We start from the raw sequence: 144,179 nt of genomic DNA on the forward strand, positions 1-144,179 counted from the left end.
TCGGCGGTACTCGACATTCATTTGTTGGCCGAGGTAATCCCCGCAACAGCCGATAGGTAGCGTTCAGTGTAAACAAGAAAAGTGGCGATGGTCGAAAGTCACACACATGTGCAGTGCAGCTTCAAGGGGGTAGAACCTTTTCATCGTGACGTAGCAAATAAGAGGTGAGTATTCATTTCACACAAAACAATTAATGATGTTTGTTGGATGTGATTGACATGCAAATACAAGAAAGATCTGCATAATATGTAGTATTTGTGCAATTTTGTTTTAGGAAAGCATGAGTTCTTCACGCCGTCTTTGCGTGAACCATCCAGATGAGTTCTGCTACATTTGTGGTGAATACGTTCTTCAAAAGAACAGGAAAAATATCACTCCTTTTGTGAAGGAAGCGTATCTGGCATATTTCGGAATTAAACTTGGAGATCAAGACAAGGCGTGGGCACCCCATAAAGTTTGTAAATGCTGTGTGGAGTGCTTACGGCAGTGGACAAAACGAAAAAGGAAAAGCTTAAACTTCGGAGTGCCTATGGTATGGCGAGAGCAGAAGAACCATACAGATGATTGCTATTTTTGCATTGTTAATGTGAAAGGTTTTAATAGGTTCAAAAAACGAAAGTGGGAATATCCCGATTTGGAGTCAGCAAGAAGACCGGTGGTGCACAGCAACGATGTTCCTGTACCAACCTTCACAACATTACCCACGCTAACATCATCAGATGACGAGGTGCACGGCGAGGAATGTACAAGTAGTGGTTCGGAATACGAAGGACGTGAGACACAACCCCAGCAGTTCGACCAGAAGGAGCTCAGTGACTTGATACGAGAACTCAATCTTTCAAAGCAAGCATCAGAACTCTTAGCATCCAGGCTTAAGGAAAAGAACTGTCTTCATCCAAGTGTTAAAATAACAGCTTACCGGACGAGAGAAGAAAACCTTCTTCCATACTTCAACCAAGAAGAGGTTATAGTGTATTGCAGCAATATACCTGGACTTTTACTTGAATTGGGGCTGCCGGAATATAGACCAGAGGACTGGCGTCTCTTCATAGACAGTTCCACTAGAAGTTTAAAATGTGTTCTCCTACTCAATGGCAATCGTTACGCATCTATTCCAATTGCCCACTCAACAAAACTTTGTGAAGCATATGCTAACATCAAGATGGTTCTGCAGAAAATTCAGTATAAGCAGCACCAGTGGTTGATTTGTGTTGATTTGAAAATGGTGAACTTCTTGCTTGGACAACAAAGTGGATACACAAAGCACCCATGTTTTATCTGCATGTGGAATAGTAGGGCAAAGCACGAACATTGGAAGCAGAAAACATGGCCTCCAAGGGAACATATGGCTGTTGGTGAAGCAAACATCATTAATGAACCTCTGGTTAGTAGGGACAAGATTGTTCTTCCACCATTACATATTAAGTTAGGACTAATGAAGCAATTCACCAAAGCTTTAGACAGAAATGGTAATTGCTTCACACACATCTGCAATACGTTCCCTGGACTCAGTAGTGAAAAACTTAAGGCAGGAATATTTGATGGTCCTCAAATTCGCAGGCTCATCAACGATACCAATTTTTCAAGTGTCATGACTGTCACTGAAGCATCGGCCTGGAACAGTTTTGTCGCTGTTGTAAAATGTTTTTTGGGCAATCACAAAGCTCCCAATTACGAGGAACTGGTCAAATACATGCTCACTAACTTTCAAAACTTAGGAGCTAACATGAGCATAAAATTGCACTTCCTTCACAGCCACTTGGATCGATTTCCTCGTAATCTAGGTGATTTCAGTGAGGAACAAGGAGAGCGGTTCCATCAAGATATGAAAGGAATAGAGGAAAGATATAAAGGAAGATGGGACAGGCATCTGATGGCAGATTATTGCTGGAATCTGCAACGTGACTGTTCTGAAGAGACCTATAAAAGGAAAGCGTGCAGGAAGCGGTTCGTCATGGACGGAAAATGATATACTTATAGAGAAACATTTCAATTATGTTTTATACGTGGACAAATGCCTATCAGGTTTTCATAGAAGCTATTTATAAAGATTATTTTCTTTTTTCATTGTAGTTTGTAGCGCTCGAGTTCAGTATTAGCAATTTTTTCTAATTTTTTGAATAAATCATGCATTATCTCAAAAACTAGAGCCAAACTGCATAAATGGTTGCTATATTCGTCCTCAGCACCACTAACCCATCCTAAAGCTACTCAAATATCCTTGGCAAGAAAATGAGTGTTGACCAGTGTTATTGATCGGCTGAGACAAGATGTCCGTCCGACGATCCGCCGGCCGCGGGCATCTGGTTGTCGCTCGAGTCTGATACCATTCTTTCCATCTCCATCTCGGATGCCCAGTCACCACGCTGGAGGTATGGTACGTTAGGCGACGCATGACGTTCATCCGATATCTTAGTCGCAAAATCACGAGGGGGCTCGTCGGTGAGCTGAGCTTCGTAACCTTGCTTTGTCCTTGGGCGGACGTTGCCAGTAGCGAACCAGGAACGGTTGGTGTGAGGTCCACAGCCCTGGCCGCAGATGGATTTTCTTCATCCTCCTGCACATGTCACCAATCATTTCCTGCAGACAGCCTCCTCTTCTTTCGTCGCTTGGGCGACTTGTGCTTGCGGGAATGCGTATCCACTTCCTGTGGATCACGACAAACAGTAGGCACCTCCCCCATCTCCGTGTCCGAGCTCGAATCGATTTGCTGATGCACTCCTTCCTCACACGGCTGGAGTACAGACGTGGTCGCTGCTGGCGAGCACGGCGACGGTTCCGAAATGGTTCAAATGGCTCTGAGCACTATGGGACTTAACAACGGAGGTCATCAGTCACCAAGAACTTAGAACTACTTAAACCTAACTAACCTAAGGACATCACACACATGCATGCCCGAGGCAGGATTCGAACCTGAGACCGTAGCAGTCGCGCGGTTCCGGACTGAAGCGACTAGTGTTCCAATGGAGGCTGCGTCGTCGTGGGCGCGGAAACCGGGCCCGCGGGGGTCGGAAACTGGAACGGAACAACATCTGCGTCCGAAATGTTCCTCGCTGCCTCATCGTATGTAATAGGCAGCGTTGTCGGTTGCGATGTAGGTGTCGTGTCTGCACGTGGCATCTAGACGAGGCGTTGCTGAAGGCATTCAGAGAGTACATGCCCTTCCTGCCCGCACCCTAAACAAGTCCGCGGTTGACCGTCATTAATGACGATCGCTCGAGAGCCACCAGAGGTCACGTATGAAGGGATGTTTTTATGCACTTCGATTAGCACCTGACGCACTCCATTCTTCCACGTGACTTAGTACTTCCCCGTAAGGCCGCAGCGAGTTCACGACAAGCGTGGCAGGACGTTGAAACGGCAGCTCGAAGATTCGTATGTTTCGAACGCCGAGTCCTGCATGGTCGACAGTCACTACACCCAAGTGCCGGCCGGGGTGGCCGAGCGATTCTAGGCGCTACAGTTTGGAACCGTGTGACCGCTACGGTCACAGGTTCGAATCCTGCCTCGCGCATGGATGTGTGTGATGTCCTTAGGTTAGTTAGGTTTAAGTAGTTCTAAGTTCTAGGGGACTGATGACCTCAGATGTAAAGTCCCATGGTGCTCAGAGCCATTTGAACCATTTTTGAACTACACCCAAGTTGCCGTCCGAGTGGTGGAAACGAAATCCATCGGTGGAACGCTGAAGAAGTCGTTCGCACGCTGCTTCATCGACAAGTTTCAAGTAAACTGTGCTGGAGACGATCGAAAGATGTATACCGATAAGTTCCTGTGGATCGACGTGGACTACTTCACGCAGGCAATTCTCTACTTTGTATGCCTTAGGTCGTGCTTACTGAGCCTCGAACGTTACTTTGACCGTTGGCCTTTGTAGTCTGGTCCCTTCAACCCACAACAAACCAATCGTCGTTAGTTTAATCGTAGCCTTTCTGTAAGAAAGCGCCATCGTCGTTCGAGGTGGTCTGTTTACTCTGCAGTACCACTACCAGCGAGAGTAAACAACTGCCCGCTTGCGTTGCTCCGCACAGAGCCCCGCGCACATCCGCTTCAGAACACGACTGAGAGCCGATGTGACTAGACCATGGGTCTATGCCTATGCCGTGCAATTGTCCTTTCAATTCGAAATTGGGGACCCCCTGGAAATTTGCCTGGTATAGGTAGAAAAAAACTATGACTCGGTGATTGTCCCCATCTGAAACAGCCAGCTCTACACCTGGGAACGAAAAGAGCAAGAAGAAAATAATATTGCTTTCAATAGCTGTACTCGTGCATTCCAGGTGTAGAAGTCATTGAGTATAGTCTGTACACGCATACACAAAATTCATTTTTGCATAGACTACGCTTTCCTTTTATTTGGGTCCCAAAAATAAATTAAAGGTAGTTCCCATTTCCGAGTTCTGACAACGATAAACAGGAGGGTAGCCTTGGTTGAAACCTAAACGCCAGAATTGGAAATCATCTCGTCTGCCCCTCCTAATACATGCAGTTGGGACTGCCTGTGTCCCACTATTTGGATGAAAGATTGTGCACTCTACAAATTGGTCATTACTGTAAGAATCTGCTACAGCTACAGAAAGAAAGGATGTCTAAAAGAAAAAGAAAATTGTAATAAAAATAAAGAGAGCAATACTTTCACAATGAACTTGATTTGCATTAAAACGAATTTTCTTATTATTTATTACTTTCTTGTTATCTAACAACAGACATTGTGTGCAGAGTATCTCGATGTTTTTAGTAGTTAGTAGTATCGCCAGTGACGAAAACGGGAAGCTCTACAGTGCACTGTGTCGCGTATTGGATTCACTGCATCGCTTTTATCCCTGGTTTGTGGCGTTCGGAGCTGTAGATAGGCCGTTGTGTGTACATTGATCGACGCGCGGGCACGACGCTTCGGCGACTCACACCCCTTCTCCAGCCTCCACCACCGCCAGTCTCCGCTCCCTCCCACCCCGCCGCCCCACACACACTTACGTACACACACACACACACACACACACACACACACACACACAGGAACAACTGTGCGATGTCATCGCACGCAACGTGGAGCACTACAAATGTACACTCCGAGGCAGCGCCGTGGGTCGCGCGCCGGTGCTGTCTGCGGCAGCCTCGCCTCACGAAGGGCGCATCTGGATTACGAGCAGTCCTTGGCTGGAGCCGTCTTTCAATAGTTGCACTCAATCATTGTCACTCGTGGGCTTCATTTAGAAATAATAAACGGCATTAGAAAGATTTACATCTTTCGGACACGTCCAGGTTCGTTAAATCGTCAACAGTTTTAAACATAGTCTATACCAATATTCCGTATTTGTAACCAGGACACTAGTGGCATGTGAATATAAAATCACGTAATTTTACCTGTTTGCCTATACATTACAGCAGGAAGAATACGTGATGATTTGAAAATGTGCGGGGTACGTAATTCAGTAACCACATCTGACAACTCGTGCAAGAAATTTAACTCTAACTCGACTGGTCTTTGAATGGAATTCCACGCTGCTTCAGCTCTATGTCACAGTTAATGACTCGTAGTGGCTGGCCAGTGGTGGCGTGGCAGTCTCGCTGTGGCCCATGCCAATACGTATTCAGTGGATGAGAAATCTGGAAAACGTGCTGGCTAAGGGAGCAGTCGAACAACTCTTTCTAGGGGGGGTCAGAACAGCATAGGCAGCGTGCGGTCCTATGTTATCTTGATGAAACACATAGCTGTGACCTTGTAGACTGGGCATATGCACAGGCCTCAGCAGATCGTAAGTACAGTGCCTGCTGTCGTAATGATCTTCTATGTTAGTCGGAGGTGGTGTGTTTATGTATACCCCACACCATCACGCCAGGTGCTCGGCTTTCATGACGATGACAAATAACAGTCTGAGAACGTTTGTTTTCGTCAGAGCCGTAACAAAGGCACACATGCGTCGTGACACTGTACGCAGAACCGGGATCGTGTTAAATGTCGACGCTGTGGCATTCCTGTGTCCAGAGTCGTTGCGCCTCTCTCTCCTGCCACGTCAAGGGCAGCCGCAATAATGCTCGTCAGTCGGCGGTGCAACACACTTGACTCATCACAAAGGAGCCCACTTCCTCGCTCAAGCTACGTGACGTGCATCTGCGATCCTCGAAGGCTCAGTCAAAATTACCCTACTGGCCATTAAAATTGCTACACCAAGAAGATATGCAGATGATAAACGGGTATTCATTGGACAAATATATTATACTAGAACCGACATGTGATTACATTTTCACGCAGTTTGGGTGCACAGATCCTGAAAAATCAGTACCCAGAACAACCACCTCTGGCCGTAATAACGGCCTTGACACGCCTGGGCATTGAGTCAAACAGAGATTGGATGGGGTGTACAGGTACAGCTGCCCATGCAGCTTCGACACGATGCCACAGTTCATCAAAAGTAGTGACTGGCATATTGTGGCGAGCCAGTTGCTCGCCCACCATTGGCAAGACGTTCTCAATTGGTGAGAGATCTGGAGAACGTGCTGGCCAGGGCAGCAGTCGAACATTTTCTGTATCCAGAAAGGCCCGCACAGGACTTGCTACATGCAGTCGTGTATTATCCTGCTGAAATGTAAGGTTTCGCAGGAATCGAATGAAGGGTACAGCCACGGGTCGTGACACATCTGAAATGTAACGTCCACTGTTCAAAGTGCCGTCAGTGCGAACAAAGGTGACCGAGACTTGTAACCAAGGGCACCCCATACCATCACGCCGGGTGATACGCCAGTATGGCGATGACGAATACACGCTTCCAATGTGCGTTCACCGCGATGTCACCAAACACGGATGCGACCATCATGATGCTGTAAACATAACCTGAATTCATCCGACAAAATGACGTTTTGCCATTCATGCACCCAGGTTCGTCGTTGAGTACACCACCGCAGGCACTCCTTTTTGTGATGCAGCGTGAAGGGTAACCGCAGCCATGGTCTCCGAGCTGACTCAGATTTCGAGACGTGGTTGCACGATCCTTTGCAGCCATGCGGATAAGATGCCTGTCATCTCTCGAGGCCGTTGGAATCCAGCACAGCGTTCCGTATTACCCTCCTCAACCCACTGATTCCATATTCTGCTAACAGTCGTTGGATCTCGACCAGCGAGAGCAGCAATGTCGCGATACGATAAACCGCAATCGCGATAGGCTACAATCCGACCTTTATCAAAGTCGGAAACGTAATGGTACGCATTTCTCCTCCTTACACGAGGCATCACAACAAAGTTTCACTAGGCAACGCCGGTCAACTGCTGTTTGTGTATGAGAAATGGGTTGGAAACTTTCCTCACATCAGCACGTTGCAGGTGTCGCCACCGGCAACAACCTTGTGTGAATGCTCTGAAAAGCTAATCTTTTGCATTTCACAGCATCTTCTTCCTGTCGGTTACATTTCGCGTCTGTATCACGTCATGTTCGTGGTGTACCAATTATAATGGACTTTTTATGTGGACTGATAACATAAGAAATGAGGATTTTCTCCCCTGAATCGAAGAGGAAATGAATGTTTGGAAAACAATCACATTATGAAGGTACACAACGATAGGACATCTGATGAAGGTACACAATGATAGGACATATTTTAAGACATTAGGAAATGAGTTCCATTGTTGCAGCAGAGATTGGAATTTATCCAACAAATAATCGAAGCTATTGGGAGTAGATAATCACCGGGAGCTCTGGTCAGAAAATCGCTGACATCATCATCAGGATTCGTGATCCCAGATTCACTGATGCCAGTCTCCGGTGCTGAGGCAATGACATCATTCCCGGAATTTCCTCCCACTGCCTCCATCCCCTGTGGCCAATAGCACTATGTATGTGCTTCGACGTTATTGTGCTGTCTGACAATTGCGTCGAGACCGCTTCAGCACTAATTGCGTGTAAGCTTGGCTCCCTCATCCTTTGAATAACGTAATTTCTATAATTCGATTGTGGGTGAACTGTCATTTGCTCTCTATACCTTGTACAGTATGAAGTGCCACCAACAGCTTTAGCAGCGATCAGCTGGTAAAAAGAAGAATATCCGTAATTATTTATCTACCTCTAGTTGTTATTATATATGTGAGTTCTTCGCTGTACTTACGGCTTTGTTATTATTGTTACAGACGATGACACACAAAGGTTACTACCTGAACCACTGCAGCGGCAACAGCAGCAGTTACGTCCATAGGATTTCTTCCTAAAATTTCAAACCTAGTGTCATTCACCTAGTCAACGTCACAGCCGCAGCTGCAACTATAACAGCGCACCCACCTGCAGCTAAGGCCCACAAGATTACTGCTTTCCGCTGACATAACATGACAGTGAGCGAATTTAAATGCGTTAGAGTCTATCACCGGACTGTGAATTTGACATGATAACAGAAGTGGAAATCGCGCAATGTGTTGGGTCTATTCTTCAGAACTGCTGGTACAAGTGGAGCTGTACTTATGGTATGATGGAATATATAGAGAGGAAGATGACAGACGAGTAATAACAAGTCTCACAAAAATGGTTCAAATGGCTCTGAGCACTATGGGACTTAACTGCTGAGGTCATCAGTCCCCTAGAACTTAGAACTAGTTAAACCTAACTAACCTAAGGACATCACACACATCCATGCCCGAGGCAGGATTCGAACCTGCGACCGTAGCGGTCGCTCGGTTCCAGACTGTAGCGCCTAGAACCGCTCGGACACGCCGGCCGGCCACGTCTCACATTCCAACTGATATTTTCATGCCTCGTCGTAAGGTGTCTAAATTAGTAATGAACGGTGAGGTAACGCTAGAATTAACTTCATGGAATATGAATGTATATCTAAGACATTCAAGTTTTGATAAACTTAATGACCTGTCTGGCACATAGTAATTGCCACAGATAGATTGTACCATTGGCACCTATGTGCATTTGCACAGCAACAGCGTAAACACGGACCAAGTGGGGCAGTACATCGATGCCTGTATTCCCCTTTACCAAAGTGTGTAACTGCCGAACTTATTATGTTGCTGAGGCTGTGTTCACATAAGCTATCACAATGTATGTGTTTGCGCCTGTTGGACTAAATGCAATGCGAGCTGAGTCTGAGGCTAACAGAAGACAACTTGTGGCACTCTACATGCTGACCCGAAAGTAAAAGGAAATCACTCCCATCAAAACAACGTTATGTTTCTGGTGTTATTAGAGCTGACACAAAATTTTGTTTCAAGTATTCTTGTTTTTGAGCTCATGTTGTCACGAAACATCATACATGATAATAAATTAGACAATTTAAATTGCTAGATTGCGGAAAATGTGCAATGTTGTAGACTAATTTAAGGGATTTAGCCTTATACAATTCGTCACCTTCCCATGGAGGGGTTGTTGTTATTATTATTATTATTGCTGTTGAAATTCATATTTAATTTTTACTTACTTAATTAAATTGTAATGTTGTAAGACCACTAATACTGTATGAGTGATTCTATGGAATAAATGTAGATTAATCGAAAAATAAATTATTGCGTCATAAATTTTTTCTATCAGTTGCTAGTTATGTCAAGCTTCGTGGCAGTAAAGTTAACCTGAAAAATAAAGCTACTTCTTATTCCACAATAATTCCTTTTCTTATCTATAGTCTTACATAGACCATCTCCGTTAAATATTTACTAATACATTGTTCACAGATCATTACTTCTAGATAAATGTGCAGTTCAGTTTCTACGTTACACTCGTGGTCGTGCGGTAGCGTTCTTGCTTCCCACGCCCGGGGTCGCGGGTTCGATTTCCGGCGGGGTCAGTGATTTTCTCTGCCTCGTGATGACTGGGGTTGTGTGATGTCCTTAGGTTAGTTAGGTTTAAGTAGTTCTAAGTTCTAGGGGACTGATGACCATAGATGTTAAGTCCCATAGTGCTCAGAGCCATTTGAACCATTTTTTTTCTACGTTACATCTCTTCTCCGTGCTTTATCCAACAATGTCTACAACACATTTTGTTTGTGTGAGACACGTTAGAGTAATAGCTACTTGCTCATAGCTCACATTTCAAAGCGCTCTGTTATCCTGTGCAACCTGGGCTTTTCATATGCACACACGTGTGGAATGAAGACATCTCATGATCACTATACTACGAAATTTGTTTTAAGAGGTGGTACTGGACGTGATTCAGAACACGAAGCTGCATGCACCCTCACCTCTCGTACATTCCAGCATTTTTTTCTCTCTTGCGGTAAGTTATTTGCAAGATATTATGATTCATCGTTTCATATTGCACACTGTCACTTACTGGCGCTTCGTGGTGATCAGAGAGGGAATACAAGAGTGGAAAGTGTTCTCAGGAGTAGTCGTTGCAGCATTCGTATACTCCAGACAGCGCCACCGGCCATCCCATGGAGTCTCGTTGCGCGCGCGCGGGGGGTCGCGCGCGCGTGTGTGTGTGTGTGTGTGTGTGTGTGTGTGTGTGTGTGTGGGTGGGTGGGTGTGGGTGGGTGGGTTTTTTCTCCGTGGCGCGGTCCGAGCAGAGGCGACCATCCCAGAGCTGGGTAATCAGAGTAATGGCGAGCCGCCCGGCCGGCTGCGAAACCTTGACGCGACTTGGGGGTCGGGTCCGGCAGGACACCTGCGTGCAACGCATGCGGCAACCGCAGCGCCACGCAGCGGACCGCGACGCAACTGACCGTCCACTCCTCTGCGGCCACACTTCGTGCGATTGAGCGCGCCGTGTCTATTTGCAGAGTTACACAAAAAAGGCGAATCGCTGACTAGTTGCGCTATGCGGCCAACAGCCTTCACACTCTGCCGTTGGAGGAAGAGCCTCCCACTCTGCAGCAGAGTTGCACTTTGGACCTATTCTTGTTATTACACCATTTAAATCTATAAAAAATCTTTCCTTAAATTATAAGGTTAAGTCGACAAGTATCTGTGCAATACTCTTCTAATTTATTAAAGTCTTCTTCTTCTTTTGCTTGTGCTGTTTTTCCCGCGGATACGCAGGGTCGGCATGGTTAATCGGATGTGGCAATGTTAGTTGAAGGGGTGGCCGGATGCCCTTCCTGCCGCCACCCCGTACTCCCCCCCCCCCCCCCCCCCCCGGGAAGGAATTAGTTGAGTCCAACTGGTTGCGACTATTGCAATCCATAGAATAGTGCGAAAGTGTTCAGATGTCTGCGAGTTGTGGAACTGAGACGGGACGTGGGGACCAGCGCGGTATTCACCTAGAGGTACGTGGTAAACCACCTAAAAACCACATCCAGGCTGGCCGGCACACTGACCCTTGTCGTTAATCCGCCGGCGCGCCTACCCGAGTCCAGGAAGTAGCGCGTTAGCGCGCTCGACTAATCTGGCGGGTCTTCTAATTTATTAAAGTAACAGTCCAAAATTTACTATGATATCGTTTTTAGCGTTCCGAGTCCCAGTAGGTAAAAACCGAATTATTATAGGATCACTTTGTTGTGCATCTGTCGGTCTGTCTCTTCCTTTTTCAAGGGAATAGTAAATGTGCAAAAATGTAAGCTTCTAAATTCATGCAACCAAAAGAATGGCAATAAGTGCACGTATTTTGATGCTAGCAAATTAACTCATCAAAAACTGTCGGGTACTTATCACTGACCTAGAATCATGAAAATTGGCAAGAACCAAGGTAAGTAAGGGGGAAAAATCTGAAAATTATTAATTTGTAAGAGTATCACATTAAAATATATTTTTTTCTATTTGTTATCTGCTTGTCCATCTGTCCGTCTGTTAAGACCCCTTGTGCTCAGAAACGTGTAAAGGTATGAAGTTGATATTTATGTTCAATAGTAGAATCTAGGGTCCCTCGGCGGTGCAGAAAAATTTAAGCTGCAATCCAAAGGTACGGTCAAATATGTCCCATATTTTGATACAAACTCAGCCACCAAAGCCTATAGACTGAATATGTATATAGCCTACATAACAAATTTTGTAAAGAAGCCTCAGAGCGCGAATCCTACTCGCTCTTAACTGGTTTTTCTTTCTTTTTTTCTGTTTTTCCAGCTCAATACAGTTTCAGTATGGTTTTCAATGTTCTTGGTCCGTCGTTACACAAGCTTTCCAATACCCTCAGAAAAGAGATTGGCAGATGTGTCGCGCCGCTCTCTTCATCACTTCATCTGAGGGAACTCGACGACGTCTTAAAACATACTTAAGTGGACCAAAAAAATATAAATCCTGCAGAGTGGCATTAGCACAATGCGTAGGATGTCCGACAACTCGAGATACATATTGTTAGGAGTTTTAGCGGTGTCAATGATATTTCATAGACAGGAGTACTTTCTTCCATGAATTCGACACATATTTTTCTGCAGGGATCTACAGTGTATTATGGTAACAAGAAGGGCTAACTCAGCTGCAAATATGTGGACGATCTGATATGAATTCCGCCGCGCGGGATTAGCCGAGCGGTCTAGGGCACTGCAGTCATGGGCTGTACAGCAGGCCCCGGCGGAGGTTCGAATCCTCCCTCGGGCATGGGTGTGTGTGTTTGTCCTTAGGCTAATTTAGGTTAAGTAGTGTGCAAGCTTAGGGACTGATGACCTTAGCAGTTAAGTCCCATAAGATTTCACACATTTGATATGAATTCCATCAGTTCTGAGTCAGTGTTAAATTTTAAAATCTTTCTCTGTTTCTCTCTACCACTGGAGCTAATGTTTCAACTACATATGTTACCAGTGGTGTGATGATGATGAAACTGGGACAGTATTTCTTTATCTGCTGGAATAAAGGACCGGTTGAGAATGGAGAACTGCATTACTTATATTGCTTTGCTAACTCAATTCCAGTGCCTGTGTCAACTATGGGTGTCTGATCAGTAACCTAGATGACACTGTCGGGCTTTACATATGGCTAGAATTGCTTTGGATTCTATGACATGTCCGCTCTGCTATGGTACTTACTGAAACCTTGACGCATTGCCCGTTTGGGACATCTGAACGCATTTAATTCAGCATCTCTCTATCTACGTCTTTGCTTTGCCTTACAGTTGTTACATAGTTGTCCCATTTTCTTTGGAAGTTATCTACAGAGACAGTATACAATTGACGGTCCCTCCCATCATTAACTGGTCTACTAGATGTATCTACATCCAGACTGGAACCACAGTTTCTCTTTGTGACCTTAACAGGGACAAAATGTTTGTAGTTTCTCCTTGAGGTGTGACAGCTCTGACTCTTTGTCTAGTTTCACTGAACACATAAATCACTATATTTGTTTCAGTTGCTGTTTCTGCTTAGTTAATAACTGTTACTACAAGTCACTCGTACCACTGATACCCGTTTCAATGTGTGCACCTTCTGAGGCCCCCAATATTCCATATAGAATTTTGTACAATTTTTTTATGATTACACCATTAACATAGCACAGTAGTGCAGTGACACTACTTTGGATAGCTGTACCTTTGATATTATTCTAGAGCGTATACTGCTAAATTAGTCACTACATTTTTAATACTAGAACTGCTCTGTGTTGCCTACATGACTCTCTAATTATGCAGAACATAATCCACTCGATTCTCAGAAAACGAACATTTTGTGCATTGATAACTTCAAAATGATTTATAATCAATCTATGAGATTTTTTCATAATTAATATGCATTTATTATGGAATAATGAATGTAACAAAAATTAAAATGAGTTAGTAATTAATGAGAATAAGAGAAAAAATAGCTTCGTGATGCAGCTATTACTAACCAGCAGCCATACTCCCATAATTTATTGCAAAATAGAAAGTGTAGTTTTTATCAATCCTTTGTTCACACTTGCACATAACCCATTGGGTTTTATTTATCGTCAGCACATGGAAAGAAGAATCTACTAGACATCCAGCGATTCACAGATGGTCCCGTGTCCTTCATCATATCACATGTGTGGTTAGTGTGGTCTTCTTTTTGTTAAGGTTCTGCATGTAGCACTTGAGGACATGATCTGCCACCGTACCTGTTAAAGCAGATCAGAGACGATGGAACTGCAGCTTCATGGCTTTCCTTGCCACTGGTTGAGAGGTGACGTGAGCCCCCTCTCATATTTCTATCTTACTCTGAGTAATTCGATTTTCCTCTCTAATTGCATGCGGTGAAAAGTTGCTATTCCTTCACACTCGGACTTCCCACTCAGCGTCTCTCGTCACCCGGATGGTCCGGTGACAGGCGGGTTCTGCCGATCTTAAGAGGGCTAAGCCGACGGATGTGAGGGAGTTGAGTGGATGTTTTCCAGACGCCGTCATTGTCATAAGAGCTGGGACGACACGCCCACAGGGGCCTGATGGAGCGGCTGGGCTAGAGATTCCATTACTTCGCAGAAACTTAGTGAAAACACTTTCTGGCGGGCTACCAGCGAGGCGTGGGAATGACTTATGTTCCCAGGCAGTCTTGGTGGGAAAATTCCCGCCTTTTCTGCAAAATCATAACTGTGATTGGCTTGCTCAGGGGATAGCTTCGTAACGTAGAAAAATCGGCGCAGAAATTGGCGCCAAGTATCTCCATTGGTGGAATAGGAGTGCGTCGGCAATAGAGTGGAATTTTCCTCCAGTTTTCGAGTTTGCTGATTGGAACGTTTAACCACGACTACTAACGTAGGGGCGGGAATGTTCTGTGTTCAGTTTGTATGGGTGCTCTTGAGAGAGTCGGATCTCGCCTTTTGGTTGGAGTAGGTTACAAGACTGAGCTCTCACTTCGTCTTCCGTTGGCTGTCTAATATACTTTCATTTAATTGTAACTGTTTGCCGGAGTTGCTGAAGTTTCGACTTAAACGTAACATTTCAAGTACAGTTGGCAATTGAGCGTTCTGCGTACAAGCACCCTATGTGGTCTGTCTTGAGCAGTTTTAGCTAAAGAGGACTGTATCGGAGTTACTGTGTGACTTCACTTGTTAAAAATCAATCACTGTACCGTCAGTGATTGTGTGGCGGGCCTTCTTCGTCTCCATCAGAGGCGCATTTGTATTGCTAGGAAGTGTTTAGTCTGGAATAACCAGACCAGGATAATTTGTTTCGGGCTACACTTGCGACATTATCATCACCATGACGGGACGTCGAAGCAACCAGCAATCGCCTCCGGTATGCCAGATCGTGTCCTTGCAATTAAGAAGACAGATTAGGGAATTTTGCTAGGTGACAATCAGCGCTCAGTAGAGCGCGCATGTTCTTTTCTAACTTTGTTCTGTCTTGGGTGTTCATCGTCTGAGTTCTCACTACTGTAGCAGCAATTAGTGTTGGGTTGGCTGGGTGTCTCTCTTAAGATTTGAGTTGCAAAGCCGGCCGGAGTCGCCGAGCGGTTCTAGGCGCTACAGTGTGGAACCGCGCGACCGCTACGGTCGCAGGTTCGAATCCTGCCTCGGGCGTGGATGTGTGTGATGTCCTTAGGTTAGTTAGGTTTAAGTAGTTCTAAGTTCTAGGGGACTGATGACGCTAGAAGTTAAGTCCCATTGTGCTCAGAGCCATTTGAACCACTTTTTGTGTTGCAAGGAATTGGCTCCACATACCACTTGGTCATTAATGTCTCAATCTAGTTTATGAACAACCTCACCTTCACAGCATTTATTTGAGTATCCAGTTTGATGTATTGTAAATGTTTCATGTGTTTTGTTTATTATTTTGAGTTTAGTCATAATAAATCGAATTGTTATTTTGGACAGAACTTTCATTTTGTTAATTGGTAGAGCAACCCTTTCATTTCTCACTACGTTAATGAAACTTTCCTTTATCTAATTAATTTCTATCAAATTAAATTATTGCAGGTGCCAAACTCTTTTCTACTCCACTTGTAGGGTCGATGACAGTCAGTTCGCGTTTCTTCTTAATCCATGTGCAACAGCAAAAGTCGGAGTTAGAAAAGGGGGGGGGGGGCTTAGAGCATCATTTCCATATGATGATTCTAGAAGAATATAGTGTTAAATACAGTGATATCCCCGGCACCTCGCTCGGTTGTGCTTATGCACTGTTCTTTCCGTGATGGCAATTTTGTGTTCCTCTTTTTTTTTGTCAATCCATCCTCGAAGATAATAATTAAAAGATGGTACATTTTTTTAGCTTTTTGTAGACGATGAGGTCTTTAGAGACGGAGCACATGGTAGAACCACAGAAATAAATCGATCGTCCACTTTCACAGGAACCAGAACTCAACTTAAGCACTTTAGGGAATTCACTGGAAACCTAAATCCTATACCTTTCACAAATCACTTACCTCACCAAAAATCTTCGTTACTCGAACTACTGCAATACAGCGAGCGCCACTACTGCCAGCTAAATAAAAGATTCAAACTACGGAAGGCACTAACTACTGATAGGCATAGTTAGCAAATGAAAGATTTTAATAGAGAACAAACAATGTATTTACCTTAATAGTCATAATATATATAGCAGTTCATGACATCCAGTATTACAAATTTCAAAACTCCGCCATCTCTCTCCTCACATCCACCACTGCTGGCGGCTGACCTCCAACTGCGCAACGCTACGCGCTGTTAACATCCAGCTGCCCAACACTACAATGGCAGACAACAATGCAAACTAGCCACAGGCTGCACACAGCACAGCCAGTGATTTTCATACAGAGCACTACGTAACGTTGCCAATAAGAAAACATAAACAGCCTACTTACAACTGGAAACCTAAATATGGGTGGGTGAATGGGGATTTGAAGTGCTGTCCTCCTGAATTGGATACCAGTGTGCTAACTACTGCCTTAGGGACCTGGCTCAGTACTTCATCTATGTGTTTTTGTGATCCGCCACTGCAAGGCGGCTTCCTACCTTTCTGTCATTGTAGTGTATTGCATGGAACTAGGGACCTGGAAACGATGGAGAGGCTCCGTCCCCGTCGTAGCCCTCAGTGGTTCACAACCTCACAACAGGCTACAGCAGTCCACTCACGCCCCCACCCCCACCCCAGCCCCCGCAACCCCATACAGGGAGCGCACGGCTAACCGGGTGGGCTCAGTCACTCGTAGTAACTGCAGGTCTTCTTTCCTCCTGCCATATTTCTAATTCCTTCGAAGAAAATGTCTTTTTTTATTTCGTTTAGTTTACGACATAGCCTTTCTTCTTTCAGTGTGACGGGATGTGATTCTAGCAGAAATTACTGTTGTCATCTGCACATAACTGAGAAATTTTTTGAATAACCTAAACCCTGACTTGTGCTCCTTCGTTACGATTTAATTTCCCTATGGTCAATATAATATATAAATTATTATTATACACCAGCGAACCTAAGTTTGGAACTGAGTTGCATGTTTTACTTTTAGGATTTGGAATATTCTGATGTTTCTGATGAATGTTTACCATACTTGTAGACAGTACATAACTAATTTCTGCTATTAACAAATAGTGATACCTCCTTCCGGGGTGTCTTTCACCGACTCACACCAGCCCAGAAGAAAGCCGGACAGACCCCATGCGGCGAGCGGTGGAGAAGTGGACAGTGGAGCCTTTCTGCAACCACACAGGGGGCAGCCGAGCGGACTCCCTCGCCTCGCTTAAGAGTGGACAAGTTGCGAAGAGCCTGGCGGACAATGAGAAGGGTGTAGAAAACTGATGACCCCCTGAAGACATTAGGATGGGACATCAAAAATGTACGCGCAAAAGCATGTGAGTTCTTCTGGACTGGCAGCAGTCGTTTTGCGTGCCTTCGAAAGCAGGAATGTGCCGACAATTCCAGCACTCCACTGTCAATGGGAGGTGCGTACACAAAGCGCGAAGAATTCGCACAGGCAAGCATGTGAAAGAAGTCTGCCTTTTTAAAAAGGCGTTTTCTGGGCAGTAAGGACATTGTACTTGAGGACAATATTATGGAAATGGAAGAGGCTGTAGATGAATATGAATTGGGAGATACGATACTGCACGAAGAGTTTAACAGATCACTGAAAGACCTGAGTCGAAACAAGGCCCCGGGAGTAGACAACATTCCATTGGAACTACTGACGGCATTGGGGGAGCCAGTCCTGACAAAACTCTACCATCTGGTGAGCAAGATGTATGAGACAGGCGAAATACCCTCAGACTTCAAGAAGAATATAATAATTCCAATTCCAAAGAAATCAGGTGTTGACAGATGAGAAAATTACCGAACAATCAGTTTCATAAGTCACGGATGCAAAATACTAACGCGAATTCTTTACAGACGAATGGAAAAACTGGTAGAAGCTGACCTCGGGGAAGATCAGTTTGGATTCCGTAGAAATGTTGGAACACGTGAGGCAATACTGACCCTACGACTTATCTCAGAAGCTAGATTAAGGAAAGGCAAACCTACGTTTCTAGCATTTGTAGACTTAGAGCAACCTTTGACAATGTTGGCTGGAATACTCTCTTTCAAATTCTGAAGGTGGCAGGGGTAAAATACAGGGAGCGAAAGGCTGTTTACAATTTGTACAGAAATCAGATGGCAGATATAAGAGTCGAGGGGCATGAAAGGGAAGCAGCGGTTGGGAAGGGAGTGAGATGGGGTTGTAGCCTCTCCCCGATGTTATTCAATCTGTATATTGAACAAGCAGTAAAGGAAAGAAAAGAAAAATTCGGAGTAGGTATTAAAGTCCATGGAGAACAAATAAAAGCTTTGAGGTTCGCCGATGATATAGTAGTTCTGTCAGAGACAGCAAATGACTTGGAAGAGCAGTTGAACAGAATGGACAGTGTGTTTAAAGGAGGATATAAGATGAACATCAACAAAATCAAAACGAGGATAATGAGATGTAATCGAATTAAGTCGGGTGATGCTGAGGGAATTAGATTAGGAAATGAGACACTTAAAGTAGTAAAGGAGTTCTGCTATTTGGGGAGCAAAATAACTGATGATGGTCGAAGTAGAGAAGATGTAAAATGTAGACTGGCAGTGGGAAGGAAAGCACTTCTGAAGAAGATAAATTTGTTAACATCGAGTATAGATTCAAGTGTCAGGAATTCGTTTCAGAAAGTATTTGTATGGAGTGTAGCCATGTATGGAAGTGAAACATGGACGATAAATAGTTTAGACAAGGAGAAAGTAGAAGCTTTCGAAATGTGGTGCTATAGAAGAATGCTGAAGTTTAGATGGGTAGATCACATAACTAATGAGGAGGTATTGAACAGGATTGGGGAGAAGAGGAGTTTTTGGGACAACTTGACAAGAAAAAGGGACCGGTTGGTAGGACATGTTCTGAGGCATCAAGGGATCACAAATTTAGCATTGCAGGGCACTGTGGAGGGTAAAAATCGTAGAGGGAGACCAAGAGATGAATACTCTAGGCAGATTCAGAAGGATATAGGTTGCAGTAAGTACTGGGAGATGAAGAAGCTTGCACAGGATAAAGTAGCATGGAGAGCTGCATCAAACCAGTCTCAGGACTGAAGACCACAGCAACAACAACAATAACGACATTTATTATAAATCATGGTCGCCAGCCGACTCAGAGAAGCATCCCAAACGAGAGTCTGTCCAGGCCTCACTCAGAGACAGTTGTTACAGAGAAGTGTTTTATGACTACTCTCACAACAACTTCGGAACCAGAAAAACATTATAAGTATTTGAAATCATAAGAAAGTCACACACCAGCTCATGCAATATAAGGAATTTCCACCCTGCATGAAACAGCGATGAGTCATTGGGCGGCAGTATAATTTTGGTCCGCCAATGACAGCGCTGAGAGCAGAAAAATTTCGAAATGTCGTTGGGCTAAGAGGAGGATGAGGAGTGACAAGACAGTCGAAGAGACAGCGCGGAAGCCAAAAGACGTGGGGTCTCTTCCAACCATCGGCGACATCCTCCTTCCGACGCCGTGATGTCGCTGCTCTGGCCACGCAACCCACAACGGGCAGACAACGCGGAGGTCGCACCTGGGCCTCGCCGCAAAGCCGCGGGTGGCGAGGGGTGCAGCCGACTCGCGCCGCACAGCTCCGAGCCGACGCGCCGCCTGCCGCCTGCCGCCGACACCACTGCAAGGCGGCCACGTGGGGCGATCTCATTGGTAAATTTAATGTTATGTGACGTCACAAACAAACTTTCCGAGTTCACAACAATTTTATTAATTTTACACCTGCTGAACTTTTATCTATCTCAGGTGTTACGCATTGTGATATATTACTTTACGGAAATGACTGAATTTGTTATTCATAAAAGTTAAAATAGATATATGTACGGAATAGCAGGGTTCCAGCGAAGAAATATAAAATAAATAAAATAAAAAATATTATTTAAATATTAATTATTCTATCTGTATGATGGTGATTGTGATTGTAATTGTAATAAATATTTGCTTATCTGGAACGTGGACGTTTAATTATTCGGTATCAGACGCTTGACAATGGCTTTCTCGTAAAGGCAATGTTACTCGTAGTTGACCATGAAATAAAACTGAAATAATCGGACTTCGTAAATAAATCGTTTCCAAAGACTGCTGCGGTAGGTGCGGACTCATAATCTAAATCTCAATATTTCAATAATTTGCCAGCCATGCCAATACGTCGTACAGAGGTGATTGTCTACTAAACATAAAAAAGTTACACAGTTAGTTAAATCAGATATATTCAATGAATAAGCCTACAGTTCATAATCCTACTTACTTTTATAAATATAAATTCTTTACAGAATCGAGTGCCTAGTCTGGTTGCAACTCGCAGTATTCTTCTATAACATGAAATATGGCGGTGTGCCAGACAATAGAATAAAATACGTGCTTCTCGCACCACTTCTACCAGAGCTCTCCCCTTTCTTAATCAAACATAAGAGTAACGTAATTGTGCTTTTGTTTTATCAGCGACACAGCGCTGCAGTTGTGTGCCATAGGCTTTATTTATTTGTCACTGATTATTTATTTAATTAATATTTCGCGTTTCCGAGGAAACCCACGCTCGGCATGCAAATGTGCCTTTATATTGCCCCCTGAATTGCGAGGCGAAAGGACACACCTGCAGGCGAGCAATTCACCTAAAGGCACAAGAAAATCTAAGTTATCTACAACTATTTACATGACTTACATTATACACATTATATACAAAATTTGAATGACGCGGGTGCGCCGTAAAAGTTCTTATGTTGGCAGATAGAGTGCGCGCATGCGCAGAAGCGTCTGTGTGACTCCGGCACTGCCGTTATATCGTACAGTTAGATCACGCGGCACAGTATTGCAAATCATATTGTTCGTGTGCGCGTGTTTCTCAGTCGTTGCACAAAGAAAATATTCAACCAAGATTACATATGAAGACTACATTCTATGACAGGTAACTTAGTTTTAAATTTACAATATTTGTTATAACACAATACAACTTAGATTGTTGAATGTTCTTAGTTACATAGTATTGTTTTGAAATACTTCAAAGAAAAATGTCCGTATGTTTCAGGTGCATTGACCTATACACATCGTGTCGTTATTACAGTTCATATTCATCTGCTGCACAATAATTTTTTTTTATAGGTTAGTATCGTCGTGGTAAAGTTTTTTTTTTTTTTTATCACAGTAACATCGTTGTATAACAACGTGATTAATACATAAGCGTGTCCATTTCCCATTTCCATTATAGTCGTTGTGATGCAGTTCGTTGTGACTAAAGGCATTGCTCATTACAGATCAGACGTGACCCGTCGAGTAATTGGTCCACGTGCAGTTCGTTTTTTTTTTTACATTCCGTGGAAGCTTGGTTGCAGAACCTCGGACGGCACATAGCTGGCGTCGATCCTTGGACAGTCCAGGTAAGAGTGTCTGTCACATTTCGAGAACATTTCATTCCCTGAAGTTCCAACCAAAATTCTTCCACCCGTCGTGTTGTTTTCTGGACAGGCACTTTGTGTCCATTTAATCCAGTTAACATCTTGAAGTTAGGTACTGTAGTAATGTCACTAGACGATGCACGAATTATGCACTTCACATTTTCAGTTTTTTTTTTTTTTAATATAGCTCACCTAAATGTTCGTAGTTATTAATCAAAGAAATCATTCATCGCGTTTACATAGATACGCTGCATAATGAATGGCATTAACCGTTTTTTTTTTTTTACATAGGTTTCTGCGTAGTTGCAGAGTTAGTAATGTTCGTTAATGTCCGTGAACAGAGGTTCACTATGCAATGTCTTTTTGGCACTCGTTTTGTTCAAATTTTTTTACATAGTAACAGTTACATGATACATCAGTTAAAAAAATAAGTAATTATACATACACACGTCACATATTTTCTTAGCATAAACATAATACAGTTGCACATAAACATGTTTGCATCATCATTACATAGCTATAGGTTATTACATTGTGTCACGTGATGTCATCTGAAATTAAGATAGGTTAGACACAACATTCATTACATCAGTAGGCAAGACCAGGCGTTTTCACTACTCAATAAATATTCAAAATAGTAAGAGAGAAAAAATGTTCGATTCCTCGCGTTTTGTGCGTGTGTGTAGAGTGTCTGTGTGGCCTTGACTACTGATAGATGCTTTTCGTGTTGAGAGATGTGCGTCTAATCTATTTCTCAAAGTAAAAGATCGCTTCACAGATGACGTCTGTCGGTTCGTCAGGTGTCATACCAAGTCAGTGGTACCTACAATAACAAATGTTCCGTGAAAAATTAATATATCATTCACTGCTACGTAATCATAAATTTTATTTTGATATTCCATCTTCCAGGTGGTGGCGCACGCTGAAAGAAGAGTTCTTCTGCCTTCAACTGCGACTCTGGAACCGCTGAAATGAAAATTTCTACACCACTTATTATCTGTGTTGTAACAACAGAGTTTTTCGAGTTGCTTAGCAATATTTTGATGGGTATGACTTTGACATTATTCAGCATGAAATGCTCTAAGATCTCGGTGTGCGTATTTTTATAAAATTCTTTGAAGTGTGCCAACGTGTTCCTTCCAAGACTGTGTAGCTATCAGTATATCATCTACATAGTGTGTGACTGTCTCAACTAAATCGTCGCCAAGCACGGTATCCAGGGCTGTAATGAATACCTCAGAGCTGACATTCAGTCCGAAAGGTAGAACACAAAACTGATAGGTTCGCCCCCCGAACATAAATGCAGTATATTTCCGTGAATCAGGAGTGATACCCACCTGCCAAAACGAATTAGCGAGATCTATTGTGGAAAAATATTTTGCATCTAGAAATTTCTGTAATTGCTCTTCTAAATTTTCGGGTTTTGTATGAACCGGTAAAATTATTTCATTAATTGCTCGTGCGTCTAACACTAACCTAATGCTTCCATTTGATTTTTTGACAACAAGTAGAGGACTACAATAAGGTGAGGTGGATGGTTCAATGACCTTCCAGTCTAACATTTGTTTTAATTCTTGCCACACAGCAGGTCGTTGAGATAACGGTACGTTATATGTCTTATGGTAGAAGATTTTGTGAGGCTTAACTTCAATCTTGTACACATACGTGTTGATAACACCTAATCGTTTGGTAAAAACTTGTAAATATTTGGATAACACTTCCTGTAGTTTTATACGTTCATGTACACTGAGAGCTGTAGCTTCACTTATCTTATGATCAAGCAATGTTTTCCAGTCCAATAGCTCTGTGTCAGATGAGTGTGTTTGCATATCTTGAATGTCATTGTCAAGTACTAACTGAACCTTGTACCCTGTACAGTGTTTGTCATGCTTTAGAGTTCTCCTGTCCAAATCAATAATAATTACACTGCCTTTATCATTTAAAATACATTTACCTTTGGAGAAGTCTATAATAGAGTCCTTCTCGCTCATAATATCTATTCCTAATATGCAATTTGTCACAAGGTTTTGTACAACCAGGAATGGCCATTGTACGGTTCCATTACCTATTTTAATGTTTACAAAAACTTGCTACGTAACCCTACATGACTTATTACCTAGTGCAGTAGTTATTTTACAGTTTTGGGCAGGAAACTCAGGCACAGGTTCCAATTCACACATCTTTTTATAGAAATTAAAAGACAAAACGCTCACAGCTGCACCTGTATCTAGGATAATAGTAGTTGGAATCCCACCTACTACACCAGTAGTAGATGCTAAAACAATTTCATTTGTTTTTGAACGACATTGTGTACTGTCTTGTAAAAGTTCATCTGATATATTCTCATTGTGGTTGTATCTTATAAATAAAACAGGTAATTTTTGTTTAGAATTATTCGGCATATCATTATTCTGTTGTTCAAGTGTGGTGTCAAATAACTGATTAACATTGCAGTCGCCCCGCAAGAATTCTTCAGCCACGACCTGGGGCATAGAAGTGACTGTTTCTAGTTTGTCGGATTAGCATTTGTACTAGGTACTGACACAGATTGAGGTTGTGCATCAGGTGTCATTTCTATTATATTCACATTCGGATATTGCCTATTATGATCTCCAAACTTTTGCGGTTGTTGTTGCTGTTGCGCATTATAACTTACCTGTCGGTCGTAAGGTATGCTCCAATTTTGTCCTGGTGGATGCTGTGGTAAAGCAGAGTTTGAATGGAAGTACTGATCGTTACGAGTCCAACCTTGATGCTGTCTTGGCTCGTAGTTATTATTATTTCTATTTCTGTTTGTGTTTTTGTTGTTGCCTTTGTATCCGTTGTTACCGTTGTAGTTATTACCGCGGTGCCTTTTGTATGGATTGCCGCATGAAGTGTTATTACTGTTGTAACTATTGTTTGTATTGGAATTCGCGTGTTGATTTTGATTTTCGTATTGAAACGGCATGTGAGTTTGCTGTTTTTGCTGTACCGCGTATCCAACTGTGGGCGCGCCAGAATTGAGTTGGCAAGCCTGCATGTTTTGCATACCACTAGTGTAAACATTGTGGCTGCTGTTTTGCCGCGCGAAGCGCTGATCTTCAAGTAACATGTCAACCGAATCTAAGGCTGTTAAAAAATAATCTGAATCGTCATCCGGGATATGTAGGAGTTTTTCTTTAATGTTGAAAGGCAATTTGGCCTTCAACGCACGGAGTATATCACGCGTTGCGACTGGTTCATCTAAAAAGTGTCCCATGTTCAAGTATTTTTCAAAATATCTGCGTAAGTTGCCATTTTCACTGTTAAAAGTTTCAGGTTCTAAAATTTGTCTTCTGAGTCGCTCCTGGACGGATTGCGACCAGAATTTGTTCAGAAAAGCACGCTCAAACTCACTGTACGTGGTACATACGTCAGCTTGACTGTATGCCCAGACAGCTGCATCGCCTTGGATGTAACCGACAATATATGAAATCTTTTTCCGGTCACTCCAAGTGCGTGGAAATGCGTTACTAAAAGATTTAAGAAAAGTCACCGGATGAATGGTTCGTTTTTCTGGGATAAAAATCAGAAATTGCCTGAGTTTCATTAAGCTTTCTTCTTCCTTCGCATTGTGATATGGATTTATTCCACTGTAATTACTGGTATGTTCAGCTGGCGAGTAATTACGATAATGTTGCTGTGGTTTACCATGATAATAGCTTGTGTTTGTGTTTGCACATCGTGGTATGTGTTGTAGTCGTGGTGTGTTTTGTTCTTGTGTGTTTGTCTTGTGCGGTATGTGTGTGTCATACTCGAATGTATATTGGTTCCTGAACTGTGCATTTTGACTGATATTTTCGTTACATTCAGACAGTGGTCGATCGGTGAATTGTCTCATGGGTGCAGTGACGGATTGTACTGCGTCACTGATCAGCTGTTTGTTATTAGTAATGTATTGCGCTACGGAGTCGTGCACAATTGTTGGTAAATTTTCACGTAAGCATCTATCAAAATGTTTGTCTTTGTTCACTACCCAATCATGAAATTCTTTATTAATATTTTGAAAATGAGCTGTGGCATCAGATTGTAAGATGTCAGTCAGGTGTTGTTCAACATTGTCAAATTTATTCTGTACGTCAGTAATTCGTTTTTCAAGGTTGTCATGTACTGAAGGATATGTTTGAATTTGTTCAGTAAGAACTTCACATGTGACATTAAGGTTTTTTACTTGTGTCTGTAAAAGTGCTACGTCAGTTGTAGTCTTTTCTTGTCTCGTATTAAGCTGGGAAAATTTAGTACTGAGTTCAGTCATCTGTTTGGTCAGTGTGGCCTCTATAAGTTCCACACGTTTACATAAAGTGTCATTACCTGTCTTGAGTGCTATGAGGTCAGATTTAATTGCGTCATTTTGTGTCTGTAAGGTTGCCATGTTTTCGGCGTTTTGTTTCATTAGCATTTGTAACATGTCGGCAATGTTTACTGTTTGCAAGGTCTGTGCCCCCGTCGCGTCATTAGACGTGACGTCATGCATCAACATGGGCTCTGACTGAGACTTTGAAATTTTTGTAGTGGACGGCCTATTGCCAAAATTTCCGTCAACACTTGCGTCAATGTTTGATAAATCGTCACTACCGGTTGCTGTCGTAAAGTCATTTTCTAACATTTGTCTCTCGTCCGAGTCGGATTGCGTCTGAATAGTACGTCTTTGCTGTTCCATTTTTGCGTATTGATTTTCATGCCACACGTGATATATGTTTCAAGAAAATATTTGACACTGATTTTAAAATAAAATGCAGTTGAGCATGAATCGCTCGTAGCAACAATGGCTGTCTGTTAATTTAAAAATATAAACTGAATTTGAGATTATTGGTAATGGCTGCTGTCCATGTTACTACGTATCGTACAGAAGTCGGCCATATTGTACACTCGTGTATTGGTATTGTTGCATACGTTATTGTTTAAGGAAAAGTACTGAGAATGAAATTTATCACTGAAAACTGTTATGCACGAAAGAAACACTACAGAATCTACTGAAAAGCTAATACACTGAATTATACGTCTGGTCAAGCCTGCTAATGCAAAGATGCTGCGTCTTACCTTATTTTGCTGGAAGTTTCATTGCGTCTTCCCGCAAAATTTTAGAATTGGAAAATATCTTCAGATTTTTTTTTGTTATCTCTCATACATTCACGTCCAGGTCCAGAAAGTTGATTTTTCACATGAAACAAAGAGAACAATGTAACAAATGACAAAATAACAAGTCCGACACGCAGTCGCCAATATAAAATAAATAAAATAAAAAATATTATTTAAATATTAATTATTCTATCTGTATGATGGTGATTGTGATTGTAATTGTAATAAATATTTGCTTATCTGGAACGTGGACGTTTAATTATTCGGTATCAGACGCTTGACAATGGCTTTCTCGTAAAGGCAATGTTACTCGTAGTTGACCATGAAATAAAACTGAAATAATCGGACTTCGTAAATAAATCGTTTCCAAAGACTGCTGCGGTAGGTGCGGACTCATAATCTAAATCTCAATATTTCAATAATTTGCCAGCCATGCCAATACGTCGTACAGAGGTGATTGTCTACTAAACATAAAAAAGTTACACAGTTAGTTAAATCAGATATATTCAATGAATAAGCCTACAGTTCATAATCCTACTTACTTTTATAAATATAAATTCTTTACAGAATCGAGTGCCTAGTCTGGTTGCAACTCGCAGTATTCTTCTATAACATGAAATATGGCGGTGTGCCAGACAATAGAATAAAATACGTGCTTCTCGCACCACTTCTACCAGAGCTCTCCCCTTTCTTAATCAAACATAAGAGTAACGTAATTGTGCTTTTGTTTTATCAGCGACACAGCGCTGCAGTTGTGTGCCATAGGCTTTATTTATTTGTCACTGATTATTTATTTAATTAATATTTCGCGTTTCCGAGGAAACCCACGCTCGGCATGCAAATGTGCCTTTATAGAAACCAGACACGATATGCAGCACCTACAGTACACGTTGTCGAAGGCAAGTCTACAGCCCAAAAAAGCCGTTACGTAGCAATGCTGCATCAGAATATATTGGAATCTCCACTGGAGATGGAACGCGAACTATTTCTACAGTTTCTTTCGTTTTATGTATCGAAGCAATCAGCTACTGATAGCTGGACGACGTGCCAATTGATAAGAGTCATCAAACTGCGAATACATATTTCCCATCACGAAATTACGATAAAAATTTAAATTGGGCAGTTTGTGCCACTATACAGAAGCTTTATAAGCACCACAAAAAAGTTTGTGTTTCTTCTAGACTTTCAGTAATTAGAAAACAAGAATGGGTAGTTCACAGGGAAACATACTGTATCTGCTCTGCTCTGACAAGAGTAATAATATTAAGAGGAAAATATAAAGGGCGATCAAAAGGTTACCGTTTGAGGGCGTTGCTCCTGTGTATTGTAGCGGCACCACCGTTTGGGATAGGGAAAGTTAGTTTTGTACGATATTCTGAGCATAAGTTACAGCCAGGTGCAGGCCCGGTTGCAGTACGTTACGCTGAACAGTGGTTGCAAAGTGGAATGGAGACCACAGGGCCGTCGAAGCATTGGAAAGAGTAAACGCAGCGGCTCGCATGTCGCAAGCTATATACGGAAGGGACCTACTGGCGCAACCAGGGTGTGGGGCATACGTGACTCAGAGCGATGCGTCAGCGAAACAGAGACACGCAGCCGAGTATAAATAGGTGTTGTTTTCTAACGAGATTCATACAAGTGTGGCAGCTCTTCTGGGTGGTGGCGAATGTCACACCGCCGGGCTACACACAGGAACAGATGGGGCGACAGTGTCCCCCCAGTCCACGACGGGTCGTTGGTTTGACCCTCTGAGGCCGACGCGGGGTCCGCAGCCAGCCAGGGCGGACTACTCTTCAGCTCGCTACCGCGGACAGTCCTCGGCTCTCGACATGCGCCGCAGACTTTCGTGTGAAGGGGCCGCAGATTCCGACGCAGGATTGCGGGCGGTCGTTGCCGCCGCGTTCCCAGCTACGCCACCCAAGGAAGAAGCAGCAGCGGGGTTGGCCTATGGCTCCGGGTGGAGCAGCGTGGAGTCAACGGGGACGGTGGCCGCTGAGTCAGCTGCTAGTGCAGCCATCCTGACGTAATCGGAACTCTACAACAGACAAACAAGGCCAGCTCAACTCAGCGTTGCGTTGCATAGGTCGCTGGAGCAGTGGCCTCAGTATTTGCGGGGCCTGTGATGCAGACCGAGGTCAACGAAGCACTGTAGTGGAAACGAATAAATCATTTGAAAAGCTCGGCCAAGTTTTAATACGGCACCTCCTGGCACCCTTCCACTGCATTTGGTGTCAACACGCCGCATTTGGCGTCCAATACCGTAACAGTATGTACAATGTAGTGGAACTCTGATGTCGGCGTATAAGCATCGAAATGTATGGAAGGGACTAGTGTGGTATACGTGTCTTTCCGGCGTGCATGCGGTAAATGCGGAATCGTGAGCTCTGGCGAAGTTATTGCCAAACGCGTCCAAAACAGGACATACTTGCTGTTATTCTTTCTTGGCTGCCGAAGGACAAACAAAGTTAGACACGCATCGGAGAATGAAGACTGTGTATGGAACAGAATGTCTGCCGAAAACCACATTTGCGGAAAACTGCTTCAGGGGGTGATCCTGCTTCATGGCAACGCACGTCCCCATAGCGCAGATGTCGTAACGCCGAAGTTACGCCAGTCAAGTGGGAGACACACGAGGAAACGCTCTATGGCCTGATGTCTTCACACAAGATTATCACGGCGTCGGTCCCTTAAAAAGATCTTAAAGGGACATAGATTCCTGTCGGCCGAGAGTGTGTAGCAAGCAGTTAGCGATTTACTCACGCAGGACACGATGTTTTACGAAACGGGTGTCTTGTACCAGGTGCGTCAGTGGGACGACTTCGTTAGCGTTTACGACGATTTCGCCCGATTCGTGTACTGATTCTGAGCTGCACGGCCTTCGAACGGTATCTTTCTAACCGCCCCTTATACCAGTATCAATCCTCTACGGGTTCATAAAGCCACTGATACCGTGCTCAGTTTATTAAACAATATATGATCATACATTCACCGAAAGTATTAAGATAATCATTACAATAAGTGCAATATCAGCTAGATAGATAAAACAATAAAAACGCTTGGGGAAATGGTTCAAATGGCTCTGGGCACTATGGGACAGTTGAGGTCATCAGTCCCCTAGAACTTAGAACTACTTAAACCTAACTAACCTAAGGACATCACACATATCCATGCCCGAGGCAGGATTCGAACCTGCGACCGAAATGGTCGCGCGGTTCCAGACTGTAGTGCCTAGAACCGCTCGGCCACTCCGGCCGGCAAGTGGGAAGAGAAATGTCACTAAATATCTTACGATTCTGAACAGGGTGAAACGTCCCCTTTCAAAAATTATACATGGCTGAGCTTAAACTAACACACAATATTTTTAGCGCAACGCAATCCGACTTTCAAAAATCCCTGCAAAAGAATGGCCCTGACTAACATTAATCTATACCTTTCACAAATCACTTACCTCACCAAAAATCTCAGTTACTCGAACTACTGCAATACAGCGAGCGCCACTACTGCCAGCTAAATAAAAGATTCAAACTACGGAAGGCACTAACTACTGATAGGGATAGTTAGCAAATGAAAGATTTTAATAGAGAACCAACAATGTATTTACCTTAATAGTCATCAAAAGTCATAATATATACAGCAGTTCATGACATCCATTTTCACAAACTTCAAAACTCCGCCATTTCTCTCCCCACATCCACCACTGCTGGCGGCTCACCTCCAACTGCGCAACGCTACGCGCTGTTCACATCCAGCTGCCGCTGCCCAACGCTACAGTGGCAGACAACAATGCAAACTAGCCACAGACTGCACACAGCACAGCCAGTCATTTTCATACAGAGAGCGCTACGTGGCGGCGGCGTTACCAATATAAGAACCTAAACAGCCCACATACATAGCCCCCATGCTCCCCACAAAAAATTTTACAAATTGTTTTGGGCACTGGGCAATACATATTTGTTAAAATTTTTCATAATCGTAATTACAATAACAAAGAAATCAAATGCACACACTTATTGATACAATGTTGGTCAAAAGCTAAAATTTTCTCACAGTCCATAAAGACAGTCCTCATCGTTCATCACAGTAAAACTGCCGTTTCTTTTCTCAAAGTCTGAGCAGTGAAAAAAAATGCACACGGAAGTAGTGGATTTCCATGCAGTCTTGAAGAAGTAGTGTTGTCCTTCCAACAGAAAGACAATGCTGACTCTTGATATGCTGACAGGTAATGGGCTACAACCGAGCAAACCCAGAGCAGAGTCATTCGACGTTTTGATGAATATTGGTAGGTAGGTCATCACAGAGCAGACCACTGTAGTCCTGGTAGAGATTGTGGTATTGGTGGGCCACCAGAGGTGCAGACCCACTGTAGTCCTGGTAGAGATTGTGGTATTGGTGGGCCACCAGAGGTGTAGACCCACTGTAGTCCTATGAAACGTCCCCTTTGAAAAATTATACATGACTGAGCTTAAACTAACACACAATATTTTTAGCGCAACGCAATCTGACTTTCAAAAATCCCTGCAAAAGAATGGCCCTGACTAACATTAATCTATACCTTTCACAAATCACTTACCTCACCAAAAATCTCCGTTACTCGAACTACTGCAATACAGCGAGCGCCACTACTGCCAGCTAAATAAAAGATTCAAACTACGGAAGGCACTAACTACTGATAGGCATAGTTAGCAAATGAAAGATTTTAATAGAGAACAAACAATGTATTTACCTTAATAGTCATCAAAAGTCATAATATATACAGCAGTTCATGACATCCATTTTCACAAACTTCAAAACTCCGCCATTTCTCTCCTCACATCCACCACTGCTGGCGGCTCACCTCCAACTGCGCAACGCTACGCGCTGTTCACATCCAGCTGCCGCTGCCCAACGCTACAATGGCAGACAACAATGCAAACTAGCCACAGACTGCACACAGCACAGCCAGTCATTTTCATACAGAGAGCGCTACGTGGCGGCGGCGTTACCAATATAAGAACCTAAACAGCCCACTTACAAGGGCTGCGCTTCAGCGACAAGAGCTTCAGAGGACTGGCAATAAGAACCAGTCAGGAGGTACTGTACGTGGCATCACATTATGAATATCCACTGTGGGAGTTTGTCTAGAACATGTGCGTGTCGTCCACTTAACCACCATTAAAAATACGTGATTTAATAGTAGTTGCTCTCTACTGTAGAACTGTCTCTTAAAATTTTTAAAAAATATTACGCATTTTAAGAAGTTTTAGGACAAAGCTCTACAGTAGCGAGCTACTACTTTTAAGACATGTATGTTTTAATGGTGATTAAATAGGTGACACGCACATATACTAGAAAGAGACAACGACGCCCGAATTGGGCAGAGATAATGGATGCCATGTACAATGCTTTCTGAAGAAGACAGTTTTAAAACTGTCAAAAACATACTCGAGGTTTAATACATCTGTATTTTGCAGATGGTTGGCTGTTGTTTCCAATCCATTTCATATTTTAACGTAATAGTCGCCTTTTGAACGCTGGGAACCAAGCCAAGATTAAGGAAGTAACACAAATATACTCTTCCTAAGAGATGTCTGCACGAAATACTCAACATAGTGATTCTGAGAAGACGTTTTAGGGAGAATAAAAAGGTAAAAACCGTCGAGCCAGTTAACACATTTAAATGTTTTAACTGTAAAAATAAAGTATAAGATGAGATGGACAAGCGTCTATCAATACTTAGCTGTAACTAGTGAAATAAAGGACGTGTGTCTACGAACGCTGGCTCGGACCGCACTTGTTGCTAGCAAGCCAATACGCGATCAGACTGGCACAGTATTTTGATTTCGAAATAGGTACCGTGTTCATACAAAGGACAGATTTGTGTGTGATATTAGCAGGAGAGAGCAGTGCGACGCCAAAACATTGGCGGCTGTTGGGATGTCTGCAGGCGACGCAGGGAGCGTCACGGATCGTAATGGAAGTGCCGTGTCGCTGGTCCGTTATTCATGAGACGGGTCTGCCCACGCCGGTGCCGACGCCGACGCCGATGCGGGCGCCGCGACGCCGCGTACTGAGCAGGGCGGCCGTCCGGACACAGCCGGCTATTCCCAGCATAAACAAAGGATCCAGCTCTTCGGTCTCAGCAAGAGCCTCAGATACCGAGGGATTCTCTCTGGATCTCACTTACCTCCTTCCCGCCGCTGATTTTATTGCACCTGTTGAGCTAATACGACCAAAAAATAACTTGGCACGTTTAAGCTAAAGATAACACTGCGTCGGAACAGGGCTGGTTCCAGCTCGCTCAGGCGCCTAGCACTAATTAACTGAGTAGTCCGTGTTATATAATATGTATTCCTACGCTTTTTAACGTGCTTTTAGGCTTCCGTGCCTTAATCCGCAAAAACGAAACCCTGTTAGGATCGCTCTATTCTCCGTATGTCTCTCTGTCTGTCTGACTGTTAAGAACTCTTTTTCTCATAAAAAAGGTAGACGTAACACATTCAGTCTTATGTCACATATTAAGAGCTCTGGTTCTTTGGCAGTGTAAAAATTGTAAACTTTTAAATCAATACAATCAAAGGATATGGCCATTTATACCACATATTTTGATATTCCAAAACACCCATCAGAACCTATAAGGTGCTTCCTGTTGTCCTAGACTCATGAAATTTGCCAAGAAACAAGGTTTGTCAGTACAAATAGAGCAAAAAATCAAAAAATTGTTAATTTGTAATTACCTAAAACTAAAATATATTTTTGTCATTTTTTATCAGTCTGTCTGTCTGTCCGTCTGTTAAGACTCTTTTTCTCTGGAACAGTTTGGCGTATCGAGTTCAAATTTGTCACATACTGAGGTCTATGGTCACTTGGTTACGTAAAAATTGTAAGCTTCTGAGTCAATTCAATCAAAATATTTCGCCATTTAGATCACATATTTTGATAACTATCTCATACAACTCTCTCATCAAAACCTATGTGGTACTTCCCGTTAACTTAGAACCATGAAATTCGGCAAGAAGCAAGGTTTCACAGAGCAAGTAAAGTAAAAAAAATGTGAAACTTGTTAGATCGCAATTCTATCACATAATAAATGTCTTTTGTCATTCAGCAATCGTCAGAACCACAATAGACAAATATTACTGTATGCAAACATAAAATGTAAGTTGTAATCATGGTTTAGTAAGTAAAATATTTTCTTTTTATTAATCTTATCTCTGTTCATGCACTGAAGAGCCAAAGCAACTGGCACACCTGGCTAATATCGTGTAGTGGCCCCACGAGCACACAGAAGCGCCGCGACATGACGTGGCATGGAATCGACTAATGTCTGAAGTAGTGCTGGAGGGAACTGACGCCAGCCACTGTGGTCGAGCGGTTCTCGGTGCTTCAGTCCGGAACCGCGCGACTTCTACGGTCGCCGGTTCGAATCCTGCCTCGGGCATGGATGTGTGTGATGTCCTTAGGTTAGTTAGGTTTAAGTAGTTCTAAGTTCTAGGGGACTGATGACCTCAGGCTTTAAGTCCCATAGTGCTCAGGGCTATTTGAACCATCCTGAGGGAACTGACATCATGCGTCATGCAGGGCTGTCCATAAATCCGTAAGAGTAAAGAGGGTGGTTATCTCTTCTGAACAGCACGTTGCAAGGCACCCCACATACGCTCAAACATGTTCATGTCTGGGTAGTTTGGTGGCCAGCGAAAGTGTTTAAACTCAGACGAGTCTTCCTGGAGCCTCTCTGTAACAATTCTGGAATGTACAATGGATATGAATGCTTACGTACATGTCACCTATCAGAGTCGTATCTAGACGTTTCAATGGTCCCATATCAGTCCAAATGCACACACCCAACACCATTACAGAGCCTCCACCAGCTTGAACAGTCCCCTGCTGACATGCAGGGTCCATGAATTCAGGAGGTTGTCTCCATAACCGCACATGTCCATTCGCTCCATACTTGTCCGACCAGGCAACGTGTTTCCAGTCATCAGCAGTTCAATGCCGGTGTTGATGTTCCCAGGCGAGGCGTAAAGCTTTGTGTCGTGCTGTCATCAAAGGGACACGAGTAGGCATTCGCCTCCGAAAGCCCATATCGATGATGTTTTCTTGAATAGTTCGCAACCTGACACCTGTTGATAGCCAACCACTGAAATCTGCAACAATTTGCGGAAGGGTTGCGCTTCTGTCACCTTGAACAATTCTCTTCAGTCGTCGTTGTTCCCGTTCTTGCAGGTCCTTCTTTCGGCCGCAGCGATGTCAGAAATCTGATGTTTTACCGGATTCTTGATATTAACGGTACACTTGTGAAATGGTCGTACTGGAGAATTCCCACTTCATCACTACCTCGGAGATGTTGTGTCCGATCACTCGTGCGCGGACTATAACATCACGTTCAATCTCTCTTAAATCTTGATAACCTGCCACTGCAGCAGCAGTAACCGATCTAACAAGTGTGTCAGGCACTTACACAGGCTTTGCCGACCGCTGCGCCGTATTCCTCCTGTTTACATATCTCTGCATTTGAATACGCATACGTACACCGGTTTCTATGGAGCTTCAGTGTATATAAATTGAAGTTCCCTGCTCCCTTCTTTTCGTACGTCTGGGGTAGTCTTTTGAAATGCTGTAGAGATTTCGAAACGGTGTTGGAATTCCGAGGGTCAATATCTTGCCAATATCGGTATCGACAACAATAAAAATTGTGAGATCCTCGATTCACCCCGATGGATGAACTGTATACACACGTAATTAAGTTTGTGCGGAACCACTAGTGTACGAGTCCTACTCGCGCTTGGCCAGTTATTTTATTTCGATGTAGTATGTAAAGGTGGCCACATAAAAATGTATTTGAATTAATTTTAGCATCACAAATGCTATCGCTTTGGCATTCGAATTATCTCAACGCTCTTGCCTGTTGAACAACATGTCAGAAACAACCGTCCTCATCAGAGCAATATCCCTTCTGTCCCACTCGATCGTTCAGCCACTTTCTCAGAGTCCTTCTCGGTAGCAGGAACCCGACTCTGCAATAACCTCCTGCTTTATATTGGAGGACTGACCAACATCTCGAGCTTCAGAAGACAGTTCATCAGATATCTACTACAGCAACAATAATGGTTGCCGTTGTCCCTGCACGCATTCGTCGCCCTTGTACATCCTTCTTTCCAACCTGATCTCTCATTTCTCTTAGCGGGTGAAGCCTCCTTAAATTTCCTTTCCCCAGATCTCGATATACTATATAATATCTGATTTCTACACCTATAAACTGTTTTTGTATCTTCCACTGTCATTATTTTTATTGTTGTCTTTTGTTATTATTGTCATTATCATCATTATTATTATTATTAGTGGCAGCAGCAGCAATAGTAGAAGCACTGCCAGTTTTAACTTTATTTACCCAAACTGTCAGTATAAAAACTCAGATCATTTTAATAGTACCTCTCATTTTAAGATTGTTATTTATTTGGTAACTGCGTGTGTGAAATCCTGGACCTATGTAAGAGAGGGCCTGATGGCCCTAATCATATCACGTCAATAAATAAATAATTTCACTAATGGCACTAATACTACCCATCACATTTAACTTTTAACACTACTCCGGCGTAACGACAAGCGCCGACACGAAGATGAAGGACGCAAGAGCAGAGCGGGTTGTGAGACGACGTTAGCCAATAGCTCGCTGACTAGGGCCACACCACGACAGGAGTGGCATCTAGCCGAAGAGAATGTAAGGGCCGTTGCTGCCAGCCTCGGCCGGAAAGTTGAAGACGGACACTAGTAGATACGGCCTAGAAGAGAGCACTAGAAGAACTGATACTTGTGATCTGTATCCATTACTTGCATGGACATTCTACACTCCTGGAAATTGAAATAAGAATACCGTGAATTCATTGTCCCAGGAAGGGGAAACTTTTTTGACACATTCCTGGGGTCAGATACATCACATGATCACACTGACAGAACCACAGGCACATAGACACAGGCAACAGAGCATGCACAATGTCGGCACTAGTACAGTGTATATCCACCTTTCGCAGCAATGCAGGCTGCTATTCTCCCATGGAGACGATCGTAGAGATGCTGGATGTAGTCCTGTGGAACGGCTTGCCATGCCATTTCCACCTGGCGCCTCAGCTGGACCAGCGTTCGTGCTGGACGTGCAGACCGCGTGAGACGACGCTTCATCCAGTCCCAAACATGCTCAATGGGGGACAGATCCGGAGATCTTGCTGGCCAGGGTAGTTGACTTACACCTTCTAGAGCACGTTGGGTGGCACGGGATACATGCGGACGTGCATTGTCCTGTTGGAACAGCAAGTTCCCTTGCCGGTCTAGGAATGGTAGAACGATGGGTTCGATGACGGTTTGGATGTACCGTGCACTATTCAGTGTCCCCTCGACGATCACCAGTGGTGTACGGCCAGTGTAGGAGATCGCTCCCCACACCATGATGCCGGGTGTTGGCCCTGTGTGCCTCGGTCGTATGCAGTCCTGATTGTGGCGCTCACCTGCACGGCGCCAAACACGCATACGACCATCATTGGCACCAAGGCAGAAGCGACTCTCATCGCTGAAGACGACACGTCTCCATTCGTCCCTCCATTCACGCCTGTCGCGACACCACTGGAGGCGGGCTGCACGATGTTGGGGCGTGAGCGGAAGACGGCCTAACGGTGTGCGGGACCGTAGCCCAGCTTCATGGAGACGGTTGCGAATGGTCCTCGCCGATACCCCAGGAGCAACAGTGTCCCTAATTTGCTGGGAAGTGGCGGTGCGGTCCCCTACGGCACTGCGTAGGATCCTACGGTCTTGGCGTGCATCCGTGCGTCGCTGCGGTCCGGTCCCAGGTCGACGGGCACGTGCACCTTCCGCCGACCACTGGCGACAACATCGATGTACTGTGGAGACCTCACGCCCCACGTGTTGAGCAATTCGGCGGTACGTCCACCCGGCCTCCCGCATGCCCACTATACGCCCTCGCTCAAAGTCCGTCAACTGCACATACGGTTCACGTCCACGCTGTCGCGGCATGCTACCAGTGTTAAAGACTGCGATGGAGCTCCGTATGCCACGGCAAACTGGCTGACACTGACGGCGGCGGTGCACAAATGCTGCGCAGCTAGCGCCATTCGACGGCCAACACCGCAGATCCTGGCGTGTCCGCTGTGCCGTGCGTGTGATCATTGCTTGTACAGCCCTCTCGCAGTGTCCGGAGCAAGTATGGTGGGTCTGACACACCGGTGTCTCCATTTCCAGGAGTGTATATAGCGAAATACATTGACTATTTGCATGTCGCCAATAGCTTGCGACACGACATCGTAAACCAAAGTTAAGTATTGTCAATCTACTTTCTTGTAATAAAAACCATTAATATGATTTGCTTGAATTGGTGTGTAGCTATCCGGGAAAGCAGCATCCCTTAGGAACCCTATAAGATACCAGTGGGCAGGACACCATAAACACGTCAATACACGTGCATTCTCAGAAATTTGCTCTTCAAATTAAGGGTGCTGTTTGATGCTGGTAGACTTCTTTTGGCCAGAAATGGACAACCATGTTAGCAGAAGAAAGACGAAACGTCTGTCAGCGAGGACAGTAGAATTAACACTCCAAATGTCGGACATGGTCTTTCCGTCATACATCCCTGGTGCCGGACAGAGTAGGCCGCGTACGGCACAAACACTGCGTAAAAGCTGCATACTTGTACGAACCTAACAAGCAGGTCATAATGTCTCTCAAATCAGTGAAGGTCGAAAGGGACTCAGTCGCATTGTCGGGAGTATACTGCGTAACGGGTACATGTATATAAGCCTATGTATGAATGACGATCCAAGAATTTCAGGATCATCGGTGATAAATGGTACTTTAAGTTGGGTCAAATGGAGAAACTGGCACTGGCGGAGCACGTAAGGTGTGCGGCCGATTGAGTAACGAAGTTCGCCGACATGCAAGTTCTCACTGTCGAAATGATCTACCTTTTGTTCAGCGAAGTCATCGAAATACACAAGCACGACAGTTGACGCAACAAGAGAGAGGAGAATCTCCAGATAAACGGAACCTGGATTCCCACGCAGTAGTGACGACCGTTGTAGGTAACAACGGGAGAACTATGGTGCTGGCCAAGGAAAGGCCGTCAGACGTTGGCTGCCGGCTAGACTCCGTATCGCCACCAACAATAAAAGTCGTCCTGGCAAATATCCAGGGGAAAAAAAGCCGCTATACCACCTTCGGCCGAAGATCCCAACTCGAACGCCAAGACATAACGCATCAGCGTCCTCTAGGGAGAATGATAGATCCCAATAAATGCGATAAACTGCAGTATCAACACACATCTAGGAACATGAATGATCAGGTTGCAGTTCGTAATACAAGTTTCCCAGTCGACCGATTATTGAAAAGGATGTTTGGATTAACAGAAAAAACTGCACAAGCTAACTTACCTCAATAAACAGCTCCCAGGAAGATGTCGGATGTAAACTGATAGGAGAGGACATCATTTCGGCTACCGGCTCCTGTTGTGGAGGAGTTTCAAGTTCAACAGTGAAATACATAGCCTGGAAATGAGAGTATGAAGCCGATACAGTCGTTCCTGTTGATTATTATGATCCGTTACAACTGGTGGAACTTATCGCCGGACCATTTCAGGATCCATTAAGACGAGTTAATGTCACAACACGCACGCTTCTTGGTGAACTCTGCCAGAGGACTCAGTGTCAACCATACGGTTATCTTGTCTACATTTAGGAATGACTTTCCTATTGTAATGTAAATTTCACCTCGAAGTCTGTCAGTTCACAGGAAACGATTTTAATTAGTATCAGCAATGTTTGGACCCTCCGCTTAAAATTTTAACGTCCCTTCGTGGCGGTGCACCCACGTACGCCGCCACGATGATCCCAGATTTCGCATTCGTCGCGGCCCTCAATAGAGAGAAACGAAAGCGCCTGCTTCGCTCGCTGTCAGCGCCGCCACCGGCCCTGTGCGTTCAACAGCCCGCCGCCACGCAGTGGTCTAGATCACAAAAAAGCCGTCCAAAAATAGAAAAAGCTTTAGATTTAAAAGTAAATTGGTATACAAGGGTTATCGAGGTCTCTCATTACGAATTTCATATTATAATTCCAAAATCCAATATAGCAAATCAAATAGGGCCCACTACTTCATTCAAAATTGTTTGGAATTTCATTTAAATCAGTATGTGATGGATTTTGACGTCGCTGATTACGAATTTCACATTATAATCTCAAAATTAAAAATGGCAACGCCCCGAAGAGCCATCGCACCCCGTTTCAGAAACTACCTTGCATTTTTTAAAGTTTCTTGCGATAATTTTTTCATAGTGTTATTTTCAAGATGTAATTTTTTTTCTGGCGTACAATTTTCGAGTGGTTGTACACTGGCTTCCGCAAGAGTCTCAGTTTTGTGTGTGTCTGATGGGTTATACCTACCTTTAGTTTCTACTATTCTTTCGTTAACGGGTTAAATAACAACATTGTGTCCTTTCATTGAATTTCTGAAAAAGTGTGTACTGATATTTAGATAAAAATTTTTTAAAGGACGTCAAACAACGCCTCATCGGTAGATATTTTAATAACTGGGAAAGCTGCTGTACATTTATCAGCTCGCGATGGTGACCTTGTCGTGATTTATTTAACGATACTGGCAGCAGTAGAAGCACCTCAAGAACGAAGGCTCATTTGAGTAACCAACGATAATTCCAGTTTGCTTACTGTGTTACGTAAATCGGTGTATTTCCTTATTTTGCTTTGACCACTTGCTTTCATGAACTCTGTACTTCGTCGACCATGCTTCTTTAACTCCGTGGATTTTGATTTGGATGTACTAGTCGTCCAAACAATCTGTAGAGTACATAGTGGAATTACTGTGCGGAATTACGATCTTATTTTAGGTTTTTGTACTAACTGGAATTGAATTTCCGTATTTCTGTATTTAACTTCAACATTCACATTAATAATCCTGGAAGAAGAATGCCGCTCTTTCGTCTTTTAAAGAAACCGTTCAATTGTTCTTTGAGAATGTTTCCATCTCCATTTATGTGTGGACAACAATAAATTTAAATATTGCTCTATTCTCGTCAAGCATTTGATAACAGTTTTTCATATTTGTCGCTAAATGTTGTTCCACACATTTAAGCTGCATTTCTACATTCCAGTCGGAATTTTTGTGCTCATTCTCGAACGGTTCTCCAAGACTGCAGATTATTTTATCAATATGCGAATATAAAATTCAGACATAATGTGATGTAATATTAGAAACTGCTCTCTACCTTCGAAAATAGGAATTATTAAAACTGTTTCCCGGAAATCCCCCTGGAGTACAGCCGTCTAGAGGCCAACTCCCACTAGTTTCCATATTACCAACAAAATTTCATTTTTGCAACGTACCCTCCAATCAAATTATTAGTTACACAAAAGATAAAAATTTAATGATTCATTAAAGTAAGACATCCGTTATTAGTATAAAAATTATTAAAAGAAGGCAACAGTGCTCGCAGCGGTCAATGCTAGTCTATCAAAACAGCTGCCCAGCGTGGCTCAGCGTCGTTTATTTCTAACTTCAAAAGTGCAGAAGCAGCGACGGGCAGTATTTCCTTTCATATTTTATTACAAAACTTCACGAGCTATATGAGCCCCGTTTCGGAACTCCCTGAATAACGCTGAATACATAACTTTATTGCTAATTTTCAGTACACATTTTTATGACGGAAACCGTTCTGTAGATACATAATTGAATTGATTTACAACATACAGGAACATAAATAAATGAAGACATATTATACGCTAATATTCTTCATACCTTCCTTAATACCCTCCACATGCAGAACTGAAACACGCCACTCGAGTAAAAAGTTACACGCACTTTCAGTAACGAAGATATTGCGGAGCTGCTACACGTTGCTAACGCTATGCCGAGAACAGTAAATTTGTACTAAAGTAGCGTCTCAGGTATGAGATACATCCCACTTTCCTTTCGGAGTAGCATAAACCAAAGCATCCTCTAAAAGATTCTATAGTAGTCAACTTATTCGGTGATTATCACCTTTTTCGGTTTTTTCCTCCTTTTCCGAGGCAGACCACTGCGCGCCGTCGCGGCCCTTCTCTGTCTTGCCTCAGCCGTGCTCAAACAATGTTCCACTTTCCGACTAAGCCTGCTCCTGGTTTTGCTTGACGGAGGTGGCATGTTGTCACACGCGACCTTAACTGCAATTGTTCTACTAACGTTTCCACGTGTGAGCCGTGGTATACAATTGCTGTTTTGAAGAGCGCGCCGCAGCGCGTAGTGTGAAGCAGTCGCCCTCCGTTCCTGGCGGTGGCGCCGCTGTGGCAATCGCAGCTTTGGTGTCTCCCTCTGGTGGGAAAGGGGAAAGGTTGCCTGTTCACGTGCATTTAAGGGGCGCTATAAGCTCGCCAGTCGGTCAGTCTGGGTCAGTCTCTCGTCCCCATCTTGCTAGTCTGTCGTTCGGATCAACCTTTCAAACCGGCGAAATGAGAGTCTTTCCACTCCGCCAGTAAGAGAACTCAGTGAGTGGTCGCCCGGTCGGGGCATAGTTCCTGCATCTGAGTCTGCGCGTTAGGCCGCCAGTCTACTCGAGTTTGCTCAGGCAATGGGCATTGGCGGTTGGATCGATCGGTTGGTCGGTCGCGCACTGAGACACAAGATGACTTGTCCGTCTTGAGCGTCGGCGCATGTGAGGTCGCCACGTGAGTCCAGTGGGCCGCGGCGTATAGCGAGGGGTAGTGACTTCGCGGTCGACACGAGAGCAACAGGAGTCAACCCACGACATCAGTCTGGCCGGTGCGAGCTGCGACGCCGTGAGACGGGAGATCGGCGCGCCTTTCTTTGTCCGTTGAAACGGCTGGCAGCGGACGGTTCAGTAGAGCGATTTGGGGGTGCTGCGCCAGGTCTTCTCGAGAAATCGCAGTTTATTAGAAGTTAAGTGATTGGTGATATGTTGTTTGATTTACTCTTGTTAAATTCTACTTGTTTTCTTGGTGAGGTCACCAGCCGTTTTGCTTTGGGGTCGTCCCACCATTCTTCTCCGTTTGCCCACCCGTTGGAAGGTGGTTGTTTATAAATTGGGTGGTCCGTTTTTCCCTTGTGGAGTAGGGGCGGGTTAGAGCAACCTGTGGTTCTGGTTGTTCGGGTAATCTCCCTATCAATCTACCGTACGTCAGTAGCTGCCTCTGTCATGTTTGTCGGGTTTGGTGTGTTAACGAATTTATTGTTTGGAGGGTAACGGCCTAATACCTGAAATATGTTTTGATCTTTGGAAACTTTGATATTATTGCCTATGATCTTGAGAGGCGGTATATGTGTACTGTAGAGCATCTTAACTATTGTTTCGCCAACCTTGTAGAATTTTATATAAGATTGCATTTCATGGGCTTTTATTTAATTGATCATTTTAGTAGATAAAGTTGCCAACCTTTCACCGTAAGACTTTTCTTAGAAGTTAAAAATCAAGTTGCACCTTCGGTGGCAAGGTTAATTTTTTAATTGTTAGTGTTTTGTACCATTTGCATCCCTCCTACGGGGAGTGCGTGGTTTGTATGCTTGTGTAAATTGTTAAAACTCTAAAGTTATCTGGTGTGTTGCAGATTTGCACTAGTGTAGTCTTTCAGAGGCTGTTGTGAGCGGTCGTAACTACGGCCTTATCAAAAGAGAGCGGCAAGGTCCTCTGCCCGAAAGCACATAGAGTCAAAACTTGTTTCTTTCTGCCCCTGAATAAATTGTAACTTTGATATTTAGAGGGTGCTTTCTGATTATAATTTAAATCTGTTTCTATGAAAAAAGCTTTTAGGCACTATTAAAGTGAATAAAAATCCCATTTCTTGAAAGGAATTTGGTTATGATTTCGTCAGTTATTCCCTGGCAACTACATCCATGCTTACATAGTGTGATTAAATGTGTTAATTTTCTTGATGAATCGCTAGTAAATAAAATAAATTCTTAAGAATATTCTTTGAAAATAAATCACGGTTCAACGTTCCTGTGTAAATCTGGTGGTCTGTCATCGCAGTTGTACTTTCTTGTGTATTTGGTTGTTGTAATAAAGAGCTACAGATACCACTAGTTTTTCTTTAAAAAATTCTCAGATCTTTTTTTAATGTGGCATAGTTACATTATTCACGAATGATACCTACAAAAATTTAATTATCGACTCAAAATGTAGTTACGTAATGAATATTTCGTTTGCAGGAGCATGTCTGCGGTCCTGGTAGACACGGTGACGCCAGTGGCACAGTATCGCAGCACGCCGCGAGAGGAACCAAAATAAAATGGCCATTAATATGGTGGAGTATCGCGATGTAACAACAACGATGGAGCAAGGTATTTGTCTGAAATGTAGCCTTGAGTGGAGGTGAGTTGTGGACGATAAACAGTACTAACAAGAAGAGAATAAAAGCTTCAGGACTTGGTCCAACAGGAGATTGAATATTAGGTGGGTACACCGTGTAATGATGTTGAGGTACTGAGCAGTACTGTGGAGAAAAGAAATTTGTGGCACAACTTGAATAAAAGAAGTGATCGGTTAATAGGACACATTCTGAGCCCTCAAGGAGTTGTTTGTTTGTTATCGGAAGGACGTGAGGGAGTGGGTCAAAATTATAGAGGGAGACCAAGACACGAATACAATAAGCAAGTTGCAGTACAGTGGGTGCTGTGTCTCTCTGTCTCTCTCTCTTAACGCTCTCTTCGGTATCAACAGTACAAGTAATATACACGCTGGGCGATATTAGCACCCTCAACAACATTAAACGAATGACAAACTGCCTATTGGCTTCTGTCTCGGGTTCTTCGGCCGACATTAGATGAACGTCGGCCGAAGAACCCGAGACAGAAGCCAATAGGCAGTTTGTCAACAAGTAGCCACGAAAGCCTTAACAATTTTGTATTAAACGAATGCTTACAAAATTCCCTCTCTCTCTCTCTCTCTCTCTCTCTCTCTCTCTCCGTCTTTCTCTCTGTTCGTGCAAGAAATGCCTAGAACGTCCTTGTGCCAGACGTAACTTTCTTATCGTTACATCAAGTGTTTACATACAAAGTGTATGAACACCTTTTGTGCGAAAATATTGTAATTGTTTCTGAAGAAGGTAAGTGTTAAGGAAACTGAAATCAACAGATATTATTGATGAAACTGAGGAAGAATGTAAAATGACTGAGTGATCCTTTACTTGCAAACTGATTTCCTCTGCCCAGATCAGCAAGCGTCTTACTGCTTACCTGAAAAAGATATGGCCTGTTTGTGGTGAAGGCACACGTGTAGTAGAAAACTAGTACTGATCATGTGACAATACTGAGCTGATGTATGTGGCAGTCCCTGTTATTGATTTCTATTTATATCCCCGAGCCACGTATGCTGAAACGCGTGTGCATAATCATTCGCTGTTGTTAGTGTGTATCTCTCATTCGTCATTCAGCAGCCGGTGATAATTCTGCCCATTTCCATCAGCCCACGATAACTTGCGCCGTGCCCAGGAATCATAATGATCCATCGATATTCGCGGCAGCGGTTTCCTAATCACATCTCAACAGGAAAGGTTTCACACCTGTGGCACTAATGTTTGGTAACAAAAGGAGACCTTATTAACATGTTAAGTTCATGATTATCACATGTTAATTAAATACCTTGAATTAAATTAAAAGCCTTTTTCCAAGATGGAAAGTTTCTCAGCCAAAATATTTCTTTTAGAAGGTCCTTAGGGTCTGTGCAGCTTTCAGTCTCTCTTTTCTTTATTCCATAATCGTACAAAGCACTCGTTACAATCATTTACACGAAAGTATGTAAGGAAGAAAGATTAAGATCTAATGCCTAGTAGACGAAGAAGTCGTTACAAACAGGTTAAAAACTGCGGTAGGACATTAAAGGGGAAGGAAGTCGTCTGTGTCCTCAAAGGAACCATCATATATAAATCGCATTATGTGTTTCAAACAACAGAAAGAAATTGTAGGATAGGACGGGAATCTCAACCCCGCATTTCATGAGTGAGAGTCCAGTTTCACAAACTCTGTGCTGCTTTTTTCTTGGTGGGCGAGAACCACCTCCTAACACCGTGCTGCTTTTTTCTCGGTGGGAAAGAGCCCACGCTGGTCACAAGGAGTCAACCACCTCCCGTCCCTTCAGGCACCTATCGCTCACGACAAAAGCCTTCTTCAACCAGAGTTTTAACTTGAAATAAAAATTTTGCTGAGAGAATTTTTTGTTATGAAGTGTAGAAAATAAAAAGCCGTCTTCCCTATAAATTCCCATCAGTGATCGACGACAGCTGTTATCGACGCTGTGTGAGAAGCTTGTCAGAAAATCACAATTGATAATCAGACATCAAAACAACAACATCGAGAATAAGCTGAAATTCTGGAATTAGTGCTCTGACAGTAACGCACATGGAAGGGTGCTATTCCTTTCACTCACAGCTTGCAATGTACACTGGTGCGCTAAACTTAATGACGAAAATAACTTTCGCATGTGTCACTGCTAAGTAACATAGCCTGATGAAACTTGAACCATACACAGAAAGAACTGCTATAGCACAGAAAGTAACTGAAAGAAGCACTCAAATATACGAAGAGAAATGACACTTTTTTTCAAAGACCAATCATAGATAAGTCACGGCGATTCACAAAGGTCTACTGGACATTACAAGCGGCGGGACACGTCTGTTGGTAGGGCTTGTGATCACCACGGACTACAATGCATGATCTACATCTCACTCTCACGCTGCTCACAAGGGTGGTATGGAGTAATTGTGATACGGCGTTCCATTCACCTGCAGAGGTGTTGACAGCTGCCGTATGGTCGTGCATGTTGACGTGCTCTAGTTCGTCTCCCCACTGCATGTGACACTTGATCGATAGGCTTTACGTCGAGAGAAAGGGCAGGTCAGCCCATTCGCTGAATATCCTCTCTCTCCAAACGCTGCTTCAACTGCTCTGTTCGATGCGGTCGATCGTAGTCATCCCAAAAAATTAAGTTTTTTACCGAATACACCCCTGAAAAGACGAATGTGGGTAAGCAGTACAGTGTCACAGTAACATTAACTAGTGACTCTACCGCGTTCAAAAGATTTGGAAGTCATTACATCCACGCAGCATTATGTATCTACTCACCATAACACACTGATCACAGAAATGATCATGTTCGACAATTCTGGACGTATCCTTGTATGGAGAGACGTGGGAACGTGTAATATTCCCAGGAACATAGACGAGATTGACAATTTTTGTCAAATGGGTGTCTCTCGAAATATTTACGAAAGATTCTGATTTCTGATCATAAGACTTTGAAAAATGTTGCAGACGTTTTCTCGGAAGAAGATGATTATACGAGGTGCGACAGTAAAGTAATGAGGCTGATGTGAAAAAAAAATGTTGCTTACCGTTTTAGACAAGTTTAGTGTTGTCTCCTTCAAAGTAGTTCCCTTATGATTGTACACACATTTTCCAGCACTTCTGCCATTGATGGTAACATTTCTGGAAGTCATCTTCTGTAGTATCCTCCAAGACCTGCGTCACAGCTTTTGGACATCTTGTGTTGTTTGAAAATGGTGTCCCTTGACCATCGTTTTGACTCGTGGAAATAGAAAAAAGTCGCACGGAGCGATATGTGGTGAATAAGGTGGCTGTCGTAGTACTGAAATTTGTTTTGGGGTTAAAAATTGCTGTACTGACAGAGCAATATGGGATAGCGCATTATCGTGATTCAGATTCCAGTGATCAGCAGTGTTGGAACGGACACGAAGAACTCTTTTCCGAAGTTTTTCTAAAATATCTTTGTAATAATATTGGTTAACTGTTTAGTACAGGAGGCATCCACTCTTTATGAATAATTCCCTTGAAATCAAAGAAGCAAACGAGCATGCATTTCACTTTTGACTTTGACATGCGAGGCTTTTTGGTCTGGGTGATCCCTTTGAGCACCATTGCGAACTTTGGCGTTTTGTCTCTGGATCGTACTGAAAAAACCAACTTTCATCACCAGTTATACCATGGCTCAACAATTCTGGATTGACTTCCGTTTGCTCTAATAGACCAGCTGCCACACTTTTCCATGTTTCTCACTGTTGTGGTGTGAGATTTTTGGGGACCACTTTCGCACAGATCTTTCTCATACCAAGATCTTCAGTTATTACTAGGCGAACCGTTTCTCTATTGATGTTCAGTTCTACTGCAAACATTTTCACGGATAATGTTCGATCAGATCGTACGAGTTCACGCACCCTGGCCAAGTTGATATCCGTCCGCGAGGTTGACGGTCGTCCACTGCGGTCTTCATCTTAAGCATTCGTTCTGCCTTCACTTAACATTTTATGCCAACGAAAACCTTGAGCTCTTGACATAACCTCCTCTCCAAGAGTCTTCTGAAGCTTACCGTAAGTTGTCGTCACGTTTTCACCCAATTTAACGCAAAAAGAAATGGCATACCATTGCGCAATATTATGCGGTTCCATTTCTGTGACAAGAGACACAAACACGTGTTAACTTATTACAGCACAACTCACGACTGAGCAGTTATATCGATGTGCCGCTTGGACTCGCAGCAGCTTATACACCAGGGTCAAAGGCATTGTGCCTACACAAGCCTACAGCGTTGCCACATCTTGCAAAGAAAATCAGTCTCATTACTTTATTGTCGCACCTCGTAGGCCCCCACATGTAGTAATGAAAATGGAGCCCTGAAGTAAAGAATAAAAATCTGATAAGGGAGTTAGCGCAAGTTGTCATCGCAATTGCAACAAAGTTTCCGTTTGCACATAAAAGTTTTACATGTACATTGCAAATGTGTGCACAAGATTTACCATCGACAGTTAAATTGCACTTAACACTCATGCGCATGTTCAGTCACTGAATTCAAAAAAAATGGATTGCTGGTAGCTCTTAACAAAAGATTACGAGAACGAATAAGGCCACAGCGTATTCATGAATGTCTGCATGAAGCAGTGCTCCGAGTCTCACTGCGTTTATACTTTGAAATTCGTTTGGGCGGTTTTTGAAACCTCTCCTGTCTGATGTCATATCCAGCTACAGTGGAAGAGTACCAAAGTCTGAGAAGACTGGAAAACAGAACTGGTTGGGTAGAATACACATCAGCAACGAAACAGAATCCCTTGATGATCATGTGAACTGACAATCATTAAGGATACTGTCATCTTGAATCCGCTTCAGCACCGCTTTGAACTGTCAGAAGAATAATACATCAAGGGGCTGAATGTAAGGTGTGCACCAGGAGGGACGGTCTTGAGTGTATACACCACGTTTTGCAATCAGATAGCATCGACATGAGTCTTGTCACGATATGTCCCGAGTGAATCAACCAGATGAAGAGACTCCTTCGCTGCACATTGGAAGCAGACATCTTGAAAGAACTGCGTCAGGATTTTTTTCATGATTAGGCCGGACTTCGAGACAACTTGAATCAGACTTTGTGGCTCCAGCATGTGTTGCACTACTCGCACTCCAAACTGACTGACGTCTAGGTTCCTGATAAATTACTATCATCTTTGGAAACAAGTGTCCACTTGACGACGGTAATCGGTTGGATGGTGTAAGAATGAATCGTTACATTATCACTCCGCATAGAACTTCTTACCGACTTCTCTCTCTCTCTCTCTCTCTCTCTCTCTCTCTCTCTCTCTCTCACACACACACACACACACACACACACACACACACACACACACTCATGAAATGCAGAGTTCGCGGAAGTTCTTCCCGTATACCACTTTGATCCGTATTATAAATCTGTATACGTTTCAAGATGTTCATTAAGAACATTACGTGCACGCGAAACTCGTCAAATCTTTCATTCACGTCACCATCTATATTCCAAGCTTTAGTGGTTACACATTTTGTTATTACCTGTGAGCCTAGATGATGTCTCCGCTTAAACCTTGCAACCCATCCATCGATATCCAGTGAATCGAATCAGTCCTATTGCTCAGGCTTTGACCGAACCCCAAGCACGAATATCCCTGTCGTGAACATTATCGCCTAAAACAGTTCTCACCAACCTGAATTTTTCATCTACATAATCGTCAAGCACGTGAAGTTTTGAGCGCTGATCTTCCTCTACTTTCTTTACCACGTGTCGCAAATATTGTAGCTGATGTGTGCCTTGCACCATACGATGTCGTTTCTGTATTGTACTCAAGCCTAATTCTTTAGTTTTCCCATAATCCCTTGCGTTTTCAAAAGATGTATCACCCCACTTATTCTTCTTCAGTGGACTTGGAAGATAAACAGACGACTAGCTTCCAGCACTTCGTAACAACTCTTCGTCACTGTCAGGATCTGGATCGTCCACAAATTATTCACTTTCAGAAAATCTTCTTCCGCGTATTCATATTTTTCAATACAGTCTGCTGCATTTTTGTGATTTATATTCTTACCATCGATTGCCATTGTTTCATCTGTCACACTGATTATGAGTGCAGCTGCTTTTCTCTCCTTGATTTTTGTGGATCTTCTCTTGTGTTCGTAACGGCTAACAATCATGTTTACTACATTTGCAGAATTCATTATCACAAGATTACGTTGATAGTGACAGTAACGTGACGCGCTTTGAAATCGGTAACACTACAAACGGACGGATTAACTACCGAGGTTGCGACAAGACAGACAGGGGTCGCTATTACACTGGTTGTTTTGCTCTTATGAGTAATGTCTGTCTGGTTCCCCTAGATGTCGCATTGGACACTTTGTCAGGTTACCTTCGGAACAGCGCAACCTGTGTCGACCATGGCAAACACTGTAAATAACTACATTGCACACTGTAAATAACTACATTTACAATGACTACAGTTACTAATTGATGTCATGTTAGGTATGGTCTACTGTGAGCGGAGTATCTCATCTTCGTAACTTACAGTGTAATTGACGATGTTACTTAGTTTATACATTTTTGTAATTAGCACCTCTAATATATTCATAAAAGCCACATCTCAACTGCAATTGCTATCGCAACATGCGCTGAGTCCCGTGGAAGAATATGGTGAATGACAACATCTGTGAACGTAATACACGGAAAACGATTTAAATACAATTGAAAGACGGAAACTTAGTACATATGTCTACTTTTTAACTCTCAGCGTCATTTAACATCTTCGAAAGGTACAGAAAGAGATCATGTGTTACAGCACGATTGTTGGACGTTAGAAATAAAAAACTTCATTCCATTGACATTGTAGGTCATTATTGTGCCTACATTTACCATGATCAATGCATGTCATTATGACAAATGGTACATGTAAATGATCGTATTGCGTGACATAGAAACATCAGACGCAGTGTTCGTGGTCGTAGAAGTAACACTGAGGCGCTGGTTAACATGTGCTTGGCATCAAAACAAAGCACCAAAAACATCTGAAATCCTAAAAGCTCTAAAGCCATGATCTCAAAAGGAAATGAAAATCTTTTTCATTAATATTCGTTGACTGTTGATAAAAATAACGAATCACACGTAGCAAGAAGTGAGTCATAAACAAAAAATTTTGCACCGCTGTAGCTGGGAATTTCATGCATCACACTGTTTATGAAGAAACTTTGATCCCACCTAAGAATTTCCTCGGTGTTTACATTTTTCATACTCTTGTATTTACATGGGAGTACAAAACAAACGAAAGAAATATGTACAGAGTGATTCACTATTCTACAACTGTAGTTTTATTGTCTCTATGTAAGCTCCCAGACAAAAAGATTGGTCATTCCCAGGAGATATCACGGTATTGTCGTACACCATCGCCTCTGACCTTGATAATAGCATCAGTCCCGCAAGGTATAAAGTGCACAAGTTTCTTAACTTCTTCGATACCCAACTGAAGATGTTCATTGATGTTTAGGACCTGTAGAGCTAACCAGCTGCAGGGATGTTCATAGCTGCGATCCACCGGCTGTCCTAAATAGTCAGTCATTTTCTGTAGGATTGAGCAGGGGTGACGTAGTGGACCAGCCGAGGTGCAATAGGCAACCTGAGTGTTGATTAAACAAGTAATGTTTGCGTGTACCTCTGTGAGCAAAGCTGCTGTCATTTTGGAAGACAAGAGTGTGCACAGACCACTAAGCATGAAGATGTAGAGGAAAGAGCTACCCTTGGTGATCGAGTCTGTTCAAATAATCTCCTCCACGCTCACGGTAACCTGAAGGAGCGGTTCCAAGTTATGGTAGGAAAATCACGACGAAACATCAGAGGACCACCTCTAGCCTGAACTACACCATCTACCTTGAATCATCTGAAAAGTGGCATAATCATGACTCATAGGACGCTCACTAGACTCCTACAGTCAGCTGTAGTCAGTCTAGTTCGAGTGTTGTTTGGCCCACTGAAGACGTGTAACTTTATATGCCGCTGTGATCAATGGCCTTTGCAATGTCTCCTAATGTCCATTGAAAACACTTCCCCTAGCAATTTTCAATCGGGAACGGGTTAAGATGACCCTGTATTCACTAACAGGAGCAATTCATGTGGTGTTTGAAACCTATTGGTACTGACAAAGCTTGATAATCGCCTCCGATTCGTGACGGCTATGACGTTTTCACGTCCACTGATGTAGACATCTCGGACAGTCCACGTTGATAAACAATAAATAATGCATTTCATTCCTGGTGGGCTCACGTCCAAACATAATAGCTCCTTTCTGCCATTCCGTCACTTTTTCATGTCAGTTCATGTTACGCTACTGATTGTACCTTACTGGTACACTCCAGAGGCGGGTCGTTCGCAGACGAATAGTTCCAAAAGAGTAGTTTACTGAAGTGAACAAAAAGACCGAGTAACGACTTCCGCGGAACAATCGTTCACCGTTCACCGTTCATTGGCTCACAGTCGGTCACTCTCGGTCTCGTTCCCAGTAACGGTCGTTTTCAGTTCACTGCAGTTGTGGTTTGTCTCGTTTCCGGGAATGGTCTATCACAGTTCACTTGGGCCAGACTTGTTCTTCCATTCCTTTTCCCTGCCATGGTCTCGCTCGGTCGCTTTAGTTCTTTTTTGTATAGTCACTTTTTCCAATTCAACATTTTTATAATTATATAACATATAAAATGTAGTTTTAAGTACTACATACATATTTTTCAGTCAACAGAAAGAAAAACCTTCTTATGTCTTCGTCGTTTTGAGCAGCTGTAGAACACATATTAATCACAAGACAAGTCTTTTTTTAGTAACTAAACGAGCAGTCATTGCTTCCTTTATATGTATGCTTTTTCGTCTGACTGATTTTTAAAATAATTTTTAATAATTCCTTTTAATTTTAGTGTAAGAAAGTTTGCTCATAGCGTGAAAATTTCACATTTGTTCCAGAAATAAAAAATGACACATAAAGAGGCTGTTAAAGTCTGATTTTTCTTTGTGATATTCCGTAGTTTGGTCTCTTTGCACAAAAAATAAGTCGTGCAATTTTCGGCTCAGTGGGAGGTAGGGAGGCCGTGGCTCTCCATTAAAAAATCGTAGGAAGGCGTAAAATTGTATTTAGTTCTTATCTCAAAAATGTTGTTCAGAAGTAATTTTTGAACCAATTTTTTCCAACTTAACTATTAATACCGTATTTCTGCTTCAACTTTAATAATACAAACCGTAGATCTACTATTTAGTAACCGTGTGAGGTAAATCTGATGAGAATATCAGATATTATTTTAAACATACGAGTACTTATTCATCGACAAAGTCTCTTTTCTTGCCCTCAAACTTTGATTCAGAAGATTAAGGAGACAGAAAAGGAGACATGAACCATAGACGATTTTTCAGTTTTTGAAAATCCACACTTGAGGTATCACAGTAAATGATCTTATATATCTATGTAAGGCATTCAAAGAATCCTGAAATCCAAGTATGGTGCTTTGGCTTATGAAGTGACACAAGATTATGTTTCCATATACATACTGGCAAGGAAAATACTAACAGAAGAAACTATAGTTTCATTTTGTTGTAATTCAACTTCATCATGGAACATAAACTATTAAAATACATATATATGTTTCGCCATTCATCTTGCATGATGGATGCCCTTGGAGAATGGAAAGATGATGCATAAAACTGTTCTTCGACGAAACAGTTTGCAGTTAATTAAAAAACTATTTATATAATCACCTTATCCATCTTCTACATGCAGATTAACGCAAAACACCTTTTCCCAAAATGTTTTCAATCAACACACAAGCAAATCTGAAAGTGGTCGTATTTTATGTTGTTGTGAAAGAAACTAATGATTTAAGTGGAAGCCAGTCAGCGCAAATTTACAGACAATATTTTCCTACCCAAGTTAAATGACCGAAATATACGTAAAATTATCAGCATTGAACAAGTACTCAATTTTTAGTTTCAAATACTTTATTATGTAAAATTTGTATTCGAGGTATGTTAATAGGTATTTAACGAAGTGTTGAATTACATATTCGTTTCACTCTCGTCTGTTAATGACTGCTTGTGTTCGGTCCGAAGTTCTCTTTCTCAAATACCTGATGACTACATTCGTGCATGAACCTTGGGGTCCCGTTCAGGTGGTGACTGATTGACTGATCAAAAACTGGTCACACTATTCGACCGTAAGGAAATTCAAAGGAATTACGTGTGCTGTATCGTGAATGTTTTGACAGGGTCTTATTGCTTTTCACTTAGAAAGTTTCAACGATTTCCGAGCATATTTATATAGCTGCGCAAATGGCTGTAACAAAGCTTTTAATTTTAGTACACAATTTCATCGCTCATTTTTCGGACGTTGTAATTTTTCCAAATAAATCATCGCTTCACGGGTAGTATGGCACTTCGATTTGTATTTAGTTTACACAACCGAATATTGTAAAAGAAAACAATTAATGTTGGATTGTACAAAGTGTCCTTGTTAGCTATTAACTTTACAGATAATAGCTCCAGAATGTATTGTGTATTAGTGAATATCACTGCCATGTATTACGTATTAGTGAACATCAGTGCCAATGCAATAATGGTAGATGAAGTGTTAAGGAGAGAACTTCGTTACAATTGGAAAGTTTTTGTTTAACTTGTAGTTGGCGTCAGCGTCCAGGAGTTGCAATTTCTGCATAATCTTGTTGCCAATATTAGGTCCTGGGTTTTTCAGCAGAGCATGCTGAAACTTTTTCTCTGATTTTCTTACATCTCCCATTTATTTCAACTTTTTGTTGTTCAATAACCACAAAGTTACAGATGGTCTTTATACCTAGTAAAGTTCGCGAAATTGTTGCAAAACATGATGTGTAGTTGTTCATTGATAACTTGTGAATGGTTCCTTGTCCTGCTCGTAAGCAAGTGACTAAGTGAACCAAGTGACGGTTTTGACACCACCGCTACGAGGTATATCAATTACAATTTGTACCAGATGCTTCTAGAACAATTCATGACTCACATTAATAATTTATAAACTTCAGATTTATAAAATTTAACATAATTTCAAACTAGTAGTTCGATTTTCATATGTAAATTCTTTGAAAGTGTTATGAAAATATAAATACATAGACAAAGGATTGGAAATAAATAGAATAGCGCTAAAATTACGGGTCTTAAGTCACATCATTAAATTCACATAATATCGATTGGTAAATTAGTAAAAATTATCAGCATTTATCTTGAATATTGGCCTTACAAAGTAGGAATAAGTAGTAAAGTTGTGTTTTACGTGCTTTTAATATCATTTATAGGAAGAAAACGAAGCACCACGAAGGAATTATCCAATTGCTGCAGAAATTGGTAGATGTGATGTCCATTTACAAACAAAATAATTATTACAGTTTCAGAAAACCGGAATGATTTAATCAAGAGAAAGCGCTTCACACAGTGAGCAAGTCAATAACAAGTTTGTTTGCCCCTGTCCCTTACTCAGGCAGTGAATCGGCTTGGCATTGCTTGACAGTGTAGTTGAAGGTCCTCCTGAGGGATATCGTGCCACAATATATCCAATTGGAGTGTGAGATCGCCAAAATCCAGATACGGTTTCAGGATCCTGTCCAGAATGATCCAAATTTTCTCAGACGGGGAGATATCCAGCGACCTTGTTGGCCAAGGCAGGGTTTGGCAAGCAGTAAAAACTCTCGTCGTTTGTGGACGTGCATTATTTTGCTGAAATGTAGCCCCAGGATAGCTTTACATAAACGGCAACAAAATGGAGCTCAGAATACCTTTGACATACGGCTGTGCAACTTGGATGCCGCGGATGACAACCAAAGCGCTCCTTCTATGGAAAAAATGACACCCCCAGATCATCACTCGTGACTGACAGACAATATGGCGGGCGACATTCAGGTTGGTATCCTATGGCAGTCTGGGGCGTCTCCAGACACGTCTTCGACCTCTAATCTCATTGACAGAAATGGAATTGTCTTCAGGGGCGGGTCCCATTTCGAACTGAGCCCCGATGACCCACGAAAACGCGTCTGGTGACGCCCTGGAAAGCGCTGGGATACCAGCGTGACTGTCGCCCGCCATATTGTCTGTCAACCAGGAGTGAGAGACTAGAGTGTTATTTATTCTCTTAGCAGGAACCCTTTGGTTGTCACCTGCGGCATCCTTACAGCACAGTCGACGATATTCCACACCCTGCTATGTTACCCTTCATTGGAATGCATCCTGATCTTACATTTCCACAACATAATCCCCGTCCACACATTACAAGGTATTACGCTACTGGCCATTAAAATTGCTACACCACGAAGATGACGTGCTACAGACGCGAAATTTAACCGACAGGAAGAAGATACTGTGATATGCAAATGATTAGCTTTACAGAGCATTCACACAAGGTTGGCGCCGGTGGCGACACCTACAGCAGGAGGGTAATACGGAACGCCGTGCTGGATCCCAACGGCCTCGTATCACTAGCAGTCGAGAAGAAAGGCATCTTATCCGCATCGCTGTAACGGATCGTGCAGCCACGTCTCGATCCCTGAGTCAACAGATGCGGACGTTTGCAAGACAACAACCACCTGCACGAACAGTTCGACGACGTTTGCAGCAGCATGAACTATGAGCTCGGAGACCATGGCTGCGGTTACCCTTGACGCTGCAGACGGGAGCGCCTGCGATGGTTTACCCAACGACGAACCTGGGTGCACGAATGACAAAATGTCATTTGTTAGGATGAATCCATGATCTGTTTACAGCATCTTGATGTTCGCATCCGTGTTTGGCGACATCGCGGTGAACGCACATCGGAAGCGTGTATTCGCCATCGCCATACTGGCGTATCACCCGGCGTGATGGTATGGGGTGCCATTGGTTACAAGTCTCGGTCACCTATTGTTCACATTGACGGCACTTTGAACAGAGGACGTTACATCTCAGACGTGTTACGACCCGTGGCTCTACCCTTCATTCGATCCCTGCGAAACCCTACATTTTAGCAGGATAATGCACGACCGCATGTGGCAGGTCCTGTACGGGCCTTTCTGGATACAGATAATGCTCGACTGCTGCCCTGGCCAGCACATTCTCCACATCTCTCACCAATTGAAAATTTCTGGTCAATGGTGGCCGAGCAACTGGCTCGCCAGTCACTACTCTTGATGAACTGTGGTATTGTGTTGAAGCTGCATGGGCAGCTGTACCTGTACACGCCCTTCCAAGTTCTGTTTGACTGAATGCCCAGGCGTATCAAGGCCGTTATTACGGCCAGAGGTGGTTGTTCTGGGTACTGATTTCTCAGGATCTGTGCACCCAATTGCGTGAAAATGTCACATGTCAGTTCTAGTACAATATATTTGTCCAATGAATAACCGTTAACATCTGCATTCCTTCTTGGTGTAGCAATTTAATGGCCATTAGTGTACAAAGTATGTACAAAAATGTTTTCAGCTAAGAAACAGAACACTTATTGCATGAAAAAGAGTCCATTATATTAGAACAAATATTATTCCACATTTTAAGCACAAATATAATTTTCAACTTTGTAGTTATCAGATGTGTTCTTTCGTCCACCTTTTCCAGATACGTTCCAGGCAAATTGTGGTTAAAAGTTAGTACAGTTAGTACAGAACTTCTTTCACGTAAACTGTGTCTCCGTTTCTTAATATTAAACATATTAATGGTCTATGTAACAAGATATCCATTACACTGTGTTGAGAATGAGGCAAATGATTTATTTGATAAGCAGCATATGTCCCAAATTCTTTTCCCCACAAAGAAATGTCCTTTGTCTTCATCTGGTTATCCCAGACATGGATTCTTGCATAGCCTGTGTTCCGATAAGTTTAGAACCAAATATGTTCCACATTTTTGTTTTTTAGGAGAATTGTTTTGCATAAAACATATATAAACGTTCCTAATGACTGTTGGAATGTGGGTGCCTTTATCAGCAAGAGTTGCCAATTGTGTGACTATATATGGAATTTCCTAAGTAGTCATTTAAAAATACGAGTTGCTTAATATTTTCACTTAGCATCATGAATTTTCACGAATAATAGAGTCCAGTTCAGAAAAATAATCAAAACTGCACAAGCATCTTGAATACATAGTAGAATAAATAAAGATGAATACACAAATGTGTAATTAAATGACAAAAAATACGACCATAGACAATGAAATACTCGTCACAGTAATAGGAAAGTTATACGCTGAGCGTATGGTGTAAAGACAGTTATAAAATTAATGAACTTCAGTATACTTCTCATTTTCAGAAGGCATGGAAGTCGTTAAAAGAGTACTGTATAACTTACATACTCAAAGACAATGTTAAAAGAATTTGCTGACTACACTTTTTTGAGTTACCAGTCTTCTGACTGGTTCTATGCGGCCGCCACGAATTCCTCTCCTGTGCCAGCCTCCTCACTTCAGACTAGCACCTGCAACCTTAGACCTCAGTTATTTGCTGTATGTATTCCAACTCTGTTTTCCTCTACATTTTTTTACTCTCTACAGCTCCCTCTAGTATCATAGAAATCATTCCATGATGTCTTAACAGCTGTCCTGCCATCTCTTCGCCTGCTCTTCTCTGTGATTTACCATATATTCCTAACCTCGCCGATTCTCCGGAAAACCTCCTCATTCCTTACCTTATCAGTTCACCTCATTTTCAACATTTTTCTGTAGCACCACTTTGCAAATACTTCGATTCTCTTCTTTCTCGGTTTTCCCACAGTCTGTATTTAACTACCGTACGGTACTATACTCCCAATCTACATACTCAGAAACTTCTTCCTCAATTTAAGGCCTATGTTTGATACTAGCAGACACCTCTTGGCCAGGAATGCATTTTGTTTGCCGTGCTAGTCTGCTTTTTAAGTCCTCCCTGTTCCATCCGTCGAGGGTTATTTTGCTGCCTAGGTAGCACAATTCCTTAACTTCGTCTACCTCGTTATCATCAATCTTGATGTTAAGTTTCTCGTAGTTCTCATTCCTGCTATTTTTCATTACATTCCTCTTTCTATGATTTACTCTCAATCCATATTCTGTTCTCATTACACTGTTCATTGTGTTCAACAGATGCTCTAATTCTTCTTGAATTTCACAGTGGATAACATTATCAAAAAAAAAAAAAAAAAAAAAAAAATGGTTGAAATGGCTCTGAGCACTATGGGGCTTAACATCTGAGGTCATCAGTCCCTAGAACTTAGAACTACTTAAACCTAACTAACCTGAGGACATCACACACATCAATGTCCGAGGCAGGATTCGAACCTGCGACCGTAGCGGTCGCGCGGTTCCAGACTGAAGCGCCTATAACCGCTCGGCCACACCGGCCGATCCTTATCACTGACATCCTTTCAGCTTGAATTTTAGTTCCGCCCTCGAACCGCTCTTTTGTTTTCGCCATGGCTTCTTTGATTTACAGGCAAAATCATGTGAACACCTGTACTTACTTGGGAATGGTTTATTAATAAGGGGTTGGACCTACAGTTGCTCACTATACAGCTGCGATTCTTCTTGGAATACTAGCATGTAATGATTGTACGGTCTCCAGTGGAATGCTATGCCAGTCTTCGATCAGAACGTCTTCTTAGTCCTGTAGTGACGAGGGAGGCAGAAATCTGCTCAGGCGTCTGCGTTCCAATACCGCCGACAAGGGTTCGATAATGTACCAAGTCCGGGGTGTGTGCTGGCCAGGGACCACGCTGCAGTTCAGTTGCATACTCGTCATACGACGACTGTACTGTCCTGGATGTGTGAATGGGTGCATTATCATACTGAAATATGGCATCATTGTTGGGGAGCAATATTTGAATCATGGGGTGAGCCTGATCATCTAAAATATTCACATAAACGTTGACTGTAACACGGCCTTTGAGAGTAATCATGGGACCAGCAGAATACTATTGTATGACCGCCCCACACCATCATACTTCCACCTCCATGTTTAACTGCTGGAATCAAACAATCTGGATTGTAGGCTTCTTTTGGCGTTCTCCAGACGTAAACCCAGTCCGATGTTGGAAATAACGAAAACATTGACACATCGGATCATATGACTTGTTTCCACTGCTCATCGGTCCTGACACCATGCTTTACGCTTCTTTGCCTTGGTTGTCGTCACTAATGGTTTCGGCCATGAATATCCGCTTCATGGAATTCTCGACGGGCAGTTTCGACAGATACGGGGCCTCGGATATGGCTACTGAGCTCTGCAGTCACTTTAGCCGACGTAGTTTTGTGTGTTTTGGCGCAATTCGTGTTAGCGTACAACGGTCTCTGTTTTATTTTTGTTTTGCGCACACTATTACGTTTACACGCTGGTGTCTTTCAATGTTTTGTATAGGTTGTCATGACTGTTGAAACAGTTGCTCTTGAAATATTCGATAAGTTGGCTGTCTTGGTTTCTGATGCTGCAGCTATCGGATCCCCACAGCCTGCGCTCTATGGAACTCTGTTAGGTCTTTCACTGCACATCGGCCTCGGCCTCTGAATGCAAACACGAAGTTGGCACTACTCGTAAAGAACCTGCACTGATGCCTGATCTGTACTGAACACGCACAGTCCAGCGCGACACGTGCCTTCCCTGCGTTGTTGACCGTCAAACACATCCATCCCATTACTATCACCCTTCACATAATTTTGCCTATCCCCTGCATATATTGAACAGTAAGGGCGAAAGACTAGATCCCTGTCTTACACCGTTTTTACTCCGGAACATCGTCCTTGGTCTCTTAGTCTTATAATTCCCTCTTGGCTCGTGTACACATTGTATATCATCCGCCTTTCCCAACAGCCTACCCCTATTTTCCTTTCAATTTCGAAAATCTTGCGCCATTTGATATTGTCGAACGCGTTTTCCAAGTCAAAAAATCGTATGAATGTGTCTTGATTTTTCTTCTGTCTTGCTTCCACTATCAGCCCCAACGTCATAATTGCCTCTCTGGTGCCTTTCCCCTTCCCTAAAGCCAAACTGATCTTCAGCTACACATCCCCAATTATTTCCATTCTTCTTTATGTTATTATTGTCAGCAGCTTGCATGTGCTGTTAAGCTCTTTGTGCAATAATTGTCGACCTTCTCGCCTTTGGAAATCTTCGGAATTCTTTCGAAAGTAAGACGGTATATCGCCAGGCTCTTGAACGCTGCACACCAATGTGAATAGTCTTGTCCCTTCCCCCAGTGATTTTAGAAATTCTTATGGAATGTTATCATCCCAACTGCTTTATTCGATCTTAAGTCTTTAGAAGTTCTTTTAAATTCTCATTGTTATACTGGATCCTGTATCTCCTCTATATCGACTCCTGTTTCTTCTTCTATCACATCATTAGACAAGTCTTTTTCCCATAGAAGCACTCAGGGTAGTCTTTCCACCTATCTGCTCCCTCCTCCATTTAACAATGGAATTCCCATTGCACTCTTAATGTTTCCACCCTTGTTTTTAATTTCACCGAAGGTTGCTTTGACTCTTCTGTATTCTGGGTCACTCCTTCCGACAATCATTTCACATTTTTCATGCAGCCATTTCGCGTTAGATTTACAGTATTTTCTTTTTATTTCATTCCTAAGTGGGTATTATATCTGCAATACTGAATTTCCTGGAACATTTTTGTGCTTCCTTCTTTCGTCAATCAAGCGTATCTCTTCACACCTTAGTACTTCCGTATCCCACTTCTTTGCTCATTGACTCTTCCTGACTAATATCTTGAACTACAGTCTATTCTTCATCACTATTAAATTGTGATTTTAGTCTATGACTGGTCCAGGATACGCCTTACAATCGAGTATCTGATTTCGGGTTCTCTGCCTGATCATGATCTAATGTAGCTGAAATCTTCTCGTATCTCCCTGCCTTCTCCAAGTATACCTCCTCGTATTGTGATTCTTGAACACAGTATTCGCTAACACCAGATGAAATTTATCGTTGAACTCAATTAACCTTCCTCCCTTCTCATTCTTAGTACCATTATAAACCTATCACTACTATTGTAATTTAGTGTGCTTTTACCTAAATATCAGAAAACTCTTTCCCTAAGTTGCCACATATACTATACCCCAACAGAGCTAACAGTTCTGTTACGGGAAAATTCACGTATAACCCTCCTACTAAAATTTCGTTTAGTTTCCAAGTAAAGTACACTGTGGGAGAATAGTCCTGTTAATAGGAAAAGCTAATCAATACAGTTAACCTTTTTACAGGATTTGACCGTGTGTTGTGTCAAATGGATAAGTAACTCAGACTATTCACTTCTTTTTCTAAGATCGTACCCAGCGGTTAGATAGAAACGCAGTATGAATAATGTCATACTGAAGCTAGGACAACTCAGTTCCAAGTTCATTTAATGGTTTAAAACATGTACTGATGGTCGCCAACCTATCCAGGCAATGAAACAGTGAAGTCTTGGAAAAGCAGAAATATGAATTTTGCCTACTTTCTTGCTACTGTTTAATTTTGTTCTGCGAATAAATATTACGCCACTTAAATAATGTTAGACTACACCCTTATACTTTACGTTTTTAAAAGAGCAAAAGTCCAGTACATAATTTCAATGAAGCAAAAAAAAATTGACCAGTGGGAACCTTCAGAAAAGCACTTTCCATAATCAACAAACTTAAATACTAAATTCCTTAGATACTAAAGCACACACATTTTATACTGAACGTTTCACTGCAAGGAAACCTCTTTCTTACTGGAATTTACTTTCCAAAGCTATTACTCTTTGAACTAATTCTGTATAGTCATTTAACAGATTCTAGTAACTTGGCTTCACTCTGATTAAATTTTACGTATCAAACTTTTACTATAACACTTTGCAGTAGTTAAGAAAACACAAAAACAAATTAAATGGTGCCTCTTTATATCAACTTGGCCCTTCATAAGTCTGTAAAACAGAATACTCCGATTAATCAAACAGATGGAAAGAACCCTATATAGGAGTATGATTAGGGTGAAATAACAGGGTGAACCAGTTTCCTTAAAGTTCAAGAATGATAATTAAAGCACAGTTTAAATTAATCAAATTTAACTGTACAAACGTAAAAATACAAAACAAATCATATCTGTTGGTTGTAGGCTTTGGGTGTGGCGAACAATTATGACGGCTACACTACCCACAGTACGGACTGCCAGTATCTTGCTGTATGAGCTCAATTTCTCTTCTTGGCGTCGTTGAATTTTACATACAGTAGCCCAACAACTCGCAGCTATGCCGTAAGCGGTTTGCAGTTTTCATCAGCGGCATTTTTGTGCAAATTTGCAGGCAAAGCTTCTCGTGCTCCACAAAGCAATCACTGCTACCTACAGACTGTGGGACTTACTCCCGCGCTAGCTATGCGCGCCAGTTCGCCTTCGCCACCTTTCCATTCCCAGGAGCTACTTTCATTTCAAACAAAAGCACACTGGCTTTTACATAACATCTATTCCTTACATTGTTCCAAAGCGTCACCGTTTCTTAAATTGTCAAATTCCCTCAACATGAACAATTTATACACACAAATATTTTTCAGTACAAAATGTCATCAGAAAATGATCTACATCTACATTTATAATCCGCAAGCCACCCAGCGGTGTGTGGCGGAGGGCACTTTATGTGCTACTGCATAACCTCCCTTTACTGTTCCAGTCGCATATGGTTAGCGGGAGGAACGACTGCCGGAAAGCCTCCGTGCGCGCTCGAATCTCTCTAATTTTACATTCGTGATCTCCTCGGGAGGTATAAGTACGGGGAAGCAATACATTCGATACCTCATCTAGAAACGCACCTTCTCGAAACCTGGACAGCAAGCTACACCGCGTTGCAGAGCGCCGCTCTTGCAGAATCTGCCACTTGAGTTTGCTAAACTTCTCCGTAACGCTATCACGCTTACCAAATAACCCTGTGACGAAACGCGCTGCTCTTCTTTGGATCTTCTCTATCTCCTCTGTCAACCCGACATGTTACGGATCCCACACTGATGAGCAATACTCAAGTATAGGTCGAACGAGTGTTTTGTGAGCCACCTCCTTTGTTGATGGACTACATTTTCTAAGGACTCTCCCAATGAATCTCAAACGGGCACCCGCCTTAACAACAATTAATTTTATATGATCATTCCACTTCAAATCGTTCTGTACGCATACACCCAGATATTTTACAGAAGTAACTGCTACCAGTGTTTGTTCTGCTATCATATAATCATACAATAAAGGATCCTTCTTTCTATGTATTCGCAATACATTACATTTTTATATGTTAAGGGTCAGTTTCCACTCCCTGCACCAAGTGCCTATCCGCTGCAGATCTTCCTGCATTTCGCTGCAATTTTCTAATGCTGCAACTTCTCTGTATACTACAGTATCATCCGCGAAAAGCCGCATGGAATTCCCGACACTGTCTACTACGTCATTTATACATATTGTGAAAAGCAATGGTCCCATAACACTCCCCTTTGGCACACCAGAGGTTACTTTAACGTCTGTAGTTGTGTCTCCATTGAAAACAACATGCTGTGTTCTGTTTGCTAAAAACTCTTCAATCCAGCCATACAACTGGTCTGATATTCCGTAGGCTCTTACTCTGTTTATCAGATGACAGTGCGGAACTGTATCGAACGCCTTCCGGAAGTCAAGGAAAATGGCATCTACCTGGGAGCCTGTATCTAATATTTTCTAGGTCTCATGAACATATAAAGCGAGTTGCGGCTCACACGATCGCTGTTTCCGGGATACATGTTGATTCCTACAGAGTAGATTCTGGGTTTCCAGAAATGACATGATACGCGAGCAAAAAACATGTTCTAAAATTATACAACAGATCGATGTCAGAGATACAGGTCTATAGTTTTGCGCATCTGCTCGACGACTCTTCTTGAAGACTGGGACTACCTGTGCTCTTTTCCAATCATTTGGAACCTTCCGTTCCTCTAGAGACTTGCGGTACACGGCTGTTAGAAAGGGGGGGGGGGGGGCTAGTTCTTTCGCGTACTCTGTGTAGAATCGAACTGGTATCCGTTGAGGTCCAGAGGGCTTTCCTCTGTTGAATGATTTCCGTTGCTTTTCTATTCCTTGGACACTTATTTCGGTGTCAGCCATTTTTTCGTTTGTGCGAGGATTTAGAGAAGGAACTGCAGTTCGGTCTTCCTCTGTGAAACAGCTTTGGAAAAAGGTGTCTAGTATTTCAGCTTTACGCGTGTCATCCTCTGTTTCAATGCCATTATCATCCCAGAGTGTCTGGATATGCTGTTTCGATCCACTTATTGATTTAACGTAATACCAGAACTTCTTAGGATTTTTTGTCAAGTCGGAACATAGAATTTTACTTTCGAATTCACTGAACGCTTCACGCATAGCCCTTACGCTAACTTTGACATCGTTTAGCTTCTTTTTGTCTGAGAGGTTTTGGCTGTGAAGCTTTCTTTGCTTTCGCAGTAGTTTCCTAACTTTGTTGTTGAACGTAATAACGTAATAAACAATTTACATCGTATTTTACATACATTAATCACATGCAATGTAAAGAATTTCAAACTCCAGTATGGTACACTTTACTTTACATCTACAGAAAATATAGTAATAATATGCGAAAATTTTAACAAAAAATTTTAAAAAATTGAATAAACCATAAACAAATAATGTTATACCGTGACCACATTGTTCCATAGCCCTACTTCTACCCCATCCGCTATGATCGTATTCCAAGCCCTCATGTCTATTAGATTTTTCGTCCCCATTTACGTACTGAGTTACCAATTCAGAACCCTCATATACTCTTTCTGTCTCTTCATGTTCGGCCTGTAACGTTGGCATGTATTCTTGAACTATTGTTGTCAGTGTTGGCTTATTTCAATTCTGATCAGAACAGTCTCACTACTGAAACTGTAGTGGGTCCAGCTTTAGTGACACTCGGTATTCAACGTCAGTGACAGAGGGAAGCAAAGATCATTAATTGTCACGGATGGTGGTGGGGAAAGCGACACTTTGTGGATGGTGAAATAGTTTCTTTACTTGACTCAGTGTGTGAGGTGTGAGAGCCGGCCGCTGTAGCCGAAAGGTTCTAGGCAGAACTACTTCCCAACTAAGATTTGGCCACGCTTTATAGAAAGGTGTGAGGAGGATTAGGAAAGTTCATGTGCATATTCACATTCACGTACAAGAAATGCATAATACACGACACATATAAATGTGTATTATGAAGCATGACACATTTCTTTCCACCCGTCCACATGGGTTCTGTTGCACCCGCGGCCGGCCACGTCGTGCAATAAAATTGGTGGAGGAGCTGCCTCCGTTTGTATTTCCCGGTGCGAGCGAGCAGCGAAACCTGCTGCTTATGGAGCGGAAACTACTGTACCGTTTCATCACCCCATGCATGGAGGGAAAGAAATGATCCGGAATGTTCTTCTCATGGGAGGACAGTTCTGGTTCATTTCTTTTATCAGTGTTATCTTCTATTTTTACGTTAAAAAATGGAAACAATTGCAAACAATAGTTTTTGCAATAGAAATGGTTAAAAAAATTTGCAACGTCCTGTTCTCTGGCATGAACGAATATTCCCGCTACGAGCGGAGCAAATATGGGACCACTTGGCATAAGGCGATGACATTTAAACGACATAGCAAGTGAATAACATGGGAAATGTCTAAATTAACATCCTAGCCAAAGAAGCGATGACCATTCAAAATCATTCATCTTGTGATGAAAATTTAAGTTAAAATGAACCACAGAAATGTCATTCGTAAAATCAGATGGTGCTGCCATGCACATGTAAAAATCTAAGTGAAAAGTGAACGATCAACAAACAAATACAATAATGTTAAAATAATTAATGAAAGAAATTACGTTAAAATGAACCAAACAAACGTTACTTGCAAAATCAAATGGTGCTGACATACACTTAAAAATCTATGTGAAAAGTGCAAAATCAACAAATCATTGCGATGATACTAAAATAATTAAGCAATGCATGAAATTGAGAGTGGTCATTGGAAAACCATTAATGTAGTAATTATAACGTCGTAATCTGTCACTAAAACTGTGGTTGACTAGTAGAATTTGCCAAGAAAGTTGTGCGTATTTGTCCTTGATTGGAGAAGCTGAAGTGTCTGCTTCCCATTAACTTATATTGGCATTTTCCCGAATCGGGCTTAAATGAAATGTTGACAGGTTAAATCAACTGCTAAAATGCAGAGTTCATAGAGAGCAATGTTAATGACAAAATATATATATATATATATATATATATATATATATATATATATTGTAACTCGTCAAACACTTTAGCTCCTCTCTGGGACCCTTATTTCACTCGTCAACACGTAAATAACCATACATACAAAATAACACACAAGTACACAAACACACAAAGAAATGAACTCGTTGACACCCTATTATTCTTCAGTTTAGTCACCCGTTAGTTTTTTGGAGGACTTACGGTCAAATAAGGCAGAAGGGATAGATAACATTCCATCAGAATTTCTAAAATCATTGGGGGAAGTGGCAACAAAACGACTATTCACGTTGGTGTGTAGAATATATGAGTCTGGCGATATACCATCTGACTTTCGGAAAAGCATCATCCACACAATTCCGAAGACGGCAAGAGCTGACAAGTGCGAGAATTATCGCACAATCAGCTTAACAGCTCATGCATCGAAGCTGCTTACAAGAATAATATACAGAAGAATGGAAAAGAAAATTGAGAATGCGCTAGGTGACGATCAGTTTGGCTTTAGGGAAAGTAAAGGGACGAGAGAGGCAATTCTGACGTAACGGCTAATAATGGAAGCAAGGCTAAAGAAAAATCAAGACACTTTCATAGGATTTATCGATCTGGAAAAAGCGTTCGACAATAAAAAATGGTGCAAGCTGTTCGAGATTCTGAAAAAAGTAGGGGTAAGCTATAGTGAGAGACGAGTCATATACAATATGTACAACAACCAAGAGGGACTAATAAGAGTGGACGATCAAGAACGAAGTGCTCGTATTAAGAAGGGTGTAAGACAAGGCTGTAGCCTTTCGCCCCTACTCTTCAATCTGTACATCGAGGAAGCAATGATGGAAATAGAAGAAAGGTTCAGGAGTGGAATTAAAATACAAGGTGAAAGGATATCAATGATACGATTCGCTGATGACATTGCTATCCTGAGTGAAAGTTAAGAAGAATTAAACGATCTGCTGAACAGAATGAACAGTCCAATGAGTACACAATATGGTTTGAAAGTAAATCGGAGAAAGACGAAGGTAATGAGAAGTAGTAGAAATGAGAACAGCGAGAAACTTAACATCAGGATTGATGGTCACGAAGTCAGTGAAGTTAAGGAATTCTGCTACCTAGGCAGTAAAATAACCAATGACGGACGGAGCAAGGAGGACACCAAAAGCAGACTCGCTATGGCAAAAAAGGCATTTCTGGCCAAGAGAAGTCTACTAATATCAAATACCAGCCTTAATTTGAGGAAGAAATTTCTGAGGATGTACGTCTGGAGTACAGCATTGTATGGTAGTGAAACATGGACTGTGGGAAAACCGGAACAGAAGAGAATCGAAGCATTTGAGATGTGGTGCTATAGACGAATGTTGAAAATTAGGTGGACTGATAAGGTAAGGAATGAGGAGGTTCTACGCAGAATCGGAGAGGAAAGGAATATGTGGAAAAGACTGATAAGGAGAAGGGACAGGATGATAGGACATCTGCTAAGGCATGAGGGAATGACTTCCATGGTACTAGAGGGAGCTGTAGAGGGCAAAAACTGTAGAGGAAGACAGAGATTGGAATACGTCAAGCAAATAATTGAGGACGAAGGTTGCAAGTGCTACTCTGAGATGAATAGGTTAGCACAGGAAAGGAATTCGTGGCGGGCCGCATCAAACCAGTCAGTAGACTGATGACCAAAAAAAAAAAAAAGTTTCAATGGGTATTTCTGTGGGTGCTGTGGTGGACGTCTCTTCTAAAGGCGACTTGGAAGATAGGCTACTAGGGAACTACGACACTGAAATGGGGAGCTGGCGGCGGCGTTGAGTGTAACGTCCGTTGTCTCACCCTGGTTGTTTTCTCTATGCAGCAGCCCGCAACGTTGATTCTCGCCCGGTTCCATGGTAGTTCGACGTTGGAGATTTGCAGGACATCGCTGTTTGTCGGCCCTGTCTCGTTATCGAAAGCCAGTGTGGCAGTTGTCGTCTGCATATTGTGGAGGGATGCGTCTGACGACACACGCCTCCTTCTTCGCCGCATCGTCTCGTGATTGCTGTCAGCCGGTGCGTGTGGTATTGGCGACACGCCCCCTTCTGCTGGTATGCGTCAGTGGTGAGACGTGCGCCCTTCTGCGTCGCATCATCTCGTGATCTACAGAACTGTAGAACAAAATTTTATTTCAACAAATAGCATGGAATCACCATAGTCATGCTCGAACATAATATACAGCATACCGTCACATGTGTGAGCAAACAAAATTGCAGAACAGAGTATCAGTAGCTCCCTAACATGTCAAAATCTCTACTTCATCATCACAGTATATATTACCTGTCCACAGAACCAATAAACAACAGAATGTTAAATGTCTTCACAATATCATAAATACCATAAAACACTTCTTCATAGTTTAAACTTAGTATCCCCATATAGAAAAATGTTCAGAATATAATTCATATACCTCATCATGCCAACATAAAATATAGATTGAAAGTAGGAAACACATTACAACTGAGCTTTCAAACATCTCAATGTTTTCATATTCTTTTGATCTGATAACCATTTTCAGATGTTGAATCTCACCCTCACAATGAAACCAAGAAAGTTACAGAGTTCATATAGCCTGAAAAAATTGTAATTTTTCCATTTTCCTTCAACATTTTTCATTTGTTAAGACATTAGATGTTATCGTAATAGCTGACTACAATAATAAAACCGTAAAATATTTTCTGTCTGGCTTCCCATTATTTAAGAATCCAACTTTCTTTCCCATATTCTACATAAGTTTTCCAAAACACTGAAATTTCTTCACCACTTCTCATATCTTCAATTATTTAAACACAGCAGCTAGTAACTTAAAACACCTTTCTTTATGCAGTTTTGATAACAAGTACACAGGGTGATTCAAAAAGAATACCACAACTTTAGGAATTTAAAACTCTGCAACGACAAAAGGCAGAGCTAAGCACTATCTGTCAGCGAATTAAGGGAGCTATAAAGTTTCATTTAGTTGTACATTTGGTCGCTTGAGGCGCTGTTGACTAGGCGTCAGTGTCAGTTGATGCTAAGATGGCGACCGCTCAACAGAAAGCTTTTTGTGTTATTGATTGCGGCAGAAGTGAATCGACGACAGTTGTTCAGCGTGCATTTCGAACGAAGTATGGTGTTAAACCTCCTGATAGGTGGTGTATTAAACGTTGGTATAAACAGTTTAAAGAGAATGGGTGTTTGTGCAAAGGGAAAAGTTCTGGACGGCCGAGAACGAGTGATGAAAATGTAGCACGCATCCAGCAAGCATTTGTTCGCAGCCCAGGAAAATCGACTCGCAGAGCTAGCAGAGAGCTGCAAATTCCACAATCAACTGTATGGAGAGTCCTACGAAAAAGGTTAGTTATAAAACCTGAACGTCAACTACCCGAGGCGATGGATCGGCCGCCAGGCAGCCCATGACAGAGCACTTCATCACTGGCCCTGATCTTACCCCCTGCGATTTTTTCTTATGGGGGTATGTTAAGGATATGGTGTTTCGGCCACCTCTCCCAGCCACCATTGATGATTTGAAACGAGAAACAACAGCAGCTATCCAAACTGTTACGCCTGATATGCTACTGAGAGTGTGGAACGAGTTGGAGTATCGGGTTGATATTGCTCGAGTGTCTGGAGGGGGCCATATTGAACATCTCTGAACTTGTTTTTGAGTGAAAAAAAACCTTTTTAAATACTCTTTGTAATGATGTATAACAGAAGGTTATATTATGTTTCTTTCATTAAATACACATTTTTAAAATTGTGGTATTCTTTTTGAATCACCCTGTATTATGTTCGAGAAAGGCATGAAACTTTTACATGAGTAGGTTTTGTTTACATAGATTTCATAAAGTTTTAGACACAGCAAAAATTCAGATTGCATAACATTTTATTTTATTATCATCATCAAAAGGTTTCCCAGCATCAACAGCAATAAAAATTATTCATTTCTATTCACCAGATAATTATGTTTCAGTACATTCATTTCAGAGTAACCATTTCCAGTACTCAGATTAACATAAGACCTCTACATAGCTACAATATGATTTCTATACTAAGCTAGTAGAAGGCAGATTGACAGCAGAAGACATTTGTGCAAAGAGGAAAAGATAGGTAGGAGGAAACATATAGTATAGAAACTGAAAATTCTGATGCAGTACTGCATGACCATTGAGGCACTGGACTTCATACACCCATATTACAAATAGAGTTTTTTAACTTCTGAGAGTACTATTATTACAATTCCTCATCACCACTTTCCTAGTCCCCATCTGTTTCAAACACTGTCACTTTTTCAATAGCCAGCCTCAGTTTTGCCAATTTTCCGTCCATTATATGCTCAATGTCATGTCATGAAAATCCCCTTACTTAAGTTTTTCTATGAATCTACACCAAAACATGTAATTAGCGAAACAGATTTTACAAAGCCATCTCCACATTTCAGTTTGCAGTCTGTCAAAATGTTTCTGAAATCACAGCCCTCAATGAAGCCCACTACATACGATGTTATATTATTTGGAGTTTACTCCAAGCAAACGATAGTCATACATGGGCTTACAAACATTTTCAATAAAAAGTTCTGCCTTTAATTCACATTTGCTTCTACATATTGTTCTTCTGATTAATTTATAAGAGCAGACTGCAGTTGTTCTGTGTTCCGCAACAGGTAAACGTATACATAATGAGGCTATGTCCACACTGATTTCCTGTTTGACAAAATTACTGTTAGTTTCATCAACTAAATGTTCCTTTTCAATAACACAGCCAACTTTGCTAGGTGAGTCTGTGGATGGTGGAATTGTGTCAACACAAGTTTCCTCAGCCAAATGTTCCTCTTAAATGAAACAGCTGATTTTATTGTAAATATCCTTTATCGTTTACAATATCCTTTATCATTTCCCCAGGGGACTTCATCCAGATGTACACAGGTACCATCTGTGAGGCCTCGAGCTGAGTCTGATGTTGCTTCCACTCACTTGTGTCTACATCTACATCTACATCTACATCTATACTCCGCGAGCCACCTTACGGTGTGTGGCGGAGGGTACTTATTGTACCACTATCTGATCCCCCCTTCCCTGTTCCATTCACGAATTGTGCGTGGGAAGAACGACTGCTTGTAAGTCTCCGTATTTGCTCTAATTTCTCGGATCTTTTCGTTGTGATCATTACGCGAGATATATGTGGGCGGTAGTAATATGTTGCCCATCTCTTCCCGGAATGTGCTCTCTCGTAATTTCGATAATAAACCTCTCCGTATTGCGTAACGCCTTTCTTGAAGTGTCCGCCACTGGAGCTTGTTCAGCATCTCCGTAACGCTCTCGCGCTGACTAAATGTCCCCATGACGAATCGCGCTGCTTTTCGCTGGATCATGTCTATCTCTTCTATTAATCCAACCTGGTAAGGGTCCCATACTGATGAGCAATACTCAAGAATCGGACGAACAAGCGTTTTGTAAGCTACTTCTTTCGTCGATGAGTCACATTTTCTTAGAATTCTTCCTATGAATCTCAACCTGGCGCCTGCTTTTCCCACTATTTGTTTTATGTGATCATTCCACTTCAGATCGCTCCGGATAGTAACTCCTAAGTATTTTACGGTCGTTACCGCTTCCAATGATTTACCACCTATGGCATAATCGTACTGGAATGGATTTCTGCCCCTATGTATGCGCATTATATTACATTTATCTACGTTTAGGGAAAGCTGCCAGCTGTCGCACCATGCATTAATCCTCTGCAGGTCTTCCTGGAGTACGTACGAGTCTTCTGATGTTGCTACTTTCTTGTAGACAACCGTGTCATCTGCAAATAGCCTCACGGAGCTACCGATGTTGTCAACTAAGTCATTTATGTATATTGTAAACAATAAAGGTCCTATCACGCTTCCTTGCGGTACTCCCGAAATTACCTCTACATCTGCAGATTTTGAACCGTTAAGAATGACATGTTGTGTTCTTTCTTCTAGGAAATCCTGAATCCAATCACAAACCTGGTCCGATATTCCGTAAGCTCGTATTTTTTTCACTAAACGTAAGTGCGGAACCGTATCAAATGCCTTCCTGAAGTCCAGGAATACGGCATCAATCTGCTCGCCAGTGTCTACGGCACTGTGAATTTCTTGGGCAAATAGGGCGAGCTGAGTTTCACATGATCTCTGTTTGCGGAATCCATGTTGGTTATGATGAAGGAGATTTGTATTATCTAAGAACGTCATAATACGAGAACACAAAACATGTTCCATTATTCTACAACAGATTGACGTAAGCGAAATAGGCCTATAATTATTCGCATCTGATTTATGACCCTTCTTGAAAATGGGAACGACCTGCGCTTTCTTCCAGTCGCTAGGTACTTTACGTTCTTCCAGCGATCTACGATAAATTGCTGATAGAAAGGGGGCAAGTTCTTTAGCATAATCACTGTAGAATCTTAAGGGTATCTCGTCTGGTCCGGATGCTTTTCCGCTACTAAGTGATAGCAGTTGTTTTTCAATTCCGATATCGTTTATTTCAATATTTTCCATTTTGGCGTCCGTGCGACGGCTGAAGTCAGGGACCGTGTTACGATTTTCCGCAGTGAAACAGTTTCGGAACACTGAATTCAGTATTTCTGCCTTTCTTCGGTCGTCCTCTGTTTCGGTGCCATCGTGGTCAACGAGTGACTGAATAGGGGATTTAGATCCGCTTACCGATTTTACATATGACCAAAACTTTTTAGGGTTCTTGTTTAGATTGTTTGCCAATGTTTTATGTTCGAATTCGTTGAATGCTTCTCTCATTGCTCTCTTTACGCTCTTTTTCGCTTCGTTCAGCTTTTCCTTATCAGCTATGATTCGACTACTCTTAAACCTATGATGAAGCTTTCTTTGTTTCCGTAGTACCTTTCGTACATGATTGTTATACCACGGTGGATCTTTCCCCTCGCTTTGGACCTTAGTCGGTACGAACTTATCTAAGGCGTACTGGACGATGTTTCTGAATTTTTTCCATTTTTGTTCCACATCCTCTTCCTCAGAAATGAACGTTTGATGGTGGTCACTCAGATATTCTGCGATTTGTGCCCTATCACTCTTGTTAAGCAAATATATTTTCCTTCCTTTCTTGGCATTTCTTATTACACTTGTAGTCATTGATGCAACCACTGACTTATGATCACTGATACCCTCTTCTACATTCACGGAGTCGAAAAGTTCCGGTCTATTTGTTGCTATGAGGTCTAAAACGTTAGCTTCACGAGTTGGTTCTCTAACTATCTGCTCGAAGTAATTCTCTGTCAGGCCCATTTCTGTCTTCTTTCCTGTTGGCCTCCCTTGGCCAGCTCTTGTTTTCTTCGACCCCGATGGTATTAGGTATCAAGGTCTGAGGGTGGCTTTTAGTTTCCAACCTAAGCACTGAAGGCAATTGGAAACCACAATGCTCTTTCTTTCAGCAGGACACTCACAGGTAAATCTGTTATCCCACTTCTTTAACACATAATGGAAAAAACAAAAATGGAAAACTACCCCAGGAGGTAACCTGCAAGGGAAATACTTCACCATCAGTGATGCAACTAGGTTAGAGGATTCTGGAAAGCATGGACCAGCACGTGAAAGACAGAATACAACAATAAAAACAAAGAATACCTACTCTTGTGTTACTTGGAACTTACGAAGTCTATTAGGAGGAGGAAAGATGCAGAATCTCTTCAAGGAAATGACAAGCTTACAGATAGATACACTCGGTATCAGTGAACACAGATGGCCAGATAGTGGATGTGTCAGTTAAGGAGACAAAAGGATGTTCTTTCCAGTACCTCCTACAAGTGTCAAGAATGGAATGGCAGTCATAGTTGGGAAAAAGTTGATGAACTGTGAAATTAGCACAGCTGCAATATCTGACTGAGTAAATGCCATCCACATTAGAGGCCTGAAGCAGAATGTGAATGTAGTTCACGTATATGCCCCAACAGCAGACCAGAGCGATGAAGAAATAGAAAGTTTCTACAGTGATCTCTGTTCAGTAACATGAACCTCGAAGAAGGAAGACATGGATCTGATAAGGGGAGATTCAATGCAAAAGTTGGAAATACAAGAACTGATAGAGTCGCTGGAGGATTTGATGTTGGTGAAGCAAATGAAAGAGGTAGGGCCCTTATCAGTTTCTCTAGGCCTGAAGAATTCACAATTAAAAACACTTTTTACAAGCTACATCCCAGAAGACTGTACACCTGGAAGTCGCCTCAAGGCGCAGAAGGGAGAATAGTTAGAAATCAGATTGACTACTTACTGATCAATAAGCGATTTCAAAACAGCATGACCCGTGCAGCAGCATATCCAGGCGCAGATATTAGATGAGACCACAATCCTGTTATTGGTACCATAAAGATTAAATTTTAACGTTCAAAGCCGAAGAACAGCCTGGGTGTAAGATTTTATACTGAAAGACAGAAGAATCTAGAACCGAGAGAGGAAGTGGTGAAAGAAATGGGAAACACATGTCACCCACAGACGAGATCCAATAAAGAAGTACTAATGAATCCTGGGAAAAGGTACGCAATGCAGCCATCCAAGTTGCTACAGCCAAAATTGGTATGTGTAAAAAACAGAAGTCTGAGCCCTGGATGACAGAAGATATTATAGTGATAATGGAGGAATGTAGAATACACAAGGTGCATCATAATAATGAGGAATACCAACAGACACATAAAGAAATAAAGAAGATATTTCGACAAGCAAAAGCAAAGTGGATTGAAGAACAATGCACCGAAGCGCAAATGCTGAAGTTACATGACTCGTATAGTTCCCATAACAAGATCAAAGTTATAAATGGAAATTTTAAGAAGCAGAATCTAACTGCGTTAAGAGATGAGGATAATCAGATTAACCTCGAATCGAAAAAAATGGCAAAACACTGGGAGAATTACATATCTCTGTTTTGCGACAAAAGAGACACGAGAGTAAATCAAAATGAAGAAGAATCTAGTCCATGTATTTTACAATCAGAGGTATAATATGCGCTGAAAGTAACAAAGAACAGAAAATCGCCTGGTGGATGAAATTACCCAATGACATTTTAAAATGCATAGACCCAAAAACGTTGACAGCCCTATTTAATGAAATTTACAGCTCAGGTCAGATCCTGGATGAATGGCTGAAATCAAACTTTGTCCCATTTCCGAAGAAAGCAAATGCAAGAACGTGCTCAGAATTTCAATCGATCTCGTTGATGAGTCATGCTCTGAAAACTTTTCTAAGAATTATACATAACCAGATTCATCCCAAATGTGAGGAGCATTGTGGAGAAACCCAGTTTAGTTTTATGAAGGGAATGAGAACCCGAGACGTGTTATTTGGCATGAAGATACTTATTTAAAGTTGCTATGACTCTCATCATGATATCCGTATATGCTTTATCGACTATGAGAAAGCATTTGACACCGTCAAGCATGATCCTTTTATCACAATCTTACGAGAAATAGGATTGTATGGTAAAGACATAAGAATCATTCAGCAGTTATACTGAAATCAGAGAGCAGAGGTCAGAATTAACAAAAATTTAAAAATATAATCTGTTCAAATACTGAAAGGAGTCTTCCCGGGCTGTATACTATCCCCATTACTGTTCACTTTGTATCTGGACAAGATTTTTCGATGCAGCCAAGACTCAGATATATTTGGTGTAAAAGTAAATGGAGTGGAGATCTGGAACTTACGGTATGACGACGACACAGCTTTGTTTGCGTCATCCGTAGCCGAGCTACAGAAAATACTTATGGAAATAGAGAAAGCTAATCAGCATTTTGGTGTCAGAATAAATGCCAAGAAAAGTAAATGGATGTCAATTGAAACAACTCCTGACCAAAACAAGTCCCTAGTCATTAATGGTAGTAAAATCGAGAAAGGAACCAAATTGAAATATGTAGGATCTGTGATTAGCTCGAATCTTGATTGTGATGAGGAAATTAAGATTCGCTATGGGATTGCCAAAGAAACTTTGCGAAAGCTACAAATGTGCTGATATACACAGACATTCCCCTCCATCTGACATTAAGGGTGGTACAATGCTATGTTATCCCCGTCCTATTCTATGGAGTGGGAACTTGATCAATTAAAGCAGCTTCTGTAAAGAGATTAGAAGCAACAGAAATATGGTTCTTGCACCGATTACTAAAAGTACCATGGATTGAGAAAGTGAGCAATACTGAAGTGCTGTGTGGAGCCTGGGTGGATAGAGAACTAATGGAGACAATTAAAAGGAGGAAGACATCGTACCTGGGGCACATAATGAGAGGAAAGAAATATGAACTTCTGCAATTAATACTAGAAGGCAGAATAGAAGGAATGCGCCCACCAGGTAGAAGGAAGCAATCATGGTAACATAATATCAAGACATGCACTTTGAAGAGCTGGTTCAAGAAGCAAGGGAACGCCGCCTGTGAGCAGCCGACGCACTGCAAGTGTATGGGACCAGGCAGAAGAAAAAGATCCTTTATTGTATTATTTAGAGAACTGGCATCTGAATCTCACTGCTGAACTATTCTACTGTGGCAAGCACACACAGCATGCAAGGACCATGAAAGTAAGATTCGAGAAATTAGGGCTCTTAGTAAATTATAACAGTCGTTATTCTCTCGCTCTGTTTGCGAGTGGAACAGGAAAGGAAATTACTAGTATTGGTACAGGGTGATCTCTGCCACATTTCATATTGTAGTTCATAGAGAGTCTATGTAGATGTAGATGCTGATTCAAAGAATCTTTGCTTTTGAGATATCAGTGTAAATTTGTCCACTCTGGGTCTTCACAGTTGATTCTCTCTCCTCCATTCTAGATTCCAAAAGGTTGCTGTTGGTATTTACTTCACTTTCCGCTTCTCCTGTTTGAGAAACCATATTTCCTAACTCAGATCCTATTCCCCCCATCTGACATTAGCATTAACATCAGTTACCCACTCAGATATGGCTTTCTTCAGGTATGGTCAGAGTTTTGAATCATATCTCATGTCTCCCCCTCCACTTAACCTTCAGCTTCTTGATTGTTTTGCATCATGTTATACAATTTCGCAAAACCTTCACACCAAACGTTAAATTTTTGAAACTTCTTGTATACTTGTCTTTTCATCCAAAGTTCCATGTGACGATCTTCTGTTTGACTTTTTGGTTTCATGTACTCGCAGTACTTCTACTAGTAAATATGGTGCTCAGAGTATGTGTCCAATATTGAATCTTTTCTCTAAAAACTTCATTAATCACATAGTACTTGGTTTCCATGTCATAGTATCTTTCTGAAAAAATAGAGTTTAGACTAAATCTTCAGTGCAGATATCTTTGTATCCTGACTCAAGTATCCATGTAAAAAGTTCCTTTCTTAGCTATTAATTTTACACACAAGACTTCCAGAATATATTACACATTAGTGAACATCTGTGTAAGTGCAACAATTATAAACAAAGATAGGGAGTGAACTGATTGGCGATTTGAAAGTTTTTACTTGTAGTTGGTGTCAGTGTCCAGTGGTTGTGATATCTGAAGAAACTAATTGATAAATATAAGATCCGGGATTTCAATGCAAAATCCTGAAATTTTTTCTTTAATTCACACTTCTTTTTGTTCACTAACCACAAAGTCACAAACACTCTTCACATCCAGTAATGCTCACAAAATTGTTACAAAACAAAATGCACAATTGTTCCCTGACAACTAGCAATGTGCTTCAAGCCCTGACTATCAGCAATGTTGGAATACAAGTGACGACAATTATGCTTTGTTTCAGAAGCTTCTGGAACAATCAGTGACTCGAATTAATTATTTATAAACTTCCATTTGTAAGTTTTATCACAATTCCGAATTAGTAGTTGCAGTTTTCTCATTGAAAAATTTTTAAGGGATTTTGAAAGTGAAAGACATAGACAAAGATATCAAAACAAATTAAATATCTCTAAAATTACAAACATTATGCTACATCTTTAATTTGAGATTGGAAAACTAATAAAAAATTTGTGGCATTTATCTTGATTCCCTTAACTGAAGAAGTGTAAGTAGTGAAGTTGTGTTTTATATCCATTTAATGTCAGTTATAGTAAAACTAATTTTCGTATTATAGCCTGGTAGTGGGAAACTATCAAGACATTATAGCTAAAGTATGTATAAAACAAAGTATCGCTCTTGAGCCAACCTCACAAATATCCAGAAACATGAATTATGTACTTTACAACTGAAAATAGATGCAAACATGATTAAAGAACTAGTTGCATCATTGATTTCGCAATAAAGAGAAATTACACTTGAACCTGACTTTTTACAGTTAACAGATGGTAGTTCACTTTCAGTTATTTCATGCAAGTAAAGTAGACATGAATACAAATTTGCCTCGAAATTGAATGACGGTTGTTAGGGCAAGCATTATGGAGAAGTGACTGCAAAAATTATTACCTACCAACAAAAATTTCAGACTCTAGGAAATTAAATTATAAATGGTGTTTCTTTTCCATGGAACTCGATCCAAGATGGTGAAAATGGCCAAAAATTCGTGAAGTTGCAGAAAACAGTTTTTCTTAAATAATTAAAAAACTGTAGTTCCAGTCGAAAATGTTAGATGAGAAAGCTGAAGAGCTTAAAAAGATATATCGACTGCTTTTCTGTAGGTATCGATTGCTTTCTTGCGTTTTGAGATACATCAAATCATGCTTTAAATGACAGATTCACTATAACTTATTGACAGTCACATTCCAGTACTTATTGTTTATTGTAGATATAGCCTGCAGTAAGTCACAAAAGTATTCGTTTAAAAAACTAAAAACATTATTTATATTTCAAGCCATCTCCATGTTTTAAAAATGGTTCTCTCAATAATTGGCTAGATCTCCTTAGTGGATGGCGCAACAGTTACCATTTTAGTCTTTTCCTTCATATGGAGCTGTATCACCATGCTATCAAATAATTTTTATGGTTTAATTGATTGAAAGCATCAAAAATGACTCTGAAAAACTTGCACTTTTAGCACGTTTTTTTTCAGTTTAACAACCTCAATTTTTACTTTATCAATATAACTTTTAAAGCAAGAAGTCGTTGAATTTTCACGAATTTAAAAATCTACGAGTTTTTCGAGCTGAGATAACTTTAAAAAAACTCTAGTGGACGCAGTTAACATCTTACAGGGATGCACTTGATGGAAGTTAATATTCAGCACTTATATTTCAAGAAAAAAGTTATAGGACATGTTTGACTTTTAGTATAATAAAGTGAACTGTAAAAGTGCGTAGTGCATCAGCTAAAGCGGGTGGTCGTGGGGGGAGGGAGGGATGGAGTGTTGAGTGGTGTGGTGTGGTGCTCAATCTTTCTGAAGCCTTGCTGGTATGCCTTCTGTTCAATCACAAAATGGTAGATGTGAAACTAAAAGAAGCAGAAGAAGATTCGTATTTATTAATTACTGGAACTGCAGCACATAAGACACCAGTAAATAACTTTATCAAAGTTGGAGAAGATGTGCAGTTTTAACACAACTGATTCCCAACACTTAGACAATATCAATTTTTTGGAAAAAGGAAAGGATGACATATAGATCTCGCTTCAAATATCCACAGTTACCAATAAAAGTAACTTCCCTTCATGGCACATTGGGCTACAACACAGCCTCTTCATTTACAAGCAAGGGAAGAGTAAATTATTAAAAATATTTGATTCTAATCCAGATTGTCTTCAATTAATGTATCTTTTCTATAAAAAATGTTCTTCATAAACAAATTCCTAACAGTATGTGTCGAATTACTTTTACTGTAGGTACTGCCAGAGAACATGCCTTCAGAGCTTATTTGCAGTAGAAGAAATGGCTGGACAGTTAGTATGATGTAACTCAGCAGGTGTGTAAAGTCGCAGATAATTTGCTAAATTCAGTTTCTACTGAGAGAGCCCTAATTAAAAAAAAAATTCATGTAGCTGTGCAAGTGGTTGCAGAACAAAAGTATGTGGCTATAAGAAAAATTCCCTAAAACATACGACTGTTCGCAAACATTGTAACACAACACAATGTAAAAACTTCGACACTCCTACAAACATCGAAATAAATGAAGACTCTGTTGATACTTGCGACAAACTTCTCAACGAAAATGTCATTGAGTCACAATTTGAAAATTTTGACGCAGGTTTTCTTGGTTCTTTGTACATATTTCTTTGCGCAAATGTGGAAGAGGAAGATTAAGAAATTTTTTGACAGTTGTATTATTAAAAGTTTTGTAGATAAAAAATTCTTTAAATATATCTTGGTATGTTATGTTTATTTCATTTTGTACCAAAAATAACTAACTACTGAAGTTATTACGGAGGCATGTACGTGAAACTGATCAAAAATGTTGAAAATTATTTGCCACCATTAGTTCTGCAGCGTGCTAGAAATTATATCTTCAAGTGTCAGAATTGAATTCGTAGTGCAAATGATGTAAAAGCTATCTTGTTTCAACCAAACTGTAGTGCCAAGCCCCTCCTTTTCCATAAGACCCCATCCCTCTTTGTCATGATAGAATGCAGTGAGCCAGTTTACGATGCGTTATCTTTGCCTGCCATTAGCTGTTATTGCCTGCCATTAGCTATCTTCGCTTGCTGTTATTGTCTGTGGTATATAAATATAAGCATTTATTGTTCTGCTGTTACTGCAAGAAGCACAAGTGTTTGTAAACTTTTCGACTGAATTGCCATCTAAAATGCCAATATATAACAATATGGTTTTTAAGAAAGTGACTAAAAGTTGTCATTTACTTTTAAAGAAACAGTATCAGCAAGCTACTGAAGAAGGCTGATAACATGCGTATTGCTAGTTTTGAAACGTCAGTGCAGGATATTGCCAAAGGGCACGTGTAAACTGTGAGACTAGAAGAAAACAGCTATCTGAGAACCAAGAAGACCAAATGTACGGTTATGGCCAACATTAAATACTTGTTTATGGCTTAGATCCTTATAAAATCTTGTTTTTGCGTTTCTCACAACTTACATTTTTCAGTACAAATGGAAGATTTTATGCTGAATCATTGCAGATAAAGACATGAAATTTCCTACAGGCTTTGTAAATATTGTAACAAAAATTTCTGTGGGACAAAATTTTTCAAAATATACTACTTCCAAATTTATTTAAAATTTCGTGAAATTAAATTCCTATTGGGAGATCTCTGAGAATGAGATTATGTAATGGTATACAGATTTGTTTATCTAACCACAAAAAATAACCTATGACATTATCAGAGTGATTAATTTAATCTGTAAGTCTGTTCCTCATGTTGTAGTATGTGTTCTAAACATATTCAGAGTCGTCATGGTCAAATTATTTGAAAAAAATTTAAAAAATTGCAGATTTTATCGAATATCCTAATGACAACATGTGCAAAATTCTGTTCCGTTATTATTCAAACAGCAAAAGTTACATTAGCTAATACCTTTCTGTTCATTTTCTCTTATGTCCCATTTTAATTAAGTGTTAAAGAAACCAGCAGCAAGTAGTATATATCATTACTTTAGCAAAACATTTAAGATATTACATGAAAAATACTGCTGTCATAATATAAAACTATTAAAATGACGATAAATGTGAGACATTTCTGATGCTGTTTTGCTTCTAAGGTGAAGAATGAGTTTTGCATTCCTGAGTCTTGGTCTGGCATATAGTTTTAATCTGTCACGAAGTTTTATAACGTTCATGCTTATCTGTTCAAGTTACTTCAGAATAGGAACAAAAGGATTCTTGTAAGTGGTCCACAAACCGAGATCCCAAAGATTATGCAAGTGCAGACTGGTTAGAATCAGTTTTTAGAGGAAGCATACGCCGGTTCCTTCTGCTCCGCCACCCGCTCCAACTGACACACTCCACCCATGCATGTTTCACTTTATACCTAAAACATACTTGAGTGTCTGTATGAAGCTGACTGACAGAGTTAGGGATCCCAATTAATTAAACTCGCACCCATATTCACAAAGAATATGGATCCTTTTTTGCCAGTATCACGTACGTGTACTTAAAGTTTTATGAAACATGTCCTACTTTTTGTTGAAAATATAAGTATTTAATATTCCATCAAGTGCATCGTTGTAATATGATAACTGCGTCCATTTCTCGGCTCCATAAGGTAACAGAGAGAATGTCAACAATTTCTTTTCATAAAATAAAAATTGAGATCCTTAGTTAAGAAAACAAGTCCAACAAAAGCGTAACTTTTGCAAAGTCATTTTTTATCCTTACAGTTAACAAAATAGCAAGTACAAGAAGTTGAACCCTATTTTAACTGCTTTTCGATATATCTCGAAACTCAACAAGGTAGTCGACACTGATGGAAAAGCACTCAGATCCTTTTAAGCCCTATTTTTTGGTCACTTAATATTTACCTTTTTACTTATTTAAGAAAAGTAGTTTTTCCAACTTGTCCTATTTTTCGGCCATGTTCAACACCTGGGATTGAGAATCATGAAAAAGAAACTCGATTTAAAATGGAATTTGCTGTAGGTTCATAATTATTGTTTCCAGGAAATAGTTTTTGTAGACTTAACATTAGGCCACAGCAGAATGTTTGGTCTACATACCCTGTATATGGTGGTCCGCAATGGGTCGTGAACAGGTTCTGTACTCCATACTTCCCTTCAGTATGCTGTGGCTTCTGTCTGGCTTGTGGTCACTGGCCGGACACGGCGGCTTACTAACGTGATGCTTTCTAAGGACGCATTCAGCTAAGGAACTTGACATAAACAAGCTGTCTAGATAAGACAATCAATGAATTTATCATGCAGAAATAATACTTGTACATACTCGATATTTTTACTAGAAATTTATCTAAAATCCATGTAGCATGTACAATTAGATAAAAAAGGAACGGTGAGCGAGCAAAAATGAAACGTTTCCAAATAGTGAACAAATTCCCAAGAGTGAAAGATTTTGCCCATGGACCCCAGTTTACTCTTATCACAGCTGTGGAGGGTTTTGACGCTACGATTCAACCCAGCTTCGCCATGTGTCAAGAAACATACTTGAGTGCTCGTACCAATCTGACTGACAAAGTTAGGACCCCCTATTAATTAAAATTATACACAGATTCATAGAGAATATGGATTCTTTTTGCCAATATCACGTTGATGTACTTCAATTTTTATATTAATTTTATTTCATAGCCTGCATATCTTTGTACACAGATTAAATTGCAGTTGAAAGGAGATTATCGTAGCCAGATTCTCTACGTACTGGAGAGATACAATATTCATCAAAACGCTGACTACAGTTAGAATTTGGTACACATTAATTGTTCAAAGAGGCGTCTTGATAATGAAAACATCCGGCATGGTGTCAGTTGTAGAAACAGGCTGAGAGCCCTGTGAAGTAGAAAGGCGTTATCTGCATTCTTTACTCAGCATTTAGAACTTGACCACTGCGCTTCTCGCCTGTTAGCTGCAAATTTATGTTTTGAAATCAGAAGCTTATTGGGGATCAGTCCCTCTGAGATCATAAAACTTCGGAACATGGCCACTATCTCCTAGGGCAGCAATAGTCGTACGAAGATGCGAACAAATACTGCACTTGCCTGCTAGAGTCCCCTTGCAGCTTCACTATGGATTATTGATTACCTTTGCACAGAGATATATAATGATGTCCGCAATTAAGGGTAAAACTTTTAATGCGGTGTGAGCAGAAGCTTTGTTGCAGCCAGCTGGAACCACCTTGCCAAGTGGAAAGAAGACGTCGCAGTTTCTCTCCCCACTAAATTGTCTCCTCGGCAGCTCCATCGTGGGTTCAGTTCTCTGTCTGATCTCTCTCATTTATCTCTAAATCATTCCCCCGCAGTATCACCAGTGTAGAGGTTAAATTTAGACTCTACCGTAACGGTATATTGTCCACCTCTCTGTTACTACCTCCAGCTTAGTAGCTCATCTATAACTCACTTGACTCTTTAACTGTTTATCATTGTTTTGCAGGTACTTTCCTGCAGTGACTTCTGTGTTGTATCGGTACTCTGTGAAGGCCATTCTCGGCAATAAGTTTGATCCCGATCACCAAAACAGGGTGTTTATAAATTAGTTACGCAAAAGTAACCTTTGTGAAAAAGATTAATAACTTACAAGATTGTTTAATACAGTACTGAATTCAGTATATCATTAAGTTTTACTTACAGATGTTCAATGGGGCTACCTTTTGTAACGCAACAAATTTTCCATCGGTAACGATTGCTAAACACTATGAAACAAGTTTTGATGTAAGATGGCAGTTGCTTGTGTTATCCGTTGCCGCAGCTCGACGTTTCCCAGAAGCAGAGGAGCAAACATAATGTCTTCAATATAACCCCATACACTGAAGTCCACTGGGGTTAAATCAGATAACCGTGGTAGCTAGGATATTATTCTACCACGTCCACTCCAAATCGTCACGTTCTTAAGGAGATGCGCAACAAGTTCACGATGATAGCGTGGTAGCGCACCATCTCGCTGAAAATGAATTTTCTGTCCACATCCTATTGTAATTGAGTTATCAGATGATGTTCAAGCATGTCTACGTACTCTATGCCAGTTACAGTAAAAAAAGCGACTGTAAACCTTGTTGCAGCTTACAGCACAAAAAACATTTACCTCAGGCAAGTACCCGTACATGTTCGATTAGGTGACGTGGTAAGCGCTCATCCCATATCCGAAAATTATGCCGATTCATTTTACTTCAGGTTTGTAGGGTGGCTTCGTCAATGAACACAATTTTATTACGAAAATCTACTTCAGTCTGTATGTTGTTAAACTTTTCTATACAAAACTCATCTCGCTTTTCTTAAAGTTCCAATTTCTAGGGTTTGAATGACAGACTTTACCGCGCGGGATTAGCCGAGCGGTGTAAGGCGCTGCAGTCATGAATTGTGTGGCTGGTGCCGGCGGAGGTTCGAGTCCTCCCTCGGGCATGGGTGTGTGTGTTTGTCCTCAGGATAATTTAGGTTAAGCAGTATGTAAGCTTAGGGACTGATGACCTTAGCAGTTAAGCCTCATAAGATTTGACACTCACACAGACGTTTCCGTAACACTTTCGACACTGTAACACTATGCATATCCAGTTCGAAGCTGGCATGTCTCGTTGATTTAGCCGGAATATGAATGTAAGACTGTCGAACTTGTTCAATTCCTGTTTCAGAGACTGATGGCTGACCGTGAGCCACCATCCTGTGTGATATTTTGTAACCACCGTTCACCACTTCAGTGTATTAATTAATCCGTTTGGAAGCTCCTACACACATTGACGAATTCAATAGTCTTCCACAGTCAAGACCGTGATCCAAGTCAGAGTCAGTTCTGCATGGACAGAGCGCAAGGTGGATGTTCTCTTCTACTCCTCCCTAAAGGAAGGTCTCAGACCGCAACCTGGCTTTACCGTGTCGAGGAGTAGATACTCGTAATTACTCCATCACGCGTGTTACAGGATCGTCTGAGATGCTGGAATCAGTTCTTTCCCATCGACAACGATCCAAAGCGATCACAGCGCCCTTTTCAGGGCATGAATAATATGTCTTCCCAGTGAGATTATTAATGCAAATGCTTCTAAATTGCTGGCGCATATTTGTATAGGAGACTGATGCACCTGCAGGATGATATACTTAGGAGCACTTGACTGTTTTTGTCGGTGTTTCAGTCTGGTGAGTGGTTTTAGAATCATACGAAGGAATGCGCTCTAGAGACTGCCATAAGCTGTTTCCGCCTTTTTCTACAGTGTTTGTTGTTGTGGAACATAAGTTTGCGTTTTATGTAACATTTGTAAACATTTTGCGTTGGCCGAATCTAAGTCCTGTATAATACAGTATATTAAAGCTATTTCGAATAAAATGTTAGTTATTCACTTGTAGCCGGCCGCGGTGGTCTTGCGGTTCTAGGCTGGCTGGCTCTCAGCACTATGGGACTTAACAGCTATGGTCATCAGTCCCCTAGAACTTAGAACTACTTAAACCTAACTAACCTAAGGACATCACACAACACCCAGCCATCACGAGGCAGAGAAAATCCCCTGACCCCGCCGGGAATCGAACCCGGGAACCCGGGCGTGGGAAGTGAGAACGCTACCGCACGACCACGAGATGCGGGCTGCGGTTCTAGGCGCTGCAGTCCGCAACCGCGGGACTGCTACGGTCGCAGGTTCGAATCCTGCCTCGGGCATGGATATGTGTGATGTCCTTAGGTTAGTTAGGTTTAAGTAGTTCTAAGTTCTAGGGGACCGATGACCTAAGATGTTAAGTCCCACAGTGCTCAGAGCCATTTTTTTATTCACTTGTAGACTTTTATAGTGAGTAAATACTATATATTTCTTGAAAAAAACGTATGTAATATATGGATGGTTGTGCCACATTTCGTAGGCTGTGAAGCATCTTGTACCATGAAACAGGAGATCTTTCAGCATGGAACATGTTGTATTTGGAAATGAACCGAGCTCTTAGAAAGCGTTTTCACATTTAGAAATACCTTGTTGTAATTTCATAAAAAGGCTGGAGCACACGTAAACTGAATGCCATCATTCAAAAATGGAATAAGAAAATAAATTAAACTTGTATTCTATAGCTGTACCAACGATAAAACTGCCCGCTATACAAAACAATTAGGAAATTTTCTCACTGTATCATCTTGTGTTTCCATAACACTGCAAAGATTTTCAGCAGCCAATGGTCATAAAGAAATTTGCTGACTTGTTATTGATGTTTCACATCCGACGCTGGAACTATTTCTTCATACGACTGCAATATGATTTCAGTTCACTCCCATCTCAGCGTATTCCCTGTTACTCCGCTTATACTGAACGTTGGGACCTAAATCACGTTTTGATGTTGAAAGTCTCTTACTCAGGGAGAGAGAGACACAGCGAGAAACTTTAAAAGCGGTATCAAGTGCTTCGCCAATAGCTTCTCATACCGACACGTTCACGAGAGAAAATGATATGGTCCGACAAAACTTGATAGCTGCGGGGCGATGAGAAAATCATTTCGTCGACGCTAGACGGAATCCGTTTAAAAATACACTTCCATTTGTTTTGATATCAAGCCCAGAGAGCCAGAGGAATCCATTACTTAGGTCAGCAGTAGCGGTTCTCATTTTTCAGCGCATTCTTTTCCATATAATTTCCACCAGTGGGACGAACATCGCCGTGCATCCTCCAAGTGGTCAGCAGGGGTTTCCCTAATTAGATGAGCTTTCACTGGTTTCCCTAAATGAAGTCGGCAACGGCGAGCGGCCACTGGAATGAATGGCGCATTTTGAAGCCCCTGGCAGCGGATTTGCTTTGGAGAGATGTACGGCGCCATTTATAACGGCGCACGCAACGAAAATCTGTCTTTCCATTCTGTGTAGTGCAGGGTTGTGTACGAACAAAAATATTCACTGGACTGGAATATGATAGGCCTCTGGCTGGTGTAGGAATGCGCGCTGCAATATTAATTACGCTGAGGAACAAAATTTTTGTTACTTTCTGTTCCTCTAAACTAATTCTGACGTAGTGAGTACAGCGCTGGAATTCGTCTCCCTTTCAACGCTTTAATTTGCTTGTAATGCAATATTTAAGGCTTCCCCACGCTGATAATGCTTCAAGAGTCTATTCGTTCAAAGGTTTCACTGAAATAAGCCGCATCTGGACGTTGAAATGAATCAGTGGTAACAGGTAAAAATTTGTGCCGCATTGAGTCTCGAATCCGAATTTCCCGTGTAACGCGAGCAGTCGCTTGAGCTGCTTCGGCCATCCGTGCACGCTTCTCTTCCGATCCCGATTCCCGGCGCATTACACACTACTGACGTAATGTCACATTCCCATTAACCCCTACTCGCAGGTCCCTGATTCCCATTGACATTAGGCATGGTGTGCATCCGCATACAAAGAAAGGATCCCTGGTCGTCGCCATCTTTATGTAGTCCCAGATGTCCCCCTACCTGTAACTCGCTCACATCTACTAGGCCTTGGCTGTAAATCACTCGTATCCATCTGTTTCCAGCTGCCTTTTCTAATTTACTCATTCAGCCTAACTCATTTCATTACCTCTTTGTGGCTCTCTGTCATTGTCTCCTGTGTCACAGCCATAGTCCCCTTCTTTCTGTCCCGCTACTACCATCTCCTCTGGCTGTCTCCCTCTTGCTCTCTCTCACTTGGAATATCTCATTCCTTCCTTCCTACTGCTGCTGTCTCCTCTCAGTGTAACTATCTCTCTCTTGCTCTTTGTCGTTGTCATATACTCTGTCTTTCGTTGTCACTGTCTCTCACCCACTTCATTCAACATTCTCTTTATTCCTCCCCCCTCCCCCTCCCCCATGAAACTGTCTCTTTCACTTTTTTCCTAGCACTGTTGCATCACTGGCAACTGTGTTCCATTGCCACTGATTCTCTCCCTTTCTCGTACACTACCATTGTCTCCCTTGCTCTCTATTGTCAACTATCTTCCAGCATTTATTAATTTCCCGTCTCTTTGCCGCTGCCATTGACTTCCTCTCTCAACATATAAAAGAGCAAATATCTTCGTATACCAAAATTTTGCGAAAATTTGAAAGGTCCAGAGGAAGACAGAATGAAGCAGCTGACACCCCACTTTTCAGTCTTTTCAATAAACAGGAAAGTATTCACATTTTTTGTGCGTTGGTAAAAGTGTTTTTACGCTAGCCCTCTTCTTCTCCCTGCTGAAGCAGCGCTTGTAAGTCATATTAAAAGAAATGTAATAATCAGTAATTTTGTTAGTTTACTTATGTGAAACTGAAAAACACAAAACTAGTTTTAGCCTCAGACCAGATTTTATGCGCAAAAAACATTTTGCATGTGTTTCAGTACAACAACAACCAGATGATGGTTCAAATGGCTCTGAGCACTATGGGACTTAACAGCTGTGGTCATCAGTCCCCTAGAACTTAGAACTACTTAAACCTAACTAACCTAAGGACATCACTCTCATCCATGCCCGAGGCAGGATTCGAACCTGCGACCGTAGCGGTCGCGCGGTTCCGGACTGAGCGCCTAGAACCGCTAGACCACCCCGGCCGGCATCCCAGATGATAACGCAGACACTTTACACCATGTTTCTCCATGGTACGTCACTTTATAAACTACGTTTTTGCGTCAAACCCGATTTGACGTGCACATTTTACATGTACCAGTAAGGTAATTTTGAACCCCTGCACCTCAGAAAAGGATAAAGATGCCAAGAAAAATTTCGCTGTTGTTTGATACAGGGATCTTAGGAACATATCGCAAAAATTTCAGTCGTCTGCTGTCCTTAGCCGTATTGGAATCCTCGGTTGGATTTTGATCCTCTGGTTACGCCACAACTATAGTAAAAAAACCTTTTTGTGGGTGAGCCGCGCGTGGCTCTTGTTCCCGCCATCATGTATTTTATACCCTGTTTCTAACGTACTTCCACCTCACTACGTTAAAAAATTACTACTGTCACTGACTTGCTATGTTGCCTGGCCGTGACTGGCGCTATCAGCGTGTATCAATATATCCCCTCTCATAGTATCTTTGCTGGACTGCTATTACATCCCGGTAGTTGTCTGTCATAAGGAAGTTTGGGTTGTGAGTTCGGTCCTGCCAGTCAGTTGGAACGCGTCTGGAGCGCAGCCCGGACCAGCCAGTCGGGGAGTTGCAATGCGGCACTTGCGCAGTCAGGGTCGAGTAGCAGTGAGGTCGACATGGCTCGCCCGACCCTTGCCGCCACGCTATACTTGAGCCAGGCCACGGTCTTGGTGGATCGTCAGTCGGTCGTCCTACCGGAAGACGCGTTTTGGCTCGCCGATCGTTCATGAGTCGGCTGTGTGTGTGTGTGTGTGTGTGTGTGTGTGTGTGTGTGTGTGCATCGACTCCCGATTTGTCTTCGTGCGTGCTTAGTTACTGTTGGGTATTGTTCAGGTATTCGTGCAAGTATTTGTCAGGTTGTGAGTATAGTTGGTGTTATTGTCACTGACATTTTAGATGTTGTCGGCATTCTGCGGCGAATCGGTCGGTTGCTGAGGACCAGGGATGTTATCTCCACATGGTGCAGTCGGCTGGGTCCGCTGGCGGTCCCTGCACAGTTTCGGAGCATGTGTGGAGCTGTCCGATCGCTACGAGCTTCGTGGTTCACCGACCCGGGACGTCAAAGTTGAGTAGTGGTTTCAACTACCCAAGCCACGTCTATTAATGTCGTGTGGTTTGTTGCGGTGTTTTTCTGTTGGGGAGTTCATCCTGTGAACAACACCGAGTATTATATTGCTTAAATTTAGTCGCCATGCGGTGCAATTAACTATACTGGTTGACTACAATTCAAGTGCAGAGGTGGAATTTTCTGCCTTGTGGCAGTTAATGTTCTGGTTACCTGCCCTGGCCACTAATGTAATTTCAGGCAGCATCTTTTCCTCACCTATTGTTACTGTCCAACATAGTGTGTAATTTGTACAGCTTAATACATATTTCATTGTGGATAATCACGTTCGTAGCTTTTGGTGTTTGAGTTCTCATGTACCGATTGGTGGCAAGGAAGTCGTTTTGTCTGTCTGTCCGTGGCTATCCGCTGGTTGGGTTCCGACGGATCATGTGTAGTTGGGCTCACCATCTGTCTTACCTAAGTGAACGAGGGCAGTCCGACCACCCTTGAGGCTTCTGAATGCGATTTTCTTTATTGTACTTCTCGCAGGTGTTTAATGATATAATAATGAAGAGTTTATTTATTCTTCATGTCACCCCAACAAAACATCATCATTAAATATAGAAAGACAAACAAAAAACTATATAAAAATAAAATGTTAAGCTCTATAGGGTCTTCTCGTCCTAAAGAAAAATTTAAGCCTTTTGACTCAAAAGTTAAATTCAAAAATTTATTAAGAGACAGTTGATTTCTCGTCAAGCCAATGATTTACAAAATTCTTGCTTTTACAGGATTTTATGTATTTTGAAATGTGGAAAATCAATTGTGGGCCTTCAGCCACTTAAATCATTATTCTAAAAAAAAGAAAAAAGAACCATTGCGGCCTTCTGCCTTTGAAAGGTTATGGTAATTTGTTTTAAAGTCTTGAAAATTTTATTGTGCCTTCAGTCATTTTATTGCATCTTGTTTATGTTTGTCTATTCACCCTTGCCTTGAGGCTACAGACGCGAAATTTAACCGACAGCAGGAAGATGCTGTGATACGCAAATGATTAGCTTTTCAGAGCATTCACACAAGGTTGGAGCCGGTGGCGACACCTACAACGTGCTGACATGAGGAAATTTCCAACCGATTTCTCATAAACAAATAACAGTTGACCGGCGTTGCCTGGTGATACGTTATTGAGATGCCTCGTGTAAGGAGGAGAAATGCGTACCATCACGTTTCCGACTTTGATAAAGGTCGGATTGTAGGCTACGGCGATTGCGGTTTACCGTATCGCGACATTGCTGCTCGCGTTGGTCGAGATCCAATGACTGTTAGCAGAATGGGTTCAGGAGGGTAATAGGGAACGCCGTGATGGATCCCAACAGCCTCGTATCACTAGCAGTCGAGAAGAAAGGCATCTTATCCGCATGGGTCTAACGGATCGTGCAGCCACGTCTCGATCCCTGAGTCAACATATGGGGACGTTTGCAAGACAACCATCATGTGCACGAACAGTTCGGCGACGTTTGCAGCAGCATGGACTATCAGCTCGGAGACCATGGCTGCGGTAGCCCTTGACGCTACATCACAGACAGGAGCGCCTTCGATGGTGTACTCAACGACGAATCTGGGTGCACGAATGGCAAAACGTCATTTTTTCGGATGAATCCAGGTTCTGTTTACAGCATCATGATGGTCGCATCCGTGTTTGGCGACATCGCGGTGAACGCACATCGGAAGCGTGTATTCGCCATCGCCATACTGGCGTATCACCCGGCGTGATGGTATGGGGTGCCATTGGTTACAGGTCTCGGTCACCTATTGTTCGCATTGACGGCACTTTGAACAGTGGACGTTACATTTCAGATGTGTCACGACCCGCGGCTCTACCCTTCATTGGATCCCTACGAAATCCTACATTACAGCAGGATAATGCACGACCGCATGTGGCAGGTCCTGTACGGGCGTTTCTGGATACAGAAAATGCTCGACTGCTGCCCTGGCCAGCACATTCTCTACACCTCTCACCAATTGAAAACGTCTGGTCAATCGTGGCCGAGCAACTGGCTCGTCACAATACGCCAGTCACTACTCTTGATGAACTGTGATATTGTGTTGAAGCTGCATGGGCAGCTGTACCTGTACACGCCCTTCCAAGCTCTGTTTGACTCAATGCCCAGGCGTATCAAGGCCGTTATTACGGCCAGAGGTGGTTGTTCTGGGTACTGATTTCTCAGGATCCATACACCCAAATTACGTAAAGATGTAATCACATGTCAGTTCTAGTATAATATTTTTGTCCACTGAATACCCGTTTATCATCTGCTATTCTTCTTAGTGTAGCAATTTTAATGGCCAGTAGTGTATATGCTACATGGATTTTAGATAAATTTCCAGTAAAAATATCGAGTAATTTCAAGTATTATTTCTGCATGACAAATTTATTGATTGTCTTATCTAGATAGCTTGTTTATCTGAAGTTCCTTAGCTAAATGCTTCCTTATTAAGTATAACGTATGTAAGCCGACATGACCGGCCAGTGATCGCAAGCCAGACAGAAGCCACAGCATACTGAATTGAAGTATGAAGTATGGAACCTGTTTACGACCCATTACGAACCACCATATACAGGGTATGTAGACCAAACATTCTGTTGTGGCCTAATTTTAAGTCTACAAACACTATTACCTCGAAACAATAAATATGTACCTACAGGAAATTCCAATAGGGCATATATAGTTAAACTTTCAAACAGCTGTAGAAATAGTAGAAAAAACAACACTGGTCAGAATAACGTCGAACTGCAACAGAATGTAATCGGAGAAGGTGGAAAACGTTTGGAAGAAGAAAAATAAAAATTTACAAAATGTAGCAATGGATGGCGCTGTAAGCATCATAATTTAACAGTGATAGACTACACATGACAAATGAATATTACAACAGTGTCTAAGGTGTACGTTTGGCGATAAACAAACTGTACTACTCAGTGTGCATGGGTGTTCAGGTGAGATGTTGTTAGTTACGTAAGCCCATCCACCATGGCAAGATCATATCACATCGGATGGGAAAAGTTGGTTTTGTAATTGTCCTGAGACCAAAAGCCGCATTAAAAGCATCACTCACATCGGTTTTTAATTGTCCTGAGGCCAAGAACCACCAAAAACCACATAAAGAGCATCAATGAAAATCAAGTCGGACTATTAATTTCCGTGTGACTGGCGCAAAACATGTTCAATATGCTGTTCACCGTTTTCTGCAACAAGCTGAAATCGAGAAACAGCATGCTCCACAACTGATCGAAGTATTTCTGGGGCTACGCTCAGAATGTGTTACGCAATGTGTGCCTTCATTTCAGCTAAGTTCGCAATCGGAACACTGAACACGACATATTTCAGAAGGCACCACAGCCAGAAGTAACACGGAGTAACATCAGGTGATCGTAACGGCCAGGCTGTAGGTAAATGGTGGCTGATTCCGAAATGGCCTTTCAGCAGCTTCTTAACTGGATTTTCAATGCGTGGAGGTACACCATCTTGCATAAAAATGATCCCATGCACTCAAACACGCTGTTGGAAAGCTGAAAAACATACATAAGACACTCATAGCGTTTATCAGTGACGGTACAGGTAACAGGACCTGAAACACTTGTCTCTTCCAAAACATATGATCCTATGATAAATGATGCAGTAAACCCGCTCCACACAGTGACCTTTTCAGGATGAACTGTTACTGGTTGATTTGCGTGTAGATTTTCCGTTTCCCATATTCGACAATTCTGTCTATTGACACATCCTGTCTGATGGAAGTGGGCTTCATCTGTCCGCAGAATCTTCCACGGCCAATCATTGTCCACTTCCATGCGAGCAAGAAATATAAAGTGAAGGTCTCTCTTTCTGGCAGGTCAACAGGAAGCAACTCGTGCACATGGGTAATTTTGAAGGGATGGCAAAGAAGGATGTTTCGTAGGATTTTACGCACCATGCTCACGGGTATGTCCAATGTTCGGGCAATTCTCCGTGCATTACACGTTTGCACACTACCGCTCGTCTGTGGCCACTGCTTCCACTGACGGCGAATCAATTCGTTTTCTCCCTCTAACACGTTTCACACCAAAAGAACCCGTCTTTTCGAATTTCCGAATAATTTTCTCCAGACCCAAGGCAGTTATCGGACCAACGCCTTCTTACCAAACTTTCAGTGTCCGGAACTTCTGCAGAGCGACGTGATCATTCTTGTAATACAGCTTTACAAGCAGAGCGCGATCTGCATTGAGACAGTCATGGCGAACGTCGCAGACGCGAAAGGAGGAAAAGCCGTGTACCCAGCGTGTTTAACCAACTTCAATGGGTTATACGCATGACAGGTGTTTTCATTTACTTATTCTGGCACATACAGCGCCATCTATTGATAAATTTTCATACTATTTCTTTCATCTGCCATACGTTATTCCTTTTCTCCGATAATATTCCGTTGCAGGTGGAAAGGACATGAGGAAGGTAGAATTAAGCAGCTGGCAGCCCAGCCTTTAGTCAGTCTTGTAAATAAACAGAAACATATTCGCTTTTTTCGCGCTTCGATAGGAGTATTTTTGCGCTGGTTCCCTTCTTTCCTCTGCTGCAGCCGGCCGGAGTGGCCGAGCGGTTCTAGGCGCTACAGTCTGGAACTGTCGTACCGCTACGGTCGCAGGTTCGAATCCTGCCTCGGGCATGGATGTGTGTGATGTCCTTAGGTTAGTTAGGTTTAAGTAGTTCTAAGTTCTAGGGGACTGATGACCTCCGAAGTTAAGTCCCATAGTGCTCAGAGCCATTTGAATTTTTTTCCTCTGCTGCAACTGTCAATAACTAACCAATAAACATTAATAAAAAACCAAAACACTAAAACAGTAAATTATGATTATAGGTCATTAACGTCGTTTAGTATCGAAAATTTACTTCATTACACTCTCTATTTAGTAGACACTATATTGAGTACTGTGGTGAAATGGCATAAGCTTGAGAATGAAAACAGTAATAGTGAGCAAGTTCTAGAAAGATTATTTGGCGTTGGTTATCCTAATGGGGATAAAGTAAATGCCTGTATGTTTAAACATGATGGCAAACTGTAAGCCTAAGTATCTCTTAAAGATATAGATTACGTATTGAAAGCATTTAACGAAGAAAAGTTAGAAGAAAATATGGGCATCAAATTTAACTTGGTTAAGGAACCAGTAAGTTGTAAGAAACTGTTGGATTAAGCGTAAGTAGATGATTATTTCAATGGCACTGTAGTGAAGGAACCCCATTGCCGTAAGGTAAGTGGAAATGGTTCAAATGGCTCTAAGCGCTATGGGACTTAACATCTGAGGTCATCAGTCCCCTAGAACTTAGAACTACTTAAACCTAACTAACCTAAGGACCTGTATGATAACCTAAGGACATCACACACATCCATGCCCGAGCAGGATTCGAACCTGCTACAGTAGCGGTCGCGCGGTTCCAGACTGAAGCCCCTAGAACCGCTCGGCCGGTTAAGTGGAAATGTTGTTGAAAAATGGTTAGGTGATAAGAACCAAACAAATGATGAATAAATTGTCAAATATTTTGACAAAGTTAGTCGACAGGTTAGGAAAGGCAGCTGAAAGAACGAATGTGAATAACCCTCTTACTATAAACGTAATTGTTCCTGAGAGAGATCTTTTAGGTGGAAAGCAAGCTGTTTTTACTCTATGGATATCATGAAGTAACAGTGCAGCGTAAGATATGCCACCCTGTCATAAAGTATATCAGAAGTTGTAGCGTGGTGTCTTCTGGACAGTTGTATTAAAGCGAGTACCTTAGCCCAGGCACTTTTTGACTCCATATGAAATAAAGATACGTTAGCTGCAATCCCAGTGAAAGGATTATAAATGGAAAGTGTTACAGAAAAACATTCTAGATTTGTAAAGCATGAGGCTTTAACACCTATGTCAATAGCAAAAGCAATTCTTGATCATCCATATTTATTTGTACCTGAGTTGAATGTGGATAAACTAGTTTGAATAGATTTCATGTCAAAATATCAAGGCAGGGCGAATTTTTATCATGATTGTTACAACGAAAAGTCAGGATGTGAACAAAATGCCATTTATAGATTAGTTAACGACAAGGAAGCATGAGAACTCCCCACTAGAATAATACAAAGCGGATGGTTCTTAAAGGAAGGAACTGCATTTGGTGAAAATTATCAGGACACTGACGATGAAGAAAAAAGGTATACTGATAGAAACAGAATCTAACATTCAGTGTGCAGTGCCTCAAAGAAAATTGCGAGAATTTGAGAAGCGAACAAAATGGAGATGATAGTTTAAAATGGATAACCATAAAGTAGCACAATATTACTGCCTGCATAACAGAATTTAATTTTGGTGAAGGAAGCTGGATTCATCAGAACGGAAGCTATGTTTTTATCCCAGGCAATAGACTTTTATAACAGTCTACTGCCTGGGATAAAAAAAAATAGCTTTCGCTCTGATGAATCCCGGTACATTTATGATATGGACGTTATGAGGCTAAGAAACTCGTTCCTGTATTAAGAGAGGAAGAAGTTTCTGAAAAAAATTGTACTGTAGAGTTTCAGAGAGGTTGGCAGCTTCTGTTGCTTGTCAGAATATATGAGCAGTAAATAGGTTTGTGCAATGGACTACACATCACGTGGAATCTAGTGAATCCCTGGAATTAATGGTAACAGATTTTTTGTTCCCTGCCGGTATCTAGAGAAGGATGTATATATGCTTTCGTGTTATTTCGTGGATTCAGTGAGTATATTAAATTATGTGCTCTCAAAGGATCTGTTGCTAGAACGCTTGTGGAGAAATTGGAAATAGATTATTTCACTAAATAGCAACGCCTAAAATTCATGTCTTATAAATTTAAGAAATGTTTGGAGAAGGTAGGGATACGACATACAAGAATTTCAGCATGTTTTCCTCAGGGAAGTTTGAGTGAGATGATTAGGCAGAAATGAGATACACTGTGTCCACGTAGACTGATGCTTAAACGTGATGCAACTGTATCTCCTCTGTGTGACTTAATGAGCAATCAGGAACCACATATTACAATGTTTAACCTGACTGACTTCCCTGTTTTATCTAGTCTTTCATTAGACAAGAAGAAACGATAGGCAAGAGTAAATACTGGTAAACGAGCTTTAGATAAAAATAGCCAGAATCACGCAAATTCTTCGCCTACTGGTATGAATAGTTCGTCACAGCTAATTCTTACTTCCTTCCAACGATTCCGTCTTTCAGCCTTTATTACTCTTTCTTCATATGTTTTGATTCGCTCATTCCATTCAATGTGGAATTCTGCTTGCTGAGCCATTACTTCTCTCGTTTCAGTCGCTTTTTTTTGCTATTTTTCTATTGTTTCCTCTCATTCTTTCAAGCCCAACGTCGACCTATCCGTTATTAGCTTACTGTTTTCCTTCATATTCCTCATTTCCATTACTAATATGGCTGTATATCAAGCTTTCCTTCGACTCCAGTACTTGTCTGTGCAGGTTTCTGTTCTATCTTTGTTTTCTTTACTTTGTAAATCTTGTTGCCGTGGTCCCGGAGTTGGTGTAGTACTATGTTTTGCTTCCACTGTCTCCTTCATTAAATAAGACTTAGTTGCATTAGTTCCCGACATTTCCGCGATTCCTGAGTTAGTCCCTTCTGTACTCTTTTCTGGTCCCAGCTTGTGCATCGCCAGTTTTGGCATACCCTTCCACGACGTTTCCTATCTTAGCTTAGTTACACTGATTTTCTATTTTTGACATAGTGCACTGCTTTAATCACAACATTCATGCAAAGTATATTTCCACTTGTACCCAGCACTGCCTACAGCAATATGCCATATGCAATCACATCATTATAACTTTTGAGGTACACATTTCCTTCAATGCGAACGTAGTTCGCTGTAATGTCGTTACTAATCTGTCATCATGCCGATGTCTCGTAACACTGCAATTCATCTTCTTTTGTGTGTGATGATGCCGTTCACTGTTTCACATATGCATGACTTCTTCCGCTGTTTCAATAACCACGCATGATGTGTTACCCTATAGTTATCTTGCATGCTCCAGTACCGTTCTTTTCCACTGAAGCTTTCCCTAGAAATTTTACCTAGGATGTTCATAATTTTCGGCGAACCATTAGGTTAGAACCTATAGGGGAGACGACTTACAACAGACCACGTTCAACATAGAATGTCAGCCGTGTACCTAATTATTCGTAATGTCTCTGTAAATAACTACCACACAAAATTGATCAGGAATTCTGACAAGGATGCTGCCCAACAAAAGACAATGTCAGTTTATTTAGTTTGTTGGTCTTCCAACAGAAAACACTATGATGTTCTACTCATTCACACGGACTTGATTGACAAATCGAAGCATATTAATTACAAGGAAGCCACAGTCCATTCATGTAAGTTCAATTTGAACCTCGATTATAAATAATTCCGTGTGCCAGTGCCCACATTAACAATCGGAATTCACACGAATCGCTGAAGTTACCATCTTGTCTCGTAAATATACTTCCGCACAGCATGAAACGCTGTTTTCATATGTTTTCTGCCGTTGTAAATAATTCACCTTTACTGTACTGGGACAAAGATGCATGAGCATTCTACACGAGTAGTGGTTAAGATACTTGACTCTGCGTTTAATGGAATCTCTGGCGCGCTCGGTCGCCAGTCAGCATTCTTTTTAGAGGCAAAGTAGCGAGCAGTTGAATTTTAGAGAAGGAGATCTGATATTTTTGAGTCCGAGAGAAATTATCTGGAGTACTTTATTATGGAGATGAAAACTTGTTTATAAAGCCGTTTCATTGATTCTCTGGATAGAGAAGATTTTCAGAGCAATATTTCAACATAACCCACACATGCGCAAGAATGAAATGTTTGTTTATCAGAACTATCAGTTTAAAGAAAGCTTTATCCACATAATTAATAATATTCGAGGTATGTGTTAATTGATCTCGCTGTTTTGATTATGTCACCAATTACGGAACTGGTTGAAATGTCTGTAATTTTTGCAAAGAAAGATTTTCGTAATTGTTAGACTCTTCTGATGTTGCACAGTCTTTTTAGAAAATCGTCAGAGTTCAATTTTTCAAGAATGAATTGGTAAAACCCTCTTCCATCATTTTAGTAAATATTAAAATATTTGTCGTGTGTGCATTGCACCTTACGCTACGTGCATTCACAGACTGTTTCTGACAAGGAAAATAAAAATTTAGAGTACATTATTTTTCTTTAGCTGTTTCATTATCTGATTTCAATTTGCTTTCGAGAACAGGAGTACACCAGACACAAAATAGCATGCTGAGAGAGAGGTATGTTACTTTCCTTTCAACGGAGATTTTACTTTGCATTGTTGTGAGCAAACAGTACTTCGTCTGGATTGTGAAGTGTTGTCCTAAGTAAGCAGATTAATTTAAAAAGAACAGTAAAGGTAGTATTGAACTGTTATTTTCTTCCGTGATGAGCAGTGTTTTATTTCGTGGATATTTCAAGTCAGGCATTGCATTTTACGAAACTTTCATAATGTACTTCAGTATCGTGTCTCAGTTAAATAGTTTTCACTGAGGACGTAATTATTTTATTTTGGCATTTTAATTAGATTCATTTTCATTATTTCAAACTCAGCATTTCATTAAGATTTAAGTTATGTTTCACGACAGTGTTGACATTCGCAACGCAGGGCCAACAGTCAGTTTTGCTCAGTAGTTGAATACACTATCGAAAGCACTCGTTACATGAAAAGTAAGTTTAAAAAATTCAGTATTTCATATATATATATATAAACTACGCAAAAAGCTTACAACGTTTATACGAAATGGAGAATGGGGAAAGAAAGGGATGGGATGGGTGGGAATTCGTGACTTCCAGCGGCACAGGTTATTTTGACACCGTAACGGCGAAAGTTGCAATATTATGCTCGAACCTGGATTTATCGCTTCTCGTGAGCGGCTCCCTTAACCGCTTTGGCCATCCAGACACGGGCCCTTGCCGACTCATAATTTCCAACTCATCTCACGCTGTAATGAAGCGGCCCACTTCCATTAACCCCCAATTCCCAAATTATTGATTCCGTTAGGAGTTAAGACAACATTAGTGCATCCACACTGAAACAAACGTCAAGGAGCCGTTGCGTTCTTATATAAATGTATATATTTGAGCGATGTCTGTTCTGTTGGACATAACTGACAGAACAGACACCACTCATAGTACTTCTGTCAGCGTCGTTAGTGGAGGAATGGGACGCCACAAGAACCCCTTATAACCTCGTGGCGAGCATGGGAGCGCGTTGCAATGCATTCATTGCCATCCGTAGCGATCAAATATCCTATGAAGAACCATGTCTCGCCATTAATGACGTCCAGGGGACCGTCGTGAATCACCGTGACTTCAGTGCCATTATAGCTTTTGGATAAGAGTGTCATTACTGTCTCGTCGTTCATTTCTTCCAGTTATCTCCTCTGCTATACTGAAGCAATTCTTTTATATATGCTCCAGGTCTCATCGAGCAATGTTACTTGGATGTGAAAATTACTATCGAATTTAATTTTTCACACCACTTCAATATACCCCACAATACGAATTACTTTCAAGTTTCAGCTTTATGTATCCATTTTCTGCGTGTTTTTCCCCATATCACTCAGTCGATCCAAAACCACTACTGACTCCACATGATCGCTACTGCAAGCATTTTCGGCTTTGCACAACAATGTCTCGTCCGCTGGAAAAGGCGCGTAGCGACAGAAAATCCTGGAATTTAAAGCACACCGGGTATCGCATGCTGCTAAGTAGATCGTTGGTGAAGGTATCCATAACAGTATCATTACAGCTTATGGACTGCCTTTAATAATCGTGCTGTCACGGCCGTCATTTCCATTCTGCACTGCGGTGACAAAAGTGATGCGATAATTCCTAACGTTGTTAAGGATTTCCTTTTGCCTTGCGTCGATCAAAATCTCGACGTGATGTGGACTCAATAAGTCGTTGCAAGACTCCTGTAGAAATATTGGGCCACGCTGCCTCTATAGCCTTCCATAACTGCGAAAGCTTTGCCGTTCCATGATTTTGTGCACGAACTGGTGGCTGGATCATGTCCCTGTAATGTTCGACGGGACACATGACGAGAGATCCGTGTGCCCAGATCGTTCGCTCAAATTGTCCAGAATGTCCTTCAGATCAGACACGAACAACTGTGGCTGGTAACATGGCACATTGTCATCCATAAAAATCCCATTGTTGTTTTGGAACATGAAGTTCAAATGGTCTCCACGTAGCCAATCGTAAGCATTTCCGGTCAATGAATGGTTCAGTTGGACTAGAGGATCCAATCCATTCCATCTAAACACGGCCCACACCATTATGGAGCCACCAACAACTTGCACAGTGCCTGGTTGACAGCTTGGTCCACGGTTTCGTGGAGTCTGCGCCACGCTCGAACCCTACCACCAGTTCTTACCAATTGAAATCGGGACTCATCTCTCCAAGCCACGCTTTTCCAGTCGTGTAAGGTCCAACAGACATGGTGGTCGCAACCTCAGGAGAGGCGCAGCAAATGATATGCTGCCAGCAAAGGCATTCGCGTCGGTCGTCTGCTGCCACAGCCCATAAACTCCAAATTTTGACGTACTTTCCTCACGTATACCTTCGTAGTACGCCGCACATTGATTTCTGTGATTGTATGACGTAGTCTTACTTGTCTGTTAACACTGAGAACTCCACGCAAACGCCGGTGCTCTCGATCATTTCCCATGGTGAGAAGTAACGCCTGAAATTTGATATTATCGGCACTCTCTTGACAATGTGGACCTCAGAATCTTGAATTTCCTAACGATTTCAAAAATGGAAGGTCCCACTAGTCTAGCTCCAACTTCATTCCGCGTTGAAAGCCTGTTAATTCCCGTTGTGTGGCCATAATGACTTCGAACAACTGTTCTCAAGAGTCATTTGAGTACAAATGACAGCTCTGCCAATGTATTGTCCTTTTATAACTCAAGTACGTGATGCTATCACTATGTGTATACGTGGATATCGATATCCCGTGGCTTTTGTCAGCTCAGAATATGCATCATTATAAACTACAATAAGGGAGATTCCTTGTAACTGTAGCACAAAAGCTAGGCTCTCGCTTGGGTGCTGCACTCTCCAAAATCTCATCTGTCGTCCGAGGCCATATGAGGGTTCCGCCGAACATGGCGCCTGTACGGTGTATATGAAAAAAGGGATACCGCTCTGGCCGTTGGCCTCGGCGTGCCTTTGACAGGACGCGATGCGCACTCTCGGCAGAGGGGGTGGCAGTCCTGATGAGGGAGGGGGGCTGGAGGAGGGGAAGAGAACGTAAGGGGCGGTCGCAGTGAGGCAAGGCAAATATTTGCCTCGGCCCGAGGCGCGGAGATCCTTAATGAGTCGCCCCTCGCCCGCATCCTGACCCACAACTAAAACAGAAGGTGTGCGCTGGCGTGGGGAGACAGGCGGCAACTCACAAGATATCTGAGTGGATTGCAGATACAAAAAGCGTCAAAAACACGTTATACCGTGCTAAGACGCAGTAACTGCAAAACATCTACAAATGATGTGTCGTTCACTGGCAGAAATGGAACTCTTACACCAAGAACCTGACCAAATGCAACCGAACTGATGCTCCATTATGTCCGACCCTGTCAAGCCTGTGGATATATTGATTAAAATATCATTTGCATGCGAGCTTATTTCCAGTATTATCGCTACAGAATAAAGTCATTGCTACAGGTGAAGAGGGGTGTAATTGTGTATGTGTGTGTGTGGGTTTGGGCCTCACACAAGTAAGCGCACAGTCTCCCAACCCACTCATGGTCGTCCGCACAATCACTGTGGCTCACGTCCTTCACGATAGCGTAAAAGTGGGCAGAGGCTCACGAAACTGACACATAAAACAGAACGAATATAAAGTATTTAAATTTTTTTAAATTGTTCAATTCTTGTAAGAAAACAGTTTTGGGACCCACATTGGCTGTTAGTAGTTCCTTTATTACAGGATCATAAACATCCGGTTTCGCGATGATTTAATTTCATCCTTATGTGTATACATACAACTAATTTAACATTGGTTCATTAATTATCACGTAGGATTTGTTGATTTGTCATCACTGCTCCATACCTGCCACCCACTGTGCTCATATACATTGCTTGCACCTGCTACCGATTGGAATTTTTTATTTTTCATCTTGTAACCATCCAATTTACGCGTTTCTGGAAATTCGAAGGCCATCTGCACACTAGGAGACCTTGTACTTTTAACGAACCAATGTTTAGTTATATATATATACACCTGAGGCTATGATTAAATCATCGGGAAACCAGTTGCGTAAGATATTGTGATAAACAAACTACTAACGTCAACTACTACAATGTTTTTTAGAAGATTTTAATTTTTTTAATTTTAAAAATATTCTATCATGTTGCGACGAACCGAGATGTGATATTTTTACTTCCCCTCTTCTTTTGCCATCTGCCTCCTTAAAATTCACTTATTTTGTGACTGACTAATTACCGTTAACATACGTGAGTATAATCTGAATTTCCATAAAAGGGAAAGGTTGGCCCTCAGTTTTAAAGAATACAACATTAGGTCTAATTAGCAGTATGTGGATGTTTGCGTGCAACCTATTAATGAGGCTTATCGAAAGTTAAACAATAGTGCACTCGCGATATAACTGTGTATTATTGGGGGGGGGGGGGGGGTTCTGAACAGAAAAAGTAAAGAACTGTGATTCGCAAATGTGCACCTATTGGCTAAATCATTTAAAGTAGTCAGTATTGATCTTCCACCCTAGTATAGCAACGCAGTACGACACCAAGGACAATCAACGAGGAAATAAAGCTTACGAACGTCACAATGTATCTAAACTGAGGATGCCAAAACCATAAAGTCATATGTTAGAAGCAATAAAGGAGGAAAGCTAAAGTAATTCCTCAAGGATATGTGACTGGCTGATCACTTACAAAAGCACGGATGAGCCAGCCACCCTGATAACTCATTGAAAACCTCCCCCTAATAATGTAGGGAACAAGTGGGACATTTCACGAAACTTTAAAAATCGTATTACATTCGTTTAATTGTCACTTCAAGCAGAAGAGCAAACCTGCCAGGAAAGGAGCTGTTACCCCCTTGTCTACATATAAAACATTCTCTTCTAAAATTTATATACTGGAGGGTACTCCACCAAAGCAAGAAGCAATGTGTCATATGGGTGTGTTCTATGCGAAAATGAGTGAGACGCCCCTCATCATTTCTGTACAGCTGGAGAGAGTTGTTGTCTTTAGCGGGCTCAGCTTACGTCAGAAAACTATACACTGAGATGATAAAAGTCATTGGATAGCGATATGGACATATACAGATAGCGGTAGCATTGTGTATACCATGTTTAAAAGGGCAGTGCATTGAAAGTCACTTGTACTTAGGTGATTCATGTGAAAAGGCTTACCACGAGATTATGGCCGCACGACGGGGATTATGAATGGGGAATGGTAATTGGGAGTTAGACACATGGGACATTCCATTTCACAAATAGCCGGTCGCTGTGGCCGAGCGGTTCCAGGCGCTTCAGTCAGGAACCGCGCTGCTGCTACAGACGTAGGTTCGAATCCTGCCTCGGGCATTGATGTGTGTGATGTCCTTAGATTAGTTAGGATTAAGTAGTTCTAAGTCTAGGGGACTGATGACCTCAGATGTTCAGTCCCACAGTGCTTAAAGCCATTTGAACCATTTCACAAATCTTTAGGGAATTCAACATTCTGAGATCCACAGTGTCAAGAGTGTGCCGAGAATACCAAACTGAAGGCATTAACTGTCACCGCGGACAACGCAAGGGCCGACGTCCTTCACTTAACGACTATGAGCAGCGGCGTTTATGTAAGCAGCACAACGTGAAATAGTTGCAGTAAACAATATGGGGCGTACAACGAACGTGTCCGTTACGACAGTGCGTCGAAATGTGGCATTAATGAGCTATGGCAGCAGACGACCGACCTGAGTGGCTTTTTAACAGCATGACATCGCCTGCAGCGCGTCTCTTGGGATCGTGACCACATCGGTTGGACCCTAGAGGACGGGGAAATGGTGACCTGGTCAAATGATTCCCTATTTCACTTGGTAAGAATTTATGGTAGGGTTCGAGTGTGCGCGGATCCCACGAAACCATGAACCCAAATTGTCAACAAAGTACTGTGCAAGATGGTGGTGGCTTTACAATGGTGTGGGCTGTGTCTGTATGGAATGGCATGGATCATCTGATCCAGCTGTACCAATCATTGACTGGAAATGATTATTTTCGGCTATATGGAGACCATTTGCAGCCATTCGTGGACGTCATGCTCCCAAACAACGATGGAATTTTTATGGATGACAGTGCACCATGTCACAGGGTGTCAGTGTTCGCAATTGGTTAAAAGAACATTCTGTACATTTCGAGAGAATGATTTGGCCACCCAGATCTCCCCACATGAATTCCATCGAACATTTATAGGGCATAATTCAGAGGTCAGTTCGTGTACATCTTGTACTGGAAACACTTTTGCAGTTATGGACCGTTATAGAAGCAACATGGCTCAATAGTTCTGAAGGGGACTCCCATCGTCATGTTGAGACATGCCACGTCGAATGCTGCACTACGCCGGGCAAAAGGGGGTCCGACATGATATAAGGAGGTATTCCATGACTTTTTTCAAAATGGTTCAAATGGCTCTGAGCACTATGGAACTTAACAGCTGCGGTCATCAGTCCCCTAGAACTTAGAACTACTTAAACCTAACTAACCTAACGACATCACACACATCCATGCCCGAGGCAGGATTCGAACCTGCGACGGTAGCAGTCGCGCGGTTCCGGACTGAGCGCCTAGAACCGCGAGACCACGGCGGCCGGCTGACTTTTTTCACCTCAGTGTACACTGGAGGGTTCTCTCACCAGAGGAAGAAGCCATGTGTCGTAGGAATGTGTCCTATGCAGAGGTGAGTGTGAAGCACCTCATGCCTGCGTGGCTGGAGCAACATACACTTGGCCAAGTGTTGACTTTACCAGACTCAGCTTCCGTGATGTAAGTATATGATGGTTATGTGTGGCCCTATTATTACTGGAAACTTCCGAGTGGATATCACGACACAGTATGACAACTGGCTATTGGCTTCTGTCTCGGGTTCTTCGGCCGACGTTCAGCTGATGATTTTACTGACGTTTCGCCAACACGAGTGGCTGGCATTGTCAAAGCTTCACCCTCCATTACCGGTGGTGAACTAGAGCAGAGCTCGCGGCCGCAGACTACATGTACCTGGCGTGTCAACGTTCGAGGGCTTCTCAGCGGTCATTTCCGGTGCGGTTCTCCTCTTGCTTCCTGCGACGGTCGTTCGCTGCAGTACTGGAAGCCAGGATCCGTTTATCTTAAGGCTTTCCTCTTCCTTGTTGAAGCTGTTCCCGTGTTTTTGCATTTCTACAGCTTCTCTGAACAAGCGGGTGTGATTCAGTGCGTGCTCTGCCATGGCCGATTTTTCACCTGCCCTAACCTGCAATGTCGCTTATGTTCTTTGATCCTGGTGTTGATTGATCGTCCAGTCATTCCGACGTAAACTTTCCCGCATGAGCGTGGTATACGGTATATTCCCGACATAGCAAGTGGGTCCCTTTTCTCCTTTGCCGATCTAAGACACTCTTTGATCTTCCTTCCTCGGCTCCAGTTCACCACCGGAAATGGAGGGTAAAGCTTTGACAATGCCAGCCACTAGTGCTGGCGAAACGTCAGTAAAATCATCAGATGAACGTCGGCCGAAGAACCCGAGACAGAAGCCAATAGGCAGATGGTCAACGAGTTGCCTCGAAAGTCTTAACAATTTTGTACAACACAGTATGTTCAGAGTTTCTGCATGTGTAATAAATTAAATCGCAATCTTCGAATTTTGTGAAAGACCGACAAATTAGCTTAACGAAGATGAAGGCATCATACTAACAGATCGCTCAGACGGCTGGCTGTAGGGAAATGGCTGCAGCACAGGTGCTGAGGATATGCACTCAAGACAACAGTGTGATCACAAGAACAAGCATAGACCGTTTCAAAGAAACTAGAACGTTAGAATATGGTAGAATTGTTCAATTGCGTCTAATGGGTAGACAGATGACAACAGCTGAAATCCGGACAGCTACTGCAGGAAGAGTCTCACCATATTTGGAACAGATTATTGGAAGCTGGCTTGCGGTCTGGAGTATCACAGACAACAGACACCTGCAGAGTTTAAAGTCAACTTTAAAATTCAGTGACATTCTGTGCTGTTCAGCGATGAGTCTCGCTTTTGCTTGTGGCACACAGATCGACTCCAGTGTGTCCGTTGATGACCTGCTGAAAGTCGGAAGCAGCGATTCTTGAGGCCCGTACCTCTTTATCTGCTAGAATCATACTATGGAGAGCTACTGAACAAGACAACAGAACTGATTTCGTAATTGTTGAAGTGGAACTGTAAACTCGCCAGTATGTGCTATGAAAGGTAAATCCTGGTGTATGCAATCGTAAAGTCCGGATAACTGTAAAATCGATATCGAAACTATTGTCCAGCAGTAACACCAGATCTTTCTATGATCAGATACTCTCTGCTTTCCTTCTATATAATTTCAACCAGCTTGATACTGCCTTTCATTTGTATATGTGTTAACCCAACTGCATAATCCTTATATATCTATTACATTGTCTTTCGGCGACAATTATTTTCCATGTTCTAGTCTTTGTTGTGACTCGCATTGTTTCCTTCCCCATAATTGCATGAAAATGAACTCTAGAAAATGTTTTCCAAGTACTACTTTTCCTATTTCTGCTAGTACTTCTATAGTTCTGCTTTAAATAACGAATTCAAATTTACATTTGTTCTTAGTATCACATTATGTCAGTGACTTGTTTTCAAGTTGTGCAAGTTCATGGAGTGGTTTTGGCATATTGAATGATTTAAAGTACATTACAGATATTTATAGATTTAAAAAAATTATTACAATTTAACTGCACTCGTTGAGACTAACGAAATACTTCATGTTCCATCACCGTGGGTTTTCATGGCATGCACTGAAATAAACTGAGAGCTGTTGTACGCCAAGTGAGAAGCATGAGCATAGTAACGCTTAATTGAAGGGGAAGTGTGAAATCCAGCATTGAATTTTAGCTTTCTCTTCTTGAACATTAACAAGGACGTCACTGAGCTTAATTTCGCGTTACACTGAACGTATCAACATTATCGTTCCTCGAGGACTTGTTCCATAAGATACTGAGCAGAGGTTTTGGATTTAATGCAGGATATTGGCATACCAACGATAAGAAACTTTACATCAACGCTTCTTCCCTCTCTGACACACAAATATCATCACAAAATTTCTTCTGGCGCGAGGATCCGACTGGATTCCTTTTGGTCCAGCACCACTATGTTAGAAGTGGACCAGTGGAAATACTGAACCAATGGGAACATTATTCTTATGCGAACATACATAACACTTGAGCAAGGGTCCTTATGAAAACAGACTGCTGTAATTTATGACTCTAATACAAAAAAAACTGCTCACTTCTGCTTTTACTTTTGTTGACCATTTGTTGTTGTTGTGGTCTTCAGTCCTGAGACTGGTTTGATGCAGCTCTCCATGCTACTCTATCCTGTGCAAGCCTCTTCATCTCCCAGTGCCTACCGCAACCTACATCCTTCTGAATCTGCTTAGTGTATTGATCTCTTGGTCTCCCTCTACGATTTTTACCCTCCACACTGCCCTCCAATGCTAAATTTGTGATCCCTTGATGCCTCAAAACATGTCCTACCAACCGATCCCTTCTTCTAGTCAAGTTGTGCCACAAACTTCTCTTCTCCCCAATCCTATTCAATACCTCCTCATTAGTTACGTGATCTACCCACCTTATCTTCAGCATTCTTCTGTAGCACCACATTTCGAAAGCTTCTATTCTCTTCTTGTCCAAACTGGTTATCGTCCATGTTTCACTTCCATACATGGCTACACTCCATACAAATACTTTCAGAAACGACTTCCTGACACTTAAATCTATACTCGATGTTAACAAATTTCTCTTCTTCAGAAACGCTTTCCTTGCCATTGCCAGTCTACATTTTATATCCTCTCTACTTCGACCATCATCAGTTATTTTACTCCCTAAATAGCAAAACTCCTTTACTACTTTAAGTGTCTCATTTCCTAATCTAATTCCCTCAGCATCAACCGACTTAATTTGACTACATTCCATTATCCTCGTTTTGCTTTTGTTGATGTTCATCTTATATCCTCCTTTCAAGACTCTGTCCATTCCGTTCAACTGCACTTCCAAGTCCTTTGCTGTCTCTGACAGAATTACAATGTCATCGGCGAACCTCAAAGTTTTTACTTCTTCTCCATGAATTTTAATACCTACTCCGAATTTTTCTTTTGTTTCCTTTACTGCTTGCTCAATATACAGATTGAATAACATCGGGGAGAGGCTACAACCCTGTCTCACTCCTTTCCCAACCACTGCTTCCCTTTCATGCCCCTCGACTCTTATAACTGCCATCTGGTTTCTGTACAAATTGTAAATAGCCTTTCGCTCCCTGTATTTTACCCCTGCCACCTTCATAATTTGAAAGAGAGTATTCCAATTAACGTTGTCAAAAGCTTTCTCTAAGTCTACAAATGCTAGAAATGTAGGTTTGCCTTTTCTTAATCTTTCTTCTAAGATAAGTCTTAAGGTTAGTATTGCCTCACGTGTTCCAATATTTCTACGGAATCCAAACTGATCTTCCCCGAGGTCCGCTTCTACCAGTTTTTCCATTCGTCTGTAAAGAATTCGCGTTAGTATTTTGCAGCTGTGACTTATTAAACTGATAGTTCGGTAATTTTCACATCTGTCAACACCTGCTTTCTTTGGGATTGGAATTATTATATTCTTTTTGAAGTCTGTGGGTATTTCGCCTGTTTCATACATCTTCCTCACCAGACGGTAGAGTTTTGTCATGACTGGCTCTCCCAAGGCTATCAGTAGTTCTAATGGAATGTTGTCTACTCCCGGGGCCTTGTTTCGACTCAGGTCTTTCAGTGCACTGTCAAACTCTTCACGCAGTATCTTATCTCCCATTTCATCTTCATCTACATCCTCTTCCATTTCCATAATATTGTCCTCAAGTACATCGCCCTTGTATAAACCCTCTATATACTCCTTCCACCTTTCTGCCTTCCCTTCTTTGCTTAGAACTGGGTTGCCATCTGAGCTCTTGATGTTCATACAAGTGGTTCTCTTCTCTCCAAAGGTCTCTTTAATTTTCCTGTAGGCAGTATCTATCTTACCCCTAGTGAGGCAAGCCTCTACATCCTTACATTTGTCCTCTAGCCATCCCTGCTTAGCCATTTTGCACTTCCTGTCGATCTCATTTTTGAGACGTTTGTATTCCTTTTTGCCTGCTTCATTTACTGCATTTTTATATTTTCTCCTTTCATCAATTAAATTCAATATTTCTTCTGTTACCCAAGGATTTCTATTAGCCCTCGTCTTTTTGCCTACTTGACCTTCTGCTGCCTTCACTACTTCATCCCTCAGAGCTACCCATTCTTCTTCTACTGTATTTCTTTCCCCCATTTCTGTCAATTGTTCCCTTATGCTCTCCCTGAAACTCTCTACAACCTCTGGTTCTTTCAGTTTATCCAGGTCCCATCCCCTTAAATTCCCACCTTTTTGCAGTTTCTTCAGTTTCAATCTGCAGTTCATAACCAATAGATTGTGGTCAGAATCCACATCTGCTCCTGGAAATGTCTTACAATTTAAAACCTGGTTCCTAAATCTCTGTCTTACCATTATATAATCTATCTGATACCTTTTAGTATCTCCAGGATTCTTCCAGGTATACAACCTTCTTTTATGATTCTTGAACCAAGTGTTAGCTATGATTAAGTTATGCTCTGTGCAAAATTCTACGAGGCGGCTTCCTCTTTCATTTCTTTCCCCCAATCCATATTCACCTACTATGTTTCCTTCTCTCCCTTTTCCTACTGACGAATTCCAGTCACCCATGACTATTAAATTTTCGTCTCCCTTCACTACCTGAATAATTTCTTTTATCTCGTCATACATTTCATCAATTTCTTCATCATCTGCAGAGCTAGTTGGCATATAAACTTGTACTACTGTAGTAGGTGTGGGCTTTGTGTCTATCTTGGCCACAATAATGCGTTCACTATGCTGTTTGTAGTAGCTAACCCGCACTCCTATGTTTTTATTCATTATTAAACCTACTCCTGAATTACCCCTATTTGATTTTGTATTTATAACCCTGTAATCACCTGACCAAAAGTCTTGTTCCTCCTGCCACCGAACTTCACTAATTCCCACTATATCTAACTTTAACCTATCCATTTCCCTTTTTAAATTTTCTAACCTACCTGCCCGATTAAGGGATCTGACATTCCACGCTCCGATCCGTAGAACGCCAGTTTTCTTTCTCCTGATAACGACGTCCTCTTGAGTAGTCCCCGCCCGGAGATCCGAATGGGGGACTATTTTACCTCCGGAATATTTTACCCAAGAGGACGCCATCATCGTTTAATCATACAGTAGAGCTGCATGTCCTCGGGAAAAATTACGGCTGTAGTTTCCCCTTGCTTTCAGCCGTTCGCAGTACCAGCACAGCAAGGCCGTTTTGGTTAATGTTACAAGGCCAGATCAGTCAATCATCCAGACTGTTGCCCCTGCAACTACTGAAAAGGCTGCTGCCCCTCTTCAGGAACCACATGTTTGTCTGGCCTCTCAACAGATACCCCTCCGTTGTGGTTGCACCTACGGTACGGCCATCTGTATCGCTGAGGCACGCAAGCCTCCCCACCATTTGTTGACCATAGTGTTAGTTAATGATCAAATGATTTTAGCTTAATCTTAAAGACTGTAATATTATGGTCCAAAATGGGCACCATCCTCCCAAGATACGTTTATGTAAGTCTAATCTTAATTCCTTAATTACCATGATGTATGATAAAAAAAGGGCAACGACCTTACTGCAGTGATAAAACTGGTTCCCGTCAGATCACCGAAGTTAAGTGCTGTCGGGCTGGGCTAGCACTTGGATGGGTGACCGTCCAGTCTGGCGAGCGCTGTTGGCAAGTGAGGTGCACTCAGCCCTTGTGAGGCAAACTGAGGAGCTATTTGATTGAGTAGTGGCTCCAGTCTCGTAACCTGACAAACGGCTCGGAGAGCCCCTCCATATCCGCATCTGATGACGCCTATGGGCTGAGAATGAAACGGCGGCCGGTCAGTACCGTTGGGCCTTCATGGCCTGTTCGGGCGGAGTTTAGTAGTTTTGTGATGCAAAAATGGCATCCTCCCCTCCCTCATTTGTGTAGTGTAGTCTAATCCCACCACAAGCTGCCCCATCATCACTCTCTCTATCTAGCGTCATGAGGTGCTCTGTATGTGTCTATTAGCATCTTAAAGCGTCTGCGCCCAATTCAAATGAAATTTACAGTTTTCTCCTTCTACACCAAAGCCAAACATAAATCTCTCACATCTGCCACCATAATGTTACCTAGCAGTTTGACAGTTAGCAAATATCTTCCACGGCCCATACCAGCATTGCACTCAGCTGCAGCAGGGCAGACCCCTTACTAACTCCATCTGCCTGCACCACTGCTGGAATGATGACTGGCCCCACTGCAGCGACTGGTTCAGAAGCTGTACAGGCACTCCACCTCCCAGTGCTTGGCATGTGGACACACAGATACACACATGTTCTGGTGATTTTTACCATTGCATCTGATCCCACGAGGTCTAGACTGTCATTAGCAGGCAAAGATGCGCTGTTGTTGAAGCTCAATGAGTAAGCTACTCGCACTAAAAAGGATGTGTGATCTCATTACCAACTGCCTGAGCTACAACGTACATGCTTTTTGATATCTAAGAAAAATAAGAACATATAAACCAATCATTAAATTTTTTCGTACGCAGCCTTCACAAAGCAGTTTAATAGGCGGAGATCCATCAAGCTGACTAAAAATTCTTATCACAACAGTCATACAGGGAAATAAATTCATCATATCGGCATCTACATGTACATAGATACTCACCAAGCTACCGTACGGTCAGTGGCAGAGGGTACCCTGTACCACTACTAGTCATTTCCTTTCTTGTTCCACTCGTAAATAGAGGGAGGGGAAAACGAGTCTATATGCGTCTGTACGAGCTCTAATTTCTCATATCTTATCTTTGTGGTCATCAAGCGCAAGTAGAAGGGGGCAGTAGAATCGTTCGGCAGTGAGCCTCAAATGCCGATTCTCTAAAGTTTCTCTACAGTCTTTCTCGAAAAGAACGTCGCCTTCCCTCCAAGATTCCCATTTGAGTTCCCGAAACATCACCGTAACACTTACATGTTGTTCGACTCTATTGGTAAAAAAATCTAGCAGCCCTCTTCTGAACTGCTTCGATGTCTTGTTTCAGTCTGACCTAGTATGGATCCCAAACACTCGAGCAGTACTCAAGAACAGGTCACACCATTGTCCTATATGTGGTCCCCTTCGTAGGTTAACCACTTTTTCCTATAATTCCCCCAATAAGCCGAAGTCGACCATTCGCCTCCCCTAACACAGGTCTCACATTCTCATTCCATTTCATATCGCTTTGCAACGTTACACTCACGTATTTAAACGACTTGACTGTGTCAAGCGGGACATTGGTAAAACTGTATCTGAACTTTACCGTTTTGTTCTTCCTACTCATCCGCATTAATCTGCGTTTTTCCACGTTTAGAGCTAGCTGCCAATCATTACAACAACCGTAAATTTTGTCTAAGTCGTCTTGTATCTTCCTACAGTCACTCAACTTCGACCCCTTACTGCCATCACAGTATCATCAGCAGACAACCGCAAATTGCTGCCCACCCTGTCGGCCAGATCATTTCCGTATACAGAGAACAACAGCGGTCCTGTCAGACTTCATTATTCCCTAAGCTCGTTCCTTAACTAAAAGCCTCTAATGAAGCACCGTGTCAAATGCTTTGTGGAAATATAGAAATATGTAATCTGCTGTTTCCCTTCATCCATTGTTCGCATTATATCAAATGAGAAAAGGGTAAGCTGAGTTTAGCACGAGTCATGCTTTCCGAAACCACGCTGATTCGTGGACATAAGGTTCTCAGTCTCAAAAAAGTTCATCATATTCGAACCGAAGATATGTTCAAGGATTCTGCAGCAAACCTAAGTTAAGAATATTGGTCTGTAATTTTGCAGAACCGTTCTTTTACCCTTCTTATATACTATTGCCGTTTGTGGATTTTTCCAGTCGCTTGGTACTTTGTACTTTGCGAGAGATTCATGATAAATGCAGGCTTGGTTATGGGCCAGTACCGTAGCACTCTCACTGGAAAAACCGAATTGGGATTCCATCCGGACCTGATGATTTACTTGCTTTGAGATCTTCCAGTTGCTTCTCTACGAAAGCAACACTTATTACATGGTGCCTGTTAAATCTTGTGATCTAGATATATAAAACTTCCTTCAAAATAAGTAAGCCCCAGATTAACAAATTACCACCTGACTATTCACACCTGTTGTTCTACAGACACCTGTATTAATATATTACAATGGAGTATTTTGTTTCATATAGTATCGCCTGGAGTAGCAAGACAAAAACTCAGATTTATGCTTTTATATACAGTTGTTACAACGTCACATCACAACGCCTAATCGACACAAAACAAGTGACTAGAATGTCTAGTAGCCGCTGCCTTGAACCTCTTGGAGAGAGGAAGGACGTACTTTTTTTTACCTTTTAGTATCATGGAAGTTATTCCCTGAGGTCTTCATAAGGTCCTATCATCCTTTCCCTTGTTCTATTCGGTGTTTTTGATTAATCCCTTTCCTCGCCGGTACTGCGGAAAATCTCCTCATTCCTTATCTTTCCAGTTCACCTAATTTTCAACATTATTCTGTAGCAACTCATCTCCAGTGCTTCGATTCTCTTCTGTTCCACCTCTCCCACAGTCCGTGTTTCTCTACAATATAATGCTGTGATCCAGATGCATCTTCTCATGAATTTCTTCATCCAATTCCGCCCACGTTAGATACTAGATACTTGGCCAGGACTGTCCTTTCTCACAGAGCTGGTTTTCTTTTTGTGTCCTCCTTACTCCGTCCATCATGGTTTACTTTGCTTCTTCATCACTGATCTGGTGTTAAGTTTCTCGCTGTTATCATTTCTGCTACCTCTCCGTATTTTCGTCTTTCTTCGATTTACTCTCGGTCCACTTTCTGTACTCTTTAGACAATTCATTTCATTCGACAGATCCTGTAATTATTCGTCACTTTCACTGAGGATAACAATGTCATCAGCGAATCTTATCACTGATATCCTCCCACCTTGAATTTTATTCCCACTCTTCAACCTTTCTTTTATTTTCGTCTTGTTCCTTTGATGCATACATTGAACAGTTGTGGCGAAAGACTCAGTCCCTGTCTTACACGTTTTTAATCCGAGCACTTCATTCTTGGTCTTTCAATCTCATAATTCCATCTTCATTCTTGTACATGTTATACATCACCAGTCTTGCCCAATAGCTTACCCCTATTTTTCTCAGAATTTCGAACATGTTGTACCATTTTACGTTGTCAAACGCTTTTCGCAGGACTACAAAACCTATGAACGTGTCTTAATTTTTCTTCAGTCTTGCTTCCATTACCAACTGCAATCCCAGAACTGCATTGCTAGTGACTTTACCTTCCCTAAAGTGAAACTGATCTTCATGTAAAATATCCTCAGTTTTCTTTTTCATTCTTCTGTATATTATTCTTGTCAGCAACTTGGATGCGATACTCTCGCATTTATCGGCTTTTACCACCTTCGAACTGTGTGGATGATGCTTTCTCAAAAGTCTGACGATGTATCACCAGTGTCATATATTCTACACGCCAATGTGAGCAGTCGTTTTGTTCCTCGGTGATTTTTAGATATTTCAATGGAATTTTATTGATTACTTCTGCCTTATTTGATTTTAAATATACCGAAGCAGTTTTAAATTCTAATTCTAATACTGGATCTCCTTTCTCTTCCCTCTGACCCTATGTGATCTCAAAAAAATTTACTAATTCAAAAAGTTGATCTTTCTATGTGTCTACTGTGAGCAGAAATAATTTTTTGATTGAAAAAAACCGATTTTGGTTAGGTATGAATATATTTAATTTAAATATTTTACAGCCACTCCTCATGCTTTCTCTCTTCTACTAAGTGATAAATCTAATGCATCATAATATTACTTGAAAATATAGCTCTTCGGTTGCACAGGTAAAAAATTTTCAACTTTACCTAGGTTACAACTGCTCTAAGGCAGCCTTCATCAGAAGTAAAAAATTTTTGCATTACCTATAACAGAGTTATTATTGCTACAAAAGATGAATACGTAGTAAAAACTTTAGAATTTTTTGACGAAAACAATATTTCTGAGCTACAGGTAGATCCTACCCCAATTTTACAAAAGGAAATTAGATCCGCGGTCAATGATGCAAATTCCTTACTTAAGCCATTCCAGAAAAAACAGCAGATTAACATAAACCCCCAGCCACCTAAGCTTCGGTCCCAGTTTAAGGTCCACAAAATAAATCACCCTATTCGGCCTATTTCTAACAGTATGGACAGCGCTTACCACGATCTAGCAAAATTCCTTCATGGTAAATTAAAAAGGTCTTATGTTTTTCGAAATAATTACTCTATAGCTAACAGTCAGAGCCTTATCAACAAAATAAAAGACATACACTGCGACGAAAACACAAAGATGTTCTCATTTGATATTAAAAACCTTTATACCAAAGTGCCTGTACTAACGACTTTAGATATCATAGAGAATAACTTACGTTTGTTCAAAAAAGAACTCTCTGATGAACAGATCACTGATTTCATTAACCTAATGCAGATCGTAACAAAGTTCAATTATTTCGAATTCAATGGACAGTTGTACCAACAACCTGATGGTTTTGCTATGTAGACATTTTTATCAACTCTCTAGAAGAGACATTTTTCAAAAATTTTTTCCACTACCACCTTAGGAATTGTTTCATATTCTAGGTACGTCGATGACATTTTAATCGTCTATAACGGAACGAACGATGGCATTAATCACCTGTTCGAGATCTTTAACAAACTACATGAAAAAATCACCTTCACATGTGAACTTGAAAACAGCTCCCGTCAGTTAAATTATTTAGACTTAAATTTGACAATAGTGAATGACACAATCTCTTTCAATATTTTTCGTAAGGATTCTTTTTCTGACCAAATTGTGCCAGCCTGTTCCACACACCCACGATCTCACAAAAAAGCATTTTTTCACTCTGCTGTTCATAGAGCAATCTCTACACCTTTGTCCTCTGAAAATTTAAAAACCGAATTGAATCAAATAAAAACCATTGCAGTTAATAATGGTTACGAACCAAATATAGTAGATGATGTCTTCAGACAGAAAACCAAGAACAGAATTACCACGCTTGGGACCACTATTGACGAGCCTAGCGATTTGAAGAAATACTTCTCTTTAGCGTATGTAGGGCCAATAACCTACAGATTGAAACGTCTCCTTAAAAATAAATATGGCTGCAACGTAGTTTTCTCTACCAACGACTCTCTCAAAAATAATCTTATCCATAATTTAAAACCAAGACGGTCACCTCTGCAAAACTCAGGCGTTTATAAAATCACCTGTGACACTTGCTCAGCTTATTATATAGGACAGACTGGAGGAGCTTTTTCGATTAGATATAAAGAGTATCCATTAGGGAAAAAAGGTACGAACGTACATAATTCGTCATTCGCTGACCACCTTCTTATCACGGGACACAAACCTGAAGATGTTCATGATATTAGTATCTTACATACGGAAAAGAAAGGCTTCAGACTTGATATTCTTGAACAGTTGAAAATTTTCAAACATTTTTGCCGTAACGACCATTTAATCCTCAATGAGCAATTACAATTACGTGATAAAAATTTCTTTGATGGTGTAAAGCCCTTGCTTAAAATCACTTAACGCGGAATATTGCTATTATGCTTCCGTATTGTAGCCTTAAATATTTTTCTCTCTCTCCCTGTTTTACAGTATAATATTTTGTTTAACTTTCGATCTGTTACATACTATCTGACATAATGTAATCATCACATTACGTGCACTCCTGTTACAATGCTTCTGACAGCTGTTGTCACTGTAAATTACAAGCATTCAATACTAGATGGCGCGATACAAGGTGCCGACTTGCTAACATCGACGGCGCGCGCGCCTGTCAGTCTGATGCTGCTTACAGTGCCGGCCGCATACGCGACCCTTAGCAGCGCGTCTTAATCAAGTTGTGCATTCCTCGGAAAATTTTATAATGAACAAATATACTTTTACCTTTAACGTGAGCACTGTTGCTCTAAACCATTTCATAACTATTTACTCTATGTAAGTATGCTTTCTTTGTCTACTGTACCGTAGCAGTTAGCTATGATGTAATTTTATTACAAATGTTTTATTTAATAATTTTTATATTATTCCAAAACTCTGTTATAGGTAATGTAAATTTTTTTTACTTCTGATGAAGGCTGCCTTAGATAAGTTGAAACCTAGGTAAAGTTGAAAATTTTTTACCTGTGCAACCGAAGAACTGTATTTTCAAGTAATATTATAAATTTCGTCTACGGTTGCTGCATTATCGGCCATGTTGAAAATTGTCTAATGCATCAGTTCGTTAGTTACAAAATTTTAAAGCATTTGTGTATATTTTTATATAAATTTTTCTCTAAAACACATAATAACCATGCTGGCATTGTGAAACTGAGTTAGAGACTGTAATATATTCATCTATAGTATCAACTGAACCTACAACCAATCTTCTGTAATTTTCTTTAGTTTCATTACAACAGATATCTGACATAATTAAAAGTATTTTGAAAAATAATATTTCTTGGTGTTTGGTTGTGTGAGTGTTTTGGAGAGACTGGGAGAATAAATCGAGGACATATATAAACTGAGATTGTGGTATTTTATTTTAAACTGTGTAAATAAATGCTTGAGAAAGTTGTTGTACAATAGGAGAAATTGTGACAAATGTCTGAGGAAGCTCGGTCTTGAGTATTAACTTTATTAGTATTTTATTTTTTTTTTTAATGGAATTGTGTTTAGTTTTCATTAAATTTTATTTACTTTCCGAATTACGAGGTTTCTAGTGTAAATTGCTTGTGATAATCTGTTTGGCTAACATTAGAAGTAAAAGTATAGAAGTGCTCGAGATGATCTGATTGGCTGCTTAACATTCTAGTCAAGAATTAAGCATTTCCCGCGCGTTTTATTAGGCCTTTGGGCCTCACCTCTATGAGTCTATGTAGTCACTCGGGAGCCTTCATCTGGTGAACACTTTGTTGAACCGCGCTGATCATATTTGTACCAAAGCGAAAAAAATCACACATTTGATCGGTTCTCCTGTCATTGAAGAAAAGCGACTACAGTACTGAGTATTTTGTGAATGTCTGAGATTTGTGAATGATTTATTTTAGGAGACATTCGCGTGAGAACATATCATGTCATACGTTAACTCCGCTTGGCGTGTTTCGTGTAAAATACGATACATTTGGGTGAGCACTTCTTTACAAGATGCCTACTGAACGACTTAATGTGTTAACTCGCAAGTAGTCGTCGGTCAGTGAAAGTTCCTAATATCGGATCACACTAAATACCTTCAGGCTGCTTTTGGGTGTGAACTTGTAACAGAGACAGTCGGTAACATTGCATAATTGATGTCGGGATATTAAATACGGCTTGATAGGCATTTTCCATGTTTTACAGACAGTAAACCAACATGAAGGAAATTTTAGGCATTTTTCAAACGTTTTATGTAAGCATACCGAATGCTAGATCGTTTAACCATCTTTCAACTACTGCCGATGGACTGGAGTTAGGTGGCCTTTGCGTGGTAGGTATTTAGTCGAATAGCCACCCATTTTGAAGACAACCTGAAACCTATCCAGATAGTTGGACGTATTTTTTAAAGGATAGTGAGAAATCAACCCGCCCCGCCGCAAATAGTCGACATGTAAATAAATCTGTATGAAAGATGGCTGATTAAATCAGGCACCTTTCATCAGACTCCCCTGGAATAGAAAAGCTAACTTAGAATGTTTTCTGTGGAGTGATTAAAACAAATTCCAAGCTGATAATCGAAATTTCCCTTATCTTTGGTAATCCTCATTCACAGAACAGATGAGATTAAATCTGTTTCAGAATTCAGTAAGTATAATAGATTCTTCCAGACATAGCCCTGATAAATCACAACCCATTATTATATAGATTCCTGTTAGGTAACAGTAAGTAGTAAAAGGCCTCATATGGTCTGAATATCTACGTGGTAAAATAAAATGTATGCATAAATCATCATATTACAATAATAAATACAAGATATCTTACAGATACGGTGATTATAGTCATCCATTTTGAACAGGGAACCATAATATCATTTGCAATTAATAGATTAAACGAAAGTGTACAAATAGGATTCTGTTGATAAGAATTACTTGATGGAGAAAAAAATTAGAAAGAATTCTTACAATATAACCTAGCTATGGCCATGGTGTTAAAGCACATCGAGAACGATCACGATTTGAACAAAATTATATAAACTTTCCTTTAATATGTTTACTTGGATATCATAGATGTTATTTACTGAGTGCGCTCCTCCTGGGGGCTCATTAAGGTTACAGTCCTCTCCTTTGTAAGTTTTGCCAGATGTAGCGTAAGTCACCACTTTAGTTTCTGTCACACGATATTGGTTGTAATAATTAACCACAACCAACTACCACTTCCAACCAAACCTTTCCACTATTCCTCATTGTAATTATAGGCATAGAAAACTCAGTTAATTTTCAGGCAGTCATGACAGTCATGTATACACATTAGCTCAATCATTTCTACAGTCACTATCAAAGTATCAGGCAACATGCCTCCTTCCTGTGGAAAGCGGTAGTAACAACAATCAGAAAAATGCAGTAAACAATATTCGATCGACATGATCAGGCCACTTTTCAAACATCATCAATACACGAGAGTAAATGGTTAATTAACTCAAGTACATCACAAGTGAATCTGGAAAAACAGAAATTGATGAAAACAAATGGTTCCTGAACATAAACATTTGTAAATAGATTCCAGGAAGATACCAACACAATAAAAATAGAAACATGGTCATGTGTATTATAACTAACAACCTATCATAACAATTAGAAATCATCTCCAGTGACAAGTACTTTGAACGTCATAACAAAAATAACTATGCAGCTCATCAGTTCAAACAAGAAACATAATACAGTAATCTAAACATCAGGCCAAGGACATAAGTATAAACATCATCAGATCATTCCAAATTCACATGTACGCAGGGACTGACGTACTGGATCATATGTCAGAAAAGTATACTGTTGTGAGAACAAAAAAGAAAAGATGTAAAGTTTTTCATTAATTTTGTAGTCATAAGGTTATTCAATTTAATACTCACCATTGGTTCACCTCAGTTTTAATATCTTAGGCAGGGAAGGTTATATTCATTCATCAATATACAGAGAGGGAAAAAATAAAAGTATCAACAGCATTATTCACCTCGTATTTGCTGTACATGACTATTATTTACCCCCAGACCATTCTATAATTATTTCTAGGATGGCTACTCTTGTTCCTTCACAAATTCACCTTTAATTATTCATAATAAATCCAATGTGACATTACTCTTGGTTGTACCACAAGCAACAAAATCTTTGGTACACAGCTATTTATAAAACCTCAGTCACCAAAAATGTACAACATATTAGGCAAACAGTTATAAGTACTTCAACATAATTCAACAGAAATCCATTCAAGTCGAAACACTGTTCTTCACACTTTACTCCTTAAATCTTTTCACACTTTAAACATGAAGAACTGCCCAGCTTATCTTGCTTTTGAGAATTTCTACCTCTATTTTGTTTTAATGCACAACATGCTTCACTTCATATGGTTCTAAATATATAGGGATAACTCTTGTATCAATGAATGTCGCTTACTGGCTAATTTATGTGATTTTATTAACACCTTTTGTCCGACAGTTACTGATTTTTCTGTTCACTTGTGCTTCCTCCACCGTGGTGATTGTCGGAAATGTTTCTACTTCTCGAATTGTATATCTACATCTACATACACACTCCACAAACCACCGTATGGTATGTGGCGGAGGTTACATTGCACCACTATCAATCATTTCCTTCCCTGTTCCACTCACAAACAGAGCGAGGGAAAAACGACTATCTATATGCCACCATATGAGCCCTGGTAGCATTAAGAGTGCAACGGGAATTCCACTGTTAAATGCAGAGGGGGGAGTGTATAGGTGGAAGAAGTACATTGAAGGTCTCTATGAGGGGAAAGATTTGTCGAGGTGGTGGAAGAAGAACCAGGGGTCGATTTAGAGGAGACAGGGGATACAGTATTAGAATCATAATTTAAGAGAGCTTTGGAGGGCTTAAGATCAAATAGGGCAGAAGGGGCAGATAACATTCCATCAGAAATTCTAAAACCATTGGGGGAAGTGGCAACAAAACGACTATTCAAGTTGGTGTGTAGAATGTAAGAGTTTGACGACATAACATCTGACTTTCGGAAAAATATCATCCACATAATTCCGAAGACTACAAGAGCTGACGAGTTCGAGAATTATCTCACAATCAACTTAACAGCTCATGCCACCAAGCTGCTAACAAGAATAACATACAGAAGAATAGAAAAGAAATCTGAGGATGTGTTATAAGACGATGAGTTTGGCTTTAGGAAAGGCAAAGGCACCAAAGAGACATTTCTGACTTTGCGGTTGATAATTTAAGCGAGACTAAAGACAAATCAAGACACGTTCATAGGATTTGTTGACATGGAAAACTGAGGATCTGTTATAAGACGATCAGTTTGGCTTTAGGAAAGGCAAAGGCAACAGAGAGACATTTCTGACTTTGGGGTTGATAATGGAAGCACGACTAAAGACAAATCAAGACACGTTCATAGGATTTGTTGACATGGAAAAGTCGCTCGGCAATATAAAACGTGCAAGATGTTCGAAATTCTGAGAAAAATATCAGTAAGCTATAAGGAGAGGAGGGTGATGTACAATACGTACAAGAGCCAAGAGGGAATAATAAGAGTGGACGACCAAGAACGAAATACTCGGATTAAAATGGGGGTAAGACAGGAACGTTGTGTTTCACTCCTACTGTTCAATCTGTACATCGAAAAAGCAATGACGAAAATAAAATAAAAGTTCGGGACTGGGATTAAAGTTCAAGATGAAGGGATGTATTGAAACGATTTGCTGATGTCATTGATAACCTGAGTGAAAATGCAGAAGAATTACATGATCTGCTGAATCGAATGAACAGTTTAATGAGTACATCATATGGATTTAGAGTAAATCGAAGAAAGACGAAAGTGATAAGAAGTAGCAGAAACGAGAACAGCGAGAAAGTTAACATCAGGATTGCTGGTCACGAAACAGATGAAGTAAGGAATTCTGCTACCAAGGCAGCAAAATAACCAATGTCGGACGGAGCAAGGAGAACATCAAAAGCAGATTAGTACAGGCCAAAAGAGTATTCCTGACCAAGAGAAGACGGCCAGCATCAAACATAGGCCTTAATTTGAGCTAGAAATTTCTGAGATTGTACATTTGGAGTACAGCATTGCATGGTAGTGAAACCGGGACAGAAAAGAATCGAAATACTTGAGATGTAGTGCTACAGATCAATGTTCAAACATTTGATGGACTGATCAGGTAAGGAATGAGGAGGCTCTGCGCAGAATTGGAGAGGAAAGGAATTCGTGGAAAACACTGACGAGGAGGAGGGACAATGAACAGATACATGGTACAAAATATTAAATTGTGCGACGACAAGTCGGACCCAAAACAAAGTAAAAAGAAAATTGTAAAAAACACTCTGAAAATGAACGTGCAATTAGCTGTCATAGCGGTAATTTATAATGAAATTCAATAATAATGCAACAAACAGACTCTATGAGATAACTGTACAGAATTTTTGTGGTATTTAATTGTTCTTTTACTCGCCGGCACAAGAAACTAAAAATACTAGCGTTATTACTCACTCTCTGGTGTAGTCTCGAAGCTAACGCATGCTACGGTGGCCATTTCGCATTGTAAGTTGTAAATTTTAAATAATATGCGGTAATTTCTGCTGACTGTGCGTTTTTCTTTCATGTGCATTGTGACCTTCATGCAGAAGTAAAAAATATTATAATTACTCGGGATAAACAATAAGAACGGTTGAAAAATCGACCATTCTTGGCAGACATCTTGCGTAGGAGTAAATTCATTATAATTTCATTGCGTTTCGTCATCAACGGATGCTTTAAAAGACTCGCACCATAATTATTCAGGAAGGGAAAGTGAATATATCAATTTATGTCGTATTAAGGAAAAAACTAAGAACATTCAGTTCAGTTCCGACACTGGCCGCTTCTCGGCAAAACAAAGACTATTACTTTTAAAAAGGGAAGTACTTTCTTTAATTCAAAGGTTTCTTTTAACTAAACTCCACTAAAGTAAAGATATCCTGCAACAATAAGTTAATGTGATAACACGAATTACAATCCCTGAGATTATGTTTACGTTTTTTTATCGTATGAACGCTCCACGTAGACATCAGTTTTAACAGATTCTAAAAGCTCCACACGCAATCCTATATTAACAAGGCGGTGAGTCGCGCGCTGTTAATTAGAGCTGAGAAAACTATTTTACGAAAGTATAGATTCCGGTACCCCATATTATCATGATGCTTTGTTGTGCCCGCTCCGCCAAATAAGTGCTCTATTCACGCTCTTGTCGGGCGTAAATATCAGTAAAGTTAGGCGGTAAGATCTTCTTACACTCTTTTCGTCACATTCGTTGTGTACACCCTAAGTATACTAGTGTACTTGAGATGGCGTCCGGACCGCGGCGGTAGCGGGACAAATGCCGCCCAACGTGGGACTCGACTAAATAAATATTGCTGTTCGGTATCCAACTTACAGATCATAAATTTATTGAAAAATTAATAGTACCAGATTATGTTTATGTATGTATAATAACAATTTTGTACAGTTTGTAATTCTGTAAATGTCTTGTTCCATAGATTTGTTAGATTTAATAAAAGAAGACGCCAGGCAAAACGAATTGGGCAATGGTGGGCCAGCATCGAACAATAGTAACAATAAGCAATGAAATCCGAGTGAAAACAGTCCCAGAAATGGTGGACAGAATAGAGAAAGTGATTACCACACCGACCACAGTAGCAACAAACAAAATTGTCACAGTGGTTCGGCTGGCGACCAATACAATGAAAGTAGAAGCCGTTCCCCGAAGAAAAAGAACGGAAACGGAATTTTTAATAGGAAATGGAGGCATGAAGTAAGTTTTAACACCTCCTTCGCTAACAAAAATATACGAACTGCAAATGAGCAGTGGCACATATCTGGCCCTGCACATTGGCAGACAGCACGCTTCCGACGACAGGACCGTGCCAGTGAGTAACATAAATGTTATACCAATGACGCCGCCTACTACGCAGCATCATTGGACACCACAACCGCAATGTGTCCCAAAACAGCAACAGGTGGTTCAAATGGCTCTGAGCACTATGGGACTTAACATCTGAGGTCATCAATCCCCTAGACTTAGAACTACTTAAACCTAACGAACCTAAGGACATCACACACATCCATGCTTGAGGCCTGGATTCGAACCTGCGACCGTAGCGGTCGCGCGGTTGCAGACTGAAGCGCCTAGAATCGCTCGGCCACTGGGGCCGGCAAACAGCAACAATAGAAACAAAATGAAACAGTACGCATTGTGGAAGTGGCTGAAGAGCCGCCACCCGGATGTTCGGGGACGGTAACTCCAACAGACCTATGTAAGCCTTCCACATAGGGTCGGTATGGCATAGGGCGATGGCAGGCATAGCGTGCAAGCATTCATGTTGAGTTATAATGAAGGCGAAAACCTCAGGGAGGAATTAATTACTGAACCGAGACAGGCACAGCAACAAATGGTTGAGTTAGTACAAGCTGCTTTTAAGGCTCAGATACACGGAATACCCGTTACTGTCATTACTGATACAGGGGCAAGTGCTTCAGTTATGGATTATGAATTTTATAAATGCATGGGACAGGTTAAGCGACTGCCAGTTTTACCAGTGCAAAACTGTAAAATTGTAAAATTGTTGGGGCCATATGTGGTTAGGTGCAGATAATTTAAAATCATATACAGGCCGTTCTAGACATAGGAAAAGAAGCAAATGCTCATTCTTTGTCGTTAGGAACTTAGGGGTATCCTCTATCCTGGATTTGGATACGTTGTGTGAGAGGAACGCAAGGATAGACCTCTCTCGTGCAACATGTACCTTATAAAACCACAATAAAGTTTTGAAGTAGCACTGATAAAGACTGCCGCCACATATAACAATTACTGTAGGCAGGTTCAGGTGTATGTCTCTGACCAAAAGGTACTGCATGTAGAAAATGACAGCTACAGGGGGACTTACAATAAAATTGTCCATGATACCGAATCTGAAACAAAAGAAATAGGACAAGGTACTGAAGTACAGGTGTCGGAATCGAGTTACCTCGACCGTAACCAAAAGAATGAACTGACTCACCTACTAAACAAGTATACTGAGGTATTCTCCCAGAAACCTGGAATAACAATGCATGCAAATTAAACCACATGATACGTTTTGCCACGCCCATGCCATGGGCTTAAAAGCAAGTTGTAGCTAAAGAGATTCAACAAATGCATAAATGGCAGATAATAGAACATTCATTGTCACCATATAGCAGCCCACTGCTCGCAGTCGCGAAAGCAAATGAAAGTATGCGGTTAGTCTTGGGTGCCCGAGACATTAACAAAATCATTATGCCTGTAAGAACCCGACCTGAAATGAAGATCAGGAAAGAAAAGTAGTTACATTAGTGTAAGATTATTTCATTAATTTTAGGTTCATTCTTGTATTTTATGTGTGTGTATTGTAAATACGTGTGTAAATGTTTATGTATATATATATGTTTATGTGTCTGTGTATGAACGCAGGATGTCTGCATGAATACATGAGAGACCATGTGAACAATGGCAACAAAAAGTGAATTACTAATGAGGACAGTGTACTTAGTGCAAATTTCATAAAATTAAAATGTGAGTAACAAAATGTAGGCAGTTTGTATGGTCCCTAGGTGACTAATGTGGGCCTGTAAATCATAGACCAATATCAAAGAATTTTAGAATAACCATAATGACCGAATTGTCAAACATTAGTACTGAAATTAAACTTCTGTCACGGTAGAAGGTATAAATCCTTCACACGTTAGATACTTGGGAGTAATGAGCTCGGATCCTGTTGTCAGAAAGCAAAGTAAACACTAGAGAATGAATCAGTGTTGAGAGCAACTATAACTGCAAGTTATATTGAACTGAATAGTCCAGGTGACCAATTGGTCGAACTTTCTGCCTGAGGGGGCACTGGCTACATGAATCCTATCGAAATATAAAGACATTTATTGTAAAGTATGTACAATGTTGCTGCATAATGTAAAAGTGAAAGTGCTTATAATGGACCCTTCACACGTACAATGTACAAACTGTGTGTGAAAAGTGCATTTAAAGTGTCGAACAATCTGGACCCTAAAGTAGCGACAGTGAAAGGTCAAAACCTTTTAACACACGAAAGACAAATCTACGAAATGTGTAGGTGGATAAAGTGGTGACCACAACCACAGCAAGGAATAACTGTGATACACAGAAAAGTCTGTGAACCTGTAAATAGTATGTAAATTTATGGCCAAAGTACGTAGCGTGTGGAAATGTCTAAGTATTAATGTGAAGTTTCACGTACAAAATAGTACATGCAGTGTACTAAACTGTTGAAATATCACATGCATAAAAGTGTTAGATGTACTGTCAAACTGCAGAAACTGCATACGACAGTGAGTAGTGTGAGAACACTTAGTGACAAGTGGACCAACATACAACAGAAAATCCTAACAGAATACGACAACTGTATGAACACTCTGGGTAGTGGAAATGCAGTGCGTGTGTGACGGGAGGTGTTGACAAACTATGAGCTATGCCTTTTATTAAAGAGTGAGATAGTAGAAGCCTAATCCTTAATGTTGTAAAGTGTTGGACTAGTGACGTTCAAACCAAAGTACATACACAAACAACAAGACAGAGACGCGTATGGCTGAAGAGTGATTGTGAACTAACCAAACATTTTTTCAGCTTATATGTACATATATCTTTATGATGAGAAAGATGATGCGTGATAGACTTGTTTCATTCTTGTTTAGGGGTGGTACGAAGCGCGCGGTGGGCGGCACCCGCTACTACAACGATGCGCAGCTGTCTGGCGTTGGACGATCGGCAGGAGGCGAGTTCCCGGCATTCCAGCGGCACCGATCAACATAGTGAACCGACGAAAGCATCGTCATAATCTCCTACAAAATCTACGTAATGTTTTGTAACCTAAAATTATTGATATATTCTGCAGTATTGACTGTGAGAGACTTGAATGAAAAGGTTTTTATGCTGTATGCATCTCCTAAAAACTACGAGTATCTTACCTACGTAAAGTGGCCGTACTTTGAAAGTTGATGCACTAGAAATGTGAAGGAACTTAACAAACTTAAACATCAACTGCATATTTTCGTATTGCATGTCCGATAAAAAGATTTAAATATGTAACTTATTATTATTGCTTAAAACTGTTTACTGTAGAAATGATCGTCTATAGGTCAAGGTAAACAAATGATAACATCATTCACAAGCAACAGTTGAAGTAACGGGAGTGTGAACAGTTTGAAGATGAAACCTCGTAAAAAGGGAAAATGTTCTTTGTAACAAAATGAATGTAAGTTACCAACCATGGTAAAGTGATAGATACTGTGTACACACATATTTGTAAAAAACAAAAGAGACGTAAACTGATATGTGTCTAAAGAACATACGTGTGAGAAGTAACATGAGTTATTATAAAGGTGGAATGACTGTTCGCAAACCACAAGTGCTTTTGGACCATTCATACCTGGGCGCACTTGTACCGATACGTGTTACAAAATAGTAATTTATGTGACGACAAGTCGGACACAAAACAAAGTAAAATGAAAATTGTAAAAAACACTCTGAAAATGCGCGTACAGTTAGCTGCCATAACGGTAATTTATAATGAAATTAAATGATAGTGGTACAAACAGGCTGTATAAGATAACTGTATAGAATCTTTGTGTTATTTAATTGTTCTTTTACTCGCTAGCGCAAGAAACTAAAAAGACCAGCGTTAGTACTCACTCTCTGCTCTTCAAGTCTCGAAGCTAACGCGCGCTAGGGCGGCCATTTCGCATTGTAAGTTGTAAATTTTAAATAATATGTGGTAATTTATTTTGACTGTGCATGTTTCTTTCATGTGCATCGTGACCTTCATGCAGAAGTAAAAAATATTATTTATACGGTTTTCAGCACTCGGGATAAACAATAAGAACGGTCGAACAATCGACCATTCTTGGCAGACATCTTGCGTAGGGATAATTTCATTACAATTTCATTGCGTTCCGTCATCAACGGACGCTTTAAAAGACTCGCACCATAATTATTAAGGAAAAGGAAGTGAATATATTAATTTATATCGTATTAAGGTAAAAACTAAGAACATTCAGATCAGTTCAGATATTGGCCGCTTCTCGGCACAACAAAGATTATTGCGTTTAAAAAGGGTAATACTTTCTTTAATTCAAAGGTTTCTTTTAATTACACTTCGCTACAGTAAAGATACCCTGGAACAATATTTTAATGTGATAACACGAAATACAATCTCTGAGATTATGTTTTCGTTTTTTTATCAGTGTGAACGCTCCACGTAGACATCAGTTTTAACAGATTGTAAAAGCGCCACACGCAATCCTACATTAACAAGGCGGTGAGTCGCGCGCTGTTATATAATTAGAGCTGAGAAAACTATTTTACGAAAGCATAGATTCTGGTCCCATATTATTATCATAATGCTTTCTTGTGTCCCTTCCGCCAAAAAAGTGCTCTATTCACGCTATTGCCGGGCGTAAACATCAGTAAAGTTAGGCGGTAAGATCTTCTTACACTCTTTTCGTCACATTCGTTGTGTACACCGTAAGTATACTTGAGATAGTGTCCGGACCAGGGCGGATGATAGGACATCTGTTAAGGCATCAGGGAATGACTTCCATGGTACTAAAGGGCAGGAACTGTAGACGCAGACAGAGATTGGAATACACTCAGTAAATAATTGAAGACGTAGGTTCTACTCTGAAATGAAGGGGTTGGCGGAAGAGAGGAATAGAGGAATTCGTGACGGGCCGCATCAAACCAGTCAGAAGACTGATAACTCAGGATAAAAATAAATAAATAAAAAAAATAAAAACATGAGCCCTAATTTGTCACAACCAAACTTCGTAGTCCTTATGGAAAATGTATATTGGCGACATCAGAATGGTATAGCAGTCAGTTCCTAGTGTCGGTTCTCTAAATATTTTAAATAGTGTTCCTCGGAAAGCATGTCATCTTCTCCTCAGGGATTCCCATTTGAGTTCCTATCACATCTCTGTAACACTGGTGTGTTGTTCGAAACTACCGGTAACAAATCTAGCATCCCGCCTCTGAATTGTTTCGATGCCATCCTTTAATCCAATCTGGTGTGGATCCCAAACACTCGAGTAGTGCTCAAGAATAGGCCTATATGTGATCTCCTTTACAGATGAACCACACTGTCCAAAATTCTTCCTATAACCTGAAGTCGATCTTTGCTTTCCCTTCCACAGTCCTCACGTACTCATTCCATTGCATATCGCTTTGCAACGCTATGCCCAGATATTTAAACGATCTGACTGTGTCGAGCAGGACACTGTTAACGTTGTATGGAAACATTACAGGTTTATTTTTCCTCCTCATCCACGTTAACTTACATGTTTCTTCATTTAGAACTAGCTACCATTCGTCACATCATTTAGAAGTTTTCTGAAAGTCATGTTTCACTTGCCTTCAATCACTCAACTTCGACACCTCCCCGTGCACCACAGCATCATCAGCGAACAATCGCACGTTGCTGCCCATCCTGTGTGACAGACCATTTATGTGTACAGAAAATAAGAGCGGCCCTATCACACTTCCCAGGGGCACTCTTGACGATACCCTTGTGTGTGATGAACACTCGACGCTCAGAAAAAAAATACCGGATTCTAGGATTCTATTACTTAAGAAGTCTTCGAGGCACTCACATGCCTGTGAAGCTGTTCCGTATGCTCGTGCCTTCTTTAACAGTGTGCAATGGAACATTGTGTCAAACGCTTTCCAGTACACTAAAACTATAGAATCTGCTTGATGGCCTTCATCTGAAGGTCGCAGTACATCGTGTGAGGAAAGAGATAGCTGAGTTTCGCAAGAGTGATGCTTGCTACAACCATGCTGATTCGTGGACATTAGCTTCTCAGTCTCAAGGAATTTTATTATATTCGTAGTGAGAATATGTTCACGGATTTTGCAGCAAATCAATGTTAAGGATATTGACTTGTAAATTTGAGCGTTCGTTCTTTTACCCTTCTTATAAATAGGAAGCAATTGCGCCATTGTCCAGTTCCTTTTGACTTTTTGCTGGGTGAGAGATTCGGGACAAATGCAAGCTAAATAAGGGGCCAGTGCCGTAGAACTCTCTTTGCAAAACCGAATTACGATTCCATCTGGACCTGGCGACTTATTTCTCTTCAACTCCTCCAGTTGTTTCTCTATGCCAGGGACGCTTATTACCAAGCGTTCGATAGTCGAAAGTCGGTATGTTAGCACTATTCTTCTGCGTGAACGACTACTTAAGTGTGAAGTTTACGACTTCGGTAGACATTTTGTTATTTTTATTTGCCACAGTGGAGTGGTCAACGAATGACTAGATGGAAGCCTTGTACAAGCTAAGCCATTTTACATAGGGCCAGAATTTTCTCTGGTTCTCGGCCAGATCTTTTGCTAAGATTTGGCGATGTTAGCTGTTGTATGCTTCGAGCATAGATCTTTTCACACATACATAAATCTCTGGTAACCCTTGCCTGTCGTTATTTGCACGTTATCGTTTGAACCAAGAGTGCAACAGCCTTACCTTTTTCACCATTTTGCGAATTTCGTTGTTAAACCATGGTGGGTCTTTGCCGTCCTTAATTCACTTAGAAGGCACGTAGTTCTCCAGACCACGATTTACAGCTTTGCTCATAATACCTCTTCGTCAATCTTACTGGAACCATGTGTTGTCAGTTCATTGTCTAAGTGAGATGCTAACAGCTGCGTACTTTTTCTTTCTAGAAGAAAAACTCTCCTAGCTTTCTAGCCTGATTTATTTTTTTAATCAAAGACGCTATGATGAAATTCTGTGGCAGCTGGTCCTTCAGATCTCAATTAGTGGTACGGAGGTCACGATTTGTGCCATCTTTGATACTAAAGTCTGCACAGTTTTTCTAGCCCTTTCATAACAATTTTGGAGGAAATGGACACCAGATGTCGTAGTGAGATATAAATTGTTTTGATGTTGCCACGACATACACCACATTTCAGGCTACTGATTTGAACTGTGGTGCACTGTCCAATATCATATTCTCCACATGACTAATTTTATATAAAAATTATTAAAGAATGCGCACACAACAGACGGAGAAGTAACTTTCCTTAATGGTGTTAGTGACACAAATCGGAAGTTAATTCAAAAGCAAAAAACATAGTGACAGCCTTTTATCCTTGGAAGCGAATTTAACAAGTCTACTGCTGCAAGTACCTTTAAATCTTGATGAAATAATCGGAAACAGTGGTGCATGACGGTTGACAGGGCTTGCAAGAAGCCAAAACTTTACAAATGCATTCCTCCACGTTGAAAATGTAACATTTTTCGTGAATCTTGTGAAAGCGCTCCCTGACACCGAACTTTCCAGCTTAAATTGGCATGCCATATCAGTTTATGACCAACTCATCAGGAATAAAAACAACCCAATGTGAATTACCTTAACCTCTCTTCTCGAACAAGTTTTTTACTTGAGGTTTCGTCATTGGCCAATGTGGCCGGGCGGTTCTAGGCGCTTCAGTCCGGAGCCGCGCTGCTGCTACGGTCGCAGGATCGAATTGATCTGTGTTGTGTCCTTAAGTTAGTTAGGTTTAAGTAGTTCTAAGTCTAGGGGAATGATGACCTCAGATTTTAAGTCCCATACTGCTTACAGTCATTTGAACTATTTTTTTCGTCATTGCTTGTAATAGTTTCGATGGTACAGTCGACAGAGGCTACATACTACGTTGAGATGTTTACCTCCGTCAAGAAGCGGCCCTGTCTAGGCAGTTTATTGCGTTGCAGTGCACTGCACGGGGCGCAGATAATTTGGTGGCTTAGTTATTTGGTACAGTCCCGTGGGCCAATACAGACCATTAAGCTCCATCCTGATACGGAACAATGTGCCCGCCTTTCCGAATAGACTTCATTGCAGCCACCGGCTGCCAATATCAAAGAGGTACACTGGCCGAGCGCGGCTATAATTGAGCCACGGTATCTGCAGCCATTAAGCCGTTCAGTGGGAGCGAGCTGCACCGCTGAGATTAAAACGCGCGCCACTATAAATCTGATCTGACGCTCTTTCAGCTCATGCCACGTGTTCGCAAAACCCTTTCACGGCAGCGGCATTTGTAGACTGTATTTGGATATCGCTTACTTCCAGTCAGATCCTGCTTTTATATCCCTGTTTATCTGCAATTTGGTGCGAACATTAATTAACATACATTCCGAAAGAAACCCGAAAAACACCTTTATTAAAATACATACACCCTTGTCGAAAATGGGATAAGTGGGAAATGCTTAACCATAATCTGCCATTAGTCAACTGTTTTAAATTAATAGATTGTCCTATTCCCTAAATAAATTGCTTTTCTTTATATTCCTGCGTAGTGTCTGTTCTTTCGGACATGTCTAGAAGAAGAGACACCAGGCATTCATTTAACTGATTCGCCTCGATGAGCAATGAATCCACAACCTTCACTGTGGATGTCCATTTGCGTTCGACCTCCAGCGGGATTTTAAAATTAGCGAGCTTGGAGGGGACAGAGTGACTGCAGGAACGTGGCGCTATGGGGGCGAGCGTGCCAAGATAGTCCGCGATAAACACTGCATCCGGATGGCGCAATGGTTAACGCAACTACCTAGTAAGCAGGAGAGACAGTGGTCGAGTCCCAGTCTGGCACACATGTTAACTCGACGCAGCTTACTCTGGACAAAGTCCTGATGCAGCTGCAGTACGTCACGAAAACGGCGCATCCCGAATGTCGGTACATATGAAAGTAGCGAATCCTGGAAACACAGGAGACCCTTATGGCTCGTAAGGGATTGCGACCACTCATTTGAAGTCATCATCACTTGAAACTATCACATCCAAGCCATCATTACCTCGATACTCATCAGCCACTAAACATTACCGTCAGGCTGTATCGAGTAATGCCTCTACAGTTAATGCCATACACTGGCGTGTAATGTTAAAGTAAATGCCCCGTGGCAATATTCATTTGATATTAATGAATATGTGCACACGTACTACAGTGGAAATATAAAGGGGGACATTTTCTTTCCCTAGGAAGGCAAAATATCCGATACGGAACTCTCAACATGGAAAGGGATGCGTACGTCGTAGTTCTCCAGAATTTATCCCGGTCCTGTGAGCGTCTTTTTTTCCCGATTATCTGGAGAAGTAAGATTAACTGGAAATAATTAGATTCAATGAGTCTCAGAATTCACCAAATGATTACTGCCACGTAAGTAGTTTCGTTCGCTTTATATCAAAATACCACTGGCAACCATACTTATAAGCTCTCTTATACATGTATTTCTCATACTTTGTTATCCTAAACAGTGAGATGCCGCCGGTAATCGATTATCGCAGTCACCGCACCGCCGCCCCGGACCCTAGACAGTTGCATTATTTATTTTTGGAATAATTAACAGCTGTTGATGCACCAGGACCATGGAGTGGAGTGATGCGTATGAAAGAAGTATATGGTCTGGGTGAGCCACCTCTGTGTTTACTCTTGAACGCGTTGTCCCCCTTTCATTATCCCAGTACCATATATTAACCAAGGCGAGATATTGCCTGGATGAAAAGTTAACTTGGGAGTGACATCCCACGTTAAAAAAACATATAGACTCCCTTTGTCCATCTCCTCCTCTTCCATCCTATACTGTCCATCACCTTCCCCTGCTCCCTGTACGTCTCTATTCCTACACTCTCTCCATCCATCTCCTGCTCCCTCATGTCTCTGCCCATATCCTCCATCCCCTTTTTTGTGTCCAAATCCTTCTCCTTTTCTGTCCTTCTCTCTGACCTTGGTTATTGTTACTGCAAACGGAACCTTGATTGGAAAAAGAACTAAAAATAAATGGATAAACCGGTTGGTATCATTAGTGAACGGGGTATGAGAGAGACCTTTCCAGCTGCCTGATCTGTGAGAACAGTAGCTTTAATGACAATATTTCACCCGGTTTTAATCTACGAGCAGCTAAAGTTTTCTCTTAGAAAATTATTGCTGAAAGGAAAACCTAACTGTCCAGTTTCACAGCACAGGTTAGCATGTTCTTTCTAGCAGCCAGTTCAACAGAAAGGGTTTATTCTATAGCATGTCTGAAACGAAACACTTGCAGTAAAATCACGAAATTATTGAAATGAAATAAAGCGGAATTCATTGTTTTGACAGTAAGTTGTTGGTGTTTTAATGCGTTCATCGAAACGCTTGGTGATGAATTATATTTTATGTCTTACCGCCCCTAGAGAAAACGCACAGCGCCGATGATTTACCGACTCTCAAGCACGTCACGTGCAACTGTTCGTGGGAAAAACTCGACAGTTCAAAGTATACTTCACATGCTTCCAACGACTAGCCTTGTTATTTATTAATCGTTGCTCCGAATCCAAGGCGAACCGGAAACTGGACACGCTTAAACTGAAACGGCAAGTCGATTGGAATCAGTGGTATTCTTGGTTTCAGAATATCCTCAACTTTGAACATTCCTAGGATTATCGTACCTTTAATCACGTTATTTATCAGCTTCTTAACACTGAGTCTCGTTCCACTGCATAGTTTCAGATGATTTCGCCAAAATGGCTCTTTCGTTCAACCAAACATGGTTTGTGTAATTTGCGGCAATATTCGGGAACGCTTCCGTGATCAGTTCTCTTTTCGAAGGTGATCTCGCGTCCGTCGGCCGTCGTAATTTAATTATTTATTTACTACTAAAATTGTTGATTGGTAATGGTGATTGTTGCCGACTTACCTGGTGGGCCTTAATGAAAGTGATATTTCATTCAATTTTGATTTACAATTAAATGATTTTGTGAGTTCTCTTTGTTAACAATATTAATCTTCAGTAGAAATTATTTGTTACGTTAATGAACGTTAGACACCCTGAATCTTAAAACACGAGCATATAAGTTGAACAATGGAATTAACTTTTCATATTAATTTCCACGGCTAGTCAGTTCACTTTAAAGCAAAAAGTCGTTAGTTATTAAATACAATTGCGGCCCACACACGCGCGAGAGTATTTTTTCTTACCTCCGTTAACCATTGCATTGTAGTCTGAGTCCTGGCTCTGGCTCTCGGCTGTTGTACTGAAAATAAGAATCTTAAAGCTACGTATTTTCTGCAACGTCCGGCGGCTGTGGAGAAAAAATGTGTATTAAGTTAAGCGAGTTTTTCGCTCCCGCTAATTTTTATAAGTTAATATCGCCACGTAATGGCGTCGTTGGCTGCATCGGCCGCTGCAATTGTTGCGCTCTAAATTACTCGAATGCAGGTTAATTCAAGGAAGGCGGACATGAAATCTGGATCACTTGTTACAAATTAAAACGGAACAATAATATTAAATCAATATAATATCTGCTTAATTAGTACAAATATGCTTATATTTGCCAGCACTCGCAAGATGTCCGTCTACACGCAACCAAGACAAGAGAAGAAGTGAAGACAACTAAAAATCAACAAAAGAGCGTATCTTGTCGTCTCTTTAGATCATTTTGTTATATTTCTTTGCCCTCGACACTTACACATAGAAATTATTATAATACGGATACATGAGAAAAATACATGTTCGCCTGAGCGGATAGTGTCCACTTATTATTCAATTTTTAAATGTCTCTTCTTTATAAATACTTTATAAATACTGTTTTAAGTCTTTTCTTAGTATTTCACTGGGGACGCTATAGTGAGAATTGACAAAAATTTGGTGGAGGCGAAAGGATGCCAGTGGAAGCGCCAATCTGAAGTTTTCCATTGCCAGTGTCTGATTCTTGCTTGGAAAACACTTCCGCCGTTTCTTCACTTTGTAACGCGACTCACAAAAAAAGTTGTTCAAATGGCTCTGAGCACTATGGGACTTAACATCTGAGGTCATCTGTCCCCTAGAACTTAGAACTACTTAAACCTAACGAACCTGACATCACACACATCCATGCCCGATGCAGGATTCGAACCTGCGACCGTAGCGGTCGCTCGGTTCCAGACTGTAGCGCCTAGAACCGCTCGACCACACTGTCCGGCCGCGACTCACATATTCGTTGTTAACTTGATAGTTTTCACGTATCTCCAGAAAGTCCATGACTTGAAGCAAGCGTCTATTTCATCAGCAGCTGTTGATCTTGGAATGACCGGCAGCGTTTGGTGAAAATCGCCGGCCAGCAGAATCGTCGTACTTCAGAAGAGGTCCAAATTATTGCGCAGGTCTCTCAGCGTTCCATCGAGTCGCTCCAGTGCCCGTTTGTGCGCCATTCAAAAAGCTTATTTTGCAGTTCTGTAATACTTCCATCCCTGCTGAGTCTCGGGCAATGTCTCAGCTATCGTTTGCAAATTCAGCGGCAGTTTGAGCGCAGAACGAGTTGTTCGTCCTCTTTCTAGCAATGTGACAGCGATCCCAGATGATGCTACGGCTATTTGACTTTTGTGCACGAATCTAAGCTAAAATCAATGCAATCAGGAACGTTTTACCAGTTCCACTAGGTGCACCGAGGAAGAAGGTTCATCCGTATCCGTCGTTGGCTGTTGTCATCGATGTGTCGTACGCGGTATTCTGCTCCTGATACAAAAGTGGGACCTGTGTTCGTACTGACTGAGTCAAAGCGTCTCTATCATATTTCCGTTCGCGTTGAATTTCTAGATGGAATCATCGTGCATGAGGCGATTCGGCGCTGGCACTCCTAACTCGTGCAACAACTTGCCGGACATCATCAGGCACAAAGCCTCTACATAAATCAGCGCCTCGTTGTAGGTCTCCACTACAGCAGAACTGTCAAACCGAACATGAAATTTTCATACAAAAATAGCAACCAAATTATCCATTTTTCCAGTGGATTTTCCAAAAATTTTCTTTCATACAAACCTTGTCTTGACAATTAGGAACACAACAAAAAAGAAATCAGACAAATCGATCGAGCCGCTTTCAAGTGATGAGCTTTCATACATGCACCAATGCATTTTTATTTATGTAGATTGATGGAAATAGTACATCCATATAATACCTAGGAGAAACCATCCAGACCAACTTAAACAGAATGTCTACATAAGCAAATATAATTCATCTGCGAAACAAGACATGGCCTACAAAATACCCTATTCGACTGATTTTTTTCGTGAATATTGCTCTTTAGCGTGGAACTGGGTTAATAGAATATTCAATGAAGAGCAACTGTTCAGTCGCGGTGGCTCGTGTTGTAGATGCTACAAGTGGATGTGATACTTGCATTCAGTAATTTTGGGAGGAGAAAGTTTTCTGTTTAATGGAATGGACCTGTTGCGACATGACTGGACTCCAATAAAATCGCCAAAAATGTAACGCTGCACGGGACAGTTAGAGTCCACGGAATACTGGATACAGTACATAGGTGAGAAACAAGGTTTTTAATCCCATGTGTGGATGTTAGATCTGAATGTGCGCCATGTAAATCCCTTTCAGATGTCACCTAGAGGCTCTGAACTGAATCGCGCTCCTGTCTTCCAAAAGAAGTGTAAGGAATGGGCTGGTTTTTAAAATAACTACCACAACAAGTAAGTGTGTTGCCCATGTGGGAGAACATATATGCTACCCTAGCCGATATCTGATATCAAAGTCATTTCACTCTTAAATATAACATGGGAAAAAATAACAACGCATGTTTTAAACCCATAAACTTCCCATACCCTTATAAAAGCTCTGCACTGTGTGTTACAACCTCACACGACGATACTGTTGCATTAAGTAATGCCGATCTGAGGACGCCATGCTAAGCAATGTATAATTAATGGTACAGCAGTGTAACTGCTCTCCCAACAGCCTCGGAATGCGGGAAAACGTCTTAAGAATGTGAAATCGTCAGAAAGATGCCGATTCACGAGCCACAAGCCAGCGCACGCCAGATAGAAAATTTCCACCCCGCACGGCGAGGCGTTGCTATGAAACGGCGATCTGTCATTGGCTGCATTGAAAATTTCGTCCGCCAATGACAACGCCGAAAGGAAGAATATTTCGAAGAGGAGTTGATCTGAGAGACGGAGCAGAAGCGATGGCCACGCCACCGACAATGAGCAGACAACGGTGAGATCGTACCTGGGACCCGTCGCAGCGCCGCGATTGTGATGGAGGCAGTCGACTAGCGCAGCGCGCTGCGAGGCGGCGCGGCGTACCGACGCAGCACGTCCCGCCAACAGCAGTATACGACGAACGATAACGAAGAATGGTGAGACGATTCGTTCCTTCCTCCTTCCCCTTAACAACTGAGTCGTGTCTACGCCCAGTCAAATCAGCTCTGAGATTTATAATTTTGTTTTGGTTTGTGTAAACAGCACGAAAATAAATACATTTCTTTCATGTTATGATCATATAAAAATGGCTCTGAGCACTATGGGACTTAACTTCTGAGGTCATCAGTCCCCCTAGAACTGAGAACTACTTAAACCTAACTAACCTAAGGCATCACACACATCCATGCCCGAGGCAGAATTCGAACCTGCGACCGCAGCGGTCGCGCGGTCTCAGACTGTAGCGCCTAGAACCGCTCGGCCACCTCGGCCGTCATGATCATATAAGCAATATTTTATATTCATACATGAACTCCTTAATTTTGTACCCTTTGTGTGTGATTTCATTTCATTACTCATACCAGTTAATTGTTGGCTTCTGACGTGGAGCAGTCGCATCCGTCATCTGCTCGTAATTTCACGTCCGACAGCAGAGAGAAGAAATTCACAGTTCACTACATATTTTGCGCCTAACTTGGGGTGACCTCACTGGTAATTTTTCATGGTATCTGATGTCACAAATTGCTTTTTCGAATTCACTACAATATCATTAATAAAAAGTTGTTTTCTTTTACTGCTAGGCTTCAGAGCAGAATCGTACAGGTGAATAGTAACACTACGTTGTTATCAAATTATAGCTGGCACAAAGGAAAAATGCTCTCGTAACTGTATCTGTCTATTGAATAATGCTTCTGAATGTTTTTCATATGATTCCACACCTTCGTCCTCTGCACTGAACATGTGATACTGTCCGCTCACACACTCTGCAATTTGTGTCCTGTCACTCTTGCTAAGCTAAACTGTTTCCCTACATTTGTTAACGTTCCTTCTAATATCCACAGTCATAGTTTCTGTCGCAGTCTTATGGTCGTCGATACCTTTTTCTACATTAACTGATTCGATAATACCAAGTCTCTTTGCTTCTATGAAGTATAAGACATTACCTTCAGGACTTGATTCTCTTATCTGTTCTAAGTAATTTTCTGGCAAGGCACTTAGAAAAATGTCCGCCTCCGGTAGCTGAATGGTCAGCGTGACGGATTGACAATCCTCTGGGACCAGGTTCGATCCCCGGCTGGGTCGGGCAATTTTCTCCCCCCAGCGACTGGGTATTGTGCTGTCCTCATCATCATCCTATCATCCTCATCGACTGCAGGTCGCCGAAGTGGCGTCAGATTGAAAGACCGGCACCCGGCGGGGGGCCCTAGCCATACGATTAAATAAATAAATAAATTCAGAAAAATGTCGTTGGTCTTTGGGACCAGTTTTGGTAGCACGACTCTCCCTGTCTGTATCCGGAAAGTTGAAGTCATACCCTATTAAAACGCCGTGCACAGGAAAATTGTGAGTATTGACGATATTCTGTAAGTTCTCTCTGAAGCACTCTACCACTACAGTTCCTGACTCAGACGGCCTATAAACACAACCGGTTACCATTCCTGACCGATCTTTGACGCTGAACTTCACCCCAGATAAATTCATATCCAGAATCCGTGATAGCCTCGCCAGATACAAACGAATTCTTTACTGTAATAAATATGCCGCCACCACTGGCGAGTAACCTGTCGTTGGCATTCTTGCCCGAGCACCGGAGTCGGCTGTTTTGTGTGCTAGAGGCGTGCTTGCTTTTGTAAATGAATGGTGTATGTTTCTCTTTTTGCGACGAAGACTGTGGTCAAAAGCTTATGTGTAAGTGTCTTCTAACTGTCCCTGTCTCCAACTTAGTGTGTCATCTTTATGCTAAGTAGCAATCTATCTTTACTACATTGTTCATTGTCCTAATCTTACGATAAATATTCCAGTCTTAACTTAGCAATTATGTACCTTTTACTTCTGGTTTCAAGTAACTTTATGTTCGTAATACTATCTCGGCATTATCACCATCAAAAATGGATACTAATACTGAGACCTCTCCTTGGATCCTCCATCAGTTTACTAGCTAGCACCGTATTAACCTCTTCTGTATCCTGTGTTCTCTGAGAACATTGTGGCTAATGTACCTCCGATTCTGGCAGTCAGTCCGTTTGTGATCCAAAGGTGGGACTTCTCTATCTTAAAAAAAAAAAGAAACCATATGGAAGTCACAAGCACTCCGCTCCTGCATCATGCATGTGGTGCACACCTGACCTGTTAAGGAAAACACTACAATTCTCCTCCTGACGGTTGGAGTCGAGAAATTCGCATCCGATAACGTCGCAGAAACATCAGAACCTCAGTTTAGATCCTCCACTCTGCTCCAAACCAGAGGACCACGATCAAACCTGAGCACAATGCTACAAATAGTAAGCTTAGCCTGCACCCTACGTGCGATGATAATTGCTTTCACCAAATCAGCCATCCTGCGAAAGGAATCGAGGATGGCCTCAGAACCCAAGCGATGTGCCAGTATTTGCAGCCCGTTGCACCCAGTGTGTTCGATAGCCGCCGGCATAGCCTCCTCCACGTCTTGCACATGACCTCCCGCAGACATACCAAATGCACACTGGCGTTCTCTCCCACCCTGCTGCTACTTCCCTGAGGGACTCCATTACCAGGCTGACATTGGAGCTCCCAAAACCTAGCATACCTACCTCTGCAGTTGTTCGGACTGGGCACGAAAATCGACCACTGGCCCAACAGGAGGGACATTATGTGTTCACTCAAAAGTATTATCATCACCGGATACCATCTCGTACCAGTTACTAAGGTGTAAGGAGCCAGCTGTGCGGCCCATTTCCTCTTTTGCCTTCGGCGCAGCGATATGCTAATCGATCACTGTCTGCCACTTACTCTCAAGAGAGGACAAACCAGTCAGATGTTGCGGCGCATTGGAAGACTCAGTGAGAACTATGTCACCAGGGGATTCCAATGGTACCAAAGGGGTTGCAACCCTCGTCACTCCCTTCTCGAGGCCGTCGCAGTTTTGAGCAGTAATCGCAAGTCTGTCGATTATGGCCAACACCCTTACTGGTACCTGCTGCATATGTTAAAAAAAG

Source organism: Schistocerca cancellata, chromosome 3, assembly GCF_023864275.1.
Source record: "Schistocerca cancellata isolate TAMUIC-IGC-003103 chromosome 3, iqSchCanc2.1, whole genome shotgun sequence".
NCBI classification, from domain to species: Eukaryota; Metazoa; Arthropoda; class Insecta; order Orthoptera; family Acrididae; genus Schistocerca; species Schistocerca cancellata.